We start from the raw sequence: 144,179 nt of genomic DNA on the forward strand, positions 1-144,179 counted from the left end.
TACACACATCTATCAGGTGTTGTGGAATTTAATGAGCAAGCCGTACTCACCACAAATGTCAAAAGGTTGGCTAATCATTGCGAATTTCACACCCCAGAATCATAAAATGTCAAAAGTTAGGCCATATGACTGTTTCCATAAATGAGCTCGTGTGTTCACTATTGCAGTCAGCTGTCTTAAAGGAATAGTTCACCTTAAAAAAAAAAAAAAAAAAAATATATATATATATATATATATATATATATATATATATATATATATTTCCAAATCTTTCTCTCATGACATTATTTTGTCCAGCTCCAAAAAAAAAAAAAAAGTACTACAATTTAATAAAACTAAGATAAAAATTACATAAAGCTATATAGAAATATTTAAAAGTTATAAAAATTACAAAATTACAAAAACAAACTACTATTAAAATAAAATCTAATACAAAAATATTAGTAAATAGTGGTTAGAGAGTTTGACTCCTAACCCTAAGGTTGTGGGTTAGAGTCTCGGGCGCCGCAGCATAAATGGCTGCCCACTGCTCCGGGTGTGTGTGTGTGTGTGTTCGTTCACTGCTGTGTGTGTGCACTTTGGATGGGTTAAATGCAGAGCACGAATTCTGAGTATAGTCACCATACTTGGGTGTAAAAAAAAAAAAAAGTTAAAAAAAGAATTGAAGAACCAAGCAAGGTTACACAATCATTGTTAACTAATTTACTTGCATTAAATTTACTTGCAGATTCTACAATTTTTTGGTTTAAAGTGGAGAAAATCCCAGCTTTTTATTGAAGTTAAATTATTAGGACTGTGTGGTTTAGCCTCAGACTTTAAGACTCAAATTCATATTGTATTATTAATAATAGGCATATTTAATATTCCAACAATGTGTCATTTTCTCATTATTAAACGTTAAGAAGAACAAACAACGGTTATATTTGTGGGCCCAATAAGACATCTATATTTTCAGGACACCCTGCAGTTTTTTCCTTGTCATCACATTTACACCAGATGCCCAATTTAAACAACCCAGAGTCCTCCTAACAGCAGCTTTTGAGAACAAATCACCTGTTTTCCATGTGGTCACTCATGTGAGGCTGACTGTAGAGATCTAGTTTGTCCACTAGATGTCAGCAGATGACATTCTGTTTACTGTGACGCATCTTTCCACAGCAAGGCAATGAGCTGTGTGGACATCCTGATTAAATCAGACCCTGAATACAGAATACAGACTGTAATAAAAGAAGCAAAATGAGAAGTACATTTAAAAATCTCTGTAAATGTATAACCCATCCTCGATCTGTAAGGGTCGACTGTTGTTTGAGATATGTGGATTATGCAGTCATTTTTCTGAGATCTGGTTAATTATTTGTAGATTATGGTTAAATGACATGCAATAGACCTACTGTGCCAAATGGCTATATTTAGCAGCTCATGGTGCATTTAACCACACCTTTTCTGTGGTCTACAGCACAGTACGTTGTGTCCCAGTGTTCTTTTGAGCCATGATCTGACAAGAGAAAAATGTTCAGACAAGGTGTACATACATTGTGTGCTTTTCTAGAAGAGACACTTCACTTGTTAAAGGGGTCATATGATGCGATTTCAATTTTTCCTTTCTCTTTGGAGTGTTACAAGCTCTTGGTGAATAAAGAAGATCTGTAAAGTTGCAAAGACTAAAGTCTCAAATCCAAAGAGATATTCTTTATAGAAGTTAAGACTCGTCCATGCCCCCCTGAAACGCCTCGTTTAAACACGCCTCCACATCTCTACGTCACAATGTGGGAAGATTTGCATAATGCCACCCAGACGTTCACGCAAAGAAAGAAGGCGTAACTTTTATTCTTGCTGTTGCTGTCAGTGCAATGTTGTGGAGACGCTGTGTGTTACGTTATGAAAGCGAAACTACTTTGTTTGTTCTTCCAAAAGAGGACACAACTAGAAATCAGTGGTTAAACACTGTTCCGGAACAGTTCAGCCCAAATGTTCAGATGTGTGCAGCGCATTTTGTGGAGGACGAGGTCATGTAAGGTTTCATGTAAGAGTAGCCCACACAGTCTGTATGTTTTCCTATGTAAAGGATTTGCCACTGGTGATTCAAACGATCACAAATGCAGACATGGTTTTGTTTATGTGCCACAATATGCAACTCGACGCGTGAAAACACAGTGTAAGTTATTATAATCAATAATTATGTCCCCACTGGATGCAACAAATGCCTTGTTTATAATGGATTTTATTGTTTTTGTCTTGTCGCGCCGGAACACACGCCATCACAGTATGTAAACATTTCCATCACACGCTTGAGGTATTCGGCCAATCACAATGCACTGGATAGCTGGCCAATCACAGCACACCTCGCTTTTCAGAGAGATGAGTTTTGTGAAAATCAAGAGTTTCAGAAGGCGGGGCATAGAGGAGAAACAATAATGTACATTATATGGAAAATAATGTGTTTTTTAAACATTTAAAGGCACAAACACATTGCATTACAACAAATACACAAAATAATGTTCTTTTTAGCAACATCATATGACCCCTTTAAATCAGGTGATCATCTTGGAAACCACCAATTGAATTTATGACCACTGTTGCATACGTATCATAACCATATTTATGATCCTGTCGTATATGTTATATAGACTTTGCTGTCCTGCAGTGAAAACAGTAGTTGAATAATTATAGTAAATATGAGGGAACACTGAGGGATGACAAGATAGTTATGACATTTTATGCATATAAATATTAATGTTTAATGTCATTTTTGTGTGGTGTTAACTGAATTAACAATCAACTGAATAATGACTGTTTACTTTTGTTGTTTTAGAGCTGCTTTACAGTAGAATTCAATTTTGTTTGCATCACTGAATCACTGGTTATTTTTTTCTTTTCTTTTTCTTTTCTATTATCTCTGTAAAGCTGCTTTGAAACAAGCTAGAAAAGAGCCAGTCAGTTCACTTGAAACCTTCTCTTCTTTCTATGAATTTTGCCCAACCCTTCTAGCAGTCACCCAGAACAAGCACCTATAAATCAAGTCACGCTCCCAAGTGAACTGGATAAACCCTATCTGGACACAATATGGTCATTCGTCCTTGTGGAGAGATGAGTAAACTTGACTCAAGTGTGAACACAGTTGATGATCCATGAATAAATATTAAAATGACTAAAAAAGAGCTTATTATGGAGACTTTACTTTCAAAAACATGCATGAAAAACACTTAAACACTCAAAGTACAATTAAAGGTGGAAACTTTTTGTATGTTTTTTTGGCTTGATGTGGCTCGTCGTCACAGGCCCTGTTGTTGTTTTGAACGGGGAGCGGTGGCGTTCCAGAAAAACATCATGTTCCTAGAAGCGCGCCTCACGTTGCAGCGGTGGGTTCGTGCGCGCGTGTTCCGCCTCTGGACGGGTTAAAGCACTGACACATGGGTGAAAGTGTGTCACTGGGTTAACAACGTGAGGCGAGCACCAAAGGGGCGGGGACACTGACGGAAACGAGAACTAGAGAACACTGCGTTCTGAGCGCCCGTGCACATCCTCAGAGTTCCATTCCATTGTGAGACGCTCGAGAGCTTTATGGAACGCTGAAAGATCCGAACGCTTACAACTTACACGAAAAGCTGGAATTATTATTGTCCACCTGAATTATAAGATATATCAAGTTTCTGAAGAAATGGAATCAACAAAGCAAGGTAAGACATTTATTATTTTATTGCTTATAATTATGTATTTTTTATTCATAATTGTAAGCATAATGTATTTATCATTGTTAGAAACATTACTCCTGTAACGTGAAGAAAATGTAGTGTTTGCTATACCGCGCTACAGTGATTCGTTATTTTGACATACAGCACACAGGATTTCACTGTCATAGAAAACCTGGAAATATTAGGGAATATGCGTGTGATTTCTACACACAGACAAGTTATAGAGATGTTTTTGTACTCACTCTCACATATTTTAGCAGCTAAAAAATAGCTATTTTAAGCAAAATCCCCATAAAACCCTTGACCAGTCATTAAAAATCTTGCTTTCCATCTTTATTTGCATTTATTGTCGCGTTTTTTAATGCACATTTAAATCCGACACTACTGATTTAATGATTTATGTGTACATTTCATTAAATACCTTCCCTGTTTTCCAATGTAGTGTTGGTTGTTTATGGTGAAAAACACTGAAAATAGCATATATATAATATATAATATATATATATATATATATATATATATATAGGCTACACACACACAATTTGGCTATTTGGTGTCTCGAGTGTGTATATACACATACACACTCGAGACACCAAACAGAAGTAATGTAAAAGGTTACTGTAGGCTAAATGCATAAATGTAGGCTATTATAGCATAATTGTATTATTGATGCACTTTACCAGAGTGAAATGTTATAGTTTTGCGTCTTGTGGTTAAAACACCTTTGACATGCCTTCCGTTGCTTGCATGACTCTGCTGCGACGCAGAGCGCGTCAAACTGTGGATGTGGGTTACGTCACGCGCACTCTGTACTCCGAGTACTAGAATGCTCGCCCTCACATGGCTCTCGTAGCCTAGCCATGTGCCTTGTGTGTACTAGGTCGGGGCTCCGCCGCTGATTGGTCGTGACGTGCGCGGCGCATAGTCTCTAATTGGTCGAAGCGTGGCAGTTGCTGGCGCGAGACTCTCTGCAGTACCACGTGAGGAGGCAGCAGACAGCTAGTGACCTAGATATTCTTCCCGTACAAAACATGAGAGGTCCACGTGTGGGTGGGTCTGAGAAACTAAGGGTTGTTGGTGGTTAGGTAACCTCCCTTGCCCATTTAAAGAAATTCAGTACATTTTTATCTACTTTGGTTAGTGTGAAATAAATCCATTTATTTATGTACTCGAACAATTAACTACTAAATATATCGTACTTGGACATATTTTGAATGCTTACACTTACACTGTTTACACACACAAATAAAAGTGATGGAATAGGTTTTTGTACCACTTCTTTTATTATACTTTTGATTTACATGATGATTATCGTATACTTATGCCATGGTAGTGTTACTGTATTAGGTTAGTGTAATTAAACATAATCAAGTGCAGTTTCATTCATCTAAAAATAGGTCATGAGCTGTTTGAAATGAGGAAGTCCTCATTCATCTAACATGTGCACTGCAGAAGATTATAATTTTACAGTTGTCAACAGCAAAAGATAACTCTTTATGCAGACATATTTGTGTGACTTCTTCATACCAAGATGACCAGGTCACCTACTGAAATGAGTTTACATAATGCAGTTATTCAATATGTGAATGAAATGCAATGAAGAACATAAAATCAAATCACAATCAAAACATATCTTCAACTTCTTTATAATTCTTTTTTATTCTTTACTATAAAAACAAAAAAAAAAGTATATAATAATAATAAAAAAAATATATATATAATGCATTTTTAAACCAGAAGAACAAAAAACAGGGTATTTAAATCTTTTTACTTTTTACTGTTTTAATTTATTTTATTATAAATTGTTTTAATTTATTTTAGTTCATCCACTTAAACTAAAATGAGAAATGTTGGCAACTAGGTCAAAAAAAAAAAAAAAAAAAGTTCCGGGTTTTTTTTTTTTTTTTTAATTTTTTAATTCAGTTAATGATTATTTTATTTCAAGTAATTTTTTTTTATGGTTGTAGGTAACTGTATTAATTCTGGTTATTGTTAACTATGCGACATATCTTTTGGTAATCTAGAAAGTGCATATTTGAAATCAAGTTTAGTACTATGCATGAATGGTCATACTCTTGTAAATCTTTTTTCAGTGTGCGTTTCATAAAAGTTCCCTCCTTTCCCTTTTTTAGTGCATCAAATTAGTAAAAAGAGAAATTATGGCAACTAGGTTTAAATAAAAAAGTTTAAGTTTAATTTTTTTTTTTTTTTTCAGTAAATGATTATTTATTTCAAGTAACAAAAATGTTTATGATTTTAGTTAACTATACACCTTTTGATTGTTAACTAAAAATTTCATTCTTAAAAATTCATATTCGAAATCGAGTTTAGTACTGTGCATAAGTGGTCATACTTTTGTCAATTTCATTTTTTTAAGTGTGCATTTTTAAAACGGTCCCTCTTTTTCTCATATCCAAGGAGGCGTGATAGCCTACGTCTGCTCCTCAAGCTCCGCCCCCAGCCCTGAGTCCTGCATGAGTGACAGCTCTAACAGCCGCTCCCCATCATCCTCCCCGCCTCTGCCCTCTAAACCGAGCCGTCTGACAGACCGGCCCACCCCTGGACTGCTGTTGAAACACACTCACCCACGTGGAAACACTTCTGACAAGACCTTCGCTGCCAAGAGCAGCATCACTAGTGAGTGAACGCTAAATAAGCTTATATGTGATTCAGTTGTGTAAAATTGGCAGGATTTGTCCACTGGGCATGACTAACTCTTATATGATTTTCCAGAGCTCAACGGGATGGTGCTGCTGTGTAAAGTGTGTGGAGACATCGCCTCTGGCTTCCACTACGGTGTTCATGCCTGTGAAGGCTGCAAGGTAAGGAAACACTTCTCTCAGGATCATCTAACATTCTGGGTCTGTTCCAAAACCTAGTGTTGTACAGGTAAGGCAGCATTGGCACGCTCACACTGTTCAACTTTTCAGCCAAATTCTACAGCTTTGCGTGTATATACTTTAGTCAAGTCAAACTTTATTTACTTTGCAGAGAATGCAATCCTAAAATGCACCATTTTGCAAGTTTATTTGTGCATGCAATATATATATATAAATATAAATATATATTTGTGCTTAACTTAACAATATGTGCATTTTATGCTATTTTGAGTTTGCATTCCAAATCGATCTCTTCAGTCACTAGCATTTGGAACAGACCTGTTGTATTTCCAGATATGATATTATTATAAGGGAACAGTGTTGTTGTTGTTGTCGGTGTTATTTTAGTATAATTGAGATACTTAATATTTGAATACTATTATAGATTTTATTAATATTTTGAATTAGGTTTTATTTTTATCCTTTCTGTTTTAATTTCATTTTTAGTTTTAGTAATTTGTTGTTTCATCATTTTTAGATAAAAAAAAATGTCTATATAGTTTCTATTAATTTTTATTCCATTTTAGTTATTTTAGTACATTAGGTTAAACTAAATTAAAATGAGTAATGTTGCCTTGACAACTAGCTGAAATATATTTTATATTTCTGTTTAATTTTATTTCGTTAATGTTAATTTTATTTCAAGTAACAGAAATGTATACTATAAACTATAATAACGCTGCTAACAAACAATTACATTATTTTGAAATTAAGCTGAAGCAAGTGAAATAAGTTGAAGTAATAAATTGACTATTAATTGAAAATAAAAGTTAATTAAAAATAAAGCTATATAAAAAAGACAACAAAATAATAAAAGCTAATTCAAAATATTATGATATATATATGATATATATATGTGTGTGTGTGTGTGTGTGTGTGTATATATATATATCTATATATATATATATTATATATATATATATATATATATATATATATATTATATATATATATAAACACTGTTAGCGGAAGATTGCATTATTTATTTATTTATTTTTTACAGGGCTTCTTCAGAAGAAGCATCCAGCAGAATATTCAGTATAAGAAATGCCTGAAGACAGAAAGCTGCACTATTGTGCGGATAAACCGCAACCGCTGCCAGCAATGCCGCTTCAAGAAGTGTTTATCTGTCGGGATGTCCCGAGACGGTGAGTTACAAGCCATATCCGTCTTCCTTATGAGCTCAAGCTTTTGTGATATTGACATTAGGGCATTTTTTTAGTCAACCAGAAGGTCTAAAGCAGAAGAACTAAATGCAATGAATCTTAACAAACAATCTCTCTTCCAGCTGTGCGATTCGGACGCATCCCGAAGCGGGAGAAGCAGCGGATGCTCTTGGAGATGCAGACAGCCATGAATAACATGATGAACAACAGTCAGCTGCAGCAGATGCTTCACGGTGCACAGACCGTCCCGTGTGCCATCGAGAGCAGCCAGAGCGACTCCAGGTCCTCCTTGCCGTCGCCACCAGATTCGCCACGCTCCTCCTCAGATCTCTCCCGGGACTCAGAGTCAGTCGTTCCCATGGACACGGCGTCGTCCTGTTCATCAGACTGCGGGGAGGAAGACATACCGAGCACTGGACCTGCTCCCCATGAGGACCTGTTCTCATACAGCTCGCCCCACGGAGGGTCCTTATCTCCGGCCAGCTCCGAAACGCTCAGCAGCAGCAGCAAGGAGGACGAGGAGCCGCAGCAGGAATGCTGGAACCGCTGGAACGAGAGCGGCACCTTGCAAACCACCGCTGGACCTTACAGGGAAGATGTGACCGGGTATCACGTGACCCAGCAGTGCAGTCGAAGCCCAGATAACCTGCCTTACCACAGAAACAACATGAATCAAGTCCAGACTGGAGCAAACAGAGGACATCTGGTTAGTGACCTTCTGCTGTTCATACATCAATATTAGCAATACCAACTTAAGATCAGTGTCGTTGTTGTAAACTAAAGCTAAATCTAATATATATATATATTTACTGAAATAAAGCTGAAATATTGGATGAAAAACTTTTAAATGACAATTACAAATTTTGTCTTGGCAACTAACTGAAGTAACTTTAAGTATAAAAATTATTAAAACTAAAACTTAAAACTAAACGCAAATATTAAAGAAGAAAAATGACAAGTGCATAAAATTACAATTAAAAGTTAACAAATAGAAAAGAATTCCTTGAGAGAAAATATTGTTAAAATATTACAAATATTACCAATTACCAATATAATTATTTTAAAAATTATAAAATAATCTCAAGAATTCTTAAATGATTGTATTTATTATATAAATGTAGCATTTATATTATTTAGTCTATATGATTATTGTTTGTAAGTTCTTTAAAAAAAATAGAATTCATTATTTTTAATTATTTATTTTTCTAAATTATAAATGAATTCATAATTTCTCTGGCTGCATCCACCATCTTGGGTCAATTTTGACATGTTGCTAAGCTAACAATGTTAACAAGGCACAAAGAAAATAGCTATAATAGTTAATTTATAAATATATTTAACTATGTTTTGATACATATTGGATTTGCTTTTAATAAATTTAAAATAATTTAAATATATCTTACAAAATAATTGTATTATTTTACTTTTTTTTTTTCTAAATTAATGTTAATAATTTATATAATTTTTAATTGATTCATTTTTTATTTTAAATTATGAAAATATTAAGAGACAGCTTCTCTGACTGTATCCACCATCTTGGGGTGAATTTTATTAAAGCTCAAAGCAATGCATTTTAACAGGATGCATTAAACACATTGTGCATTCCATACTGTCCTAGAATTTGAATTCAAATTTGAATTTGCCCCAAAACCTTTTGTTCCATCTGTTCAACAGTCATTGTGTCGAGTGCACTAACAATGCCTTAAAATGGAGCAGAGCTATTTTAGCGCTGAAGTGTATCTGGTGTAATGTGACTCTGTTGGTCTTCTCTCAGGTGTGTCCCATGAGTGTTTCCCCCTTCGTGGATGCCTGCAAGCCTGGTCATGAAATCTGGGAGGAGTTTTCCAAGAGCTTCATCCCTGCTGTACGAGAAGTGGTGGAATTTGCCAAGCGGATCCCGGGCTTCCAGGACCTCTCCCAACATGACCAGGTCAACCTCCTCAAGGCAGGAACCTTCGAGGTAAAGCAAAACTCGAGTCCCGACGCGTTTCAGACAGCGGAAGTGTCCGTCAGACCCCTAACGCTCTCCTCTGTTTCCCTGCACACAGGTGCTGATGGTGCGCTTCGTGTCGTTGTTCGATGTGAAAGAGCGGACGGTGACCTTCCTGAGTGGGAGGAAGTTCAGCATGGACCTGCTGCACTCCATGGGTGCCGGAGAGCTGCTTAACTGCATGTTTGAGTTCAGTGAGAAGCTCAGCGCCCTGCAGCTCAACGAGGAAGAGATGAGTCTCTTCTCCGCCGTGGTGCTGGTGTCTGCAGGTACGCCCTTCAAAAACATAGAAAAGCATCTTTTCATGCAATAAAAATGCAAAAGCACAAACTTAAAATAAAATAGAAATGGAAAAGCTAAAATTCAAAATATTAATAAAAACTTAAACATAATATATGCATAATATATGCATTGCATAATATATGCATGTGTACTATGTATATTTATTATGTATATATAGATACACTCATATATTTTGGAAATATTTACATGCATATGAATTTCTATATTTATATTCTTATATTTTATATTATACATAAATAGATTTAATATATAACCATAACTTTTTTTTTTTTAAATATATACATGCATGTGTTTGTATTTATAAATATCTAATAAATATACACAGCACAAATATTATGTAAACAAAAACTTTTATTTTGGATGCGATCAATCGTTTGACAGCACTAATTATTACTAATTACCCATTTTTAGTAATATTAATCACTGGTTATTTAGAATGTATTTATTTCTATATATTTAGAATATATTTTTTTAATATATAGTTAACAATTTCTCTGGCTGCATTCACCATCTTGGGTGAATTTAGTGATACTACTGGTTTTGCTTTTAGCAATTTTTAATCGTTTATATTAATGTAATATATTTATCTTTAATAATTTGTATTATTAATCTATTCATATTTATTATTTATGAACGTATTTTATACATATTGGTTTTGCTCTTAATAATTATAATTTCAGCAATTCTAATAAACTGATTTTATTACATATATTTACTGGTGCCAGTGTCTGATTTTTTGCATGTTTTCACAGACCGATCAGCCATCGAGGATGTAAATGGTGTAGAGGCCCTGCAGGAGAGCCTGATCAGAGCTCTGAGGAACCTGATCATGAAAAACCACTCGAACGAAGCCGCCGTCTTCACCAAGCTGCTCCTGAAGCTGCCTGAGCTGCGCTCGCTCAATAACATGCACTCCGAGGAGCTACTCGCCTTCAAAATCCAGCCTTAAACCAACCCGGGCTGTTCATTTCACTCTTGAATGTATCTAACAGGCTTTTTTTTAACTGTTTTTTTGAGCAAAGACACATTCGGAATCATTCAGGTTTTAAAGCTATGTTAGATATCATTGTGATTTGCTCATTACGCACAAGCAAAGGTTGTGTTTGTAAAACACTTCCTCATCCATTATGTGCAATAGCTGCTAACGCATGGCTATTCGTATAAGAGCAGCTTTATGTCATATCTTGTCCAAACGATTATGTGTTGTATATATAAATTTATATATATATGATGTAATTTTTTTCCTGAATGTATGTATGTATGTATGTCGCTAGCAGCATGTTGGCATCATTGTAACCTGTATAACAGGAGCGATGCTTTTGCACGAGGTGTCCCCGACACCATAATAACAGTGCACAGATGGATAATATCCGCCTGTCGAGCTGTCATTTATGAGAGGAGTCACTTTAAAAGGTGTTTTTCTACAGACCACGTACAGAGAGGTGTTAGAAGTCTTCCATTACGCGGCGGGAAATGTGTATACTGAACAAAACTATGAAAGAGATGGAGTTTTATTTATGGACATTTGTACAGATTGCCTTACAGATGACACTTTTTCGCCACAATTCTAGACACGGGGATCATTTTGTTATTCTTCTGTGTAAGAATCGCGGAGCGGGGAAACAATGTTACAATCCCAGTTATCCGCGGTGTATCTATGCATTTGGAAACAGCTTGATAATATGGACATTTCTCAGCCTGTAAATGACAGGAAAAGACGTACGAATCTTTTGATCAGCTCTGGTGTGTCCATGTTATTTGTTTCTTTATATATATATAAAAAAACAGTGCAGTATGTATAGTTGTGTATATACCATTATAAAGAAAATTCAATAAATATTTACTTGTCATTTACCGTCGTGCCTCTTTATTGCACTTCATGTCTTTATGCACTAGAGGACGCTGATAAGCGGTGTATGGATTGACAATACAGGCCTATAAAAAATGATGCAATGATAAATGTCTCAATTATAAACAGTGACATAATTGTAACATGACCTGGTTACGTTTCATTCAGCAAGTGGTTTTCTAGAATCTGTTATTTTGCTGTTTAATATTTGGATCATTAAAAAATGAGACTTGATTGAGAGACTTTATTTTTCAAGCGCACTGCATTGTGGGATACAGTGTACACCATACTGAGCTCTGGATGTGTAGTGTACATTTGAAATTTAATTGGTCAATCAGAATATCTGCATACTGTATCTGTTTGTATACATATTCCGAAATGATTCCTAAAATTGCTAAATTAGGAACACACAGGATAGGATACATAAGCTACTCCAGAAATGCTTTTTGTAGATTTAATTTAAAAAAAATAAAATAAAAAATAATATATATATATATATATATATATATATATATATATATATATATATATATATGTATATGTATATATACACATACATACATACAAACACACACACACACACACACACACACACACACATATACATACATACACACAGTCAATAAACTGTTCTAATAAATAAAATAATAAAATGAAAACAGGTCACAATGAGGTTAACATAACTTACTACATTAGATGAACAATACTTTTACTACATTTAATACATTTTTAAAATCAAATTTTGCCATTAATAAATGCACCGTGAACTAACAATAATAAACAATGAACAAATGCATTCTTATTAACTAGCATTATCAAAGATTAATAATTGCCAATAATAAAAGTGTATTGCTGTTTCTATGTATTGTCTAAGATTAATAAATAGATAATATTGTGGCCATTGTTAGGAAATGCATTAAATTATGTTAACAAATGAGACATTAAATGTAAAGCGTTTCAAAAGAAAAAAAAAAAAAAAAAAACATTTTAATCACAAATTGTGTAGTCTTACATTTGATTAGTGTCCTAGAAATAGCAGATTCTGCAGAATATTAATATTTCTCTCAATTTTATAAACTTTCTATACTATTATTTATTTATTTAAGAGAAAAACTAAAGGACTATTTTATATTAAAACTCTATTCAATTTAAACGCATGTATTGTGTGAAGCTGTAAATCACACACATTAAAGCGCACAGATTTTAAATGAGGTAAATCATCTACAGTATGTGCGTGCATTGACTATTATTGCATTCTAATATTGTGCTAATACATTTCAACTCTCAGCATGTGTTCTTCAGACGCACAAAATCAGCTTATGATTCATAATGTGATTATAGGAGAGCTGCTGCGGGTCACGGGGTTTGAGTTTGTCTGGTTCCCAAATATCACTTTCCATCTTGTTAGCCTTTTTAAATTTCTTTTAACTAACAAAAGACATTCCTAAAATGACATCATCACCCTACAGTAAGTGACATCATTTTGGAGGGAAAACAGCAGCACAAATGTCAGTAAGCATCCTCAGTGGATATGATTAATTACTCATGCTGGCTGATCAAATTACAGAAATCAGTTTAAAATTAAAATTATTCATGCATTCATTCATTATAGTTTAAAATGTGCTGCATAACAACAATGTTTAAAATCCCACCTGTATGTCCTCATAGGTGAGACCGCCTTGAAGACTGGAGCAAGCTGCTTCCCCTAAAAAAACTTTTAGATGAGCTCAGTGACACAGCTTTAAAATTAAACCAAAGATAAAAATGTACAGTTTGGAGTTACGCTGCCAAGGTTTTCCGCAGCGGATGGGTCTGAACTTAAAGACTGGATCATGGACCACCACTCTCTGCTGGCGGATGATTCTCCACCAGCTCCTGACTTCCTCGAAGAACTAGGGAGGTTTGAATTCAAAGGTCTGAAAATTCATTTTCAACTCAATTCACAATCAAATTAATTTTCCATTAAGACTGCCACAAGATGGAGCTGTTGCACCCTTTTCGCCATTAACCCTGTAAAGCCTGGAACAGTTTATCTGTGTGTGTGTGTGTGTGTGTGTGGAACAGTTTATTGAACCTTTTATGGCTCATTTAGTATGCAATAGTAAAAAATATAGAGGAAAAATAGCTCAGTTTTATTCAGAGGCCCAAACTGAGCAAAAATATGCAATTTGGTGCAGAAGCTGATATTTATATGGCAAATAAGTTATATTAAATTGTGATGCCTGTAATATAAATCAATGCAATCTTTGTAACAGTATAACAGAGTACTTACATAAAATGATATAAATGTCATTTGTGACTCTATATCTCCCAGTAGTATGTCTTAGTAAGATGATACTTAATGTTTGGTTTTCTGATCAAAGCTCTCAGTTGCAAAATATATAACGCAATGCAACACAATAACGGAAGAGAGATGATTAAATAAACATTCCTCAAAAGCCTGAAGATCATATTTGATACATTTCAACATGATTTGAAATGTGCTGCTTCAGTCCAGTAAGTGTTCATCATGAAATATTTTTGACAATATTATAACAAAGTTATTCTTACATTTACTTCACAAAAATCAGTAAAGATTTCAAAGCAAAAAGACAAGTGAAGTGAAGGTGGACATTGGTACAATTGAGTCTGGATTTTGTCTCAGTAACAGGCCATAACTGTGCACTTTTGCTCGTGGAATAAATGAATCGTGGTCCACTGCAAACAGCACTTTTCTACAAACGGCTGGTACTGTAACTGAAACTGCTGCTTTTGCATGATGCTGCTTCCATGCCGCTTCATGTCAGTAATACTACAAGATGACAAAAAAAAAAAAAAAAAGATTGTTGCTGCATTAAGCAGAAGTACCTTATTGAGCTCCACCTTCAGATTGTACGGATCACTTCCGTACGTGAACAGCGGTTTCTTGAAGCGTTCGACTGCCTGCTGCTTGAAGCTGTTTTGTGGAGCTGGTGGGAGCTAAAAACTGAAAACATGAGTAAAAGAGACTGAAACATTCTGGAACATGCCTGAAAACAGACTCTTATTTACCGGAGTTATGAATATGATCTTATGCAGAAGTTCAAGAAGCCTACATTTAAAAAAAAAAGTGATGTCTATTGCGTCCCATACTAAAAAGGAATTGTAGGGCCCTGAAAGCATAACACGTCAGAAAACAGTTCAATTATTATGTGATAAATATAGTATCTTTCATATATTACCTGCTCGAGACTTTAAATCACATCTGACACACCTGTAGAAATTAGCCTGAGAATCTTTAAAGCTTTGTGGCAAAATCAATTTGCCAATTATGTATACACTGTTCTCCTAAAACTGAAACGAAGCATGTAATATACAAATATGAGATGAATACAAATTGATGTTTTCGATTCAAGAGAAGCACGAGACAATGAGAACCGGACTACCTGACCCATATTATGTTTTATTAACAAGGTTCGGGAGGAGCACGTCAGATACTTAGCCTAATTAGCACAGGTGGAGCTCACTTAAGATAATCAACACTAGGGTATAAATACAGCTGACTTACCCCTATCCATTGACGGTTTATCAGCATCCCCCCTCCACCCCATCTCCTCCACTTAGAGTTCATTTTACACTTATGTAGGAGGGGGGGTACTCTAGGTTCGGGCCATTCCCGAGCTCGGAGCCCTTCCCCGGACAGCACGCCAAATATGCATTATATACTTCAGCTAATTATATGTAAGTGTGAGCTCGTGAAATGTGCTGTTGTGTCGTCCAAAACAAGCTCAGTGATCACTGCACAGCATGCTGGGAACAGGAATAGGAGTAAGTGCTTTCATCAATTGTGACTTCTAGAATGCAAGACAATGCCGAATGTATTCTACTGTGGAAAAGTCATCTCGAAAACACAGCCATATTTGTGCATTCGAGGGAAATCCAAAAAAAAAAAAAAATCCATTGTTCATACCCCACTGTACATGGATCTTACAGTATATATTAATTATATATATCATAAATATACATCATAAATAATAATCCATATATGTATATCACAAATAAAAAAAAAGTCACAAAGGAGTAAAAATAATACCTCCCATACCTCAAAAAAAAAGAAAAGAAAAAAGCTTTAAAAGAAAATATTGCAAACATAAGAAATATTTACCTTCAAAATATGTTTTTAAAAACTAAATAAGAAAATATCACCAACAAATTGTATTGAGTCTGTTCTTGGTAGATGACATAGTTGATGTAAATTAATTAGATTTTTCATTATTCGTTAATTTGCAAAGGAAATATTTGTATTAAATGAGAAAAATATAAAATAAAAAAAAAAAAAAAAAAAAAAATTCTGTGCATAAACTCATTGTAGTTATCATATTGAATTTGCTGTCCATCAGTTGATGCAAACTGTGAATCTAAAAATTGTAGTCAGGCGCGCTGGAAAGCTGTTTTCATGCGGGGGGGGCTGAGGGCTGGGTTGGAAAATATGTGACGTCATTACGTTGTGACTGACGACATGAAATTTCTCTACTAGTCTTCTCCCCTGGCGTGGATTGTTACTGTTTTATACACAAAAATTGTACTTGATGTACTTGTACTTTGATGTTTAATAAAAATAAATAAATAAAATAATAATAATAAAAAAAAAATCTCTGTACTGTTTAGGCTATGTGTTGTAGCCATTAAAGAAAACATATTTGGTTTCATATTTGTTTAAATATTATAGGCTAATGTAATTTTTTTTAATTTATTTAATCAATGTTTATTATGAAAGTGAGCATGCAGCATGAGAAAGATATGATACATCATGCGCAATAGCCTATGAGACATGGAGTGGGTAAAGACATGATTTTTTGACCACTTTATTGAGTTTTGTTTTGTAGAAAAGACTCTGTTTAAAAAGATTTTCGTTTTGTATAAAATTGTATCTTAATTTTGATCAATATTTTATCAAACCCATTGCCTGTATTTAATAAACAAGCAAAATATATTAGCAGACAATGTAATAAGGTGCCGGCACATCACTTGTATTGCACGTGAACTGGAGGGCGCAGAAACTCAGCTTGTGCCTCACAGACAGTTTTGAGAAATATAGGCTATCTATTATAGAAAGCTTAAAAATGTCTACTTTTAAAACGAAAATATTCAAAACGAAAAGAAATAGGCTACTCTCTGAATATGTAGGCCTAATCCATATGAAATGTGCATTTCTCTCTGGCGTTCATGGCGAGTCCGCAAATCGTCTTTGCAGCGACACAGAAAACACCATTTTATTAATAAACAATTAAATGTCTCCTTGCCTATTTTTGACAAATTCATAATCATTTCTTCAGCCGGTTCTTTGTGGCAAAATTATGCATGCGGTCGTGCGCTTGGAGAGCGGCTAGTAAACGCCCATTATTCTGATCGGAAAACAAAGCATGACAAATTCTACATATTAAAATAATTAATCATTAGTTTATATCTTATACACTATATCTTAATCCCACATTAAACACATTGTTATGTCTGTTTTTTATTTTTATTTTTTTTCACGTTTTTAAGTACAATATTAGGTTAGTCCACAGCCCCCCACCAGGGGGGGCTGATGCTATGACGGGGGGGGGCTGCAGCCCCCGCAGCACCCCCCGTTAAACTTCACCTATTGTAGTTATCATATTGAATTTGCTGTCCATCAGTTGATGCAAACTGTGAATCTAAATATGCTTAACGTTTTCTGTATGTTAAACTTCACCTTTTAGGATTTACAGGAAAGCTTATAATGTATAACTTTTTTATATAGTCTATGTATAGTCTATATATACCCTGTATATTGTCTCATTTTATCATTATCATTACTAAGCACCATTAAATTAATAAATTTGTGTATTTCCCTGTGCATCCTCACCTGCCTGCAGACTGATGGTGTTCTCCGCTGTCTCTTGAGGGCTCGCCTCCGCCGACACGTGCTGTCTGTATCCTGCCTGCCGCGTTGGCACTGGAAAGCGTTTTTATGGTGGAGCGATCGGACACATACACTCGTTCTCTGGAAATAAAAGTTGTGCATGGGTTAAAGTTCATTTAAAGCTCTTAAAACTAACATGACCGGGCGGCATTGACACTCACCCGTGTAAGATGCGAAGCAGTTGTTGCACGCGTCCCACGCCCGTTCTCAGCACTGGTGTCGGGATCCTGACACAGCTGCACAAGAACCCACAGCGCGCTCCACAGCAGCTTCACGCTCCGAGTGCAGGACACTGAGCAGCACCAGCGTGCCGTCACACTGACTAACCTGATCCCTGACACACTGCACCGAGCACAGCAACCTCAGCAGCTCATCGCTCAGCCTGAGAGCACACACATATACACAATGAAAAACAATATCCAAATCAATTAAGGTTTAAAAGTGAAGTGTCATTTCTGTGCCACTACAGGTCCCACTAATTGGTTTGATGACATATTAAAAAAAATACATAATATAAAATATATATTTTGACCTATTTTTTTTAATCAAAATACAGTAATATTGTATATATTATTAAGACTTAAAATATTATATTATAAAATATTTAAAGTTTTGGAATATTTGAAAATATATTTAAAATGCAATTTATTCATTTTATTTTAAAATTAAATTTATGTCCTTCAGAAATCATTCTAATATGCTGATTTCTTATTATTATCAATTCTGAAAACTTTTGCGCTGCTTGATATTTTTGTGGGAACCATGATACACTTTTTTTCAGGATTCTCTGATATATAGAAAATTCATATTCATCAAAGCATTTATTTAATATATATATATATATATATGTTTGTGTGTGTGTGTGTGTGTGTGTGTGTGTGTGTGTGTGTGTGTGTGTGTGTGTGTGTGTGTTTTGTATATTGTCTTTAAAAATAATTGGTTCATATTGCTGGATTGCAAAAATACGAACTTATATTTATAAAGAATTTAATTTATTAAAAAAATATTTTATTTAATCTTAATTTTAATATAATTTATTACTTAGGCTATATTAGAGTATATGGATCATTTCTTCATATTGCCATATTAACAAAGCTGTACATTGGTTCACATTTTTACTGACTTTTCTAAGATAATATTAAACTGAGATTTTGGAACTCACCTGGTGAAGAGGATCCCTGATCAACAATCTCAAGCAGTTTAAAACTCTTAGGATGTTATCTGAGGAGGAATTTTCCAGCCAGTTGCCAGTTGCTAAACACAATTTAGTCTGGCCTATAGTGATCCATAACTGATCCATTCCTGATTTTGAATTGAAGCAGCAAAAAGAATTGCAATTCAAATTTAAGAATTACGTCATCTGAAAACAAAAGTTAAATTTCTATTCAAATTGATTGATTCTCTATTCAAATCAGAGATGTAGCTGGGTTTTTGGATGGTGTGGGTCTTAATTTGTAAATTGTGGATCACACTCTGTGTAATCACTATCAACAGTCTGTGTAGTCTATACTTAAATTGTACTGTCTGAAAAAAGCAATTCTTGGGGGGAGGGGGGGGGTTTATGCTCCCCAGGAGATTAAAAAAAAAAAAAAACCCCTCAAATGATGTCTTCTAGTGAGTTTAGAGGAAATATGGACAGATTTAGTCATACAACATAAGCCATCAATAGATTAAGGTTATCTGGATTGAAACAAGATTATAATGCAGGATTGATGCAATGATAACCATGACTGTCAAAACATTTCCCTCTGATTCAATAAAGACTCAGTTAAGTACCTTTTTAGTCAAACATTATTTTTGAATGAACAGCTGTTAACAATGTTACTGTTTATGCTCTCTCTAGTTGATCATGATTTTTGCAAGTTTGGTCATGGCACTGATACATTGTATGAAATACCAGTCTTCAATAAACCGACAGTCTTGTACCAAGTCTGCCAAATTTCTGCTGGTTGAAGACTTTGGTGGTGTTCAGATGTGGAATGTAGTGGAATTTTTGTTTTTAACAAAAATGCACTCACTTCAGTAAGCTGAAGTAATTGTACAGAAATACATTTCATATTGCATAAGCTACTAAGAAAAATGTGGTTAATCATGCATCAGATGCTGTGCTGGCAATGCTTTCTGTTAGTTCATCTACCAGCAAACCCAATGAAATTTTTAACTGGAATCTAAGCAATTACTAAGCATGTGATGTGCTGACATCAGCTTCAAATGTCTGGACTAGTAGCCTATTCTGAGTAGGGTTTGAAAGTAGTGGGCTACTTTTACTTGTGATTGAGTACAATTTCAGTCATGTAGGGCTAACTGCAAAATGCGTGGTCAACCAGAGAGAAAACGGTCACGTTGTTGATAACAGGTGTCCATGTGAGTCAAACGTGCAGTGCTTGTGCATCACCAGCTTCTGACACCGCTTAGATATCCTAGTTTAATTTGGCATGTCGACCATTTTTCAAAACTGGATAGTCATAGATGCTGGGAAAGTGGATGCATGCCAATATTGTGACAGCAGTAGTTTAAACACACACAAAGAGCTAGACTAACGTTAGACCCTTATCTGACCTGACGATCATAGAAAAAATCGATGAGACGACAAAGTATTGCGGATGTAAATAACGTAACGATGTGGTTGTTGCAGGGTTAACTGTCTGCTTATGGACTTTTTCGACTTGGTGTCAAACTTACCTCTAAACTCACTGCTAACTGCTTATCAACCTCTCTTCTCCGAGACACTGCGTAGTCTTCTTTATTGACATCTATAATATTTAATCAAAATAAAGCCCGCAATATGGATTTCTAAGTGTTTTAACAAAGATACGTAGCACACAAATAAATATCTTTAATAAAATACGTTCCTCAACATGCACTTTTTAAATGTAGAAATATTATATTATGTCTGACCCTTGAAGTCCTTTTTCTATTGTTGTTTTTTTTTTTTTTTTTTTTTGACCTAAAAAATAATTTCGCTGAAAAATAAATAAATAAATAATAGGTTGCATTGGACACCCTTTTCCTCCTGATAGACGTCATTTAGATTCAAGAAGTCAAAAGTTCAGAATGAGATCATCCTCCTTTTTTTAATCACAAATCATAAACGGATGTGTATACGTCAATGATGAGAGGTATTAAACATAAATAAACTTGGACTGGACACACTTTCTATGATCCTTCATGCTGATACATCTAAAACCTTCGTCAGGGGAACTGTGTTTCTGTTATCGGAACGGTAAGACCAAAATCACTATGGTTTTTAACCGCAGTAAAGATAGTTTGCGGTTTGATATTCAGATTTCTTTTGGCTATAAATACACAGTGCGCTGTCATAGCCATGCAAATAATACCGACAATCATTTTACATGATTTATAAAGTCAGGTGACGCTGCATGTCCTTCGAGCCGAAATCGTTTTTTTTTTTCAGAGCGATTCTTATTTGTATAATGCCTATAGCTCCAAAAGTTGGACACTTTAACTTTCAGTTGTCATCTTCACCAGCTTGATCTGTGATTTTTTTTCACAGCAAAGCTCTTGTCTGTAAACCCCTTGGTAAGTCCGCTATAGTAAAGAAAGTGAAAGAGAGGCGTTCTTCATGTTTTACGTTTTTTTTGGTTGTACCTTTCCTTGAGTACTTGGCTTCAATATTCTGATTTGCGAAAGATTTACAGTAGCCTATATTTTTTGTCAGTTAACCCTTTCCTGAGCCCTTAATTCTGATTGTGCTGTGTTGGTCAGTTAACCTATCTCTGATTCTTTTACATCACTATTTTGATTTGTTATCAAACAGTTGGTGGTTGCTACGGAGCCCCTCTGGTCCCACTTTGTCAAAAAAAAAAAAAAAAATAAAAAATTATAACTATCTCGTGACCTCAAGATACTAACTAGTGGCTCAAGATACTAACTCGTGGCCTCAAGATAGTGAAGTGTCTGACACATGGACCCTTTGTTATTAAACTGGACCCTGTACTGTAGTGCAGTGTAATACTTCACATTCTGTGCAATATTCTCTGTTTTAATATTCAGTGTAATATAGTTTTGCTGCAGTTCTGCTTCTATTTATTTACTAGTACTGTTCATCACAATCAATTCAATTCTGTTAATACAGTAATGTTAATCTTGTAGGCTGCATATCCATAGTCCTTTATAATTCTTCTTCATATTTTATAGCATATGTTTCTGAGTTAAACAAAACCAAGTAATTGCAATGATACATAATACAACACTCGGTTAATCTTTGTAACGTAAATCTCCTCAGATAACATAGACGCCTGACAACTTTGTTGTTGTGATTAACGTAAACACACAATTCATACTTTGCAGTCACTTGACTACCATGGATACCTGGCGGGCAACAAACGCTGACAAAATGCATCCAAGTGTCCATCCATCCAATCGCACAACAACAACGATTGTTTACACCTCAAAACACCAACTTTTGTATATTAAAACTGGCAACGTCCTGGCAAGATCCTATTAATTCATACTTTGCACGTGACGTCACAAGTACTGGCTGGGAAATACCGGGAAATACACATAAATGCATACAGCCAGACGGAAGTGCCGTGACCTAAGCCTCTGCTGACGTTTATCGTAGACTACACGGACATGCTTTTCCAAAATGTGAAACACTTCAATAATTAATGAACCAGTCTGCACACTACTATAGGCTAACTTAAAATCAGAATCAGAAATACTTTATTAATCTTTATTGATATTGATAACCCGGGGGACAATTCTTGTGTCACAACTGATGTGCACATCAAGACATTTAAAGGAATATAAATAATAATAGAAGTTGGTAAATAAACAAGTAGCCTATATACATGTAAAAAGTATAAATATATGCTATAAAATATGAAGAAGAATTATAAAGGACTATGGATATGCAGCCCACAAGATTTACATTACTGTATTAACAGAATTGAATTGATTGTGATGAACAGTACTAGCAAATAAATAGAAGCAGAATTGCAGCAAACTATATTACACTGAATATTAAAACAGAGAATATTGCACAGAATGTGAAGTATTACATTGCACTACAGTACAGGGTCCAGTTTAATAACAAAGGGTCCATGTGTCAGACACTTGACTATCTTGAGGCCACGAGTTACTTATCTTGAGGCCACGAGTTACTATCTTGAGCCACGAGTTACTATCTTGAGCCACGAGTTAGTATCTTGAGGCCACGAGTTACTATCTTGAGCCACGAGTTAGTATCTTGAGGCCACGAGTTACTCATCTTGAGCCACGAGTTAGTATCTTGAGGCCACAAGATAGTTATAATTTTTTTTTTTTTGACAAAGTGGGACCAGAGGGGCTCAGTAGGTTGCCACTGACTTCCATACTAATAAAAAGAAGTAGGCTACTATGGAAGTCAATGGCAACCACCAGCTGTTTGATTACCAGCAATCTTCAAAATATCTTATTTTATGTGCAACATAAGAAAGCAACTCATACAGGTTTGGAACGACATGAGGATGAGTAAATGATGACAGAATTTTAATTTTTGGGTGAACTACCCCTTTAAGCATGTACGCAAGCTATGATTCACCCTCGGCTTGTGACAGCTGAAGTGGATCTTGTGAAATGTGCGATCGGTTAAGGCCTACGGAAGGACAAAGTTTGCACTCAAGCTGCACTACATGGTTCAGCAACATCAGAAAGTTTCTCAGTTATGAAGTGAATCTGGCTCCGATCTTCAGTAGCACAACGATTTGACTGAAAACTATCAGAAGAGAAGAGATAGTAAAAGAAAGACAGTGGTCATCTACGCAGTTTGGAAAAAGAGGAGGCTTTTCTGCATTAGATATGTTTGCCGGATTTTTTTCCTTTATGTATTTTTAATGTCGAATATATGTTATATAATTATGAAATGTAGAACATATAAAAAAGTGATCGTGGCTCGTCTGCCAGTGGGTGCACAAAATCACAAATCGAGCTTGACCTAAAGCAATGATTTTGTTTTCCAGCAGTCTGCGTGTTTATTGGCAAAGACGTAAAACATGAAGAACACCTATCTTTCACTTAGCGGATTTACCAAGGGGTTTACAGACAAGAGATTTGCTGTGAAAAAAATTAACAGATCAAGCTGGTGAAGATGACACCGGCTTCATTCCTCTATGTGTCCAACTTTTGGAGCTATAGGCATTATAAGATTGAGAGTCGCTACGAAAAAAAAAAACTATTTCGGCCAGGAGGGCAGCATCACCTGAACTCACAAGTCATGGAGACTGACTTTCGTATTATTTGCATGTCTGACTTTCGGATTATTTGCATGTCTCTGACAGCGCACTGCGTCTTTATATCCAAAATAAATCTAAATATCTAACAGCAAACTATCTTTACTGCGGTGTAATAATTTGCATGTCTATAGCCCTATTAGCACTGGATTAGTATTATCTGGGGACCTTGTGTGAGCTGTGTGATACCCGGATGTCAAGGCTTCGAGAGTCTCGGGGCAAATTCAAGCTCAAACCGGTGTGCACCGTTTTGCTACGACAGGTTTCCTGGAAACGGTGTTCATATGGCAAGCCGTTTTGACTTTTTTTCATTCTCAGGATATGAATTCTTAATATCAACAATTAAATTTTCACTAGTTAAAATGTTTATTCTTGATATCAGGAATTAGATTTCTACTAGTAACAATTGCTTCTTTTGATATCAGCAATTACATTTCCACCAATGTTAATTCTTGATATCAACAATTACATTTTCACTAGTTAAAATGCTCATTCTTGATATTAGGAATTACATTTAAACTAGTAAAAAATATAATTCTTGATATCTGTAATTGTATTTTCACTAGTTAAATGTCACCATAGGATGCCATTCAAATTCAATTGTTGATATCAAGAATTACTTTCTTACTAGTTGAAATTCCAATTTCACATATCAGAAATACAAAACCTTTATTTTTGATATCAGTAATCACATGGTTACTAGTACAGACGTCTATTCTTGATATCAACAATTTAATTCTTTATATCAACAATTTAATTGTCACTAGTGACAATGTTCATTTCTGATATCATGAATGTGATAGTTACTAGTAAGAAAGCCATTTTAGATATCAGAAATTACCCTCCCAATTGTTGATATCAGAAATACATTTTCAGATATCAGAAATGAACATTGTCACTAGTGACAATTAAATTGCTGATATCAAGAATTAACATTTCAACTAGTGACAATGAATTCTTGATATCAAGAATTCACATTTTTACTAGTAAAAATGTCATTGTTGATATCAATGTACACTGAGTGTACACTGTAATACAAGCTGTACACTCACTACTTTACATTGTAGCAAAGTGTCGTTTCTTCAGTGTTGTCACATGAAAAGGTATAATAAAATATTTACAAAAATGTGAGGGGTGTACTCACTTCTGTGAGATACTGTATAGTTTAGGTGGGCTTCAGCTTAACGATCAGACCAGTGCTGCTTCCTCATGAAAGTTTATCATTCTCGCTTTTAATAAGGGCAAGATGGCACGAGTGAGATCTCAATGTGGTATTCATGCGCTGTGATATCGTTACTGTGTACACACACTATTAAAATAGCCTACACACAATATTATGTCACAATAACTGTCTTTACAAGTATCCAAGTAAACACAGTCGGTTACATCTTAAAAGTTAAGAAAATGTTGATTATGCTAATATTGTTAATAAAACAAAGCAAAAGCAGAAAAGCACTCACTGCTCTTAACTAAATATAACTTATGTAACTTTAATAGGTAATTGTGTATGTTTATTTCATAATACAGTTTTCATAAGCACTGTAAATACTGTTTATTTAGGAAATTTGTATCTTTGTATCTAATGGTCTCTCTGAGGGCTAAGCCCCCCTGAGGATGAAACCCTAGAACCGCCCCTACATTTAAAATGAAGACACCATTTTATTTATCTATTTTGAGATAACACATAGTCTCTATTCCGTTTTATTAAAATAACACTTAATGTTGAAAGGGATAGTAGAGACAAGCACATTTCCAAAACAGAAAAAATATTTATTAATTATTTAATGATACAATTGCTGTAAACACATTTGTAGTTACAAACCCGATTCCAAAAAAGTTGGGACACTGTACAAACTGTGAGTAAAAAAGGAATGGAATAATTTACAAATCTCATAAACTTATATTTTATTCACAATAGAATATAGATAACATATCAAATGTTGAAAATGACACATTTTGAAATGTCATGCCAAATATTGGCTCATTTTGGATTTCATGAGAGCTACACATTCCAAAAAAGTTGGGACAGGTAGCAATAAGAGGCCGGAAACGTTAAATGTACATATAAGGAACAGATGGAGGACCAATTTGCAACTTATTAGGTCAACTGACAACATGATTGGGTATAAAAAGAGCCTCTCAGAGTGGCAGTGTCTCTCAGAAGTCAAGATGGGCAGAGGATCACAAATTCCCCCAATGCTGTGGCGAAAAATAGTGGGGCAATATCAGAAAGGAGTTTCTCAGAGAAAAATTGCAAAGAGTTTGAAGTTATCATCATCTACAGTGCATAATATCATCCAAAGATTCAGAGAATCTGGAACAATCTCTGTGCGTAAGGGTCGAGGCCGGAAAACCATACTGGATGCCGTGATCTTTGGGCCCTTAGACGGCACTGCATCACATACAGGAATGCTACTGTAATGGAAATCATAACATGGGCTCAGGAATACTTCCAGAAAACATTGTCGGTGAACACAATCCACCATGCCATTCGCCGTTGCCGGCTACAACTCTATAGGTCAAAAAAGAAGCCATAAAGCCATAAACATGATCCAGAAGCGCAGGCGTTTTCTCTGGGCCAAGGCTTATTTAAAATGGACTGTGGCAAAGTGGAAAACTGTTCTGTGGTCAGACGAATCAAAATTTGAAGTTCTTTTTGGAAAACTGGGATGCCATGTCATCCGGACTAAAGAGGACAAGGACAACAAAAGTTGTTATCAGCGCTCAGTTCAGAAGCCTGCATCTCTGATGGTATGGGGTTGCATGAGTGCATGTGGCATGGGCAGCTTACACATCTGGAAAGGTACCATCAATGGTGAAAGGTATATCCAAGTTCTAGAACAACATATGCTCCCATCCAGACGTCATCTCTTCCAGGGAAGACCTTGCATTTTCCAACCTTGCATTTTCCAACATGCATTTTCCAATGCCACACCACATACTGCATTAATTACAACATCATGGCTGCATAGAAAAAGGATCCAGGTACTGAAATGGCCACCCTGCAGTCCAGATCTTTCACCCATAGAAAACATTTGGCGCATCATAAAGAGGAAGATGCGACAAAGAAGACTTAAGACAGTTGAGCAACTAGAAGACTGTATTACACAAGAATGTACAACATTCCTATTCCTAAACTTGAGCAACTTGTCACCTCAGTCCCCAGACGTTTGCAGACTTATAAAAAGAGGGGATGCCACACAGTGGTAAACATGGCCTTGTCCCAATTTTTTTGAGATGTGTTGATGCCATGAAATTTAAAATCAACTTTTTTTTTTTTCCCACAAAATGATACATTTTCTCAGTTTAAACCTTTTATATGTCATCTATGTTGTATTCTGAATAAAATATTGAATTTTGAAACTTCCACATTGCATTCTATTTTTATTCACAATTTGTACAGTGTCCCAACTTTTTTGAAATCGGGTTTGTATATTGTTTGCATGTTTATTTAAATTAAAGGCAAAATAACTAAAATAATAAGAGCACAATTACAGATCTGGAAGTTCTTTAAGTCTGTCTAAATGTCATTTAGTAATTGCAATGTCTTCTGGTCCATATCCTTTCCTTAGGAAGGTGTGCTGGACACTGATTAATATAGCATAAAAAATACTATACATATTTATATATTTTGCTATTGTATTTGTGGAGTGACACTTTCATAAACTTTTATATACTCCTCTGATTATATAATGGTAAATATTACAGTAACATAGCACAACAACAGTGATTAGCAAAAATGGTAAGCCTAATACTCACAATAAAAATAATAAGGTCATATAGATCATAACACAGTCTCGGAGGTAAGAAGTGGTTTATTCTTCACCTGAAATGTTTGTGAGGCAAATGTTGGATCACAATAATTAAGACCCACAGTTTCCACAAATCCCTTCACTCGATTGGGATGTTCTCTTTTCTGGATGGCAAGTGCAGTGACTGTAACATCGAGCCTATTTTGCAGTATTAAACACATATTTATATCAATCATATCAGGCTCCGAAAATTCTTCAAAAAGAACACAAAGAATGGCCTTCTCAGCTGCCATAGTTGCAACTCTTGCATCATCAGAACAGGGTGTTCAACGCACCACTGTTTCCGTTTAAAAAACGTTTTTGTCTGGACTGAACGCAGCGCCGTTCTATGGTCCGGTTATATGCATAAAAAAAGAAAGAAACTAATATAGTTTCGTGCCCTGTGCCATTTACATTTCACCAGGTTAAAATATATCTCAACCTTTATGCTTGATCAAACCTTTTCAGCTTTGCTTTCTGCAAATTGTGTAGCGATATGACAGCACCCAAAATACTATCAAACAATCCAACGCAGCTCCATTTTTCGTGAAAGATGGATAAAAAGGCATGCAGGAAACAAACAAACAAACAAAAAAAAAACTCACAAAATGCTATACGACCCGCCAAATGCTGGCCAAATCACAGAGATGCTGATTCACACGGTCTAATATTATCACAGGACCTCCGTGTTCGGTGAAAAATGGTAGGTCATTTGCGGGGGAATTTTTACTTTACACATTACAGACATGGCCGATTCGCACGGGATTAAGATCACAGGCAACCTCCGCATTTATTACAAATGACTGTAGGTCACCAGGTACTAATCCCGTGCGAATAGGCCTATGACAGCACACTGCCTATTTATAGCCAAAAGAAATCTGAATATCAAACCGCAAACTATCTTTACTGCGGTAACCGTGAGGTTTGCATGTAGTTTGCACTCCTACGAGTTCAGATATTATACACACTTCCAGTTTTGCATTTTAGTTAAACTTTAGCTGTGTCTGCTTATATACACCAGTCAGGTATCCTTACAGTGCTACATAAGAATCTCTTAAACATCCTATTCAATGAACTGTGCTCAATATGACTATTCTCAGGCAACATCTACAGGAATAAAACAGGGAAATCAACCAAATCAGACTAAATCTTAGAAGACCCCGGGAAGCACACGAACTTTCCCTTTCGATACTATACTCGTACTGCGTCTGCTAAGACGCTATGGGAAAAAGCCTTTTTTCTCCTGAACTGAAGCCTTTTTTCAATCGCAGTGAAGCTGCACGGCCATTGGTTCGTGCAGTGTATTAAAAATGAACCAATGGCTCGGCAGTGGATACTAAAAGAGCTTGGCATTGTTGCAAATGCCATGCCATTACTGCAGTTCGTGCGGTTCTCCCCTGCACGCCGATGACGGCCAAACGGACTGCATTTCCTGCTTGGGGTAATCCCATGTGGAAGGTGCGCTCACGGGAACTGATTGTTCTCACTGCGAGAACTTTAGTCTCGCCTCTCTCCGCTCACGGATCACTTTCTTTTCAGAGAGCAGCTCCGCTCCTCACGCCCTCCTGTTTTCTTCCACCCAGGGACCTATGAGGAAAAAACAGTGGGGCAGAGGACTCGATTGACCGGCTGTGAGCAAGCTCACGTCGGCCCAGATCCCGCGTGCCTCGCTCTCACCCCAGAAACCATGGGTTCCATCCCATGTTTGGCGTCACGGACGCAGATCAGGGTGAATCAGGCCTGTGTAACATCCTTGCCCCCCTGGTAGAACTCCTGCTGGATGGAACAGGGCATGTCCATGGTCATGGTTTGCAGAAGGACAGTTGTCACGACAGATGCCTCCAACTCAGGTTGGGGGGCGCTGTGCCAGGGCATACCGACTTTCAGCCACTGGTCGAAGGCGGAAAAAGGCATCCACATCAACTGCCTGGAAATGCTAGCAGTATGTCGAGCCTGTCAGTTCTTCCTGCCAGTCCTAAAGGGGCACCATCTGCTAATCTGATCAGACAACATGTCTGTGGTGTCCTACATAAATCGCAAGGGAGGCCTCTCCTCGAAGCGTCTCTTCACTCTATTAGAGCGCCTCCTGGAATGGGCTTAACTCAACCTGCGCTCGCTGAGAGCAGTGCATATACCGGGCAAATTGAACCTAGGACCGGACATGTTACCAAGGAGCAAGGTCCCCTCAGGGGAGTCCACTCCATCCGCAGATGGTTCAGAGGATCTGGGAGATCTTCGGCGAGGCTGAGGTTGACCTCTTAACCTCAGAAGACAACTCTCACTGCCCAATTTATTTCTCAAAGACCAGGGATGCATTGGTCCATGATTGGCCCATCCTCCTTCTTTATGCTTTTCCCCGATCGCCCTGATCCCACAGGTAATCAGGCGAGTAAGGGAACAAAACACAAGGTTCTCCTGATGGCCCCACTTTGGGTGAACCAGCTGTGGCTATCTGAGCTAACTCAGCTATTGGTATTGGCCCCTTGGATCTGCATCTGTACGGTTACATACCTAAGGTGCTCTCCACTCCGTTCAGAGCACAGGTCATTATGCTCCCTGCACTTCCTCCTTCTGAAGAGGAAAGAGAGTTATCCCTGTTCTGCCCCGTCAGAGCTCTGAGAATCTACATTGAGCATTCCACACCATAGGCAGTCAGAACAACTCTTTGTCAACCTCAGTAACCACACCAAAGGGTTTCCGGTCACGAAGTAAAGACTCTCTAGATGGATAGTAGACTTCATCTCGCAAGCGTACTCTTCTTTACCTCCGTGGAGTTTGTCACCCCACATACTCCAAATTTACCCCAAATAGACTCCTTTGTTTGTGCTTTGTTTGTACTGGATTGTGCCAGTAATATTTTTGCTTGTGCTGTTTTGGTTTTTAAAATACTAGACATTGAATTATGGTCGATGATGTCACTCAGCCCCCACATACTCCAAATTCACCCAAAACAGGTTCAATTGTTTGTGCTGGTTTGTGCAGGTAAAAGTTTTATTTGTGCTACTTCGGTTTTTAAAATATTAGACACTGAATTATAGGCAATGACGTCACTTAGCCCCCACATAGGCCCTACTCCAAATTCACCCAACAATCTTCTCTATTTTTGCTTCATTTGGGCTGGTTTGTGCCGTAAATATTTTCGTCTGTGCTGCTTCGGTTTTTAAGATAGGCTTGTGTAGTGATCATTCTGAGGTCACTCATCCTCAATAGTTTCATTTGTTTGTGCTGGTTTGTGCTGTTTTTTTAAAAAATACAGTTGAAGTAATAAGTTAAAAGTCAAACAGCAAACCACATCATTACCTATAATTCAATGTGTAATATTTTAAAAACGAAAATATTACTGGCACAAACCAGCACAAACGAAGCACAAACAAACGAGTCTATTTGGGGTGAATTAGGAGTATGTGGGGGGCTGAGTGACCTCAGAATGACCTATAAATATTATTTTAATATCTAAAAAAACAAAGTGGCACAAACTAAAATTTTTACAGCACAAACCAGCACAAACAGAGCTCAAACGATTGAGACTATTTTGCTGATGTTTTGGGTTGTATATATATGTATGTATATATATATATATATATATATATATATATATATATATATATATATATATATATATATATAAACCAGGGATGGAACCCTAACAAACAGTGGCGTTGTGTAGAATTTCAATTATTATTATTATCATTAAACAATCATTAAAACCCCAACTCCTTATCTTTACCACAACTCCTTAACTAAACTTAAAAATGCATGAAAGTCATGGTTTCAGACCTTTTAAGTGTGACTTACATTTCCAAATATATTTGTAAACCATTGTAGCTGTTCATTAGTGTTGGCTAAATCTATTATCAAATTACCTATAAGAGTGGGAATCATATTGTTGGATAAATGTCAGTCTCATTTTGATGTTTTTCAGATTCCATTCACAGGCAATATGGTAAACCACTGGGTGATTTTAGCCGTCTACATCCTGACGTTTCTGATTGGCCTTCCTGCAAATCTACTGGCTATTTGCACCTTCTTTAAGAAACTGGGTAACAAACCCAGTCCGAATGACATCCTTCTTTTCAACCTGATGGCTTCTGACTTGGTCTTCCTGCTCTTTCTGCCCTTCAAGATGTACGAAGCTGCCGCTGGCATGGAATGGCACTTATCCCAGACCCTGTGCTCCATTGCCTCTTATTTCTTTTTCACCACCATTTACACCAGCTCCCTGTTGCACATGCCTATAGCCATTGACCGCTACTTAGGGCTGGTGTTTCCAATCAAATACAGACTATTGCGTAAGCCGCTTTACGCTGCAGCAGGAAGCATCATCATCTGGCTGGTCAGTGCTGCCCATTGCAGCATCGTATTCATCACTGTCCACATGCCAGATCCAAATGCCACCCTTCCCAAAAATGTCTGCTATGTACAATTCACAGAGCAGCAAAAGAAGATCTTGTTACCAGTTCGATTTGAATTTTTTGTGGTTCTATACATGCTGCCACTCTTAATTTGTATCTTCTGCTATATCAACTGCATCTACATCCTGTATACCAGGCCTCGTATAACTAAAGAGAAAAAGCAAAGGGCCATTGGCATGGCGTTGTGCACGCTTACCATCTTTTTACTCTGTTTTTTACCCTACAACTTGTCTCATCTGGTGGGTTTCAGCAGCAACGACAGCCCACTGTGGAGGTACTACACGCTCCTGCCCAGCACCCTCAACACCTGTCTGGATCCGTTCGTGTTTTACTTCTCGTCCTCAACTTTCCGTGAAAGCAAAACTGTTTCTTTACTCAAGAAGTGGTGTTTTACACATAAGAAGACTAAAAAGAGTGAGACTGAACTTGTGATTGTGGCAAAATGAACCTTTTTTTTGCATTTGAACATCAGTTATGTCATGGCTTCATGTAAATTGGAAATCTATGTATTAATTGAATAACTTTAAATATTCATTATTTATTTAAGGATTGATACATTTAGCATAGTTATTTTTCAAAGTAGTACTAAAGTTTGGGGTTATTAAGAAAATTTTTTTTAAAGAAAATTTAAGAAAGTCTCCTGTGCTCAGCAAGGCTGCATTTGTTTGATCAAACATACTGTAAATATCTGAAATATTATTACAATTTAAAACAACCGTTCTCTATTTAAATATATTTTGAAATGTAATTTATTCCTGTGATGCAAAGTTGAATTTTCAGCATCATTACTCCAGTCTTCAGTATCACGTGATCCTTCAGAAATCATTCTGATTTGCTGCTCAAGAAAGTTTCATTAAAATATTTTGAATATTCAGCCATTTCCCGTGGTGGTTTTGGAATTTATTTTTATTAACTGAGTTTCCACCATCATGGAAAACCTAGAAATATCAGGGAATTTTAAAATAATAATTTTCAAGCCTGAAAATGTAATAGAAATGTCACATTTATAGCCAAAATGTTGAGAGTTTTACTAAATTATTATTAATCTTAAACTTTTTTATTTTTTGTTTGTTTATTTCTAAATTAACATGTTTTCGGAATGGGATATTTGTATGATTTGTACATATAAATATCCTAGTTTGTCTAACTGCATCACTACATTATACAGACATTACAGGTCAAAGCCATCTGATGTTCTATTTATCTAAACCATCAACATGTATTATACTTAAAACTCTGCCTATGACAATTCTGTATTGTCATATTTCGAGTATCTCAACTGCATTGAGGTCATTTGTTTTATAATTTTATTACTGACTGTGTACTTGTCCCTTTTTGTAAATTCAACTTAAAATTATTTTAAAGACAAACACACAGAATGAGCAAATGTTTTTAAGACTGAGATTTTTTGTAATGGTAATTGATCATTGTTTATATGTATGTTGATAAAAAGACTACATTAAAATCTGTTCATCATATAAAGCGAACATGTCTTTTTAGAAGACTTGGATTAAACCACTTAAAGCTTGAAATAATGATTGCCTTGAAAAAAAATGCATGAACAAAAAAAAAAAAAAAAAAAAAAATGAGATATTAAAATATCTATATGGCAGTATACAGTATGTGGAAGCTTTGCCAATGGTATTGAAAATGATTCGTCAATCGTCATGAAATCAAAAATGACCCTACTTACTTTTTTTAGTGCACATTACTAGTCTTGTGGTGAATAATTAAACCTTGGAAGTTTAATTAACACCAGAAAAAAATTAAATAAAATTGTCTGACATTGTTATCTTTAATCCAAAACTGAAAATTTTGCTTCTGCTCTGGAATGGTGTTCTTGCTCTGATGACGTCAGTTTGACAGCTTGGGTAGAATCCTCTTGTTAAGTATGATGTAAGGACTGCTGTTTCTGGGAAACACTTCAGCAGTTTCGAATTCATCATCTGATTGGTTGAATGATACAGGATTTCCGGGAGACATGTGTGTCACGTTCTTTAACGTTCCACCTGGAAACAAAGATTCCATGATGCCAAACCCCCTCATGGAAGAAGAAAGCCGTCATGTTAACAACTGAGACTGAGCGCTTTTCAGAATCAACTAAACACTGGATTTTCAAAAGTATGTGAAAAATTTATAGTTTGCGGCACTTCTTTAAAATACATCCGAGAGTTTTACACAACGGTCTGTTGTTGTGGCGACATTTCAACGCCCTAAAACGTGACGATGAACAAAACGAACTGTGATTGGTTGTTTGACATGTCGGTCAATGAAAGCTGCCATGGATTCCAGACCTTCAGCCGTCAGTCTGAATGTCTGGCATCGCGAGATGGTCTAAGTTAAGACACCAGTCCAGTCTGTGCTGAAACATTACTGTCAATCAAACTATCATGGGAGGGGACTGTCTGTTTGATGTCACAAAGACAGGCATCTGAGATCGGCTTGATTTGAGAAAGGGGAAATAATTTCAGGAGATAAAAAAAAAAAAAAAAAAAAAAAATGGGTGGATTTGTATCGTCATAGGGTGCTAGAGTACACACTCTGCCAACACACATTTCAGTTCAAGCAACTTGTAAAAGTGAATGTAGCATCCGATGACCCCTTTAAATATTTTTATCATGTGCACCTTCATTTTATGTTTCTTTTTATACAAACCTTAAATCAGTGACATGCAAATAATAAATAAAGAAACAGCCTGCAAGTTTGGAATGACAGAGTAAATAAATGATTTTGGGGTGAACTATTATTTAAAATAGTCACACTCTTTTATAATGCAAACTTTGCAGGTTCAGTGGCAAGTATTTGAACAATTGAAAATTATTTATTTCTGCTCAATGTCTGTGAATCAGCTGGTGTATTGGTGATTTTTAATGGATGTTTGAGGTTTTTTGGTGATTTTTAATGGGAGGGATTGAATGAACAGAGCTCTCTTCCACCCTCAATACCCATGGCTGAAGTGCCCTTGAGCAAGGCACCGAACCCCCAACTGCTCCCTGGGCACCGCAGCATAAATGGCTGCCCACTGCTCCGGGTGTGTGTTCATGGCGTGTGTATGTTCACTGCTGTGTGTGTGCACTTTGGATGGGTTAAATGCAGAGCATGAATTCCGAGTATTTTACGGAGCCCCGCACATGACATGAAAGAAAAAATAAATACATTTTGTGCACGATTTACTAATTTGTTCCCTCAATGTACTAAAACGTGCACACAATTACTATTGCATTCCCTCGATTTACTATTGCATTCACTCAATTTGCTCAATCGTGCGCACTATTTATAAATCGAGTGAACGGAATAGTAAATCGAGGGAACGCAATAGTAATCGTGTGCACGTTTTAGTACACTGAGGGAATGAATTAGTAAATCGTGTGCACGATTTATACTACTACACTTTCCTCAATTAAATTAGATTATCCCTGTACTTTTTTCACTTTCACTTTTTCACTCTTTTTAAATGGATGTCAACTTATCTATAGTCTCTTAAAGCGGTGGTTGACTGTTTTTTTCAGGGCTTGATTGTGTTTATCGGGTGCAGTCTAACATGTGTTCATGCTTAATTTTTTAAAAAACGCATTATTTTTCACACAATTTACCTTTATTCCACACCGATCTGTCCCTTCTCTGACAGACCACACGAATATTTCCTGTTTTTAGGAAGCCCCTCCCTCAGAAATACACGATGGGCTGATATCGGTCAGCTGGCTCAGTGTATTGTGATTCGCTATACCACCTCTAGAGCGTGTCTGAACATCCCGCCCCTCAAGCTCAGAATGTGCTACAATTGTATTGTAAACAATGACATCCTCTATATTGCTTATCAATTTGAGTCTGATTGAGACACAGAAAATATTAATGAAGAGGATCACGCAGGACCTGTGCAAGCACGGCTCTTAATGGTATGTTTGTTTGTTGTTGTCTCATACTTTTAGATATGCTGTTGTTTTTAAATGCTACAGCTTGTTAGCTTTTAATATACGGTTTTATTCTGATTAAAGATTTAATACAGCACAGCAACTATATGCGAGTCCATGTATAATACTTCTCATGGCTATGTGAAAATAAGTGTATAAATGGAACAGTTTGTTGGAGCTGATCTGACGATCTGAATGAGAGAGGGAGAGAGAGAGAGATAGAGAGATGCAGAGCATTGGTTTTGAAACTTGTGAATACATTAGAATCGTTAGAAGACAGAATCGCAATTCATATATGAACAGATTTTTACATGCACACCTAGTTTTCTCTTCCTCTTCTCTAAAGCAGCACAACATGGCCTAGCCCACTTTGTTGTGTTTTCCTGGGGGCGGGGTTTATCTGGGTTTGTGAATTAACGGAGCTGGGAAGAATCTCGTTGTAGTCCCTTACCAGCCGTTTTTGTAGGCATTAAACTGCCAGAATTTTAAAAGACAGATATTTCTGTTTGCATTGAACTTTCAGCACTGCAACTTTGCAGATATTGTTTATGCTCAAAAAGCAACATTACACACTAACTAAAGTAAAAAAAAAATAATTCACAATCACAACCCCTTTAAGCCTGGAATACACTACAGGATTTGTGCCCCGTTTTTTTCACCGATTTACAGTCTGGAGAAGTTGATGCTAGTTGCCAAAGGTCAGAGGCATTCTGCAGATTTGAGTTGACAGAATCCATATAAAATCGATTAACGTAACTTAAAGGACAACCATCAATTTATATGTAAAGCCTGTTTATGAAGTATTTATATAGACGTTTAATGTGGAAGAGCTTAAAGAGAGCACACTGAGCTTAATTAGAGCAGCAACAATTTTTTTAATAAATTTCATGAAAAATGTATTAAAATTACAAGATTTTGCATAACAAATAATCTAGGCCATGTATTAAATTCATACATATTTTATTATGAACAACTATTACTATATCTATATCTATGGAATTATACTTTTTCTTATTAATGTCACACTGAAGCTGTGTGATTTTCATAGTAGTCTCAACATTAATTAGTGAAACTTACCCAAAACAAAGGCTCAAACATCTAAAAAATGCACAAATGGTAAAATTTTTCAGACAGCTTTCAAAATGGCCGCCAGACAGTGTGAACACATGGAGACAGTGTGCAATGATCTGATTGATTTGAAATTACAGGAGGTATGTAGTAACAAACACATCAATTGGTTAAGACATCAAGTATAATAATACATTATTTTGTCTTTTTATAATCTGAGCTCAAAAATGGAAGTGTGCTTAATGGGTACATGAGCATAATAGGTAACTGGTTTTAATATGTAAATTAAAAACATATTTTAATGCCTTATAAGTTGCAAAATTATAATGAAATTGTATTACGCAAATTAATTAGATATGTTTAACATGTCCAAGTAAAAACTGTAGCAAAATGATAATTTAAATGCCATTTTTTCCTAAATGCATTTAGACTTACGGGTAGGACACCTGGGATTGCATTTTCATTGTGATACCGCGTGATAATTGTAGCAAAATGCAGTGTGAATTTCAAAATGCATTCTGAACCAAATGTACGGCAAAAGGGTAGCAAAATGGTGATTTAAATGTCTTTTATTTTTCTTAGATGCAGTGACACTTAAACTTAAGACGTTTCAGTTGCATTTTCATTAAATACCCCACGATCAATGTATACTAGTCAATGTGGATTTGAAAACGCATTCCAAGCCGATCACACCCCCAACCTGCCAATCATTATATCAAGGCAGGGCTCAGCAAACAAGATGCACAAATAGGTCAATATTCACCAATAACCAAACACTTTTCACCTGCATCCACATATCACTGTTTTATACTCCAATTGATGCACATATGAAAACAGACGTATTTCTACACTTATTTATTTGCCATCTTGCCACCTTATACCCTCCCCCCCCAATGGCCACCCTCTTTTAAACCAGTGCCCCAGACTGCCCCCCCTCCCCATATGGGTACATACAGTAGGCTATGCTAACAACTCCTCTCTTTTTCTCTCTCCCTCTCTCTCTCGGTGCACGCGCCAGCTTGTGTGTGAGATGCGCAACTCTTCTTACAAAGATATATAAAATCTATTCGTTTTAAGTAACATTAACATGACAGTAAAATGACTGAATCTTTGTAATAATCTTTAAGAAAATGTATATTGTTTGCGAAGTGGTCGTAACGTTACGTTACCTGTCAACGCATGGTTTTCCGACGTCTATCAGTTATGAACAGACATACTGATAACATAGACTGTATAAAAACATTGACATAGTGTCTGTGACGTCACCTGTAGATTCCTGAAGAGCGCTTTTGAAGCTCAAAGTGGGCGGATTGGGCCGGCGTCATCTTGGCAGCGCGTGACCGCATGTCACTCCAGGATAATCGAAAATGGGCAAAAAGACGGGAGCTGGTTGCTAAAGCCATGCCCACCTAGTTCGATGGCAGTGTCAGCAGCGGCAATTCACCTGTCACTCAAGTGGCCATGCCCTTAATTATGCAGAACTTTAAGGTTTAATATAATTTAAAAATATGAGTTATAAAAAAAATCATCCCCCTCATAGTTGTCATGAAGGACAAAATTAGCTATATAGACCAAAATCATTTTTTGAACCAGGCTGTAAACATGTTTTTTTTTCTGCTGTAAAGTTGGGCATTATAACGGGGAGTCTATGGGACTGACTCCCTTTTGCAGCCAGCCTCTAGCGGCCAGTTGACGAATTACAGTTTAAGTCACTTCCTTGTTGGGTTCACGAGAGAGCGAGAAGGGTCTGGCTGCAGACTTGCACTTGCACTCTTAGACACTTGCGCTTCTGCTAGTGACATCACTTGCAGTCTTTTTTATTTTTTATTTTGCTCTATTTATTGATTACTTTTTGTTTGAATCCCTCAACATTTTACAACAGTAGCCAGGTGGTGAAGACATGATAAAATAAACTAAATTACGAAGTAACTTGCAATCGCCACTTGCAGTCTCCACTACCTGCTCTTGATTCAGCCTCACCATCTCTATGGGTTCGGCTGCTGTCATTACAGAGACTGAACAGAGCTAAGAATATTCATCTCATCTGAGTACTATAAAGCAGCCTGTTGACTGATCACAATACCCAAACCTCTCATTGTTACCAAGCTCATCTTTCAGTATCCTGACATCCAACCAATAACTGAAGGCTGTCTTCCCTCACTACTGTTGATTATCTTACTTTATGATTATTAAAGCTGTTGAAACTGATACTTCCCTCTGTGTGTTCTGAACGACACACCTGGTTCACTATGATACCTTACTAGCCCTAATCATTCAGGTAGCTCTTCGATACAAAGAGTGGTCCTTCGAGCCGGATCATAGCTGTGCTGGGAGCATGCAGCAGAGTGCTGGAGTATAAGAGGCCCTGTCCACCAGGCCTAAGCGTCTAATCAGACCGCTCTCCTATTTGCAAGACTATTAGATCAGTGCTATGCTTTACAAGAGACAGAGTTCAGTGGCACTGCCCACAGCTCGAGAAGGTCGCAGCTCACAGCCTCATGTGATGTGGAGTGATATTTACCCACCTCCTGATGATGACTATCTGAGCTTGGAGGAGAGCTTCCTAGACACATCCAGACAGGCTTATACCCCTATGCCTCACAGAGTGGAGGGAGTAGCACAGAGCAGGTTGCTGAGTGAGAGTATGCAGTATGATTCTGTTTCACATGATGATACTAGAGAGGGTTTGGATGAATTGACAGCCTCAGCCAGAACGCAATTAGCAGTACAGCAAAATCAGTCCACAGGGTCAATGAGAGATGTTGAAGATGTGGCAGAGCACATACAGTGGCGCAATGTGATCTTAAGAGGCTTTGTGATGTGTGTCATGGGACACACTTGAGAGTCTTGCATGATGCCAACTCACGCTCTTCAGCCGAGCCGCTGAAATCTGAGAGTTGCCTGGTGAGTACCAGCACAGATGTTCTTTATGTAGATCGGCCCTCAGCTACTTCTCGTGTCTTGTTGAAAGTTGTCAGAGTGCTACTTTGCAATGGAGGCAGAACGTTAGACACTTATGCGATTTTGGACGATGCAAGACCCAAGACGCACAATGCTCCTCCCAGAAGCGGTTGACATCTTAGACTTGCAGAAGAAGCCAGAAGAGCTCACCCTTCGTACCATCCGTCAGGAAGTTCAGACTCTCAGAGGATCCACTGTCTCTTTCACTATATCGCCCCTTGCTTATCCCAAGAGGACCTTTCGGATTAGGGAAGCCTTCACCTCACAGCACTTGGGTCTTGCAGACCATTCCTATCCAATGGTTAGCTTGAAGAGGAAGTTTAAGCACTTGGCTGATCTCCCCCTTGAGTCATTTGATTGAGTTAAGCCACTCATTCTGATTGGAGCAGACTATCCTCACCTCCAGGAGGACCTGCAGCCATTCGCACGAGGCTGGGATGGACGTTCCAAGGGCCAGCACACTTTACACAATGGACGTCACCTACCCAACAATGTCTTCTTACTGGTGTTTCATGCCAGACTGCCGAGCTTTTGCAGGATGTGGAGGAGCTTTGGAAGATGGATATCTTGCCATATCAAAGCAGTAAGCTGGCTATGCGATCGAAGCAGGATAGAGAAGCCATGGAGCTGCTGGAAGCCAAGACTCAACGAGTGCAAGTTGGAAACATTCTCAGATATGCAACGCTTACGGAAGCGGAATGCTCCCCCTCTTAGAATGCCTATCGAAGCCATCCTACCTAACCTCTGGAGTCTTGAGAGACGTTTGGGTCTGGACCCTTTACAAACTCAGGAGCACAGTACAGTGATTCACAATTTAGTGGAAGCGGGAGCAGTCAGGAAAGTTGACCTCAATGAGGCCTCAAATACAGATGAGTCATGGTACATTCTCTACCATGTTGTGAGCCACAACGGGAAGAGTCGTTTGGTCTTCAACTGTTCCTTTCAGTTCCAAGGTAGAAGTCTTAATGACACACTCCTTCCCGGTCCTACACTTGGACCCTCACTCCTGGGAGTTCTATTGCGCCTCAGGAAACACGCAGTAGCAGTAAGCGGTGACATTTGATCCAAGTTCCATCAGGTTCGAGTCTTACCAGTGGATAGGTCACTTCTTAGGTTCATATGGCGTGATATGAGACGTGATGAACGCCCCGGCATTTATAAGTGGCAAATCTTACCCTTCGGTACCACCTGCTCACCGTGCTGTGCCACTTTCGCAGTTCAGATGCATGCGAGAGATCATTCTGGGCCAGAAGAGGTAGTGAGACATTCAGTGGAACACTGCTTTTATGTGGACAACTGTCTCCAGAGTGTGCCCACCACAGATGAAGCCAAGGCGTTGGGTTTGAGATTAGGCAATGGGCCTGCAATAAGCCGGAAGTCCTTCAGCTCCTCCCACCAGAAGCAAGGTCAGATAGCATGGAGGGTTGGCTCCCAAAGAATGAGTCTGGACTGTCAGAACCAATCCTCGGGCTCAGTTGGCAGTGGGAGACACAACTCGCGCCAAGCTGATTGTTCAAAGCATGTGGGACAAACCGCGTGATTGGGACGACCCCCTCTTACCTGCAGACTTGCAACGGGCATGGATGGAGTGGGAATCTGAGTTGCCCTTGCTGTTGAGTATTTCATTGCCCAGACCTTATACTCCCGCTCATACCCAACAGGAGATTGCCTCTCAGCAGATTCACATGTTTAGTGATGCCGCCGAAAAGGCGTATGGGTCAATGTCTTACATGAGGACAGAGGACACCCAGGGTAGAGTCTATTTGGCTTTCATAGCAGCCAGATCCAAAATAGCACCCCGCAGACAGCATTCTGTTCCCCGTCTTGAGCTTTGTGGTGGCTTGACAGCAGCTCAACTTGCTAAGACCATAGAGAGAGAGGTGATGGTGAAGTTGGCCTTTGGTTCAATCAGGACCACTTCTGTCAAGTATATTTATGACAATTATATTGCATACAGTTAGTGTTGGCAGTATGGTTATGTTCTGGGCAACATTCCACATGCCTGTCCATGCAGCCATGCTTGGACAGAGCGGGGAGAGCAGCAAGACAAACCCCCCTGGGGTACAGAACAGAACCATTATATGCATACATAATTACAATTCACAATTACATGAGTTGTAAACGAAACGTGATAGAGAATGCTTCCAATGGAGTGACTGTAAAGAAAGAACAAAGTTAGATCGGATTACAGGTTCAGTTGGTGGAGTTGGGGTTGGAGAATGGGAATTTAAATAGGCAACATGTGATCGGTGTCAACACTGAATTGGTACACGTCAGGAACAACTGACTGTTGGCTGATGCAAGTGTGACTAACATGGCCTGACTGAACTAATGCGATGCTGAATTTCAATCAGGACCACTTACATTTACATTTACATTTAATCATTTAGCAGACGCTTTTATCCAAAGCGACTTACAAATGAGAACAATAGAAGCAATCAGATCAACAAGAGAACAACAACGGTATACAAGTGCTTTGACAAGTTTTTTTTTTTTTTTTTAAGAATATGATAGACAAGAAAAGAAAAGGTAAGTACTAGTATTAGTTGGTTAAGTGCTGGCACCAAAAAAGATGAGTCTTTAGATGTTTTTTGAAAATGAGTAAAGACTCAGCTGTTAGAATTGAGATCGGGAGGTCATTCCACCAGCTGGGCACAGTCCAGGAAAAGGTCAGTGAGAGTGATTTTTAACCTCTTTGGGATGGCACCACAAGGCGTCCTTCACTTGCAGAGTGCAAACTTCTGGAGGGTGCATAAGATTGAACTAATGAGCTTAGGTATGTTGGTGCCGTGCCAGTGGTTGTCTTGTAGGCAAGCATCAGTACCTTGAATTTGATGCGAGCGGCTACTGGTAGCCAATGTAACCTGATGAGCAGAGGAGTAACGTGAGCTGTTTTTGACTCATTGAAGACAACCCTCGCTGCTGCATTCTGGATCAGTTGCAGAGGCTTGATAGTACATGCAGGAAGGCCCACCAGGAGAGCATTACAATAGTCCAGCCTAGAGAGAACAAGAGCTTGGACAAGAAGTTGGGTGGCTTCTTCTGACAGGAAGGGTCTAATCTTCCTAATGTTGTATAAGGCAAATCTGCAGGACCGGGTCATGGTAGCAATATGGTCTGTGAAGCTTAACTGATGATCCATCACAACTCCTAGGTTTCTGGCTGTCCTGGAAGGAGTTATGGTTGACGAACCCAGCTGTATAGAGAAGTTGTGATGAAACGATGGGTTAGCTGGAACCACCAGCAGTTCAGTCTTAGTAAGGTTGAGCTGAAGGTGATGGTCATTCATCCAGCTAGAAATGTCACTCAGACAGGCTGAAATGCGAGCAACAACCGTTGGGTTATCTGGTTGGAATGAGAAGTAGAGTTGAGTGTCATCAGCGTAGCAGTGATAGGAAAAACCATGTTTCTGAATGACAGATCCTAATGACGTCATGTAGATGGAGAAGAGAAGTGGTCCAAGTACTGAGCCTTGAGGAACCCCAGTAGCAAGTTGTTGTGACTTAGAAACTTCACCCCTCCAGAACACCCTGAAGGATCTATCAGAAAGGTAGGACTTAAACCACTGGAGTGCGGTTCCAGAGATGCCCATCTTTCTGAGGGTGGACAGGATAATCTGGTGATTAACTGTGTCAAAAGCAGCAGACAGGTCCAGCAAAATGAGTACTGAGGATTTTGAAGCTGCTCTTGCCAGTTGCAGGGCTTCAGTAAACGAGAGCAGGGCAGTCTCAGTTGAGAGGCCGCTTTTGAAGCCAGATTGGTTGCTGTCCAGGAGGTTGTTCTGTACAAGAAACATAGAGAGCTGGTTGAACACAGCTCGTTCAAGTGTCTTAGCAATGAATGGAAGAAGGGATACCGGTCTGTAGTTTTCTAGAAGTGCTGGATTTAGAGATGGTTTCTTCAGCAGTGGGGCTTACCCGAGCCTGCTTAAATGCTGAGGGAAATGTTCCAGAGTGAAGAGAGGAGTTGATAATGTGAGTAAGTGAAGGTATGACTGAAGAAGAAATCGCTTGATGGAGGTGAGTGGGGATCGGATCAAGTGGGCAAGTAGTAGGATGACTGGACAGGATAAGTTTGGAAACGTCCATCTCTGAGAGTGGAGAGAAGGAGGAGAGAGAGTGTGCATTATTCGTTGTGAAGTTATCCTCAGATGGTGGAGAATTGGTCACTGATGGTTCTTGTCTTATTTGTGAAGAAAACTGCAAAGTTGTCAGCTGTAAGAGTCGATGGAGGAGGAGGTGGAGGCAGATTAAGAAGAGAAGAGAAAGTTTTGAAGAGTGTCAGAGCGTCACAACAGTTGTTAATTGTTGTGGTAGTATGATGTTTTAGCAGTGAAGACATTTTCAGAGAAGGAAGAGAGGAGAGACTGATACACACTGAAGTCGGTAGAGTTTCTTGATTTATGCCATTTCCTCTCTGCAGCCCTGAGTTTAGAGCGATGTTCACGGAGAACATCGGACAGCTAGGGGGCAAATGGGGTGGTGCCTGCTGGTCTAGACGACAGTGGGCAAAAGTTGTCCAAGCAAGAGGTTAGAGTGGAGCAAAAAGTGTCGGTAGCACTGTTCGTGTCCAGAGCTGAAAACTGAGAGAGTGAAGGAAGTAAGGATGAAACCACAGAGGATAGGCGAGATGGAGAGAGTGAGCGTAGGTTCCGTCGAAAGGTAGGTTCCGTCAAGTATATTTATGACAATTATATTGCATACAGTTAGTGTTGGCGGTATGATTATGTTCTGGGCAACACTCCACACGCCTGTCCATGCAGCCATGCTTGGACAGAGCGGGGAGAGCAGCAAGACAAACCCCCAAAACAACCATATAACAAACTCCCCAACACAACCGATGCAATTTGAATGGCCAGCAATGGGAAATGTTGCTTAATACTATATTTATGGGGGAAGCATCACCCCAAATCAGAAAGGAAGCACCCGAGCTGTGCACTTGGACCTCATACACGGGATGGATGCCGACTCCTTTCTGATGAGTCTCAGAAGATCCATTACCTGCCGAGGGACTCCAGCAGAGCTCTTCTCGTATCAGGGTATAAATTTTAGAGGAGGTGAGAAGGAGCTCAGTGAATGCTTCTGCAGTATGTCCTCAGATCTCCAACATCTTCTTGCTAAACAGAAGATTGATTTCCGTTTCAATCCTCCTGCCGCACCTCATTTTGGGGGTATGTGGGAGTGGGAAATCAAGTCTGTCAAGACAGCTTTGTACACGGTCATAGGAGTTCAGCCAGTCTCTGAAGAGGTACTGCACACAGTTCTGCTTGAAGTTGAAGCTATCTTAAATTCAAAGCTGCTGGGTTACACCTCATCTGATGTTGTTGACTTGGATGCCATAACCTCAAATGTCCTCCTCATGGACCGGCCTGATGGGGCACTGCCTCAAGTAGTGTAACCTAGGAGTGAAGGACTGAGCAGACGGAGATGGTGACATTGCCAAGTTATAGCGAATCACTTCTCGGCCAGAAGTGGCATGGAGCCCCAGAGGATCTGACAGTGGGCTCAGTAGTTCTGTTGATAGACCCACAGTTCCCCAGAGCACTCTGGCCCATTGGTAGAGTGGTTTCAGTACATGGCAGTGCAGATGGTCACGTGTGGTCTGCAGATGTCCAAGTCAAGGATAAGGTCTATACCAGGCCAGTTGCCCGGATTATTACTCTTCCGGCAATCCCTGAATCTGAGGAGGATGAGTGATGCACTTCAGTGGCCACAGATTCAACTTAGTCTTTTTTGCACACAATTTGGGGGCGGCTGTGCAAAAGGCGATAAAGAGACTGATGGAGCACTGTTGCATTGACTCTGTTAGAGACTTTGATTATGAAAGACACTCATCACGTAGCGGTATAAGTGTACACGCTGACGTGAAGAGGTCAGTAGGAGGAAGCTGGCACTCTTTGTCCGTGGCACTTAGCGGTCTCTCTGCATAACGAGCACCAAAGACGTTCATTATCATTTATCAGCCTCAACTTGACTGTATTTTGTGCCGTGTGCATCCTATAGGAGTGAGTAATGATCGCTTTACACTGTCGTTCAGTTTATAGTTGTTTTGTTAGTTGTGACACAGCTATGAAACGAGATATGCTACATGATAATGGTAATGCTCACATGCTGTATCTGATGTATCTACGATTGCAGTTAAAGTTACAATGTTAATACCGTCATTATCGATCATGTGGATATCAATGAATGTGTTGTTTTATTCAGTGTTTCTACTATTGTATTCCAGCTTGAGGGGAGTAGCCTATAATGTCTGTCAGTTATGGTAGTTCATTACATTAATTGTTGATGTTAGATTTATGTTCTTTGTGTTTGCAGATAAACCACACACATCCACAAAACCTGTACACATATGCCCTGCATATATTTACAATCATTCAATCAAGCTTCTGTCCGTTGACAATCATCCAGTCTGTCGTGAGTCAAACCAACTGCAGTCAAGATTGCACAGCAGATAGCCTGTACATTAGATTCCCTCTACATTAAGAATATAACTCACTCTTGATTCAGCCTCACCATCTCTATGGGCTTGGCTGCTGTCATTACAGAGACTGAACAGAGCTAAGAATCTCATCTCATCTGAGTACTATAAAGTAGCCCGTTGACTGATCACAATACCCAAACCTCTCATTGTAACCAAGCTCAAACTTTGCATGTTGCATTTATTCTGGACTCACCTGCTTGCCTATACATATTAGTTGTGTAGCGTATATTTTAATAATGAAGAGGGGCATATTGAGTTTTATCATCTTAGTCCATTATGCCACATTATGCCACGTTTTGTGGTATGGGAGGAAAATACTATAGGTTAAACATTATTCATTATATTAATAAACTGTAAATTGAATTTGATATTTTAATAGCATCTTAATACATTAAGCCATATTAAGTGTTTATGTTTTCTATGAGAGGAAAACGCTTAATGAGAGAATGTGTGCATTGCGTTCTTCTGCTGTTCTGTGGCCACAGATTTGCGGGCCTTGTCTTTTTCTATGACATGCAGGACCCTGTACACCACGGTACAATTATTATTTTTTCAATCATTTAACCACCACAGTGTCTTGTTTCCATTGGCAACACGCACAATTTGTGTCGATTGCAAGTGACGTCGCAGGTAGCAGAGAGTGTAAGTGGCGATTGCAAGTGACTTCGTAATTTAGTTTCTTTTTTCTTGTCTTCACCACCTGGCTACTGTTGTAAAATGGTGAGAGATTCAAACAAAAAAATAAAAAATAAAGACTGCAAGACGTGATGTCACTAGCGGAAGTGCAAGTGTCCGACAGTGCATGTCTGAGAGTGCAAGTCTGAGAGTGCACGTGCAAGTCTGCAGCCAGACCATGTTGGAGAGAGCAGGAGGGTTGCCGCTTGACTGATAACGAGATTTAATAAGTGTGTGTAGCTGAGGTATTGTATTATGCTATATAAATCCTCATTTATGTTGCTATTTAGGACTTTATAACAGAGACATTAAACGGACTTAGCTCCATTAGGCTATGTATTGCTCGCTGTTATTAAGCAATCAAAACAACAAGACAGCAAAGGAAAATAAACCAAATTAACACCAAAATGGACGTAAAATAATTCAATTTAATGAATTCATAAGCAATTTGAAATTATATATTACCAGAGATTATCTCAGAAAACGATCTGAATGGGCTAGTCGGCCATTATAACTGTTGGTCATTTAAAAACGTGACAAGCAACACTGATAATCAAAATAAAATGTGTAATTTAATTCCTATTAATTAATTAATTCAAAATCATTTTGATGATTTTTAAACATTTTACTGGAAAATTCAGAAATTAACTGAGAAATGTAAAAACCTTACCTGGTTGAGCAGAGCTGGGCGGTACAGTTGAAGCCGGAATGACAGCTTATTAACGATGCAGCATTCTCATTGGCTAGAATTAATCACGTGCTGAAGAGCTGATGCTCCATTTAATGTATTATATTATCAAAGGGGTCATATGATGTGATTTAAATTTTTCCTTTCTCTTTGGAGTGTTACAAGCTCTTGGTGCATAATGTAGATCTGTGAAGTTGCAAAGACTAAAGTCTCAAATCCAAAGAGATATTCTTTATAAAAGTTAAGAGACAACCACGCCCTCCTAAAAAGGCTTGTTCTAACACACCTCCACATGTCTACGTCACTATGTGGGAAAATTTGCATAATGCTGCCCAGATGTTCACGCAAAGAAAGAAGGCGTACCTTTTATTCTCGTTGTAGTATTGTTTTTGCCGCCGCCACCATGTCGTATAGACGCTGTGTGTTTCACTGTGAAAGCGAAACTACTTTGTATGGCCTTCCAAAAGAGGATGATATCTTATTAGAAAATAAGAACAAAGATATACATTATAAATACACATAATTTACAAATAAAACACACTTTATTTTTCATGTACAGTATTTAGCAGTAACTTTCAAGAAATTGAATGAACAACTATTAAAATAAAACACTATATACTATATAAATCAATTATACATTTTTAAAGCAACTGTACTAAAGTTCATCAGTCATGAGCAGTGAGTGATATATTTTTGTTATTTTATTAACATTAAAATAATAGTTCACCCAAAAATGAAAATTCTGTCATATGTCTATTAATTCTGTCATAGTGTTTTATTTTTATACCATCATTTACTCACTCTCAAGTTGTTTTAAACCTGAATAAGTTTCTTTCTTCTATTAAACATTATTTTGAACATTCTGTTGAACATCCTGAAAAACTTCTGTTTAAGTAATTTTGAAGAATGTGGGTAACCAAAACCAAGCAGTTGCTTCAACCCATGGCAACAGTGATAAAGTAGCCCAATTCCATGGGAAAACCGCAGGCTTGGCAAAACTGTGACAGACAGTAATTTCTACAACGGACACGAGCACTGACGCGGCGTTGGTGTGACCACAACAGCTTGAAGTTGTCTAATTTGGCACGGTTTCCATGCTACTCTAAGGCTGCGTTTACACGTGGCTTTGACATGCGATCACCGTGATCCGATCAAGCAGATCAGATCATCAGTCATTCAGAACACGGCGTATTTACACTCGGCAACATTAACTGACTTTTCTATCTGGATAACCGATCGGATCTGTCCTTCCCGCACAATATTTAAATAAGTCTGCAGAGAATGGCACGGTGCAAAGTCAACCTGAAATGGTGGGTTTTCTTTTGAAAAGCATTTTCAGTCGCTGGACATTTTACAAATCAAAGATAAGTGTAGGAGTCTCACTAGTCTCCACACGGGTGTTCTCTGTCTTTTTTCTGACACTTTGCGAGAGAGGGGGCAGCATTTTGCATGACGTTGACCTGCGAATCCAGATACGATGGCTGGATTGCGTTTACATTACTCTGAGATCTGATCACAATGCGTCCTCGACTACCTCTAGACCAGGACACGCTGATCGGATAACATTCCGATCACAAGTGTATTTATACTTGTCTTTTCAATGTGTATGTGGACAACATCCAGTTACAGGTCACATGTTAATGCCAAGTGTAAACGCTGCCTTTTAGTAGTAAGGTTTTCTTCTGTGTTTACATATCCTTACAAGTACAATTTTAGCTGGATTATTTGTGCCCCCTTCAAAAAATTTGCTTGAGAAATTTGTTTACTGTACCCCCCCCCACTATTAGATGAAATTTACCCCCCTGGCTCTAACTACCAAGTGTAATCAATCTCGCACACAAAAACAAGCACAACGAAATAACTTCACACTATTAATCGGCTATGTTATGAACATGCAAAACTATATCGCACGCGTGCTACAGTGGTAAATTTATTCATCGCACAGCAGACCATTTTTTTCATAGCATGTGTGATGTATGCATATATGTTGCACTGTACAGCCCTGATATATATATATATATATATATATATATATATATATATATATATATATGTATATATGTATGTATGCATAGTATATATATGTATGTGTGTGTGTGTGTGTGTGTGTGTGTGTGTGTGTACTGTGTATATTTATTGTGTATATATACACAATAAATAGCAGCTTGCATAAAATTCAAGGCGTTGATGTTTGCCTACAAAACCACCACTGGCTCTGCACCCCTTTACCTAAATTTATTACTTCAGAATTATGTGCCCTTTAGAAGTTTGCATTCTGCAAGTGAATGACCCATTATTGTGCCATCTCAAAGAGGCACAAAATCACTTTCACAGACTTTTAAATTAACTGTTCCCTCCTGGTGGAATGACCTGCCCAACTCAAGCCCAACTTCAAGAACTGGCTAAAAACACATCTCTTCCATCTTTACTTGACCCTCTAACTCTAGCACTCTCTATTCTAATTCTTTTAGACTTGCACTCTATTTATTTACTAAATGCTTGTTCCCCCCCAAAAAAAAAAATTATATATATATATATATATATATATAGACTAACACTAGCTGCTCTATTCTTTTAGTATCCTGTTTTCTTTTTATTATATGCAAAAAAACAAAAAAAAACCTTGCTACGTGTACTGTGTTAAGCTAACTGACACTTGTTATAGCAATTGAATATCATTGCTCTTTTGTTGGTTTTGATTGCTTCCACTCTCCTCATTTGTAAGTCATTTTGGATAAAACCATCTGTTTGTTTACATAATATGTGTGTATTGTGTATATTTATTATGTATATAATATAAATACAAACAATTATTTATATTTTAGATAAATATATTTAATCTTAAAACATAACATATTTTTCTTAAATATATACATGCATGTGTTTGTATTTATATATAAATAATAAATATATACAGTAGACACACATATATTTTTGTTATGAACAATATATTGTTTTCATTTTACTGAAATTGTCACAGAAATCAAATTTTAGTGCAACATTTGCATGTAGAAAAAAAAACCCACAAGGGGCCCCAGGTGGCCCACAGAAAATCCTCATAGGGCCCCAAAGGACCAAACTGCTATGGGCCCCACAGTGGGCTTGCCCACACGCAACCCACATAGGGCCCACAAAGGGCAGAACTGCTGTGGGCACCGCATGGGCTAACCCACATGGGGCCCACCTGGGTTTAGTGTGGGTTTGCTCTGCCCATACTGTCCCACAGAATACGTCTCAGGTTACGCATGAGACGGCACGTGCGGTGAAACCGGCGTCAGCTTCTAGGAGTGAAAGCAAGCGCTGGCAGAGATGCCGGAAGTATGGCCCCGAGACACAGTGTCTCGATCCCCTCGAGGAACCATGGTTACATGCGTAACCTGAGACGTTCCTCTTTAGGAACTCGAGCTGTGTTGGAGGATGCTTTGGGAACGAGTATGCCCATGCAGCCAGACTTTCACATCTCTGCCTAGTATGGAAGCCTGCACAGCTAGGGCGAGAGAACAGAAGAGCCTGGAGTGGCTTGCATATCTGGGCCATAGAACTTGACAAAGGTTAGGAGTGTGGACCATCTCGCAGCGTTGCAGATGTCCTGCATTGAGACACCTGCCAAGAAGGCCTTGGAGGTCACCACACTTCTAGTAGAATGAGCTTTGACCCCTAGAGGCGGACACATACAGTTAAGCTTCTGCTGGTCTGACCCCATCCCAGCACACTCTCTCCAGAACTCCCAGGAGCAGAGCGATCGGGGGAAAGGCATACAGATGAAGCCTCAGCCACGTCTGTACCATGTCATCCAGCCCCAGTGGACCTGGAAGAGTCAGAGAGAACCAAAGGGGACAGTGCGATGTCTCTCAGGTCGCAAACAAGTCCGCCTGCGCCTGGCCAAAAATTCTCCATATCTGCTTCACCACCTCGGTGTTAAGCCTACACTACCTGGGCCTCGGCCCCTGCCTCGACAGGATGTCTGCTCCCATAATGTGCACTGCTCTCAGTGAGAGGAGTTTGCCCTGGTACCCCCTGGGAGAACCTCTTGGTCTTGAGCCACCCTTGAAGGGGTCTCATGTACAACAGTCCAAGAGGTATCACAATGGACGTAGCTGCCATTAGACCCAGCAGTTTCTGAAACTGCTTGATAGTGAGAGACCAGCCTTCTCTGACTCTTCCGACTGCGGTGAGGATCGACTCGATCTGAGCAGGGGACATATGTGCCTGCATCGTGGTCGAATCCCACACCACGCCCAGATAAGTGGTCCTCTGTAATGGTGGAAAGAAAAATTTTCTTGCCTTTTAGTCTTTAGTCTAAAATCAACCAATCGTCGATATAGTTTAGTATGCGGATGCCCCCGAGTCACAACTGAGTCAGAGCTGTGTCCACACACTTCATGAAAGTGCGGGATGAGAGTGCAAGGTCGAAAGGAAGAACCCGATACTGGTAAGCTTTACCCCCAAAAGCAAACCTCAGGAACTTCCTGTGAGTGGAAGGCATGGATACATGGAAGTATGCATATTTTAGATCGATCATGACAAACCACTATTCGGACCTGATCTGAGACATGACCTGTTTCAGTGTGAGCATCCTGAACTTCAGTCGCATGACTGAGCGGTTCAACTGACACAGATCTGAAATGGGAAGCAACCCTCCACCCTTCTTAGCAGCTAGCTAGGTGTCTTCTAATGGCGGACCGGCAGGGGACGGCCGAACCAGCTGCTCTAGAGACCACTGCAGAGGTGGCGATCCTCTTAGCACTGCTACATTCCTGGGCGGGGACGTGGGCCAGTGGCGTCAGGACTTCTTGGCCGAGGACCTCTTAGTCTTAAGTATGGTCCGAAGATCCAGCTTAGACTTCGAGGTCCCCGACCCAGGAGCATGTGATGCGACGCTCTGTTTTTGTGCCTCCCTGTATGATGAGCTGGGGGTCAGCCCCCAGAGCTAGAAAGTTTCAAGGGAGGAACCTCTGGAATGCCGCCACCTGTTTACGAGCCTCCTGGTACCTATTGACGACGGAATTGACAGCGTCACAGAACAGGCCAGAAGGCGCAAACGGGGTATCCATGAGGCAGACCCTGTCTTTCTCTTTTATATCTGACAGGGTCAGCCACAAATGTCTCTCCGCCATCACCATCACTGCCATAGACCTGCCGATGGCACGGGTGGTCTCCTTAATGGCGTGGAGAGACAAGTCAGCGGTCCTCCTGAGCTCAGTAATATCCTCAGATTTTGCCTGCTCACCCTCATCCAGCTCTTTGAGCAGGTTGGCTTGGTGTGCCTGTCACACCGCCACCTGACCCGCTGCCGAGTACCCCTTGCCCACCAGCACTGAAGTTGTACGTAGCCGCTTGGAGGGCAATGCCGGAGCCTTTAAAGACAATGCCACATTGGGAGACATATAGCTTACGAGCGTCTTTTCTATCTAGGGCATCGTCTTATAACTGCGCTTAATCATCCCCGCCATATTGCCATAATAGTCAGAAGCGGGGATAAAGAGGCGGGCCAAGAAAGGTCGAGAAAAGGCAGGCTCCGGCACGGAGGTGGCAACTTAGTATGCAGAAAACGCTCATCCAGTTTACTCTTCTACGGTTCAGCCATTTGATTACACACGTGGTTCAGAGCCGGTCACGCTGAAGGGTGTTCCAAAAGCGTCCTCTGACGCAGCTCGAGTTCCTGAAGAGGAACCCGCAGTGGGCCCACCCGGGTGTGTTTGCTGGGGAATAGCATTTCTTTAATAAAATGTGTGGATGTTCCTCAACATCTTACCACTCATTTTACTGGTCCTCTTTCAAGGCATTGTTAACGTACTAATGTCAAATGTTAGATAAAACAAATATTAAATATAGAATATATTTATATTTTATATAGAAATATTATAAAATGTTTGACCCTTGCAGTCCTTTTTTTTTCTTTAAATTGTGCATGTAAAAAAACCTTTCCTCCTAATATCTGTCATTTAGATTCAAGAAGTCAAAAGATCAGAATCATATCATCCTCTTTTTTTTATCTCATATCATAAACGGATGTAGCTTATATCTACATCAATGAAGAGAGGTGTGAATCATAAATAAACTTAGACTGGACAACTTTTCTATGATCGTTCATGCTGATTCAGCTAAAACCGTTCTCAGGGGAACTGTATTTCTGTTATCGAAACGGTAAGACCAAAATCACTCTTAAATTATTTTTACAAGCTTTCATTTTTTTACAAGCTTTGAAAAAAAAAAATCATGTCTAAATACTCCCAATACAAAAACTGAATATCATATATTGTAACCTTATTACAACCATGAGTGTGTATATTTTGATGTTTATTTGTTTACACTGAGGTTTGCATGTAGTTTGCAGTCCTACAGTTCAGATATTATACACACTTTCAGATTTGCATTTTAGTTAAACTTTAGCTGTGTCTGCTTCCATACACCAGTCAGGTATCCTTACAGTATTACATAAGAATCTCTTAAACATCCTATTCAATTAACTGTGTACGATTTGGCTATTCTCAGGCAGCGTCTACCGGAATGAAATAGGAAAATCAAATAGATCAGCCTAAATCTTAGAAGACCCCGAGAAGCACACGGACATTTGTGGTAAGTAAGGCAGTTTTCATATTAGTGACTTAGGTAATTTCTCTTGTGTCGAAACAAAAATCTTTTAATCAAATATTGGTCTTAAAAATTATTTGGACTCCTAAGTCACACTTTAAAAAAATCTGAATAAAATAATTATTAAACATAAAAAAAATACTATTATAAAATGAGTACTGATCGCAAAGGACGCTACATTAAAAAGTAAATAATAAAATAAAATTATTTTAAAATAATAAGAAAATACAATAAACCAAACCACTTGTTTTTGTTATCTAAACAATGCATTTTAAGACATTTGTAAATTTGACTTTCATGTTCAAATATGTTTTCAGTGCATTATAGCTGTCAATTAATTAGTGTTAATTTTTTAGGGGGAAAAAAGATGTTGCATAAATATAAATATAAATATAAATTAAAATAAAAGAATACTTTCATGTCCAAATATTTTTTCAAAGCTGTTTCTTAGTGTTACTTTTTAGAAAAGGAAGTTGCACTGAAAATGCTAGCTAATAAATACATTAATAAATAAAAATGTATTAGATAACGAAACCAGGAGGCAGTTTATTTTTTAACATTTTTTTTTTTTTTTTTTTTTTTTTCATTTGTTATTTTATTTTATGTTTTACTTTTTCAATGCAACTTCCTGTGCACAATCAGTGAATCAATGTAACTTAAAAATGCCTGAAAGTCATGGGACCCTATCATAAGCCTATTTGTGTATCCATGGGCGTGCTGGTCTAACTATGTGTTCAGGTGCATTGTTGGCGCGTTGCTATTTAAAAATAGTTTGCGCCAAAGACCAACTCAAACCTGGTCTAAAGTCAATGGCGCAATATTTTTTTGTTATTTAAAGAGCACGTTAGTAGAAAATGCACCTCTGGGCGTGTCCAAACGCTGCGTTCACTTTGCTTATTACACATAGGGAAGCGTAGCAGCACACACATTTAAAAAAAATAAAAATAAAACAATAAAAGATTAAAATGTAAAAGATTATTATTGTGTAGGCTACATGAATATAAAAATGACTACATGTCATAATGGATAGCCATTGCATGTATCAGAATTAGGCTATCTCGCACGTTTCATCTCTGGAGAGGCATTCTGTCTTTGCGCTTGCCAATTTTGCCATGTAGTCTAAGGGTGCTTTCACATTTCTAGTTCGGTTCATTTGGTCCAAACCAAGGGCAAACAATTATACATTGTAGCATTTTTCAGCTTTTTTGGTTCCTTTTCACACCACACTGATTGCTTTGGTCCGAACCAGTTGAAACGAACCAAAATACAATCACATGACAACATCCACATCACTCATTGGCCATGGCGTATTTCCTAAACTGCTTTTCGATTGGTCAGAATTTACGTGCAGGAAAATTCCAACATAAGAGGAAAAGCCAGCAAACAACATGGAGACAACACAACTATGGAGAGACGACTGCGTGGGCTGGTTTTGTCCCTGGCCATAATCTATTACATTGTTTGTATACACCACAATATGCAAACAATACATTTCTATAATGAAGCGCGGATGCGGCTTGAAAACAACGTTCTAATGCACTGCAAACGGCGAGCGGGCATTGCTCGTAACTTCAAGCGGAGGCGTGCATTAATCCACGAGCTGCCATGCTAAAGCGCAAACTGTCAACAAACACACACACACAAAAAAAAAAAAAAACTGTCAACAAACACTTCCTCATCCCATAATGCACAGCGCAGCTGACTACGGCAGCTGGTTTAGTCCAAAAATGATCAGTACTTTTTGCAGTTGGGTCTGTTCGAGGTCGGATCACGTTCTCACCACAAACGAACCGCTCCAGAGTTAGTTTGAAAGCGTACCAAGACCACCTCTTCAAGCAGGTCTCGGTACGCTTGTTTGGTCCGCCTTTGGTGCGCACCCGAGTGCGATTGCTGCTTTCACACCTGCCCAAACAAACCGCAACAAAGGGGGAAACGAACTCTGGTACGATTCAACCGAACTAAATGAGGCAGGTGTGAAAGCACCCTAAATAGCAAATCCGCCATGGCACGAGCGCAACTGCCTCTTAAAGGGAATGGGAGATGACATTCTGACTGGTTTATTGCACGTTACGCCGAAAAAAAAACACATTACCAATTAAAATAAAAATTACAACCAAATTAGACCAATAACCCATTCTCACCTACTGAATTCTAGTCATTAAAGGGGTCCTATTATGCTTTTTCACTTTTTGAATTTTAGTCAGTTTATAGTGTGTATGTTTGGTCATAAAAAAGATCTTCAAACTTACAAATCTCAGAGTCCACTCCAAAGGGAGATATTTTGTTTTGGACTTTGGTATAAAATAAATAAATTCAACTGTATAACACAGCGGTTCTCAATTCCAGTGCTCGCGATCCCCTGCTCTGCACATTTTGTATGTTTCTCTTATGGCTTCAGATGTTTGTTCTATTCGAACGTAGGTGCCCTGCGAAGTGGACATCACAGGATATTCTGCCATGATTCCAGTTCAAAGCGAACGTATACTGTATGTTCCATTCAAAGTGTACTGAAGTGTGCGAGACGTGAATATAAATTGTATTTATTTACAGAGGTATATGATGTCACACTTGTCCGTGTGTGAAGATGTTGCGCAACGCAAATACGTGAATGAATGTTCCGAAGTGAGGTAAACTTCAACAGATTTCCCCTGCTCAGGGAGTAGGGAGCAATGAACATTGTGTAGGGACCATGTCAATGGGAACACAGTTCATGCATGGAGCTCACTTCTAATGAGCTGTTTATCTGAATTAGGTGTGTTAACAAAGAGACGTGCAAAATATGCAGATCTGGGGGGCGCGAGGACTGGAATCGAGAACCGCTGGAACAGTTTCACTGCAATTCATGTTATAATGTTAGAATTACATACCAATAAAAAATAATACATATGCACTTATCTGTACATAGTAAATGCCATTATTTTGAAGCGGTTGTTGACATCATATCTAAAACATGAATTAGCCAAAAAAAAACAACAAAAAAAAAAAACAACAACAAAAAAAAACAATACCGTTTCCACTCTAATATGTCTTGCATCTGTGTATGTGCAAACGTTCTGCGTGATCCTCTTGTTCAATATTCTCTAGGTCTTAATCCGGCTTAAATTGATATGTCAATAATGACGCCATCCTTAACTAAACCGAGCAGACAGAGAAACTTGCTGCTTTGGCAAGGGGCGGGGCAGTAGGCCTGCTGAAACTCCGTCTAAGCTGTTCGCCAATCACAACGCACTGAGACACCTAACCAATCACATCACATTTTGTTTTTTGGAACGCGGGCCTTCATCAAACCCAAAACTAATTGAGCCGTTTGTGCCAGGGTGGGGAGAAAGGTATTGTAATAACGTAAATTATGTAAAAAATAATGCGTTTTTCGAACCACCAAGCATGCAGGCATTTTCTAGTACACCACCAAAACAAATTTAAGATATTTTAAAAGAGCATAATAGGACCCCTTTAAAACAAACAAAAGTGGATTCAGACATGCCCTGAGTGCACCTGCGCCGTGCGCTTTAGACCATGCGTTTAGATCGTTAAAAAAGGGCCCATGGTGTCAGACCTTTTAAGTGTGACTTACATGTCCAGATACATTTGTAAACCACTGTAGCTGTTCATAATGGCCAAATCAATTATAAATGTATCTATAAGAGTGACATTTTAACTATCATTTACATTGTTGGACAAATGTGAGTCTCATTTTGATGTTTTTCAGATTCCATTCACAGGCAAAATGATAAACCACTGGGTGATTTTAGCCGTCTACATCCTGACGTTTCTGATCGGCCTTCCTGCAAATCTACTGGCTATTTGCACCTTCTTTAAGAAACTGGGTAACAAACCCAGTCCGAATGACATCCTTCTTTTCAACCTGACGGCTTCTGACTTGGTCTTCCTGCTCTTTCTGCCCTTCAAGATGTACGAAGCCGCCGCTGGCATGGAATGGCACTTATCACAGACCCTGTGCTCCATTGCCTCTTATTTCTTTTTCACCACCATTTACACCAGCTCCCTGTTGCTCATGGCTATAGCCATTGACCGCTACTTAGGGCTGGTGTTTCCATTCAAATACAGACTATTGCGTAAGCCGCTTTACGCTGCAGCAGGAAGCATCATCATCTGGCTGGTCAGTGCTGCCCATTGCAGCATCGTATTCATCACTGTCCACATGCCAGATCAGAACGCAACCCTTCCCAAAACAGTCTGCTATGAAAACTTCACAGAGCAGCAAAAGAATATCTTGTTACCAGTTCGATTTGAATTTTTTGTGGTTATATACATGCTGCCGCTCTTAATTTGTATCTTCTGCTATATCAACTGCATCTACATCCTGTACACCAGGCCTCGTATAACTAAAGAGAAAAAGCAAAGGGCCATTGGCATGGCGTTGTGCACACTGACCATCTTTTTACTTTGTTTTTTACCCTACAACTTGTCTCATCTGGTGGGTTTCAGCAGCAACGACAGCCCACTGTGGAGGTACTACACGCTCCTGCCCAGCACCCTCAACACCTGTCTGGATCCGTTCGTGTTTTACTTCTCGTCCTCAACTTTCCGTGAAAGCAAAATTGTTTCTTTACTCAAGAAGTGGTGTTTTACACATAAGAAGACTAAAAAGAGCGACACTGAACTTGTGATTGTGGCAAAATGAACCTATTTAGCATTTGAACATCAGTTATGTCATGGCTTCATGCAATTTGCGAATCTATTTATTAAATTAATAACTTTAAAAATTCATTCATTATTCAAGGATTGATACATTTAGCATGGTTATTTTTCAAAGTAGTACTAAAGTTTGGGGTTGTTAAGAATGTTTTTGAAAGAAAATTTAAGAAGTGCTCAGCAAGGCTGCATTTGTTTGATCAAACATACTGTACAAATCTGAAATATTATTACAATTTAAAACAACTGTTCTCTCTTTAAATAAATGTTAAAATGTCATTTATTCCTGTGATAAAAATCATAATATTCAACATCACTAATCAAACATTCATTATTGCAAAAACCTTCAGAAATCATTCTGATTTGCTGCTGAAGAAAGTTTCATTAAAATATTCTGAATATTCAACCATTTCCTGTGGTGGTTTTGGAATTTATTTCTATTAACTGAGTTTCCACTATTATGGAAAACGTAATAGCAGGGAATTTTAAAATGGTAATTTTTAAGCCTGAAAATGTAATAGAAATGTCACATTAATAACCAAAATGTTGAGAGTTTTACAAAAATATTATTAATCTTAAACTTTTTCCTGGTCAGTTTAGGGTTTTCAAGATGGCACCAAGCAGTGTAGTGGCCTGCCATCGCTCCTCTCTGTTCACTAGTTTGTTTCTCTTTTTTTGTTCTTTTAAATTTTTTGTTTTGTCCTTGTCAGTTGCTGTGGGTTTATGATCGCAGTACCCTGCTTCAGATTCGCTTATTTGTTGTGGCAGTTGAAATAAGTATTTCTCTGCACTGTCACTGCAAATACAGTGTTTTCCAGCTGGATGTGTCAGCTGCAAGCAAAGACGCCAGTGTTAAGGTTTAACTGGTTACCGTGTTATCTGGTGACCTACTTCCTGGTTCAGGTCTCCGCTCCAGATGTGATGGAACGACCGCAGCAGATTCGCCGATTCTGAAAGCACAAACTGACGTGATATTAAGCTGTCTAAAAAACACAGACTTGCTCATTGCATGATTTTGATATTCTTGGAAAGATTTATAAGTTATTGGTCTGATAGCCCATAGCGGCTGAATTACATAGGATAAACAAAAAAATAAAAATAAAGTAAGTCTGTGTTGGCGCGGTTTCGAACATGCGCTAAAAGACGGCGCGCCATGAGACAACAGTAATGAACCACCAAGCTACCAATCTACACTGGTTCAGTTACAGATTTCTGGATTGAAGACAGGACTCTCGGCATCACATTGTGCAATTTACCTATTATGAAAATAAACCATAGTAGAATGCTGACTGCATTTTATGGTTTATGATGTTAAAGAACATTTCATGACATCTCAGACAACTGTAAATTTGTGGCTACTGTGGTTCAATTATAAACGCTATCGTTAACTTATATTTACCATAGTAAAAAAAATTCACAAATTATTGGCCAATTTCAAAGCTGCCCTGTATTTCGAAAATATTGGAGAAAGTTGTTTTATCTCAGCTGAGCTCTTTTTTGGCTAATAATGATGTGCTAGATGCTTTTCAGTCTGGCTTTAGGGCAGGACACAACACTGAATCAGCTCTATTGCGAGTTTCCAATGATTTGTTACTCAATGCAGATTTGGGTAGTTGAGGAGCTTTCATTATGCTCGACCTTAGTGCAGCTTTTGATCTAATAGATCATGATATCCTTATTAAACGTTTAAAGCATGTTGTGGGTCTGAGAGGGACTGTTTTAAAATGGTTTTCTTCTTTCAAGTTTATTCAAGTTTTCTTCTTCTTTGATGGGATGATCCTTTTCAGTCAGGGTTGGGGAATTTTCTTCCTCTTCAGTCTCTACTGACTGTGGAGTACCTCAGGGCTCCATTTTGGGACCTATTCTGTTTTCACTATTTCTGTTGCCTTTAGGCCTTATTTTTAAGAAACACAGTATGTCTTATCATCTTTATGCTGATGATATTCAGATTTATTTGCCTATTAGATCTGGAGGATCAAATTGTCATTCATCTTTGTTATTATGTCTTGAGGAGGTGAAGTGCTGGTTAGAGCAAAATCGCCTACAACTAAATGCGAGTAAATCTGAAGTAATAATTTTTGGGCCAAATAAGGTTGACTGTGACATAAACAAGGTGTTAGGTACATGGACAACTAATTTCCAGTCCCAAATAAGAAATCCGGGTGTAATTTTTGACTCGGCTCTAACGTTTGATCATCAGATTAAATGTGTGGTAAAAGTTGCTTCTTTCAGTTGAGGACTATTGCAGAAATGAAATCCTTTTTGTCTGGTGCCGATCTTAAGATAGTGATTCATGCATTTATCTCCTCCCGTTTGGACTACTGAAATGCACTTTATTTGGGAGTGAGCCAATCTCTTATTTCAAAATTGCAATTGGTCCAAAATGCAGCTGCGAGGCTCCTTACTAGTACAAAGAAAAGGGAGCATATTTCTCCAGTTTTGGAAAAGCTGCATTGGCTTCCGGTTAAATATCGGATTCAGTATAAGGTGTTGCTGTACGTTTTTAAAGCTGTCCATGATATGGACCCAGAATATATTACGGACCTGATTCATTTGAACTCTGGTAGATCTCAAAGATCATTTAACTGCTTACTGCTCTCAGTTCCAAAAACCCGCCTGAAAACAAAGGGGGATCGTGCATTTTCGGTTACTGGCCCAAGACTGTGGAATACCCTTCTTCCTGACATCAGATCTGCACCCTCAGCTGATGTTTTTAAAACTCGCTTGAAAACATACTTGTTTTCTACGGCTTTTCATAGTTGACTTTGGAAGAAGTAAATTACTATTATTATTTTTTTTTGTTATTGTTGATTTTTGTTTTTACTATTCTCATCTTGCATGTTATGTTGCTGTACAGTCCTTTGGTCTACTTTGTAGTGGAAAGGGCTCTATACATAAAGTAGACTTGAGACTTGAGTTTATGGATATTATTAAGAAATTTGGAATATCAGGGAATTTTAAAACCTCATTGAAATTGATAAATCCTAATAAAGTCATAGAAAACTCAAATCAAAAGCCAAACTGTTTGAGAGTTTCACCAAAAATATTATAGATATAAAACTTTTTCCTGGCTAGTTTATGGATGTTGCTTATAAAATCTGAATACTGTATCAAGGAATTTTTAAAATTAATCTACAAAAATTTAAAATCAAATGACAAAAATTTAAAATTGTATTTAAACTATTAAAACAATAGTATTAATATATAAATATAGATTATATATATATATATATATATATATATATATATATATATATATATATATATATATATAGTTTTTCTAATAAAATATTTTTTGTTTGTTTATTTCTAAATTAACAATGTAAATGTTGAGAGTATCATTAAAATATTCTGAATATTGGATTTCTTTCTTTCTTTTTTTTTTAATAACTCAGTTTCCGCCATGTTGGAAACCCTTAAAATATCAGGGAATTTTAACATTTAATCGTCATTAAAACACTTGAATTAAGTTAAATTTTTAATTGCCATTTAAAAAAGTTTTAGAAATGTCAAATTAACAACCAAAATGTTGACCTCCCTTCACTAGTTTATGTCAGTCAGTAAATGAACATAATGACATTGAATGAAGAGAATAATCTGAGATTTTATTTGAGAATTTGTCTCTCTGTTCATGAACAATGATTCAGTTTTAGTCAGGATTGTGTGACTTATTTTTAATCTTAAATGTTCGCCTGTGGGGATAGAGACTTAAGAAATCCTGCGGGAAAACCTTGGCATATTTTATCTTTCAGCCAACTTGCGCTGGTACTTTTTAAGTGGGATCAGATAACCAAACTCCTGTATATACATTTAGACACTTGAGTGTTTGTTGCTCCTGCATTTTAGCGAGTGCCGGCCAATCTGCGACATTCATGCATCCTGTAGGCACACATGTAAAATATACCTGCAAAAACAAAAGACACATGTTGAATGAGATCAACATGACATGATGGAGATCAAACTAAAAAAATGCATCTTCACTGACCTGCAAAAAAGGTCATGAGCAGAGCGACCCAGCCCAGAATGTAGGACCATGAGAAACGCCAGTCACTGAAACGCTTCCCGAGGAAGTTCACCGTCACCCCGGTGTAGATCGCCATAGCGAGCAGAACAAAGAGCGCTGGAGGAGACATGAATGAGAAGGTTAGATGACTTGTTGTGTTCATTATCTGTCTGTATAAGCATCTGTCAATAGGTCACTGAAGGGAAAGACTTACTGGAAATAAAAAACATGATCCCTGCAGCAAAGGAACGGTTGAATCGCTCAAAGGCAGAGAAGTGAGCGAAGGAGAGGATGCCTGCCATGATTCCCGCAAAACACGACATCGCCGACAGGATCATGAAGGCTCGGGTTGCATTCCAGTAAGCTGAAATGAGACAATGACAGAAACAAAGATAGAGATGGACTCTTTAGCTTAGACTTGATGGAGGAACGTGGACTTTTCTCAGTTGTTTCTCACTGAACTTCACAAATTTGGGGAAACTGCAGTTAAAGGAGCAACGTTTAATGAATCACTGCAGCCTTTATGGTTAAAAGATAGATTAATAATGTCTTTGTTTGTTAAGTCCAATTTTTGTAACCTTTCTCTAACTTTTCTATGAAGAAAAAAATATATAAAAAATATTAAAATCAAAATATAAATCTAGAATAATAATATTAAAGGGGACATCGGATTCAAACTTCACTTTTACATGGTGTTTGCATATAAATGCATCTTAGCAGTGTGTGGACACAACCACCCTACAATGATAACCCCCCCCCCCCCCCCCCCCCCCCCCCCCCCCCCCAAACTAAACAAAAAAACAAAAAACAGTTTCTGAACAATGGACAATTCAAAAAAAAAAAAAGTTTCTGAACAATGGACAATTCAAGGCAGGTTTTGCTTAAAAGTTCAAACTCAAGGATGGATCATGACCATTCTTCATGACCCAGCTGCACCTCCAGAAGAAGCAAGTCTCACACTTTACATTTTTTATGATTATTTGCATATCGCCTTTCCTCTCCAATGGAAGAGGGGGCAGGGCAAGCAGAGCTCATTAGCATTTAAAGAGACATGCACCGTAACAAGTCGCTGTGAACAAGGTAACAATAATGTTGCTTTACACGACCATTGAGGAGTAACAGACATTTCAGAATCACTCCAACTTGTGGAAAATGGCCATCTGATGTCCTCTTTAAAATAAATGTAAACAACAAATTAAAAATAATATTTTTTGTTTACTTACTTTTGACTTAAAAAATATTTTAAAAATGAAATGTGAAAATATTTGAGTTTTATATATATATACAAAAAAACATTTATAATATATAAACAAAAAACAGCATGTAACATTAAATTAAATGGGAAATTTTTAATATTTAGAATTTTGAAGTTGTTTTACATACACCTTAAAAAAATTATATTTACCTTTATAACTATCATGAATTTGGGGCAGGACTAAGTGAGAGGGGTGCGTGTGCATATGGGAAACATGTTTGAACACAGTCAGTCTCTCACTCACCGATGCTGTCAGTTTGCGTGTAGCATTTGCCAGACATGATGGATGGATGCACATTATTGGACTTCTTTTGGACTATTGAAAAATAACACCCATTCACTGCCATTATAAAGCTTGGATGAGCAGAACATTTTATAATATAACTCTGATCGTATTCTTCTGAAAAAAGAAAGTCATATACACCTAGGATGGCTTGAGGGTGAGTAAATCATGGGGTAATTTACATTTTTGGGTGACCTACCCCTTTAAGCCCTTTTTGAACCCAAATATGCTTAATTGTCATGAAAATAATATCACTATATAAAAATGTGAATCATTTATAAGCTGCAATTTCCTAATGTAAAATATTTGTATGTATTTATTTTTTGGTAGTTTGTGAGATTAAAGTTTCAAAATGCATGAACTTATAAAAATGTCGCTTTAAAAAAACAAAACAAACAAACAAACAAAAAAACATCTTCCATAAATTTAAATTGAATTATTAAATGTTGTGCACAGCTGTCATTAAAACAGCTCTGATTAAATTACGCAGAACCTAAAAAATATTTAACATTCTTTTACTACTTTGCCACTATGGCCATTTTCTTCATGAAATGCAAATACGTTTAATTTCTCACATAGTCAAATTTCCACCAAAGTTTGTGTGTGCGTTTACAGTTTCCTGTTACTACAGCCCACACCAGAATTGCACAAGCAAAACAGCGTGAGTAACTTGTACTTCAGTACACATGATATCATTCACACAATGCCTATCTGCAAAGCCTCACAACAATATGTAAACAATAGAGTTGAAATCCATACACATGCAAAACAGCAGAGGGACAACAAGTAGATTTTTCTATTTACGTTTCTTTTAATAGAGTCTCTCCATTATAATTATCTAACGATCATAAATGACTAAAAAAATGGATAAAAAATGTTTTATAATTTATGTATGTATATAATAATAATAATAATACATTTTATTTGTAATGCGCTTTTCTTAAACCCAAAGCGCTACAGTAATAAAGTAATAAATAAAATAAAATAAAAACACCAAAAGCAATACAACAATTCATTAGAGAAAGACAGTCTTAAATAAATGTGTCTTAATCAACTTTTTAAAATAACCCAACGTTGGTGCATTTCTGACGGGCAGAGGGAAGGACATTCCATAGCTTAGGGGCTTTGTATGAAAAGGCTCTTTCCCCCATGGTCTTTAGCTTACATGATGGCTGGTGAAGTGAAAGAGAGTTAGTAGAGCGAAGAGAGGGTGATGGAGTATAAGGACTGATGAGATCACAAAGATACTCAGGTGCAGTCCCATGAAGTGCCTTGTATGTTAAAATAAGAATTTTAAAATCAATTCTCGCATTTACGGGAAGCCAGTGTAATTGTGAAAGAACCGGTGTAATGTGTTCACGAGAAGTACACATGAGCACACGAGCTGCAGAATTTTGTATATACTGAAGCTTGCTCAACAACTTGCCTTTCTGTGTCTGCAAAAGAGAGAAAAGGTCTAAGTCGAGCTATGTTTCTCAGGTGGAAAAATGCAGTTTTAGAGATGTGTTTTATGTGTGCTTCAAATGATAATTGTGGATCAAAAATGACACCAAGATTTATACACTGTAAATTTTGTGTAAATCTGCTTTGTATTTTATATTGTAATTTATTGTTTATGATTGAACGTGTTATACAGGACTCCCTTGTAAAAGAGACTGTGTCTCAATGGGACTTTCCTGTTTAAATAAAGGTTATATATATATATAAAACAAGAAACAGCATGTAACATTAAATTAAAAAATTAAATGTGAAATGTTTAGTATTTTGAATTTTAAAGTTTTATTTACAGCTTCAAAAAATATATTCATTTTTATAATTATCATGAATTTGGGGTGGGACTAAGTGAGAGGGGTGTGTGTGCATTTGGGAAACATGTTTGAACACAGTCAGTCTCTCACTCACCGATGCTGTCAGTTTGTGTGTAGCATTTGCCAGACATGCAGTATCTCCAGAGGCCCTGGTGAGCGAAGCTGCCAGACAGTCTGTACTGCATCCAGTAGTCTGTCGCTGTGGAGACCACCAGCAGGATGTTGGCCATGATAGCACAGAACAAACCCCCTCCCATAAAGCTGTACATCCTGAGGAGCTAAACGCAATGACAGACACATTACAATCAATTACACACACACACACACACATACACACACACACACACAGATGCTCATAATGCACAGTATATTCAGGTGAATCACGAAACAGGTCACTCTTAAAATGAAACGTTCCAAAAGGGAATTTTCACAGAGGAGAACCATTTTTGGATGCCTACGTCCTACGTCATCCGCCGGAAAAGCGTTCTATTGTGAATGTGCATACAACAGTTAGCGGAAGCTAGAAATTACGTTTATTAAATTTGAAATATGGATTTTTTCTTGCAAAAACGCATCGATTCACTTCAGGAGGCCTTTATTAACCCCCCGGAGCCGTGTGAGACACTTTTTATGATGGATGGATGTGCTTTATGGATGTGCTTTATTGGACACCCATTTACTGAGCAGAACATTTTATTTTTTTGAACCCAAATATGTCACTATATAAAAATGTCACTATATAAGAATGTGAATCATTAATAAGCTGCAATTTCATAATGTAAAATATTTTTTTTGCATTTATTATATATATATATATATATATATATATATATATATATATATATATATATATATTGAGATTAAAGTTTCAAAATGCATGAACTGAAAAATGTTGATTTAAAAAAAAAAACTACATAAATTTAATTATTAAATGTTGTGCACAGCTGTCATTAAAGCAGCTCTGATTAAATTACGTAGAACCTAAAAAATATTTAACATTCTTTTACTACTTTGCCACTATGGGCATTTTCTTAATGAAATGCAAATACGTTTAATTCCTCACATAGTCAAATTTCCACCAAAGTTTATATGTGCATTTACAGTTTCCTGTTTCTACAGCCCACACCAGAATTGCACAAGCAAAACAGCGTGAGTAACTTGTACTTCAGTACACATGATATCATTCACACAATGCCTATCTGCAAAGCCTCACAACAATATGGTAATAAACAATAAAGTTGAAATCCATACACATGCAAAACAGCAGAGGGACAACAAACGCACGCCTGATGGAGAAATTACCAGTTATCATTATCATCAATATAAAATGTGGTGAGAGGCCTAAAACATACACTACATTATTAATTTATAAATGGAGATGATTCAAGCTATGCAAGCTCCATTTCACACATTATTGCTTTTTTAAAATATGTATATGTTTAAATCACAAGCATGCTGAATTTTCAGCATTGTCACAGAGGGCGCTATAGCTTAAACAGTCTTCTACAGTTTAGCAGAGCAAAGTATGAAATGTTGAGTAAACATAAGTCTCTGGATGAATATGGTGAACACATAATATACTTTTAAAGTTTCTAGTCAGTCAGGATGCTAAATAGAAGCATCAGAGGTTAAAAGCAAAAAGTGACACTTTTAAAGATTCATTTCTGTGATGTGACTAATGCTTAGGGTTACAGAACTTCCTGCAGATTAAATCTGTGCAAACACCCACTCTAAAATTCTGCAAATGTTGTTCAATGTCCAAAAAAAGGTTTAGGGTAAAAAGACAGAACATTTACATTAATGTATTTCAACACAATAGTGTACATGAAGCTTCTAAGTTTATAAAAAAATAATAATAATAATAAATAATAAAAAAAACAATAAATGATTGTACATAAATAAATAATGTGGTATTACTAATAAAATAAATAGAAGTGATATCAAGCATGTGAACTCAAATTAATAATTGAATAAATTAAATAAATGCTGAATATTCTTTTTTTTTCATTTAAGCTATTGATAATACATTTAATTATTACATGTTTAAATTTAATTATTAATAAATGTGTAATTAAATTAATTAAATTATAATTAATTTGCAATTAAAGATTTTGCATTTAATTACAAAAGATTACTTTCTCTCCCCAATGTACATCAAGTTTTTAATAAAGTATAAATAAAAATATATTTTTAAAGATTACATCATTTTGTCCATCAATTTTTAATAGTTCTTTTTATTATTATTGTTGCTAATATAATTTGTAAAGAAAGATTTTGTATTAAATTAAAAAAATTATGTTCACCAAACATAATTTATCCATCAAATATCAAGTTCTATTATTATTATTTTTATTATTTTATTTTTTATTTTTTTGAATTCCTAACAATACAATTTGTAAAGAAAGATTTTGCATTAAATTATTTGCCATTTAATTATAAAAGAAAGTGAGACTTTCAGTCCACACTTTATATGAAGACTTGAAAAACAAGTTTTTAAAGATGAGTTTATCCTTTCATCCATCAAGTTTCAAGAGTGTACTTATGGTTTGTTCAGTTTGGAGGGCCTTCCCACTAGAAATTGCAATAAACTATCACATTTATCCTGAAAACCATCACAAATGCCACTTAATCAGGGAAGGATTCTTACCTGAGGTCTTCAGGATAAATGAACCTGCTTAAATATTGACCTTCCCAGAGGGAAAGAGAGAGAAAGTGGGACCTGCAGCGAGTGTAATGTCAAAAAGGACCCACCAGGCCAAATTCCAAAAAGTTATCCTCTCTGCTTTTCTGCTGATGGAGGCAAAATCCTTTAAAATGGGCCACACAGAACAAATGCACTTGAGCTTGATGCTGTCTGAGGCCTGGGTCCGCACTTGGGGTTTGGAGGGGGAAGGGTCTTTTTTAGGCTCTTTTTGTTGTTGTATTGGCTGTTCTGGAACTGTGATGTGCAGAGGCTTGCAATACTGTAAGGTCAATGCAACATGCTGAAGCGCACACTTTCATTCAGCCGTGCATGTGGTGACACACTATAGTTGATGTAGCTTATGCCCATTTTCACTCACATTGCATGACTCTTTTTTGACAGATGACTTTGATGTGATAAATAAAACATATATTTTAAAATAGCTGCATATTAGTATAGTACAATAATATGTGCACAAGCAAAATACTAACAAGGTGCTATTGTGCTGCCATAAAACTACAAGATCATACAGTTTTAAGATAATACCACACTGTTAAAAAACGTTTTTTTCAAAGTTGTAAATAAAACAAAGATTAAAGGACGTTTTATAAAAAAATACTATTTACATTTTTCTACTACAAAATGTCATGTTTAATTCAATGTTACTTTATGTTTCTTTGTCATTATATGAGTTTATATTGAGATCGCTGACTTTTTAATCTGATTGAAGTTTGAGACCGTTGAGATTCTGATTTTTTTTTTTTTTTTTTTGGAAAACTTCATGTTGAAAAGTAATTTATTTTATAAAAATTTCAGTAAAAACAGGAAATTTGTCAAATATTATTACAATTTCAAATAACTGTTTTCTATTTTAATATATTTTAAAAAGTAATTTATTTCTTTGCTGCAAAGCTGAATTTTCAGCATCATTACTCCAGTCTTCAGTGTCACATGACCCTTCAGAAATCATTCTAATATGATGATTTGCATATTAGGTAATAGGTTACATGTCGATAAGCTCGCATCCCCCTCTCAGAGTCAGACGGTGGTGGCCCTTCTCACACAGACGGCGAAGGAGCCGATCGCTCGTGCTTCAAAAACACAGAAAAACAGTCACTGTGAATTCAAGAGTCGTCACCTCTCAGCGATTTGGAGCTGAAGGTGAGTCAGTATGTACCTGCTGATGTCTGTACTCAGGTGGTGGTTTCAGTCTGGCTCTCAGCAGACGATGAGGGTTCAGAGCAGACTGAGAGATGACAGCCTGAAGAGACCAGAAAGACACTTCAGAGAAGATGAAGAACAGGCTCACAGTAACACAAAAATGGCCTGTTTTACCTTCTCCACTGCTCTTGATACAGGATACTGTTGAGGGAAAGAGTCATTGAACAGATTAATTTATTAGTTCAGCTGCATTTGAAGCCATTGTAAAATGCAACACACATCTGTGACTGCCAGGGTTAATATTGGTCAACTAAAACCAGTTCAGTTAATTAACTGAAATATGTAAAATTAGAAAATATAATACAAAGAAATATAAGAAAAACTTAAAAATAGGCAAGGATAACTAAACCTAAATTAACCAAAAATAAAACTTGATAAAAAATATTTAAAGATATTAAAACACACACACAATACAAAATTAATAAAACCTTAACAAAAATTAAAACAGATAATATGAAAAAAAAACCTCAATTTCAAAATATTAACATAAAAATTTTATAGCAAATAAAACTATATTAATGAACTATAATGTATTATTGAATATTTCTATAAATATATTTTACTATATACTGTAGTACAGTACTATATTTTATAATTGTATTACTCTGATATTAATAAATGAAGCTATTTATTAAACACTGGTGTATATTGATTCAATTTAAAAAAGCGATACGCATTTGACTTATAATCCTTTCAACACATCATAAAAAAACCATGTTGGTGTTTATTTTTGCAATTTAAAAACAATTCTTGAAATGAATGTTTATTTTACTCAATATCTGAAAACCTTTATGATTCCAGTCCTTTATGATACAAGATATTTTGAAGAATGTTAGTAACCAAACAGTTGCTGTTGTGATGCTGAGTTTGGTTTGAGAGGGGTCAAAGATTTTAAAATATGATCAAACTTTTAATATGCACTGAAATGCAAACTATTTGTTATTTATTATTCATAAACAAAGCCTGAATGTGTGTACCTGTAATAACAGAGGTAAGGCCTTAAATAAAAAAAAAAAAAAAAAAAAAAAAAAGATTGAAATAGCATATTTTGACTATAATCTAATATATTAACAGAATAGAATAGAATGAATAGAATTCAAAGTCATGCACTACCATTTAATAGTTTGGGGTCATATTAAGTCTCGCCAAAGTTGCATTTATTTGTTTAAAAATACAGTAAAAACTGTAAAATTGTGAAATATCATGACAGTTTAAAATAATGTGAATATATTCCTGTATATTAATTCTAAATTGTGGTGCAGCTAGACAAAATGTGCCTTTATAATCAATATATAATTGGTTTTGTTTGCATTTTATTAAGGTTTTCAGTGGTATAGACCTTTGAAATCTCAAAATAACCCATTATTGCTAATGATATACTATAATGGATCCATACCCAGTAGAGTAGTGTCCACAGTTTTATTGCAGAGAGGGTTGATGGCAGAGCAGATGTAGGTGTCGAGGTCTGTATTGAGATTCAAATCATAAATAAACAGTTGAGTTGTGTTTGTACTGATCTGGTATTTGGGCCCAGTCTGCAAAAGGTTTCTATTCTTGGTCCAATGCACGGGCCTCAGGTGTGGCTTCAGTAGAGCAATGGATCACAACCAATGTCTGTTCATCTTGACTTATGCTGGTTAAGATTACTGGGAGAAAATCCACAGGACCACCTGCAACATAATGCAGTGAGATAATGATGCGGTTCCAATGCCTTACTGTCCTCTAAAGCATCCTATAATTGAAACAAATTAAGTGAACAACTTGGAACACTATATAGGCAGCAACACAAATAGTGCTCCTCAAGCGCACTGTGTAGAAGACAATCCCATAATGCACTGCAACACACTAGGTTGAAAAAAAAAAACTCAAGATAGTGGATTAATATATAAAAAAATGAAAATAATTTTATTTGTTTTATAGAGTCTTTTATTCCATTATTCATTTCCTATTTTAACTTTTTTTTTTTTTTTTACTTATTTAGAATTTCTACAGGTTTGGACCAACAAAGTTGATGAAGTAAAATAAATTTTGTTTATAAATATTATACAGTTTTAACCCAATAAGTGTGTGCAATGTATTTTGTAGGCTTAATAGTGTATCATGTATCTTAGCAACACACTTAAACTAAACTTGTTTGCCATTATTAAAACCCAGTCGATACATTTCAGTTACAAAACAAAAATTTATTAGCAAAAGTACGATTTGTACAACTAAATAATATTCATCATAACTAAATTTGAAATATTAATCATTCTGAACAAACAAATTAATTGCACTTGGTACCTACAGAATTTAAAATAAAATACTAAATAATAATCACAATCAACATAAAATGACATCTGGAATTACGAGGAAATTTCCCAGATTCCAAATGGAACTAATTTGTAACATAAGGATTATTATTTCAAATTCAAGTAAGGAAGAAAAGCATGATTTACGGGGAATGACACTGCATTGTGTCTGAATTAGAGGATGTTCAGCTTTACAGATGTCTTCTCATCCGTTTAACTCCTGAATGTCATTTAGAGTCATACTGTATAATTGCTGTATCCACTGGCATTGGCACTCAGGCTGAGAAATGACACTTGTGCTCCTGGAGCGCCGCCTGGCCACAGACAGAGGAACTAAAAACTAAAAACTGGGGTAAAAATCACTAACTTGGCTTATGGTTTACTGCTTTAACAAACACTATCAGCAGAAAAACGTTTTAACATTGGAGAGATTGACTGTTCCTGTTGAAGACCAGCTTTACCAACTCTAACAATGTTTTTGCTACTGAAGTAGACAATTATTAAATGCTCTTATATGCACGTGTCACGAGGCAAGAAACAATAACTAAATAATACATAACAGTCTTTAGGAATGTTAAAAGCAAAAATCAAAAGTGCATTAAAATAACTGAGTCACTTCATTTTATTCACAAATATATAATGAATATTCAGTTGTACTGCCCTGCTTTACATAGTAAGGCTTTCATAATTACATTAACAAATAATAATAATAATAAAAAAAACATGAGTACATAAAATAAATGCTTAATATCATTGGTTGATGTACATACCAGTGTTATTTTAGTACTTTTAAAATAATATTTATATTTTAAAACTAGTTTATACCCGTTTTCATTTTAATTTTAACGTTTTTTTTTTTTGTCATTTTTTTTATATCTATATAGTTTTATACATTTTTATTTCAGTTTAAGTTTTAGAAATTTAAGTCTGTCAAGTTAAACTAAATTAAAATATGAAATGTTGCCTTGGCAACTGGTTGAAATAAAAAATAAAAAAAAATTAAAATTCAGTTAACGTTTATTTTATTTCAAGTAACAACAGTTTTTTTTTATTTTTATTTTTTATGGTTTTAATTTTAGTTTCAGTTTTAGTTAACTATAATAACCCCAGTACATGTGGCACATTTTAATCATTTATTTCTCATTCACATGAACCCGATTGTTAAATCAGTATATAATGTTTGTGAAAGATTGACCTGTCTTTTTTTTTTTTTTTTTTTTTTTTTAATGCCAATATCATAAGATATTGATTTCACACGTACAAAAGAAGTTTAATCTGAATTGCACTGCAAGAAAAGCGTGTGGAAGCAGGAGTGGGCGGGGCTTCGCATCCTGATTTTAAAGGGATGGTTAGTTCACTCCAGATTTTGCCTTTATTTACGGTTTCAAACCTGTATGACACCAACTTTCACGGTAATTTACTAAAATGACTAAAACAGCTGTCATTCTTTATTCCACTGTAGAAAGAAAGAAACAAACAGGTTTAGATCAATGTGAGGGTGAGAAAATAATAACAATTCTGATAAACTATTCCTATAAATAATAACTGCAACACAGCGAACTGCACTAATTTATAGAGATTATTTATTTCTTATACTTAGTATAGTGATTGTGGCAGCAGACTCTCTCTTTTATGTCAGGTAACAATCCTAGAAATTAAAGAGTTCTTAAAATAGACTTACAATGGAGACAAGACAAGGAATTAAAATAAACAACTAAAAATCAAGATATTTCTTATTTTATTTCAACCAATGTCTTGAAACATCTGAATATATGGGGAAGCCTAATGTTAAAAGTGTGATTTATAGCCCTCTGAAAGTCATGTTAATTATCAAAACCTCAATGGAGATTTTTAAAAAAAAATAATGATTAAAAAAAGAAAATGTTTTATAGAAATGCTGACCACAAAATGCTTTTAAAAATCCTTATAGTTTTTTCGACAAAAGCCTCAAAATGTTTATATTACACACACACACACACACACACACATATATATATATATATATACACCCTGAAAATTGAGTGGGGCCCAATGGATGATTTTGAACCACCCCTCATAAAGGACCTTTGTTTATAAACCTCTGTTGGGGAACAGCTCCATTATCAGCCAGTTCTCCTCATTCAGTGTTGACAGATTAAAAACTATCTTCAGAATGAATTTGAAGAGTAATCAGTCACTCAACGGGAAGCGAGATGAGAGATAAAGAAGAGAAGTGGCCCATTCCAGTCCATTTTCAATCATTCCACTGCAGCTTTAAGAGTGGAAAAATTCAAAATAAAAAAATAAAAAATATTAATAATATTAATAAAGTTCCCATTGCACAGATCCCCCCAATTAATGAAACTTACAAGAAACAATAAAATGCATATGAAAAAGAGAACCTTTTATTTTCATCAAATGATACTGTACAATCAGGACTCTTTCAGAGGTGCTTGTGGTACTGATGCTGTGAGACACTGTCCTATTAAAAATGATGATCATCTTTAATCAGCATAACTGAAGTACACAGATAACACGTTGTTAATAACACAATAATTGACAGGAAGCCCAGAAAAGGTCTGTTCTGATTTTGAGTGAATGTATCAATGATGCAAACTTAATGGCTTATTAGTGCATTCAAAAGTGTTCCCTACAATATTGATGTACTTTGTTTTAAAATGCACTGACAAACTGGCAAGGCCTCGCTGGGACAGACAGGTGTTGATGGATCAGTGTCTCTCAGTAGCCACATGAACATAAGAGTCAGAAACACACAGGAGCAGGTACTACATCAACTACATGGGTCTGGTCTGGACTTGTGACGGGGCCGAACAAGACTTTACTGGCTTTAAAGTTTGCTCCATCACCAGTGATGAAAGACCTACAGAAAAAAACAAAACATGAATATGTGAATTACACACGGCCTGCATCTCAAACAGTAAAAACAACAACAACAAAACTCCTAATATTACCCAATTTGTTCAAAAACATCAATAAAACTTTCCATCATAAATATATATATTTTTTTTTTTCCACAAAAGAATATTTTTCACCTTATATACATGTATCAGCTTTAATGCACTTACCAAAACAACTAAATAAATTGTTACATTTTAATGATTCAAAATGTATCATTTAACTTATAATCTGCAAAGCAGTGGAAAAAGTGAAAAAAAAAAAAAAAAAATAGGACTAGGCATAAAATAATATCTTCAGAATCATTCATAGGGCTGAGCATTGAACAAACAGTGGTTAATGATCTCAGATGAAGACAGGAATCATGTCTTATTAAGAATTAGACCTACGTGACATTTTTCTTCGTTAATTTTATTTAAACCAAAAGTGGGCGACTTTCTGCATGTTCAATTCGACATCTTTTTTTAGGCCTCATGTTTTGTTTAATTTCAATTATTTGTGCAAAAAGGTGCATTTAATAATCATATGATATTCTCACCTTCAGTGTTAGTCTGCACCGTCCCTCCTGCATCTACTTCCTCTATATTCTTCCAGCTTCTTTCAGTTTCTCCACCAGATCATGGACCGTCTCCACTTTGACTCCAGATTGTCTCTGAGGAGGTTCATCCACCTTCAGCACCTCCAGCCGTGAGCTCACATCCACTCCCAGATCTGCAGGCTTCACATTCGTGATCTTCTTTTTCTTTGCTTTCTAAGGAGACACACACACAAAAAACACTAATGCTTCTCTTTTTCTTTCCTGCTGTCAAATAAAAGGACAAAGCAGTTGTAGTTTGGTGTCACATGCCCTTTTTCCACCTTCTTCTGTCGTTCTGCTGTAGTGCTACAGTATGCAGCTTGTGTTTTGTAGTGGTTTGTAAATTCACAAGAGAGGGGAACATCTCTTCAAGTAATCTTAACAACACACTATAATTTACTGAAATCAAAAAAAAATAAAAAAAATCTGAAAAATCCCAAAGGAATCCTGTGGATCAAAAATGCTTCTTCTCATCAGAACATTAAACATTGCTTTTATTAAATAGTGAATCTACTTCAAAAGAGAGTAAAATCATCCACTGAATAACTAAAACATCTTATAGTCCAGGAGAAATTACATAAACTAGTGGTAAAAGGTCTCTTCTGCTCACCAAGGCTGCATTTATTTGATCAAAAATACAGCAAAATTAGTAATATTTTCAAATATTATTCTAATTCCAAATGCAATTTATTCCTGTGCTCCAAGCTGAATTTTCAGCATCATTACTCCAGTCAGAAATCGATCTAATATACTGATTATGCTCGATTTTTATTTTTAATGGAGCTCAATTATTAATGTTGGCTCTTTTCATTATCAATGTTGAAAACAGTTGCTTAAATCCTTTCTAAATAAAACATCACTTTTTTTTTTTATAATTTTTACATAACACTTTGAAAAATATAAATAACATCACAATTTATCAAAAACATAACTCCTTTCTAAAAATATAAACGTCTTCACAAGCTCTTTTGATCAATTTAATGCATCTTTGCTGAATACAAGTATTTAGAAAAGATCTTACCACAAACATTTGAATGGTAGTGTTTCACAGTTTCACTAAAACATGAAGCAAAAACTGACATTGATAATAATCAGAAGTGTTTCTTGAGCAGTATATTAGAATGATTTCTGAAGGATCATGTGACACTGAAGACTGGAGTAATGATGCTGAAAATTCAGAAATAAATTACATTTTACAATATATTCACATAGAAAACAGTTTTTTTTAATTGTAATAATATTCTACAATATATCTGTATTTACTATATTATTGGTCAGCCTTGGTGAGCAGAAAATACTTCTTTTGAAAACATTAAGAAACTACCAAAAAAACTTTTGGTAGTGTACATATTTACATATATGCATTATCCAAAGTGACTTGCACTGCATTAAAGCTATCCATTTGTATCAGTTCAGGCATTCCATGAGAATCTAACTCATGACCTTGGAGTCGCTAGTGCAAAAAATCTACTGTAGTCATTGGAGATGTGCAGTGCAGCGTGGCATTACCGTACCATGATGTTGGGCAGTGTGGCGTATCTGGGAGTGTTGAGACGGAGGTCAGCGGTCACCACGGCTGGCAAATTGATCTTAATGGTCTCCAATCCACCATCAATTTCTCTCACCACCTTCAGCTTGTCTGCTTCTAAGGTCACCTCAGATGCAAAGGTTCCCTAAAAAAAAAAAATGATAGAATAATAAACCATTTGTTTTATTTGGGAGACACTATTCCCAACTCAAACCAAAAAAAAAAAAAATAACAATAAGCAAAAAGCAGAAAACATTTCGACATCTTCTGAAGAAAATGCTAAGGTGCTCAAAATCCATGTTAGTAGTGATGCTTTTCTTCTCAAACATCACTAGATATAAATACGTCTCACCTGCGGCCAGTCCAACAACGCTGCTGTCATCTGTCCAGTTTGATTGCAGTCATCATCTATGGCCTAGATGAGAAATATCACCATCATATCATGAAAGCCATTGATATATCTTCAGTAATTTGTTAATGTGCAATAATCAACTGTCAGCTTACCTGTTTACCCAGAATGATCAGATCCGCTTGCTCTTTCTTGGCGAGAGCAGCGAAAATCTTGGAGACCTGCAGGGGACCAAGCGTCTCGTACTGCAGGGCTACAGCAAGCGTCTCGTAGTCCTTTCCGGACACTTCCACATGTATGCCACGGTCCGCACCCATGGCCAGAGCCGTCCGGATCGTCTCCTACAGCACAGATATTACTGTGAGGATGCTGATTAATGATTATCTGTGATTTAATAAGATTTCCTCACATGGTAAACGAACATTAAACTGACACAAAACTGTTAGTTGTTTTTACATGACATCACAATAGTCAAGTTAGAGACTTCCTGTTTTAGAACATTATTTATATTCATAAATATATGTAATATATTTCAAAAGTTTGGGGTCAGTAAATTTTAAAAAAAAATTGAAAGAAGTCTTACCAAGGCTGCATTTATTTGATTGAAAATATACTAAAACATTGTAAAATATTATTACTATTTAAAATAATTATTTTCTATTTGAATATATTTTAAAATGTAATTTATTTCTGTGATCAAAGCTGTATTTTCAGCATCATTACTCCAGTCTTCAGTGTCACATGATCTTCAGAAATCATTCTAATATGCTGATTTGCTGCTCAAGAAACATTTCTGATTATTATCAATGTTGCAAACAGTTATTTTTGGTGGAAATATGACATGCATTCGATTTTCTGGATTCTAAAATGAATAGAAAGTTCAAAAGAACAGCATTTATATTTGAAATATTTGAAACCTTTGTAACATTATAAGTGACTAAACTGCCACTTTTGGTGCTCTAATGCATGTCATATCAGTTTTTAAGTTAAACAGACACAAAACTGTTAGTTGTTTTTACATGACATCACAATAGTCAAGTTAGAGACTTCCTGTTTTAGAACATTTATATTCATTAATATATGCAATATATTTCAAAAGTACATTTTTCAAATATTTTTGAAAGAAGTCTCTTCTGCTTACCAAGGCTGCATTTATTTGATTGAAAATATGCTAAAACTGTAATATTGAAAAATATTATTAACATTTAAAATGATTATTTTCTAATTGAATATATTTTAAAATGTCATTGATTCCTGTGATCAAAGCTGTATTTTCAGCATCATTACTCCGGTCTTCAGTGTCACATGATCTAATATGCTGATTTGCTGCTCAATAAACATTTATTATTTTAAATGTGTTTATTTTTGCAGAAACTGTAATACATTTTTTCAGGACTCTTTGATCGATAGAAATGAATAGAAGAACAACATTTAAATATTTAAGTAATTAAGTATCTAGGTGTTTTCACATTATTGTTATTATTATTAATTAAAGATTTTGAATTTTTTGAATGTGACGTTTCAGTTTTCCTTTTACCATTCATTTTGGCGGTTTTGGCTATTTTTCCATCGCGGCCAGCAACTTTAGACAGTGTCCTTCACCAAAAAAATTCGATTCAGTGTCCGTCACCAAGGAGAAACATCAGCAAGCTCGAGTATTTCTGACCTGAACCTGCTGAGGACCACAGCTGACGGCCACAACCTCCTTCACAAGCTTCTTCTCCTTGAGTTTGACGGCTTCCTCAACCGCAATCTCACAGAAGGGGTTCATCGAATGCTTGACGCCGTCTGTAACCACTCCAGTGCGGTCAGGCTTGACTCTGATCTGAGGTGGACGGACACACAGAAACGGTGCTTAAACTTAAAGAACGTGAACAAAAACACACTGCCATCTTTTACTTTCGATTCTTTCAGCTGTGCACGTACTGTACGGTCAGTCAGGACTGGTCAGCAACTTTCAAAAGGCTGTACTGGAGGTTGCCCAAAACATTCACAGCCTCTTGTATTGAAGTCAGAGGCAAGGTGTTTAACCTCAGATGACCTGTGCATGTACTATGCCAAGGTTGGCATGGAGGAAACCATGAAGGCCATTTCATAACCCAGACTGATCTGATATTAGCAGTACCCAGGCCTCACATTCCCGGATCAATATCCCTATATAAGAGTTACTTTTACTGAGGTTTCACAAAAACACAGCTCATATACACAATAAACACACCCAGCTCATTATAAACTGCTCTGAAATGATCATAATGACACAGATATTTGGCACTGTATTGACAATCAGCCTGATCAATACAACCTGACAATCAATAAATTACAGCGTAGTCGCTCATTTGTTATCGGATTACCTGATACTGGCCAAAACAGAAGCGCACAAGACCAAAGATTAAAGACCAAACCAGAAAATGAGCATTTAGATCACATGTCCGTCCACTAGACAAAAATCTAACGGACAATACAATGCTTTAAAACACTTTTAACTGCAACTTAGAATCATACATGTGTTCATTTAATTAGGATTTGCAATCATTTTTGTCATGTGAGATTTTTACCTCACATAAAGGCAGGTTTATAAAACAATGGGAAATAATGTGGACGATCTGCATACTACATTAAACAAAATATACATAATATGCACATCTATCTATCCATCTATGTATAAAATACACACATTGAATTTTTTAGTAACACTTTACAATAAGGTTTCATTAGTTATCTGCTTTAGTTAGCATGAACTAAGAATGAACAATACTTCCACAGCATTTATTAATCTTAGTTTATATTAATATTAAGAATTAATATTCACTTAATATTAATTTTAACATCTACTAATGCATTAATTAGTTAATGCACTGTGAATTAACATGAACTAGCAATGAACACCAACTGTGTTTTTATTAACTAACATTAACAATGTTTAATAAATACTGTAATAAATGTATTGTTCATGTTAGTTAATACATTAACATTAACTAATGGAACCTTAATGTAAAGTGTTAACAATTTTTTTTTTCTTTATTAAATGATTTTAAAAATCAACCCGTCTCAAACATTACAATTTGTTAAATGGTGCTTCCCATCACTTTAATGTCTAATAAATGACAAAAGGCTATTTTCATACATACTAAATAATAAATGAACATGCATATATGTAAATAATTGCCTGTATGCAATTACATTTATATTAAAAAAGACAGAAAATGAAACATGTCCATTAATGTTGAGCCATAACGTGTTGCCATGGAATATTAATAATGTAAGCTTTAATATAGAAAGCTAACTAGATGTGAAAACAATCAATTACACCCTGCTTTAGGAATTCCTGCAATGACATATCAAGTAATACTTTACTGTGACATTTTCAGATGTATTAATATGCATGTTTGTAGTTACAGCTGAACAGGTGAAGCAAAATACGGCTCATTATTAATATTGCACGGTCATAATTGTAAAGTGTTTTGCTTGAAATCATCAGATATGAATTAAAACACCAATAACAGCACTGACCTTCATCAAACACAACCCAGTTCTCACGTGGAACCGCATTCAACAAAACAGCTGGACTAAACCCAGCTCTTTACCATCTAAAATAGTGCAATTTAAAATTAAAAGCATCTGCGTGTGTGTATATTGAGAGATTATCTGTTTAATACCTTGACAGCATAGTCAATGACCCGTTTAACTCCGACCAAAACCCGGGCGCTCATCGTGAATCTTCTAAACCTCAGCGGGAGGATCCAGCCCGAGCGGCTTTTGGTGTGACACCGTTTGAGGCGGGATTTAAAGTAACGCCCATTCTGTGAGCCAATAGAATTGCTCAGATGATAGAGCTGTCAATCAAAAGCTGAGCAGTGGCCAATCAGGTACTCCGAGTGTTCCTGCACTCTAGCGCTCCGACTGAGACGGATCGTTCCTTTATAAGTAGGTTAAAGGTCGTGTGACTGCTGTTACTGAACGCGCGGCCCACAGCAGAGTTAGACCTCGCTACAATAAATGAAATTATTACAACAAGTGATGAGAGAAATGACGCTGCTATAATCGCAAGATGATTCACTGAAGCGCTCGGAGCAGCAGATTAGGGACATCTGCTGGTCACAATGAAAACACTCCAGTCAAAAGTACCCAGATGACTTATGTTTCATGTAAAATAAAGAGTTAGATGTCTTGTGTAATAATACATTTTACACAGTGTAGATTTTTTAAAGTTGCTCCACGTTGTGTGGCACAAATGTGTATTTTATTTACTGTAAGATAAAACCTTTGAAATATCACATTATCAGAATATAATTTTCATTTAGCCCTAAAGATGGATAGATTGCAAGATAAAATAAAGCACAAATATTAATTCCAAAGCAATTTAATTTAGTATTATTTTTGATAATATGGTATGCATTATGTTCTAGCCAATTTTTTTTTTTAAGTACGTTTTTATTACATTAAATAGCTTCAGTTATATAAATCAAAACAGATTTTTGAAGTATGATTTTTTTTTTTTTTAATTTAGGGAAACGTTGCTATATTGCAATGCTGTACAACAATTTATAATGGTAAAAAAAAAGTACCTTTTCTAAAAAAAATATGATTTTTTTTTTTTTTCTATTTAAAAAAATTCACATTTCTTTTAGAAGTTTATAGATTTATATACTCGGAACTCATGCAAACCAAAAATAAGTAGATCCCTATCATTTAACCTTCACTGAAAGCGAACTCATCCCCTTGTAAAATATTGTTGTATTCATTTTCTGAAAATAAGAAATAATTGTGTTATTTATACATAAATACACCTATACTACAATAAACACTTCAAATAAATAATTAACTGCAATCATATTATTGATGCTATTAGCAATTTAAAAAATCCCAATGGGGAAATGCATCACACTGCAATTCCACTGTGGTGCAGCGTTGCCATATGGATGATATTTTCTCAATTTACTGTAAAACTATGTTAGACCAAATTAAATTGTGAATAAAAATATCTAATTTACTTAACAAAGATGCTGCAAAAAAATCCCCCTTGAGAAGAGATGTTTAGAAAAGAGGTTAATAGAGCACAATTTGGAGCAATTTATCTGCTGTCTTTTTTATGAGGACAGACATTCAAATGTCATGTGACTTAAAAACAGCACATCATAGTCTACCTAAAGGCCTGCCATTTTAATTACCATAGTGCAATATATATAATTTTTTTATTTATATATATATTTTTTTTCCAGAATTACAAGGAAATTATTAGAAATTAATTCTTGCCATATGGCAACTTCGTACCATAAAGGGTTAAATACAATGCTTATTTTCCACACTCCAGTTCAGTTGGTGGCAGTAATGCAGCATGAGCTGGTTTACCATTAAACCTCACATGAAGAAGAAGTGTCACATGGCTGGAGTGTTTGTTCCCGTGATCAGCTGTGAGAGAGTCAGAGCACTGATGGATCAGCTGGAGTTCAGCTCACACACTTCAGTCAGGTAATGCACTACACTTCCAGCAGCTCAGGGCTCGTGCAATGCACATTCCTGCAGAAATTCAAGGCAAGTGCGGCATGCATGCAGGAAATTTCATGCACTGTAAGTTTGTGAAGGCACAGATTTATTAAATATTTATTAATAATGCAATTTGATTGTGGATGCATTGTGTATCTTCTACAATTGGGGATACATACCAAACTTTTACTGGTCCTCTAAATTGTTTTATATATTTTAGAGACCAACATCTGCAAGTTAAACAAAGTGATTAAAAAAAAAAAAAAAAAAAATTTTTGAATGTAATTCTTTTGTGTCACGGGAACAAGAAGTTTATCTGCAGTCACAAATGTATCACAAATGTTTTTTTTGTTTGTTTGTTTGTTTTTTTCTTTTCCATGTGGCACATTTTATTTGTTACAGTTTTCTCTTTTTTCTGATATTTTACTTTATTCCTAAGATATACTTGCTTTAGTGTAGGTGACATGAATTTTAACTTATTTAAAACTTTTGTTTTGTTGTTGTTTTTGCTATTTCTTTATTATACATGCTATATGCTATACACTATACATCATATTAACTGAGAGACCTTTGGATTACTTATCAGTAGTATTACTCATAAATAATATAACTTTTATTATTTTCTTGATACATTCTTTAGCTTATCAGTTTTAAACAAAAAATACTGGTGGACAGGTGAGTTTCCTTTTAGTGTCATCAAAAATAAATCCTTTATAAGAGTCAAGCTTTCCAAAAGAAAGATTAAACCAATGTCTTTGTCAAAGACTTTTAATCTCTCTGTTTGTCTGACAGTTTATTTCTCATTTCGTCATTTTGTCTCTCATTAAATCGGTCAAGAACCTATCTGATCTCACCATAAAATCCCCTCTAAATAAAAAAAAATTATAAAAATAAAATAAAAAAATAAACAATAATAATGCTCTTTTTTCATAGGATTTATTTCTTTATGCATATCTATTTTATTTTGTGTGGTGAGATATGACTGGGAAATGTTTTCTTGAGTTTTACCCATTTGCAGTCATGTGATTCTAATCTTTGGCTGGGATTGGCACTGGGCCTGTGTCACATGTCAGTCAGGCGGCGCGTCACATGACAGATGATTGGAGCAGGGGTGCTGTTCAGGGGTATTTACAAATACATATTCTGTCAGTGAACAACTGTGTCATTCTAGACCTTTAAATTAGATCATGCACAGCTCTCTGCTTCGCGGGAATGATGGATGAATGGAGAATTCAGTCAGGGGATACTAGAAGTTTCCCATGAACAATTTATAGGGAATTATAGCTGTTTTCCCTACACATCAAAAAAAGCAGAAGCTCTTGTTTTTACGATTACTTTCCTGTAGGGGTCTTGCGATACCTTAATTGCATCCCATTATTCACAAATTTCAGCTAAAGTGTCATGACCACATGCTGTTTGGATGTTCGGACTGAATGTGATGGATATTCTGTTGTCTTATTAAACCTTTACAGTTTAAGAAGTCATGGAAAAACCTATAAAGATCTGGAAAGGAGTATGTTACTAGTCAAGGCTTTGGAATAGGTTTTTTATGTTATTACAATTTAAAATAACTAGGAAACTCAGACATCTTTGTCAGGCCAAAGAGGATGCCTACAGGAGTGTGGAGAGAATCTTGTACAGTCAGGCCAGGAACACACTGACAAAGGAGAACAGAGTGATTAAGAGGAGCTACTCTAAAAAGCTGGAAAACCAGTTTTCTGTAAACGTCCCTGCTTCACTGTGGAAAGGACTGAATGGCATCACAAACTACAAGACTCCATCCCCCAGCACTGAGAAGAATCAACAACTTGCTGAAGACTTGAATGAGTTTTACTGCTGGTTTGAAACTCCAGGTCTGACCATCTCTCTACACAGCCATCAAAACCTTCAGCAAGTCTGTGAAAAAGATATGTGTCAGGTCTTCAGGAAACAGAAGAGAAGAAAAGCACCAGGCCCAGAAGGTGTTACGCCAGCCTGTCTGAAAACCTGTGCTGACCAGCTGGCCTCCATCTTCACACAGATCTTCAACAGATCACTGGAGCTGTGTGAAGTCCTTCTTCTTCAAATGTTCCACCATGATCCCAAAGAAACCCAAAATCACAGGACTTAATGATTACAGACCTGTGGCTTTAACATCTGTGGTCATGAAGTTGTTTGAGAGACTGACGCTGAACCACCTGAAGGACATCACTGGACCCCCTGCAGTTTTCTTATCAAGCAAACAGGTCCGTGGATGATGCAGTCTGCACTACATCCTGCAACATCTGGACAAATCAGGAACTTATGCAAGGATTCTCTTTGTGGACTTCAGTTCAGCCTTCAACACCGTCATCCCAAAACTCCTCCAGACCAAACTGACCCAGCTCTCTGTACCTAGTTCTATCTGTCAGTGGATCACCAGCTTTCTGACAGTTAGGCAACAGCTAGTGAGGCTGGGTAAACTCACATCCAAGACTCTCACGATCAGCACTGGCGCCGCTCAGGGTTGTGCTCTCTCCCCACTGCTCTTCTCACTCTACACAAATGACTGCACCTCTCAGGTTCTTGTGCACCACCATCTCCCAGGACCTGAAGTGGAACAATCACATTGAGTCCATTGTTAAAAAGGCCCAGCAGAGGCTGTATTTCCTTCGCCAGCTGCGGAAGTTCAACCTGCCACAGGAGCTGCTGAATCAGTTCTACTCGGCCGTCGTTGAGTCTGTCCTGTGCACTTCAGTAACTGTCTGGTTTGGCTCAGCTACAAAATCAGATATCAGAAGACTACAGAGAAGGGTTTGGACTGCTGAAAGGATTATTGGTGCTCCCCTGCCTACCCTTCAAGAACTGTATACATCCAGAGTGAGGAAAAGGGCTCAGAAAATCACTCTGGATCCCTCACATCCAAGCCATCTCCATTTTGAACTCTAACCATTCTGAGCACTGAACACCAGGACTGCCAGGCACAAAAAAGTTTCTTCCCCCAGGCAGTCTACCTCATGAAAAGTTAAATGTTCTCCTGTACTGTTCAATAAAAAGATGTGCAAAACTCCTTTTGTTTACTTTACAGTACCCTACATCTTATTCCATTCCTTTCTGTTCCATCTGTATACCACTACTGTACATACAAATTTTGTCTATTTCTGTTTAAAACACACACACACACACACACACACACACATATATGTATATATATATATATATATATATATATATATATATACCACACACACACACACACACATACACACACGTGTATATATATATTATATATATATATATATATATATATATATATATATATATATATATATATATATATGTGTATGTTTTTAAACAGAAATAGACAAATTCCTTGTATGTGCAAGCATACTTGGTAATTAAGCTCTTTCTGATTCAGATTTTTTTTTCTGTGATTATATTGTGTATGTAATACTGTATGTTATTTATTGTAAATTTAAATCTAATTTATTCCTGTGATCAAAGCTGTATTTTCAGCATCATTGCTCCAGTCTTCAGTGTCACATGATCTTCAGAAATGCTGATTTGCTGCTCAAGAAACATTTCTGATTATTATCAATGTTGAAATCATGTTTTTATTTCATATTTTTATTGAAAATGTGAAAATGTGCTGCTCAAAACTTTGGAGTAAGTAAAAAAAAACTTAAATAAAGAAATTAATACTTTTATTCAGCAAGGATATTAGCAAATAGATCAAAATTGACAGTAGAAACATTTATTATGTTAGAAAGGATTTCAAATAAATTATGTTCATTGAACTCTATTCATCAAAGAATCCTGAGCAAAAACATTAATGTTTCCACAAAAAAATATTAAGCAGAAAAACTGTTTTCAACACTGATTATAATAAGAATCACTATTAATAGTTGAGCGCAAATAATAACTGAGCAGCAAATTTACATATTAGAATGATTTCTGAAGATCATGTGACACTGAGGACTTGAGTAATGATGCTAAAAATACAGCTTTTCATCACAGAAATAAATTACACTTTAAAATATAATCACATGGAATTGTAATAATATTTCAGAATATAACAGTTTTTACAGTATTTTTGAACAAATAAATGCAGCCTTGGTGAGCAGAAAATACTTCTTTCAAAAACATTACAAATTCTAGATGATTCCAAACTTTTAACTGCTAGTATTTTTTCCAGACCTGAGGAAAGTTCTGGAAATGGTGCTATACATAATGTTCAACAATGACATATTGGGTCGTTCACATGAAAATCACAATTAATCTGAAAAATCAATATTTGAACCAACCCTAGTGATGAAAGTGTCTGTCTTTGTCCTCCTCAGGTGACGCATCGTGTGATTCCAGTCTCAGATCAGTGACTGAAGAGCAGAGGTGAAGTCGAAGGGCAAGTTAATGTGGTCTCCACATCCAACCTCACTGGATCCCAGCAGGTATGGAATAAACACGTGTCACCATGGCAACCAGCTCGGTCCCAGCATCAGCACCACTTTTACTTCACATCCCATTTGCTTATACTTCATTATGTTGTGATGTTAAGTGTGACTTTCATTCAACGTACAGCAGAACATGACGTCAGAGCAGAAAATGAAAATTACACAAACTCAACAATAACTAAATAGCCAGATGTTAAGCATATGTTTGCAGGTTGTAAAATGTTTCACAGCTGTTCTCTCCCAGAGAGTAATTCAAAACTTTTTCAGGAATGAATATGGTCCTGCTGGAGAAGATACTGGAGAGAAGACGGCCGTGTCTATACAGACAGCAGCTGACCCTACATTCACACAAACAGCAGGTAAATATAAGTTTGAGGTTAATAGATTGAGAGGTTGAGTAATGCATCACGCAATGCATTCATTAGTTTAATCTTAGACAGTTTGTTATTTCAAAAGCGTGTGTTTATCTGCATTTCACATTGACTTCAAATGCAGCTCATGCTTATCAGTCAGAATTTACAGTCTGAAGTATCCATTTGTTGATGTCAATATTTACTTAATGTGAATAATCTGATTTTGTAATATAATTAGAAATGAAAGGTGCTTAATCTCATTATTGTTTTTTTTGTTCTTTTTTGGAAATAAATATTTATTTATTTTTTATTGATTATCCCAAAGTGGTTTATATATATATATATATATATATATATATATAATACATAAAATACATACACACACACACACACACACACACACAAAAAAAGTCACATTATATTATCAATTTACATTACATTAATATTTTGGAATTATTTTAGAATAAAAACATAACTATTTTCTATTTGAATATATTTTAACATGTAATTTATTCCTGTGATACAAAGCTGAATTTTCAGCATCATTACTCGAGTCTTCAGTGTCACATGGTTCTTCAGAAATCATTCTAATCTGCTGATTTAGTGCTTTAGAATCATGATATATATATATATATATATATATATATATATATATATATATATATATATATATATATATACACATACACACACACACACACACACACACACACACACATATACGTACACACAACATACAATGTAAAATTTATGTATTTATATAAATACTATTTTAGTCATGCCACCCATCTCTGAACTCTCAGTAACTCTTTTATCAGGATAAACATGAGTTCTCCCAGCAGCAGTAAATATGATTTGAATTTAGTATGGTGCAATTCAACATCTGTCGTCTCTCTCATTTAGGTCAGTTCTACGTGATGATGACTCCTTCAGATGTTCTGCATTCTGCCTCTCAGCAGACTATAGCTCCACGCACACATATGTACACTGTGTGAGTACAAAAAACTGCATTTACAGCATGCCACAGATGTTGTCCATTAAAGTGTAACTTGTGTTTAAACCCACTACATTCATTTAAAATTCATAACATTTATACATGTATAGGTCAAATAATACAGCGTCAAATAATAAATCTTTTGAATTTGTGATGGGATTTACTCAGGGAGTGATTATCTGCAGGCTTTTATGTAGCACTGTTGTTATTTTTTTTTTTTTCGTGCCTTGCTCTCCATTTAACCATGGGATCCCACCAGCACATCGGCGAATCCATGTGAAAACAGGGCTGTTTGTCATGATTCTAGGTTCTGACAGGATCATGTGCTCAAATTCAGTCATAATTCATGGGAGAGTGTGGTTTGGTGTGCTTCCTTTTGAAGGTGCTGTTTTTACACCGCAGAAGTGTGAACGGTTGCAACATCCTTACCCTGCAAAATAGGCTCAGTAGAAATATCTAGCTGAAGAGAGGTGTTTGTTTCAGTCATTCTTGTTTGATTATTGCCTTCTTTAGGACACATACAGCTTTTGCAGCTTGTGTGAAATCTGCAGCATAAGGAATTGCACAAGAGTCTTAATCTTACTTTCTTCCATTAGAACTCCAAATCCTTCAGGTCATTAGATCCACTGTAGTTAGAGAGTGGGTTGTGTTCAGAATAAAATAACGATCACTCAGATGCAGAGAACCAGTTTTGTTTTAGTGTTTATGTGCTATTGTAGTGTTTATTAATATTCTAAATTTGCTTAAATTTGTATATTTTCAGTTCTTATTGATATATAGATTTAATTAATTTAATTTTTTTTAAATAGTTTAAGTAATTTCAATACTTCACCTTATTTTATTTCTGTTAGTAGCCACTGAAATCAAATAAAATATAAATATTAGATCAAATATAAATATTTCATTTTAAATAATAGCTTTAGAGATAGAGCTTTGTAATTTTCAATAAAATTTACTTTATTATTATTATTATTTCTCAAAGTAGTAAATTTTAAATAATATCTTTAGAGATAGATTTGTAATCTTTAATCAAATTAACTTTACTAAATCACAGACAAGTGATCAAAATGAAAGAAAAAAAGCTTATTTTAGTTTAGTTTAGTTTATTTAGTGTTTGTGGTTTTTGTGTATTTATTCATGTATTTTTTTTTAATTTTGTCATATTTCATTTATTTATTATTTTATTTTATCCTTGTTTAGTTTTCCTCCATTCTTTCTTTCTTTCTTTCTTTCGAGGTTTAGTTTTTGTTGTTTTTTTATTTGAAAATATACTAAATTTCAGATAAGTCTCAAGTTACAGAAATGTGAAATGTTTTTAATTTAATTTAATTAAATTTTTTATTACATTTAAAATTAACAAACCTGATTCCAAAAAAGTTGGGACACTGTACAAATTGTGAGTAAAAAAGGAATGGAATAATTTACAAATCTCATAAACTTATATTTTATTCACAATAGAGCATAGATAACATATCAAATGTTGAAAGTGAGACATTTTGAAATGTCATGCCAAATATTGGCGCATTTTTGATTTCATGAGAGCTAGACATTCCAAAAAAGTTGGGACAGGTAGCAATAAGAGGCCGGAAAAGTTAAATGTACATATAAGGAACAGCTGGAGGACCAATTTGCAACTTATTAGGTCAAGTGGCAACATGATTGGGTAAAAAAGAGCCTCTCAGAGTCTCTCAGAAGTCAAGATGGGCAGAGGATCACCAATTCCCCCAATGCTGCGGCAAAAAATAGTGGAGCAATATCAGAAAGGAGTTTCTCAGAGAAAAATTGCAAAGAGTTTGAAGTTATCATCATCTACAGTGCATAAATATCATCCAAAGATTCAGAGAATCTGGAACAATCTCTGTGCGTAAGGGTCAAGGCCGGAAAACCATACTGGATGCCCGTGATCTTTGGGCCCTTAGACGGCACTGCATCACATACAGGAATGATACTGTAATGGAAATCACAGCATGGGCATAGGAATACTTCCAGAAAACATTGTCGGTGAACACAATCCACCGTGCCATTCGCCGTTTGCCGGCTAAAACTCTATAGGTCAAAAAAGAAGCCATTTCTAAACATGATCCAGAAGCGCAGGTGTTTTCTCTGGGCCAAGGTTAATTTAAAATGGATTGTGGCAAAGTGGAAAACTGTTCTGTGGTCAGACGAATCAAAAATTGAAGTTCTTTTTGGAAAACTGGAATGCCATGTCATCCGGACTAAAGAGGACAAGGACAACCCAAGTTGTTATCAGCTCTCAGTTCAGAAGCCTGCATCTCTGATGGTATGGGGTTGAATGAGTGCGTGTGGCATGGGCAGCTTACACATCCTGGAAAGGCACCATCAATGCTGAAAGGTATATCCAAGTTCTAGAACAACACATGCTCCCATCCAGACGTCGTCTCTTTCAGGAAAGACCTTGCATTTTCCAACATGACAATGCCAGACCACATACTGCAATAATTACAACATCATGGCTGTGTAGAAGAAGGATCCAGGTACTGAAATGGCCAGCCTGCAGTCCAGATCTTTCACCCATAGAAAACATTTGGCGCATCATAAAGAGGAAGATGCGACAAAGAAGACTTAAGACAGTTGAGCAACTAGAAACATTCCTATTCCTAAACTTGAGCTACTTGTCTCCTCAGTCCCCAGACGTTTGCAGACTGTTATAAAAAGAAGAGGGGATGCCACACAGTGGTAAACATGGCCTTGTCCCAACTTTTTTGAGATGATGTTGTAATTATTGCAGTTGATGCCATGAAATAAAATCAACTTATTTTTCCATTAAAATGATACATTTTCTCAGTTTAAACATTTGATATGTCATCTATGTTGTACTACAAACAAAATATTAAAATTTATAAAAAAAGACTGTGAAATAGCAGTCAGTCAGGCATAAAATTCTTACATACACCCAACTATCAAAAAATCGGGTTTGTAATTAAATTAAATTGAATGTAATTTAAAATTTAATTTAATTTAATTTTTTGACTGGTGAGAAGATCTTTTACATTCCCTTCAACCAAAATAAATTTAAAGAAATGCAAAACTGTCTATTAAAGTTAAAAAGTGTTATTTCTGTGCCACCAAATTAACACTTAACAAATGCCTAATGTGAGTAATAATCGACTTTGTTGAGTAAATATTCGGCTAGTAACTTACAACAACATAATAAATACATGGCATTAATCAAATTATTAAAATAATAGTCTGACATACAGTATGTGAATGAATATAATCAAATAAAATTGGCAGGTGTGCACCAAACAGAATTACAAGAATAATGATGACCATTTCCAAACAAGACACTCAAACATGCTTGTTTTCCATTGTTTAGCAGATAATCCATTCCTAAGCTCATGCCATTGCTTGAGACAATAGTATTACTGTATGTCCTCTGTCCATTCAGGCCACTCAAACAAAATAGGTTGCTATTCCATTTCATGCCACTGCAGAATTTCCACTATTTACCTTATACTGTGGTTCTTTAGTTAAACACAGTACAGTCTTCTGTGCTTTACATACTGAAGTCACTTCCACTGTATATAGTGTTTTTAATATAAGGAGATGGAGGAATAGACCTCCTGTAGTGTAAATAGAAAAAAAAACCCATCTTCAGTTCGAAAACACTTTTTGTTGTTTTGCATTTGCACCGTTAAAGCATTTCCCTTTCTTCATGGTGTTTTGTCAGATGCTTTACCCCGTGTTGTGTATTCTCCCCTCTGCTGTGTGACAGAGTCATGACTTAATGAAAGCGTACCTGAGGGAAGGTGCACATGGAGAACAGTTGTGTCATTAGGCTAAAGTCCGGCCTCGTCGCAGACGGCAGCTGTTTGCAGCATTGGAATTTATAACCTAATGAACACAGCCGATGCCGGGACTCCCCTGAGATCTGACGCGAAGATATCTGCCAATCCACAATACTAGCTTTAACTTTACAAAGCTGGGACGGAGCTTGTCATACTCAACATTGATTGACCAATACATGGGCTTTTATAATGAACAATACTGATATCATGAGTGTAGAGTGAATGATGGCAGATTTAATGTAAATACATACACGATAAAATGTAAATGAATGCTTACACTGTTAAAAAAAAAATTGTTTAAACTCAAAAAAGTGTTTGTGCTGACTTAAAATTTAGTGAACTTGAAATGTTAAGTTGTACAATGTGAGTTGAGTAAACTTGATTAAAATTTTAAGGCAGCACAAAACTTTTTTTTTTTTAAGTTGAAACAACTAATAGTTAACTTTACACAGTATTGACCTGTAATTAAAATTTTGTGCAAATAGTTTAAGTAAAAAAAATGGATGCATTGACAAGGGTGTCTCTAGTATTTAAACATTAAAAGAGGGGTTATGCTTTTATTAATCAATCCCAAACAAAAATGAATCTTGTTTATTATTATTATTATTTCCCAAAGCAGTACATTTTAAATCATAGCTAAAGAGACAGCGATAGATTTGTAATCTTTAATAAAATTAACTTTACTAAAAGGCAGCAAAATTTTATTTTATTTTATTTAGTATTCGTTCTTTATTTTTATTTTATTTATTTTTTTGTAATATTTCTATTTATTATTTTCTTTTTTTTATCTTTGTTTAGTTTTCTTTAGTTCATTTGTCTGTTCTTTCTTTTTTTTAGTTTAGTTTTTGTTGTTTTTATTGGATCTGAATATACAATGTTTTGTGAAGATAAGATTGCAAGCCTTGTAAAATACTTACATTAATTTCATTTAATGCATATGCACTTTTTATTTTAATTTTTATATTTTATTCCATTTTATTTTGTTTAGTGTCTGTTCTGTATTTGTGATTTTATGCTTTTTTTAAATTTTGAATATTGGAAAGATAAGGTTGCAGATCACTGAGATACTAAAGTGAAGAAATATATGAAATAGTGCATATTATTCAAATTTATTCCCCATTATTACTGTAGGAAAATGGACAGTCCGCTGCGCACTCCTAGAGATACGAGGAGAAGAGCACAACATAATGAAGGTCAGTGAATTATCATAAACTAATCTTTGTAAATGAAAACAAAGCATCAGGACCTGGATAACTAATACTGTGTCCACTCCAAAGATATTGATACAGAAGAATGAATCTCAGCAGGCACTGATGTAGATCCTCCTGTAGAGGCCAGTAGAGCATTGATGGACTGAACATGTGTTGCAATTTTAGACAATATGGCCTAGATTTTACCTCTGATCTTTCTTGTTGTTGATGTGCAGTTGAAAGGCGACGGCGAGACAAAATCAACAACTGGATTGTGATGCTCTCAAAAATCATCCCAGACTGCAGCATGGACGGCACCAAGACTGGAGCGGTGAGCTGCACGATGCTTTTATCACCTAAATGAAGATCTGACCTCAGTATTGATTGTTCTTTCCAATAGATGCTTTGAAACTGCGTCTCTTTCTCTTAAATGCATTGTGTTTCTTGTTCCTCCAGAGTAAAGGTGGGATCCTGTCAAAGGCGTGTGATTACATTGGCGAGCTGAAGCAACAAAGCCAGCGGCTGCAGGAGAGTTTGAGAGGTGTGGAGAGAGTGCAGATGGACAATGAGCTGCTCAGGCAGCAGGTATTGTGCTCTTAACATCACATTTAGCAAGCTTAGTTGCAATTTGTCACTGACCTTGTCATGTCATCCCCTATTCTTTGCATCGACATTCATTATTTTACATTGAATCAACATTTTCTTAAAGATCTCTTTCCTAGGGACTACATTCCTGAAGTCCATTTTTTTTTATTTCACCAAATACAGCCACAATTATTATTATTATTTTTTTTTCCATTTGATGATCCTTAGAATTCAACAGGCTGTTTTTGCTACTGTGCCTTTAAGACTACATGCAAATGAGCTTCTGTGATTGGTTAACCTCTTCACATGTGAAGTTCATATTGTTGTTCATCAGTGGGCTGAATAGCTGTTAATGTGTAACTGTGGGCGATCATATGTTAAAGAGCTCATGGTTGACATCACAATGTTAGTTTATGCCTACTTAATAATTTTATTTTATTTTTTTTCAAAAAAAAAACAAGGGAAATACTGTCTGTCCTCCTAAAAAATCTAATCTGAACATTTTACTTTCTATATATAGATGTTTAGATAATATTTCAACATTACGTGCATACATTTTATTTAATGCATTTTTAATGTAATGGGACAGTGAAATGTTTAACTAACTTTTCAGCTTGATTTTAGGTTGAAGTTATTTTCTTTTTGCTCAATACATAATTGAATTTGAGATCATATGAAAAAAAATCCTCTCTCAAAATACACACACTCATTCAATAATCATACTCATTCATTCAGTACTATTTCACACACAATTTCATTCACAGACTCAAATCTCTTCTTTACTAGGGTGACAAAGAGTGCTTAAAAAAAACACTTGGATGTAACATCTCCAGTAATTTTATTTTATTTTATTTTATTTTATTTTATTTTATTTTATTTTATTTTATTTTATTTTATTTTATTTTTTTATTTTATTTTATTCAATTATTTTTTATATATTTTATTTAATACTGCTTAATTTTATTTTATTTTATTGTTTTTATTTTATAGTTTTTATTTTATTTTTATTTTAATTTATAAAAAAAATTTCATATTAAATTATTTGATCTTGTTTTATACTATTGTTTTTTTATTTTATTTTATTTTATCTTATTTTATTTTATTTTATTTATTTTTTTATTTTATTTTATTTATTTTATTTTATTTTATTTAACTTTATTTTATTTTATACAGTCTTCCTCTAGATTAAGCAGTAGAGTATGCATTAGCAGTGGCACTATTTTTATTTTATTTTATTATTTTATTTTATTGTAAAAATTGTATAGCTTCAATGCAATGGAAGTTGTTTTGGATAAAAGCGTCTGGCAAATGCCTAAATGTACACATCTAAAACATTTGCCTCTACATCTTCAGAATCAACACTCATTTTCTGTGTTGTTGCTTTCAGTTGGAGGAGCTCAAGAGCGAGAACGCCCTTCTGCAAGCACAGCTGGAGCATCTTGGCACTGACACGATCACAGACGCCTCTGCACAATGAACCTCAGACATCCTGGGAAAGAGATTCTGGCCAGTCCAAATGAAAAAAGGCCCTCGACTGAAGTGGGTCGAATGACACACGCTGGCTTGTGCTCAAGAGTCTGTCTCAGTGTCTGGATCATCTTGAGCGCTGGATGTCTGATATGTATCTGATATAGTCACACTTGCTGCAGATGAGGTCAAAGGTCAAGAAGTTTCCATTAGAACCAACACCAGGAGCCCATAATCCTAAAAGGGGGGCTATTTATTCTTCCTAACTAACTTCCAACTAAACGGTGGAATATAGTTAGACAGCTTTCATTGTGTTCTCCCCACTACCCCAGACATTTTCCTTTTGCTTTTCCTAATTTTCCAGCTTTGTTGCTTTCAATTTTGTCTTCATGCTTTACTTGAAGTTTTAGTTGTTTGTTCAAAGCCTCGCTTAATTTAAAATTCTCCCCGAGAACCTCTGCCGCTTTGTGGTGTTTGGGAAGGCCGTGATGAAATGTCATTAGCGGTTCCAGTGAAATTTAGTGTTAAAATTGGAACAAAAGCACCTGCACGTACGGGTCCCGCTGAAAGAAAGCTCTGATGCAAGAAAATGAGCTCCGTCTGGGATTATTAGCTTCTTATCTCGGATCGCCTCCGGAAGACATCGCCTAATCTAAGAAGCAAATGAGAAAATATTCACAAAGCTTTCGAGGATGCTTTGGAGCTAAATGCTGGACATACATCTCAGGACTGAAGAAATGTTTGTTATTGTGTGTTTTATTCTGTTACCTTAACTTAATCGCCAGGTCCAAAAGCCCTGAAAATTTCTTGGTTCCTCAAAAGTTATGGTTTTGTTCTTAGTTTACTTGGTTGAAAGTGCCTGAACTTTTTGTGTTATTTTTATATAAACAACTTTAAGAGTTTTGTTCCAAACTGTTATTTTATTTCATAATTCAAGTCATTATTCACTGATTAACCATTGCTCTAAAATCAAATATGGCAGCAAGAGAGGTGAAGACTAATGAAGTTTCCATATTTGATTTAAAAAGCGATAACAAAGATTTTTAGTGAATAAAGACTGTTCTGTTCCTCATATAAATCTGTTGCATGATTTCAGAAATCTTGGGATATAGTAAACAAGTTGTATGGACTATTTTTATTTTATTTTATTTTATTTAACTTTTTTATATTTTATTATAATTTCATTATTTTTATTTTATTTTATTTTATTTTATTTTACTTCTTTATTTTATTATTTCTGCTCCTCACATGAATTTGTTGAGTGATTTCAGAAAATAATTTTTATTTCATTTCATTTTATTTTCAGGTCCAAAGTCCCTGATTATTTTTTTTTCTTTTTTTTTTACAAGTAGGCCTACGTGCAATCCACAAATGTTCCAAATAGCCATTTTGTTCTTAGTTCTCCATAGTCCAAGTCATTATTCACTGATTAACCATTGCTTTCAAATCAAATATGGCACCAAGAGATGTGAAGACTAGTGAAGTTTGATGATGATTTGATGTGATACACTTAAAGGTTCCATATTTGAAAAAAAAAAGACACAAAAAATATTCACAGAAAAAAAACACTTTTCTCTTCCACACACAAAAATCTTTAAAAACACCACAAAACACATTTTTTACAATATTTTATGGTGGTGTTGTCATTTTTGGTCACTTGAATGGAAAAGAGCTGCATGAAGATTCTTCAGTTCTCTGTTTGTGATCCATTGAAGAAATCACAGCATACGCGTTTGGGGCGACTTAAGGGTGAGTAAATGACCAAAGCTTTGATTTCTGGGTGAACTGTTCCTTTAAGACCTCACAGCCAAGGAAAACAATATACATGACTAAAAATAACTCTTAGCATACTCATGACTGTGCTGTTAATAATAGACTACAGCGTCTGTTGTTTTATGTGAACCGCTTCATTTCGGCAGGATAAATATCACACCTTCTCTAAAGGACTGTTAGCCGATTTCTGCGTTATGATAATTATTTTGTAATAAATGCTGCACTTAATGGCAGTGATTACCCTAGTGACCATACAGTAACAGTGAGGAATAATTGCAGGAATTTTAATATGACTGTAAACCCTCCTCTGAGAGGGAGAGAAACTTTACTCTGCGTCACTTTTACAGTCTCTTCATAAACTTTGTTTCAAAGTAATGGTCTGTGAAGGTCTCATAATTGACTCAGATATTAGGCATGTTTCAATGCAGCTAAGGTTATTTAAACACCTCCTTGGCTTTTTATATGAAGTTTCAGCATCCTAACAATTTGCACTAGAAAACATGATAATATTGTCTCCAGAGCTTAAACTAGTGTCTCTGTAACCGACCGAGCTTTGAGGGAGTTGTTGAATTACTTTAAACTTATTAATATTGACTTTACTTGTGTAATCTATTAACAAACATTATTGAAGAATAGCCAGTGTGGGCTATTCAAATTAATATAATCATAATTTATATTAGTCTCTAGAATACATTTAAGGGCTGGGCGATATAGCTTTTAAATTTTAAATGTTTTAAATAAATTTGAAGACCTGAATAAAACTTAAAGACTTGAAGATATTCAGTATATTTCTTTGTTTTGTCTGTTATGGCTTAAAAATTATTTATTTATTAATTTATTTATTTCAGCAAAGCAAACTTTGTAAATTATTTATCTCAATATTTATTCAAGCCATTTTAGGTGATATTTTATTCTATTTTATATTGTACATTTTATTTTAGATTTTTATTTGATCTTATAATAAAATATTTATCTCTTATCTTATCTTATCTTATCTTATCTTATCTTATCTTATCTTATCTTATCTTATCTTATCTATCTCTTTATTCATACATAGACTTGAAGCGTATTGTGGGTTTCTCAAATTAACAATAAATTGTATTAATTTTAATTAAAAGGGGGCCAGTCATGGCCCAATGGTTAGAAAGTCAGACTTGTAACCCAAAGGTCACGTCACTTTCACATTAAATTGTGTTTTATAATTTATATTAGTTCCAATAATACTTTTTAGGGCTGTGCCCATATAGCTAAAATAATTAAATATTTTTTTTATTAAATATTTATTATTATTTTATATTATAATATTTAATATAAATATAATATACATATAATATTATTAAATATTATAATATTTATTATTAAATATTTTTTAAAACTGAAGATTATCCATTTGTATCTTGATATTTATGTGTTTTGTCTGATTTGACTTAAAAATATTTATTTCAACCAAACAAACATTGTAAATGATTTATTTCTATATTTTATTTTGATCAGTGTAAATGAACACAAGTGAATCACTGAATCAGAGTTTTGAACTGATTCATTAAACTCAGAAATGAACTTAGCCTAAAACCTCTTATTTTTGTGTATGTTTGTTATGTAATGACACACATAAACTGGAAAACTAAAAATGCAATTATTATAATTAATTATAATTACAATGTTGCTTAATTTTATATAACCATTGAAATCATTGTGAATATTCCATCCTTATACTCTAAAGGCTTTTTCCAGGTGTCTCTGGGGTTGGCAAATCATTTATGTATGCCTTCCTATGATTGATGTATTGTCTCCAATATTTTAAACGTAGGCCGGTCTAATACAAATGACCTTAGAGATAATAGTTTGGAAGAGGAATGCGCAGCTCACTCAATCTCTCTCAATTCATAACTGTCTCTATTGTGTCTTTAAATGAGGTTTGAGGCACAGCTGGGACGGTTTTATCAGATTGTTCGTGAAAACAGAGCGAATGCTTTGCTAATATCTTTTCTTGTTTCAGACATCATTTATTCTCAACCATCACGGCGCCTCCGAGGATTCTTCACTCATTATATTTCTCCTCATCATTCATCATTGTTCACACCTTGCTTAGGAAATGACCCTCAACTGTCGGAGAACGGCATGTGACACCAGACAGCAGGTAATCTCAATCTTATCAGTATGAAAAACATAAAGCTGCTTTCACTGATCAAACGGCAGATGCTCAGAAACTATTATTAGCATATTAATTTTATTTATGCATGCCATGCCCTGGATATTCAAAAGAGTGCAACAGTTTGTTTTCTCCATGCCGTATGCATCGCAAATTATGTAATAGTCTCTTTACACACTCAATCTTTGCAACAAATATTTAATTAATTGGATTTTATATGAATCGTTATATGAATTTAATTATAAATTTGTATTAAAAAAATAAATAAATAAAAATAAAAAATTCTAAACCTCCAAGATGAATCACAACATTTTTAATTATTTTATATTATTTATGTTTTTGAAATATGTTTTCCTTATAATTTTTTCCCTAAAATTATAAGGAAAAAATATAAAAAAAATTAATAAATAAAAAACTTTTCTCATGTTTAGAATGAGAATGAGAATATATATATACAAAATTATTAAAATAATCACAAGACAAAATTATTTAAAAATGAAAAAAAAAAAATAGATTTAAAAAATTGTTTTAATTTTTTTGTATTTTTTCATTCAGATAAAAAAAAAATCATGAAAAATCATAAGACAAAATTATTTAAAAAAGAAATAGGAAAAATACAAAAAATGCAGTAATAAAAAAAGTGTAAAACAGAAATGATCCTTGACTTTCTAGATTGTCTTCTCTTTTGGCACGTCTGTGAGCCGCCGGTCAGACACACAAAGGCAGGCGTCTGTGTGTCCGCTGCTCTGTTTGACGTGACTGATCTATGGACCCGTGTCCCATTAGGACATCACAGTCTCTGCCGTCCTCGTCCTGGAAATACATATAAACAATAGAATCAGGCTTCCTGGATGTTGCTTTATTTGTTGTGGCTCAATAAAGCCTGTACCTGTAAATTAGTATGCTTTATTTTTTATAACTGACCACACCTAAGGTTTTCCTTCAGAGGTTTTGTTTTAAAGTTCAAAAGTTTGAGGTTAATAAGATTTTGAATGTTTTTTCTAAAGAAGTCTCTTCTGCTCACCAAGGCTGCATTTATTTAATCAAAAAGACAGTAAAAACTGTAATATTGCGAAAAATTATTAGAATTAAAACTTTGTGACATTTGATCTAAAAAAGTGCTATAAAAAACTTTTCTATTTTAATATATTTTAAAATGGGATTTATGTGCTAATTAATGTTTATGTATTTTTAAAGAAATCTCTTGTGACATTGTAACATTATAAATGTCTTTACTGTCACTATTGATCAATTTAATGCTGAGTCTATTTTTTATTTATTTATTTTTTTAGAAATTATACCGACCCCACACGTTTGAATGTATATATTAATAAATATAAATTAATCAATCAATAAATAATAAATTCATTCATAAATGTATTAATAAAATTATGTATTATCTTTTTAAACATTTTAACATTGTAATTATAAAATGCTTTTACTGTAAACTGTTAATCAATTTAATGCTAAGTATTCATTTCTTTAAAAAAAAAAAAATCATACTGACCCCAAATTTTAGAAGTGTAGTGTATATATATTTAAATAATAATTTATTAACCTGATAAATTATATATTTGGGTCCCTGGAGAACAAAAGCAGTCTTAAGTCTCTGGGGTATATTTGTAGCAATAGCCAAAAATTCATTGTATGTGTCAAAATTATCTATTTTTCTTTTATGCCAAAAATCATTAGAATATTAAGTAAAGATCATGTTCCACGAAGATATTTTGTAAATTTCCTACTGTAAATATATCAAAACTTAATTTTTGATTAGTAATATGCATTGCTAAGAATTCATTTGGACAACTTTAAAGGTGATTTTCTCGATGTTTAGATTTTTTTGCACCCTCAGATTCCAGATTTTCAAATAGTTGCATCTCAGCCAAATTTTGTCCGATCCTAACAAACCATACATCAATGGAAAGATTATTTATTCAGCTTTCAGATTTTGTGTAAATCTAAATTTTGAAAAATTGACACTTAAGACTGGTTTTGTGGTCACATTTATTTATTCATTTATTTTATGAAAAGCTTAAATCTGCTTTTATTGATCAAATGCCAGATGCTCCAAAACTATACAGGTATTATTAGCATATTAATTATGTTTATGCATGTCATGCTTTAGATATTCAATAGAGTGCAACAGTACATCCGTATTGCAAATTATGTACAAGTTAGGTATACAAATATTAAATACCTTGTATTTTAGATTAATGGTTAATTACTTAAAGTAAGTATAGTTTTATATTATACCTTAGAATATAACTTTTTTGTATTTTTTAAAGATACTTTACTTCAAAAGTTGCAACGTCGTGATTCATCTTGGACACTTAGAATTGTGAAAATTGATTTATGATGATTTATCTAGTTTGGTGACGTGTATGCAAGGCTTTTTTGTAACGCACAGTGAAATGATGTAGGATTTGAGCCTATAAAAGTCTCTATGTCGTGCTATGTAGTACTCAAAAGCACACAAAAGCGATCTGTTTCGCGCGCAACAGAGACATTGACGGGTTTAGGGCCGCCGGTCTCCTGGCTGTGTTCTTGCTGAAGGACTTCATTGTTGCAGCTGAACGCTTCAGCATCCCTGATGTCAGAGCTCCAGTGAACTCGTCTGCTCACTGCTGCCCAGCTCTTTTGTGTTCACGAGAGGATGGGTTTTACAGAGCCGTAATGCCGCTTCAGCAGAAGCCTTTGTTCCGTGCGTGTCTCTGCGGCTCTGTGCAGCGGCTTCAGGGTTTTGTGTGCGGTGATTACAGGCGGGCAGATTGTCGCTCTTATTTATTCATACAGGTTCATGCCTCTATTCCCCACCGCCTCTCATCTAGTCTTAGCATAGAAGCGTTCTTCTGTTCTCTACAAAAGAGCTCGTGGCGTCTCACTTTACTGAGCAGCCAAGTGATTTGGAACGGAAGGCGACGTGCCAACTTCCTCTTCACTTTTCTGTGAATTTTCAATATTGCAACAGCCGTTTCATTGTCTTTTGCAAGAATAAATGTGAAAAGGTCGAAGCAAACATATTTGGACGAGTGCATTCATTTATAAAATCAATGTACTTTTATTTATTTAGTAGGCTGGATGAAAATGAAATCTGATGGTGCTTGATAAAAGAAGCGGAAACTCACAAATATCAGGTCAGGCGGTGGGATAAAGGCTAATAGAACAACAGAACGTGGGGCTGAAATATAATATAGCAAGAAATCCGAATAAACAGGAGTGACGAGGAAAGGGTGAAATGGCATAATTTGGAATCAAAGTGAATTTGCAGCAAAATACAGATTTTGATGGGAGGTGCGATCTTTGACATTATAGCAACAGAAGATAAGGAAGGCGTTTTCTCCTTTCTTTAAAAATGGATATTTATTGTACTGTCCTAAAATACATGGAACAAATTATATATGTGTGTATACAATATATTTAAAAAAAAATCTAAATGACAAAATCTCAAGGTTGAAAAGAGGAAGGCCATGTTTCACAGACAGGGGACTATAGGCTTTAGTTAAATTAGGATATGTAAGTAGCTTTTATAAAAATGCCCTTGAAAAATACATTACTGGTGTGTGCATGTTGAGACAAAACAATGGCACGGACATATTTTAATTAATGCAAGTTATTTTCAGGTAAGACATCAAACATTGACATCCAAACATGCCTTGTGGTGAAACCATAACAAAAAATATAAATAAAAAAATGTTCCTTTTTAATGACTTCTATATATATATATATATAGATATATATATATATATATATATATATATATATATATATATATATATATATATATATATGTCTATTTATTACTGTTTTTTTATCTTATTTTGTTTACCATAGAATTTGTTCCACAATCCTTATAGAAATTATTTTACCTTTCTCTCCACTGTTCAGTCAAGATCCCTGTATTTCACAACAGATGTGAAGTAACTACATTTTCACCTATAATCTGATTATCTGACACATTTCATTTCCTATTAGTTTCCTGTTTAGCTGTAAATCTCTGCTGAAGCAAATCGTGAGCACATGGTGTAAGTAGGACAGATGTCTATTACTGCTCTCTTTCAGGATTAGTTGTGTTTGTTAAGGTGTGATTGGTCAATAATGCTTTTAATTCTTGTCTTAGTGAAGTGTCAATGGATTATCCATTATATATAATGGAATCCTTTGGCCCATTGTTATATTTCTGAAGCTGAACATTAGGTTCAGCGGCTATTCAAATGTATACTGGACTCTGTTTTCCATTCTCCCATTAGCTGAAGATGCTTTATTTAATGTTACATACTGTTCTGCACTACTTCCACCATCTGTTATTCTCTAACAGAGCCAGAAACACCTTGACTGAGTCAATCAGGTGTTGAAGGTCAAGTAGCTTCATATGTGTATATATGTGTGTACTGTGTATATGTATATATAAATACAATCACTAGAAATGTGTGTGTGTGTGTGTGTGTGTGTGTGTGTGTGTATGAAATTATTTTTCCTTACTTATGACATTATTTTTTCCTTATTAATTTAATTTAACTTAACTTAACTTAACTTAACTTAACTTAATTTAATTTAATTTAATTTAATTTAATTTAATTTAATTGTACTTTTCAGCTTTAAAGCTCCATCAAACTCAGTACAGTATTTTGTACTTTTCTAACTTAAGACTTTTTTAAAGGTTAGCAGCATAGCCTTCTAAGATTTTTTCAAAACATTTTTTCACACTAAATTCTAAGGCAGCAGCAATTTTTTTTTTTACCCAGTTTTTATGCTTATCAGAGTCTCATTATTTGCTAAACAACATACTAACATCAAAACCTATTCAAATCATTTTCTTAATCAAATCTTTTGCATTTCAAATAGTTTAGTTTTCTTGGGTGATCATCTTTTAATTCAAATTAAAAATGCATGCTTCAGTTTTAGAATATGCAAAGTAACAAATGCATATTTATGCACAAAAACAAACTACAGTATATAGAATTGCAAAATCTTTAGAAAAAAAAAAAAACAGAATGTTTATGTTTTTACATAAATCCAAAAATCTCACTTTCAAGCTTATTTCAGTGATGTTGCCTGTGAAGTCAGCTGCTTATATTGCTAAAGAATACAGCATAAAGCTGCTGTTTTGATGGTTTTAGATGGGATTTGGTCACAGTGCAGCTGCTTAAAACCAGCAAATCACTAGCTAGACCTGCTAAAATCATCTGTGACTATCAAAGCAGCTTTCTAACAGCTTCTGCAGTAGAAACAGAGCTGTTGATGGGTTGTTTTCTCTGCTCTTTTAAGTCACGTTGAGTGTCTGTTTTCACCTGCTTTCATTAGTCTTTTTGTGCAGGCTGGATATCGATTGTCATGTTTTGGTGGTGATTTCTGTGTTCGGGAAAGTGTGAGTGGATGAATTCTTGACAGAGGCAGGATCTGTGCAGGTAAGAGAGGAGGAGAGGGGTCATTGGCCCAGGACAGAGTGAGAGAGACGGGCTGTGGCGCCTGTCAGGTTGACAGCAGCGTCTGTGTCTGTTTGACCAGAAGATCCCGGCTGATAGCACTGGCGTCGTTCTCCAACAAACGCACTAATGTGTCCCTGCAGCTCTTGAGAAAGACTACTTACCTGCTCAATACAGTAAACACGATCACCACAGCTTGTGCTACACAGACCTGTTTTTGAGTGATGATGCAAACTAATAATGAATCAGAGTTTTGAAAAAGACACTTTGATTCATGTAAATTAATCAAATTTACATTTTTATTATCTGAAATCTTATTTTATCTTAAAAACTTATTGTACTAAAAAAAAAGAACTACAAAGAAATTGTAAAATCAAAAATAAATAAATAAACCTGAATACATACAAATATATATATATATATATATATATATATATATATATATATATATATATATATATATATATATATATATATATATATATATATTCATTTTTATAACTATTTTTCATAAAATAAATTTGTGCCATTCAAATATAATGAATAAAAATTGTATATATATAATAGTAAAATGTGAAGACAAATAGTACATATGATTATAATTAAATAACTGCCTTTTATTTGACATTGTACAAAAGTAAAAAAAGAAAAAAAAACATTATTATGAAAAAATATTTACTTTGCAATTAGCGTTTATTTTCTCCTTATTAGAATATTAAACATTTTTTTTCAACTCAAATTTTTTTGTAGAGCATTTTTCACAATAAATATCAGCTTTACACAAAATTTGTGCCATACAAGCAAAGAGCATAAACATTTCACTGGAAACAACACAAACACTAAGAATATGGGTGATGTTTTCTGACATCATTCTCTTCTCCTTCTCATACAGCACACTTTGACAAATATCGTCCAGGTATTCCAAGCATACAGGAAATTAGCATACTGTGAACAGTATTCATACTGCATAAATACTGCAGGCCTGCAGTTCTGATAAAATAATAATAATAATAATAGGGAATTCTCATTGCAATGCATTTCATGATGCCAGTGATCATAGATAATATAAAGAGCATTTACTGTGATTTATACAGTAAGAAGAAACACAAAAAGCAAGAGGAAATGTATCACCCACAAAGTGCATTGCTACTCAATTCAAGCAGAATTTTAAATCATTTTTCCCCCAAAATGTCGCCTAGACCTGTCCTTTATTTAATGGAAATCTTGTCTTTAGCAATATAATAAATTGCAAGACACAGATGGTCTAGTCTCTGTTTTATGACGATTTCATCTGCACTTTAAATTCTTCAGAAAAATAATTGAAATCATTATTGATGTCCGTCATGAGGCCGTTCTGGTTAATATTTATTGACATTATTGACAGACGCAGTGGCAGAAGGTTATCTGATGTTTACACACCTCATGAATCGTGTAAGAACAATCTGTTATTAATTTATATATCAGCATACATGATGCTGTACAATTACAGTGAGTTTATTCACAGTTATTATAGCGTGTTTCAGTTAATTAGTCACAGATCCGTTACTGTGTGTCACAATTTCCTTCTTTGTTGTCTTATAACCACAAAAATGTTCAAGTTTTAGGTTTTCTAACATGATAATAGACTTCTTCTACTACTGTTTCTATCTATTTATGTCATATCTAGCAAATTTACTTCAGTAAATTCAGTTAACAGCATTTATTTATTCCTCTCTGGCAATTATTAGAATATTAAAGGTTTTAAATTCAGTTCAAATTTATTTGTAGAACATTTTTCATAATAAATATCAGCTTTACAAAAGATAGTACCACATAAGCAGGAAGGATGAAAGTTTCCCTGGAAACAGCACAAATGTTTTACCAATCATTTTATTCAATAACTGATCCTTCTATTATTTAATTTTTGTTTCATTTTTTTCTTCTTTATTTTTGTAACACAAGAGAGGCATAACTTCATACTGATTACTTATATGTGATATATACATATATATATATATATATATATATATATATACATACATACACACACACACACACACACACGCATAATAATAATAATAATAATAATAATAAAGCATAACATTTCTTCTGGGAAAGCAAAAATATCAGTATGTATGATAAGATAACTGATGGCATTGATGTTCATTTTGTTTGTTTGTTTTTAAAGGTTTTGTGTATATTATACTTTAATGGACAACCGATGCATTATATTGATTTAGGAGTAGAAGTAAAATATAATGTAATTTGAAACAGAACTTTAGACAGTATTTCATTTAAAACTGATGTTTTATCAGTATCGGGGCTCTTTCTTTTGCTTCTTTTGATTAGTGCAATGCTTATTGGTAATCAAAACTAATTATTTTTTTTTGATTGATTGCTTGCTTGATTGATTGCTTGATTGACTGATTGCTTGATTCACTCATTCATTCATCTCCGTGCTGGACATTGAGCGTAATTTCCACATGTGAAGCTGTTGAGAGTTTCCAGAGTTGTGTAAGAGCTGATGGGAAGAGTCACGCAGGTCAAAGGGGAAAAACGACGCCCTCTGAGCTCAATATAAATATCAGAGCAGTGCCTGTCATGAGCAGAAGAAAGAGTAAACTTAAAAGAGAAGCAGAGGAATCACTTCAGCAGATATCATCCTCTACATCAACTCCTCAAGAGAAGAACTACCTTCAGCGTTACAGAAGTGAAAATGAAGTTCTCACGTGTGGCTCTCGCTGCTGCAGTCATCATCGCATGCGTCTGCATCCTCCCGACCGCAGCCGTTCCCTTCACACAGGTGAGCACTGCGCTGAGACACCCTGGTCTTTCATTAGGCACATTTACACTCGGAACCACCAGTAATATTTATTCATTGCATTATATTTGCATGATCTGTTTAGCATTATATAATGTCACTAGTGATTTAATGAAAAACATGCCACCTGTTTTAAAGTCTTGCCTTCTGTATTTCATCAGCAGACTGAAGATGAGCATCATGTGGAGAGTGAAGCACCACAGGAGAACCAGCATCTGACAGAAACTTCACAGGAACAAACCAATCCCCTGGTATGTATCCAGCTCAGAGTTTCTTTATTTTAGATTATTTATATTTAAACGTAATTTAATTAAACACTCTTCTATTTTTTATTATTACACACACACACACACACACACACACACACACACACACACACACACACACATATATATATATTGTCAAACCAAAAATTATTCAGACACCAGATTTAATTTTTGATATTTTTTTACTAGTGGGTGCCGGTCACCATAATTTATTTGTGTAAGTGAGGGTAGCAAAATAAAGTAAACTGTGGCAAATTATACCCAACAATTCTTCATACAGTGGACTACCAGTAAAATTGATAAAAATGTCTGACACTTTGACCTGACCATGTTTTGCTTAAATGTTATCTGACATTATCAAGATGAATTTGTTCTTACATAGTTTAACTCTGAGTTTCTTGTCATATTTTATTACCATTTTCTAAACTATAGCGAATGATAATGTGTGAAATGCTGATGGTGTCTGAATAAATTTTGGTTTGACTATATATATATAATCATGTGTGTGTGCGTGTGTATACGTATATATATATATATATATATATATATATATATATATATATATATATATATATATATATATATATATATAATATATATATATATATATATATATATATATATATTATTTTTAAAATGTAATTTAATTACATACACGTACACACACATGATTAATAGATTTAATTATTATAAATTTTGGATAATTTTTTGTCTTTTATCTATTAAATTGTAAACAATTTGTTATTATTTTTATCATTAATTATTTTTAATTATTGTTTTATTTTTACATTTTTATTTAATCAAATACTTTATATATTCTACACGTGGCTCATTCCAAAAATCTATACAAATTCAAATTAATTAATAATACTAATAATCAATGGATTTAATTAATATTTTTTTGTTGTTGTTTAAATTTTAATTTAATGTTTTTAGGAGGCCCTGAATAAAATGTAATTTCTTGTTCCCCAAAAGGCATTCTTCAGGGTGAAACGTCAAAGCCATCTGTCCCTGTGCAGATACTGCTGCAACTGCTGCCGCAACAAAGGCTGTGGATACTGCTGCAAATTCTGATCCTGCGGGCATTTAACCGAGTCCCATGTGCTCAGGAAAAGAGTTTCTTTGAAACATTAACTTATTTGGACTTTTGTCTTCCAAAACCCTGCTGAAATGATTTTCCTTGTCGCACCATGTTGTTTGAAACGGGTATAAATGCAGGCTGTCTCCTTGCATACTGCTTTGTAAAAGTTGCAGCTACTTCCATGATTTTGTATATTTTATACATGTATATATTTTCATGACTATGTACAATGATTGTTTAGTAAATGTAAAGCTTTTGGATATTTGTATTAAAATGATTTAACATTTGAACCGTGTTGTTATTTGAGGTCAGTCAGTGGTGAATCTCTAGGGGACGCTAAACACCCAAACACACACACACACACACACACACACACACACACACACACACACACACACACACACACACTGATATCAGGCAGAAATGCTGTATATGCACCTCATTCAACATTTTTCTTGAATTATTTGTAAATTCTAATTAAACACTTTTATTAAACACACACAATGCACACACAGCTATTGATATTGTCAACTTTTAATTAGACTTTTCATCAATATCTTTGACATATAATGACATTTATTGTTTCACTTTTTTTGTGAAATATACATGTGATGCTGCCCAAATTTTTAGCCAGCCTTTGCATCACGAGGACCTTAAAACATAGGCGTCTGACTAGATTTTATAACAGACACTGTGGATGCAGACACATAAAGCTGCTGTTGTGTTTCTAAAGTGGCCTCTCGAATCTCAACAGCTTTTTCATCATACATTCTATAATTCATACTGAACTTGTGTCAGCAGCGTTATTTAATATGCTTGAGATTCCTAAGCAGAATGGATGAAGGCTTTAATCAAGGCAAACCACCAACACAAACATGCCGCCTGGCTCTTCGTTATGTCGATTGCAGGCAGCACCTGGAGTCGTTAGTTTTAATTAGTACAAAGGAATGTTGGCAGTCGCTCTTATACCTCCTCTGTGTCCGATTGTTGAGGACCTTGTGGCGACTATGGTTATTCTTCTACTATTATTATTGTTTTTTTGTTTTTTTTTTAAAGAAATTGGTACTTTCATTCAGCAGGGATGCATTAAATAAGTCACAAAAAACACATAAAAATAAAAATACTTTAATTAATTGTTTCAACTAAATGAAACTACGCCGTTTAAAACAAAAAAAAAACATTATTATCAACAAACTGCAAACTATCCAGTGCCCTCTTATTAAACGCATCAATTTTTACAAAGCTCATCGGTCTGAAAAGCGAGGTATGCTGTGATTGGCCAGCTATCCAGTGCATTGTGATTGGCCGAATGCCTCAAGCGTGTGACGGAAATGTTACACCTCTTAACATATTGTGATGCCTTGTCAGGCCGGAGCGATGAGACATAAACATAAAACCCATTATAAACGTGATATAAACATGATTTCTAGTCGTGTTTTCTTTTGGAAGGCAAAAACAAAGTAGTTTCGCTTTCACAACGAAACAGCGTCACACCACGACCTTGAGTGAGCGGAGGCCTATTCGGTGATCCACAGTGCAAAGTTGATGTATTTCCTCAGTGACCTGCACGGATCAGCTCCAGGCATGACGAAGCGGATATCGTCCTTGTTTGGAAGGCCAAACAAAGTAGTTTCCCTTTCACAGTGAAACACAGCATCTATACGACATGGCGGCAGCAACTACAATACTACAACGAGAAAAAAAAGTTACGCCTTCTTTCTTTGTGTGAACATCTGGGCAGCGTTATGCAAATCTTCCCACATACTGACGTAGACATGTGGGGGTGTGTTAGAACGAGCTGTTTCAGGGGGACGTGGACGAGATTTAACTTTTATAAAGAACATCTTTTTGGATTTGAGACTTTAGTCTTTGCAACTTTACAGATCTTCTTTATTCACCAAGAGCTTGTAACACTCCAAAGAGAAAGGAAAAATGTAAATTGCATCATATGACCCCTTTAAAATTATCAAAAGTGTCAATAAAGACATTTATCATGTTACAAAATATTTCTATTTCACATTAATGCTGTTCTGTTGAACTTTATATTAATCAAATTATCTTGAAATGTATCATGGTTTTCACAAATATATTTGGCAGCTCTACTGTTTTCAACATTGATAATATTTAGAAATGTTTCTTGAGCAGCAAATCAGCATATTAGAATAATTTCTGAAGATCATGTGACACTGAAGACTGGAGTAATGATGCTGAAAATACAGCTTTGATCACAGAAATAAATTACATTTGAACAGATATTCACATATAAAACAATTATTTTTCATTATAATAACATTACACAGTACTTGCTGTTTTTATTTCTCTATTTTTATCAAATAAATGAAGACTCGGTGAGCAGAAGCAATTTTTCAACCACACCTTTTGAATGGAAGCATTTCTTCTGAAGACTCGGAATATAATAGACAATAAATAAAGAAAAGTCTTATGGAAAACTTATTAATATTATTATTTGTTAAATGTAATAAATATTGTTATTATTATTATTAGTAGTAGTAGTTTAATAAAAAAACATCAATTATTAATTAATTAAAAAATAATTAATAATTAATTACTTAATTATTTGTGTTATGATCCTTTTGGAGTTTCAAGTTTGGTCACTATGAACTCTTATTATTGTATTTTTTTTCCACAATAAATAATAATAGTGGTGTTCTGAAATGAGGAGGCAAAGTCCTCAAAGTTTTTTTTTTTTTTTTTTAATCAAACGTAAATTCATATCCCAGACACATTTTCTTTGTTAAATAAACATTACTTGCACTATCAAGCTTGTAAAAAAAAAAAAAAAAGAATATATATATATATATATATATATATATATATATATATATAAATATATATATATATATATATATATATATATATTTACATTTTTAAATGTAATCAATATTCTAGTTATTCTGTTTTAAGCCAAATATGAATCTCATCAAGTGAGTGTTTTTAAGCATTTTACATTCATTCCAAAACAATAACTCAAGGCAGTAACAATGTGAGCAATATATTTTATTTGCAAACTTATTGGATCATCAGTCATCAAATAATTTGTGAACCCCGAAAGCCAAGAACACAAGAGGCGGGACTTATTGAATGAACCAATCACAGTAGAACATAAGCAATCATATCCAATCATATCGAGATGGAGGCATTGCCCCCTCTCAAGTGACCTTCTCCCATTCATTCTCAATTACCCCCCACCAAACCCACCGCATGCTTTAGGGCAGGGGTCACCAAACTCGGTCCCGGAGGGTCCTGCAGAGTTTAGCTCCAACCCTCAAACACACCTGAAGCAGCTGATCAAGCTCTTTCTTGAAACTGCTGTTGAGGCAAGTTGGTGCTAAACTCTGCAGGACTCCCGGACTCCCTCCAGGGCTCCCACTGTAACTTTACCTGCTGGTGTCATGTTTTATACTACAATTGTTTTCTTCTCATCCAGTATTTTGAGAAAGCACTGCCTCCCTTGTCTCCTCGGAGGAAATGAGATGAAGTTCGTAATGACTTGAGGATAGCAAATAATGCCAGAATGTTAATTTTTGGGTGAACTGTCCCTTTAAGAGCAGCAACACTCCAGTAGTTTCATTGGTATGTAAAGTCTTATCTCGGCTCCAACAACTGGAACTTCACACTGCAGCTCATGGATTCTGGCTCGTTCCAGAACAAACGCGTGATATCGGCTGTGTGATTTGGGTTCTGTCTGCTCTCTTTGGATTGCTCTTCGTACAGGATACTGTATCAAGTCCCTCCATTTCACCATCTGCTCCTAATGCATCTGCATATGCTCTGAGATTTTAACACCGGCCAAACACAGAAGCACATAACAGTGCAGAGATTAATATATAAAGGCTGGTCTCTCATGCATAATTTAGCATACGCATGTGTTTCATAGCCATAAACTGAGGGCAATACTAAAAATCGTGATCCACAAATAGGCTAAATCTACAAATGTACAGGACGTGATTTACAAATGAATGCCAGGCAGAGTTTGTTTGTAACATAATATATATATATGAGAATATATATATATATATATATATATATATATATATATATATATATATATATATATATATATATATATATATATATATATTTTTTTTTTTTTTTTTTTTTTTTGCAAATCTAATTTTATTTATTTAATTCATGTTTGAGAAACTCTAAGATTTATTTGTGGATCTCGTTCTGTTTATTTGTCAATATTTATTTTTTTGTTAATCTATTTAGATTTATTAGTGGATCATAATCAATTTATTTGTAATTGTTTATTATGCAGCACTTCTATAGGTTGTGTGTCGTTTATGAATGAACTTCACTGACACTTGAGTAATTCACTCAAAAAGGAAGTTCTGTCATCATTTACTGACTGTTACAAACCTGTAAGACCTCTTCTTTTAATCATGGAGCACAAAAGGAGATGGTTTGCAGAAATACAGCACACTGAGTTTAGATACACTACAAAGGGGACAAAAACACAATAAAATTATCAACAAATCAAAGCTCTCTCCAGGAATCATGAACATAGGGATAATCAAAGGAACTGAAAAATGACTGTCAAAACATCTCATGTGCCTTTTAACTGATCACTGACAGGTTTTATTACATGGAAAAGAGCAGCTGGGACATTCTGATGTCTTTGTGTTGCACAGAAGAAAGAAGATCCTTCAGATTCAGAATGATATGTGGGTGAGTGGGTGATTTTCTTGTTTTGGGTGAACTATTCCTTTAAGACGTTCCATATGCTCACACTGGGATGCAGTGCAGGTGATGGTGAAGTAACAGAGGGGCAGAATGGTCTTATATTAGTGAGTCACTGCCCTGCTTTGTTCTTGCTGACTACATCACTTCAGTAAGCAAATGTTTGCAGCACAGCTCCTGCACAAATAACTCAAAGGAAAGCAAAAAACAAAACAAGGTTCATATATTCCTCCTCCCTCCCTCTCTCTCTCTCGTCCATCTGTCTATCAGTGCACAGCCTCTTTCATTCCAGTACAAGAGAGCAAAAAAAAAAAAAAAAAAAAAAAAAAAACTTTTCATTTGTCTCGAACAAGATGCATTATAGTAGCTGTTCAGAATGTGCAGAAGATAAGAAAAACAAGACTAGATGTTTGTAGACATGCTCCGGTGGGACAGGAGAGATTGAATTTGCAAGTATAGGGCGAGTTCTATTGAATACATAAACAGAAGTGAAGCAGTAGCTGCTTGATTCTTCAATTACTGCTACTTTTCTGTCCCTGGGAAACTATGGAAACAGTCTATAGTTTTAAATGATTTAATAGCATTAAACTTTTAATGACTTTTTTTTTTTTAATGGAATTTTTAAAAGTGTTGAATGGTTAACTTTTGGGTTTGTGCCCTGACCAGACTTTATAACTTTATCCCCCCAATAGTGAGTTCATTAAAAAGTGTTGAAATCAAGGCCATTCAGTTTCGTAGTAAAAGAAAATGTATGTGTGCATGCATGTGCTTATTTATTTATTTGTTTATTCAAAGTGGGAGGCTGGCACATATTACATTAAGTATAATTACATTTTTTAAATTTGTACATAATGTAAAATAATATTATAATCTGAGAGTTAGTCCATTTCAATAGTTTAATTTAAATAAATAATTTAACTATTTAAAGTAAGAGGCCTGCACATATTAAATTACAAATATAATTAAATTATTTAGATTTTTATATAAAATAATAATTAATATCATAATCTGAGTGTAAGTGCACTTCATAAAATGTTAAATTTAAATAAATAGTTTAAAGTGAGAGGTTGGCACATATTAGATTACAAATATAATTTATATTTGATGAAGTATATTTCATCAAAAAGGGACAACATCAACTTAAATCTGAGAAAATGTTTGCGATTATTATGTTGTTGGCCAGATCAAAATGTCAATATACCCACATACCCAATGTCCATAAACTGAATAACCGGCACTTTGACTGCAGAATAGTGCAGTTCCAGCATCTACCAGCAGTGGCCTACTAACCAGCCAAACCTTGACCTCTTGGTTTAGGGTTCATATAAACTGTACATTTAGCATGTGCAGACTCCGTTAATTTAATGCAAATAAACCAAAATATGTGCATGTAAGCACAGTAAATGTGATTTTGACACATGCAGTGCGAAATCAAACAAAGGAGTAACACACATGCACCTCTATAACCCCACGGGAGCTGTCCTAATTACAGTCTCTGTTTGTAGACTGCTCCCCGTGCCAGCTTACACAATCCTCATCTGATTACTTGGAGATTTAGAGAGCATCTGTACGCATCTTCAAAGCAGCAGCACAACACATTAAGCAATCATCTGCTGCGCTCTAGCCCAGCGCCTCTGAGGAACTCGTGCAAGGTGATCAGGGCCATCTTCTGATCGCTCCTTCACTGTGACAAACACGATGACTCAGCACCCTGATGGCCGTTTCAGGATTTGTGTTAATGCCAAGATGTGCACGTTTGCTGAAGGGTTGGGCGAAAATCCCAATTTAGAAATTAATTACCTTTTGATTTGCGAGTCACAGGATGTTGAATTGGAATTTGAATTGGAATGGCAGGAAGAGGAATTTATTAAATTGCATTGCAATGAAATTCAAGTCACACAACGGTGGAATTTCATTTGTCCAACACAAAGCATGAATAATGTTCGCTTTACTCTTTACATTTTTAAGATTTACAATCGTCCATAAAATGGGTTTTAAGTTAAATTAAGAATAATTAAATAAAATGCTAGTTATATGCAGCTATAAAATGTATATATACGGGAATAACTGAGATTTTAGAAGTTATTATAGTATTTTAATACATACAATTAAAATAAAATCATTTTATATCATAATCTGAGAGTAAGTCAATTTCATCAAAAAAGAAGTGGTACAACATCTGCTTAAATCTAACAATCTATCTATCTATCTATCTATCTATCTATCTATCTATCTATCTATCTATCTATATATATATATATATATATCTATATCTATATCTATATATAGATATATATATATATAAATATATATATATATATATATAAACACACACACACTGGTCACTTTATTATGTACACCTTGCTAGTACCGGGTTGGACCCTCGTTTTGCCTTCAGAATGGCCTTAATTCTTTGTGGCATAGATTCAACAAGGTGTTGGAAACATTCCTCTGAGATTTTGGTCCATACTGACATGATAGCATCACGCAGTTGCTACAGATTTGTCGGCTGCACATCCATGATGCGACTCTCCCATTCCATCACATCCCAAAGCTGCTTTATTGGATTGAGATCTGATGACTGTGGAGGCCATCTGAGTAAAGTGAACTCATTGTCATGTTCAAGAAACCAGTCTGAGTTGATTTGAGATTTTGTGGTGCATTATCCTGCTGGAAGTAGCCATCAAAGATTTGGGGACATTATAGTCAAAAAGGGATGGACATGGTCAGCAACAATACTCAGGTAGGCTGTGGCATTTAAACGATGCTCAATTGGTACTAAGGGGCCAAAAGTGTGCCAAGAAAATATCCCCCACACCATTATACCACTAGCAGCCTGAACCGTTAAGACAAGGCAGGATGGATCCATGCTTTCATGTTCTTTACGGCAAATTCTGACCCTACCATCTGAATGTCACAGCAGAAATCAAGCCTCTGTTTCCTGTTCTTAGCTGACAGGAGCGGCACCTGATGTGGTCTTCTGCTGCTGTAGCCCATCTGCTTCAGGGTTCGAAGTGTTGTGTGTTCAGAGATGGTATTCTGCATACCTTGGTTGTAACGAGTTGTTTTTTGAGTTACTGTTACCTTTCTATCATCTCTAACCAGTCTGACCATTCTCCTCTGACCTCTGACATCAACAAGGCATTGCCGCTCACTGGATATTTTCTCTTTTTCGGACCATTCTCTGTAAACCCTAGAGATGGTTGTGTTTGAAAATTCCAGCAGATCAGCAGTTATTGAAATACTCAGACCAGCCCGTCTGACACCAACAACCATTCCACGCTCAAAGTCACTTAAATCCCCTTTCTTCCCCATTCTGATGCTCGGTTTGAACTTCAGCAAGTCGTCTTCACCACATCTAGATGTCTAAATGCACTGAGTTGCTGCCATGTGATTGGCTGATTAGCAATTTGTGTTACCAAGCAATTGAATAGATGTACCTAATAAAGTGGCTGGTGAGTGTATATACACCCTACTGGAATAACTGAAAGTTTTTAAATGTTTTTATAAGAAGTCTCTTTTGAAAGAAATCATGCATATTAGATTAAAAAGATTGAATGAATTGCAAAAAGAAATCTATGCATGCATGTATTTATATATGTAAATACATGTTTAAAAACAGCACTTCAGGCAGTTGTATGAATTGCAATCCATTTCACTGTTAGATGCATACATTTGAAATCCAATTCTGCATCCTGCAAACCTCAAATCAATTTCAGGAACTGAATTGAATGTTTTAGGCATTCTCAGTCCACGTTTGGATGCCTTACAATGCTTGTTTGATGAGTGGGCCTCGGATGAGATAAATCTGTCTGTTCCAATGTCTTTTTTTGTACATCCATGCCCCACTGGAGCTTCTTTGAGTTATTTCCATGCAGGGGTGCAGAGACACCTAAACAAATGGGTCTTTTGTGGAATTACGCATGCAGCTCTGCTGAACGCCATACCGCGTGCTGACTCAGCTCCCGCGAGGACTGCAGGTTTTATAGGTGAGAAAGCAGCCCCGTCTACCTGCCCTGCCCACTTCATCATCCCAGCGCTGCTCATCGACTGCAGCTGCCATCTCCACGTCTCCCACCATCTGCATTCTGCATTCGCACACGTCCACATGTCTGTCACAGATGCGGGGTCTCTCAGGTCCCTTGGAAAGAGTTTCCCCTCAAAGAGCCGCTGCCGTCTGTGCTCAATCCAGCGTATACAGTGCCAAATGGAGATGGACCGCAGTCTGGATCAGACACACATGCATCCAGACCATGCTGTAATCTTCAAGACCACTAGAGTAGTCAACATTTTTGGCCTTGGGAAGGATTTGCAAACTTTGAGACATTACTTAAAGGAATACTTCAGCAAAAATGAAAAATGTGTCATCATTTACTCACCCTCATGTTCCAAAACCATTTGCTGTCTGTGGGACAAACGAAAAGGTCAAAACGTGCCAAAAAACAATTACTTGTGCATATTATATTAAAATCATATTATAACATAAAAAATAAAATCATAATACACAATAAAATAATATAAGCAGCATGGTAAACTGGTGTTCTAAAGTAAAACACTTTATTTATATGACTAAAATCTAGGTCATATTCACTGAAATTGTTTGTTCACATCAGATTAAAACTTTATAGAATTATTATTATATTAGATTAGATTATGACATTTAAAGTCATACAATAGATTTTTATGACCAAAAGTCAGATTCAGTAAAACCTCTAAAATAGTATTCATTCATATCAGTTTTAAAAATGTTTGATCATGCAGAATTTTATCTTTTGAAATTTAAGTGGACATTGACAGCTACTACATATAATTCTTGTCTGTTATTTATTTCTTAATTGACATTACCTTAACACAGAGAACCATGCAGATTCATTATTTAATAGATTGTTCAATATATATTGACTTGAGAGTGTTTGGCAAGATGTGGGATATTACTTTAAAAAAAAGGAACAAAAAGTGTAATAAAACTAGTCCAAACAACATGTGCACTATGTATAATACAGCTACCATGTACCTCTCTAGTGACATTAATTTGACACACAACAAGTTAAAAAATCTGCTGAGTCTCAGACAGAAAACAGTGTATGATCGAAAGCCAACAATTGTCCAGAATCCTCCAGTTGTGTTCAAGAGCCTGTTCAGTGTGTATGTGCTGCTCTTCTGCTCTGTGATCCTCTGTAATGTCAGTCACACACGTACACGACTCTCTTCTTCAACACAATGCAGGCCACAACACTGTAGTCACGATAAAGGCAAGCTTTGCTGGGAGTGTTTTGTATTCTCTCATCATTCAGGCTCAGGAAGGTTTTATGAGGTGCTTCATTTTCAAAGAAATATGTCTCTCTTTCTCTCTCTCTTTCTCTCTCTCTCCATGGCTTTTAGAGCACCCCAAATCCATTTTTAACGGCATGCTCCGCGCGGCCCAGACGTCTCTTAGATTAAAGCAGAGTGATCCAAATAGCTCGGTAGCACTTTGCTCTCACACTGCAACTGATTACCACATTGGAACAAACATCCTCAAAGTGCGACGTCTTATCATTTTATTTTATTTTTCCCTTAGAGAGGTGTACAACGAAGATGGAGGAAGAGACAAGTACCGGGAAATAAAAAAGATGAGGAAATTAGTGGAACACGCAGAACGAGACATTCAATAGCCCACAGATGAGGGCTCCAGCAGGAAGGAGGCTGAAGAAAGAAATGGATCTTATCCAGAAATTGATAATAGCGTGTCGAGTGCTTAACAGGCGAATGAATAAAAAGGATTGAGGGAATGCAGTAAATAAAACCAATGAAGTCTGGTAATGTGAGCGTGTCGGATAATGTGTAAATGCACGAGGTGAACGGGCGGCTAGGAATGGGAATCTAGAACTGGTTTCATGTAAAGAAACACTGGAGTGATTTGCATGATGGACAGTTCTGTTAACAGTTTCGGAATATCTGCATTTTTTTCATTAACGTGAATGGAACACTGCAATGAAATTCAGAATCGTCTTCAGAACTGTTGTCATGACGATTAGAACATACTTGTTTTGTTAACAAGTAACTTTTCTGTGATTTAAAAATCTTTTCTTCTGCATAAAGTTTCATTTAGATTTATTGGACTTTAATAAGCATTCTCTATTAATATGTTTTTCTAAGTCTCTTCTGCTCACCAAGGCTGCATTTATTTGATAAAAACAGTAATACTGTGAAATATTTTTACAGTTTAAAAGAGCTGTTTTCTATTTGGATATATTCTAGAATGTAATTTATTTCTGTGATGCAAAGCTGAATTTTCAGCATCATTACTCCAGTCTTCAGTGTCACATGATCCTTCAGAAATCATTTTAATATGCTGATTTGTTACTCAAAAAACAGTTGTGCTGCTTCATATTTTCTGTGGAAACCATTATACATTTATTTCACGATTATTTGATGAACAAAAGTCTTTCCTGTCACTTTTGATCAATTTAATTTGTCCATAAGGAATAAAAGTATATATTTTTTTATTGTATTTTTGAATGGCAGTGTACATTTATATATCTAATTATGTTTAATAAGTAATAATTTTTAAGAATCAAATCATGTTTTTTAAGGACCACAATTTCAATGTAAAATGTGCCAGATGTACTAAATAAATAAATAAATAAAAATCAATAATAATAATACTTATTATCTATCTATCTATCTATCTATCTATCTATCTATCTATCTATCTATCTATCTATCTATCTATCTATCTATCACTATATATATATAACCATATATCAAATCTAAAATATATAAGCAGTTTAATGGAAAATATAAAAGCATTTTTTCTGACTTGTCAAATTTAATTAAATTTAAATATATTAATACACACACACACACACACACACACACACACACACACACACACATTAAACTTCTAAAAAAAAAATATTACAACATAAAAAAAAACTCATAAAACTTAAAAAAGACTTCTGAGGTTTGTGAAAACACATTTTCACACAAAAATCATTCCTCAAACAAATCGACTAAAAGCAGCAGATCATTCAGTGGATTCAGAATAGAAACCATTAAACTCCCTTAGATTCCCATCCGAATATGCAGGAGGTGTATTTACCCTCACTATAAGGTCCAGCCATGGTCCAGGGATCTCAGGTAATTTGAGCGATTACGTCAAGTGGGCCAGGAGCTCTGAGAAGGCTCCCTGAGGGATCGCTTCCCCGGCCTGTTTAGAGAAGCTGGCAGCTGCTTGAAAGATGGATGGAGCCTCTACACCTATCTCTCTCTCTCATATCCTCCCACCAAACAACATCAACCAGAGAGGAGGCCTGAGCGCAGGAGGAGGAGGAGGAGGAGGAGGAGGGAGAAAGATGAGGTGGCACGAACCAGAATCCTGAGGAAATGTTGGACAGTTCTGTGCAAAGAAGACACTTAATTTAATCTTGGATGGCTAATTTTGGCAGGCTTTGACCTGATTGTCCTTGATGCTGCATGAACACCCTGCAGAAAGTCACCACTGCTGAAATACTTTTAAGAAAAAATAGTGATGTGCATTCTTTTGCCAACACTGTACTAAAATGCTGGGACTATAATGACAGTGTTTGCTGCGTCTACAACAACGGAGCAAAATAAATAGTTTTATCTGAGCTGTGAGCTTGCTGTCTGAACTGAACATGATGAGAGAGAAGAAAGGGGCACCTCAAAATAATATACAGATAATAAATAGACAACACTTATTGCTGTTGTACTGTATTATCCTTGCTGGTTCAGTGCTGCAACATACGCAGCACAACCAGTCTTTTCTGATCACAAATTGAATGATTTAATGGTTGTTTTTCTTTTTTTTTCTTTCTTATCCCTCTCTCTCTTTTTTTAAGAATCGGTCAATAAAAAAAATAATAAAAAAAATAGTCACAAACTCATAAGGTACTCATAAGGCTATACATTTAATTTAAAAGTTTAATTTTGACATGTCAAAAAAATGTTTTTATATTTTCCTTGAAACATTGCTTATATATTTTAACTTTATTGGATAGATAGATAGATAGATAGATAGATAGATAGATAGATAGATAGATAGATAGATAGATAGATAGATAGATAGATAGATGTGTCTAACAGGGTCATGCTAACCAGCCAATCCTTGACCCTTGACCCCATCCCTCTCACTGCCCTCTTTCACTACCTACCTTGTGATAGAGGAAGGCAGATCAAAGGATTTAATTACCGAAGGCATGTAAACGCCACTTGCTGCAGGCACTAATCGCGTACACAGATGAGACGCTGCCTTAAAAAGACAGATACTCTCACAAGCCAATGCCAATGATGAGACAGTAACATCTGCATGAAGATGTAATCATATGCACACTACAAACATTAGCTAAACACCAGCGTTCACAAATGAGCGACCGACATACTGCTGCACGCTCTTGCTGCTATGCCAATGTAAATGAGCTCTTTCGTGCCCATACGCACGTGCACAAACATCCATTTTCCGCCAAGCATTTCGCCCTCATAAACTGCAGGCCTGTCACATTGAAACATTTAAAGTTCTGTCTTAAAGGAGGGAAAAGATTATTTACTTCCAGATATTTCACAAGTGCTTGGTGGTCCGCGCCGCCATTTACATAATCAGCATTATGTCACGTTGTGCGTGGAAAACATCAGGCAGAGGGAGGGTTGGTGGCACACATTTGGATTTTACAAAGTCTGGAGGCTGCGCTGAGCTCCTTTGGGAAGCAATGCGATGAGGGAAATGTTCCTATCAAACAGCACCGTAGACTGTAATTTGCTATAGTTTGGAGGCCTGATCATATTTCAAATGAGTGAACTTTTTGCACCTGCACGGAGAAAGAATAAAACGTATGATCTGTGCATGTACTCAGTGACCTATAAAATTCCTGCACTGGAAAAATGAACTGAAGTGAGAGGAAAATTGGCAGAGTTTAGTAGATCAGATCATACAGATCAGAAAACATGCAATGGTAAATATGCATACCTCTATACTACCAGTGTTGGGTAAGTTACTCTAAAAAAGTAATTAATTACTAACTACTAATTACATCTTCAACAATGTAGTTAGATTAATGCACTAATTATGCTCTCATTTTCATGCTCTAATTTTCAAATTAATTCTGCTTTTAATTCTTCCAAATAAATAATATAAAATTGCATACATCTGACCAAAGTATTTAAAGGGATGAAAGTTACATTAAAATCATATATATAACAATATAGACTTGTTTTTGTGATGTTAAATTCACTATTGTTTTATATAGAATTGTTCTATAGCCTATATAGTTCAATTACATCAGAAATAACTGTAAAATTACAGAAAAATTAAGAGTAATCCCTTTATTTTTCTAGGAAGAAGTAATTAAATTACTAAATTTAATTACACCCAACACTGTATACTACATTACAGTGTAAAAAATCCCATTGAAAAACAAAAAACACAGAAAACTGGCAGCTGTGGAATTCTGTAAACACATAAACTGTATTTTTTATAGTATGAATTAAAAACTATATGTTATAAATATTTTGTAGTATAAAACTGCAATTTACGAACTGGAAAATTGCATTTTAAACAATGCATGTGGTAAAAGATCGAATTGACACGAAGTACCAAAATCCATTATAACAAATAGCCAAGCTGAAATATATACTAGTATACAGCAGGTGCACAGAGTCATTCGCATTAACACAAAACAACATCATGGTAACATACATGGCACGTAAAGCAATAAACATTCATTAAACAACAGAACATGTAACATAAAACCCAAGTGTGTGTAACTGACAGCAAAATCTAACATAAAATGTACACTCTGTTATGTCTTAATATTTGATTTGGAATAAAATCAGATGTTGATCATGATACTAAATCTGTGTATTCGGTCATAAAGTGACAGCAGCCTGTTAATCAAACAACAAAAGAAGAGAAGAGAAAATCACTGCTCTTGACCAAATAATTTTTGTAGCTTTAATAAACCTCAATGTATATTTCATTCATTCAGTGTTGTAATTTACATTTGATTTCTTTATTTAAAAATTAAATAAAGAATTTAAAAAATGCCCTAGCAACCGCCTTGAGTACCCTAGCAACCCCATAGCAACACCCTAGCAACCACCCAGGTTACCATAGCAACCGCATAGCAACACCCTAGCAACCACCAAGTGTGCCCTAGCAACCGCATAGCAACACCCAGCAACCACCCTGGGTACCCTAGGAACCACCACAAGTACCCTAGCAACCACATAGCAACACCAAAGCAACCACCCAAAACACCCTAAAAACCATAGCAGTGCCCTGGAAACCACTCATGCCAACCTAACAACTGAGTGCCGGGTTTTCCCATGACAAGCACCACTCACATTTTCTTCAGAAAATGTACATATCTAGTGTTCTATTGCTTCTCATTTGTTTCTTTGTTCTGACTGTTTACATCTCCTCAATAAGCATGAGACATTTTTACTTATATCAGCTGAAGGGCCTACTAGTTTTTACTGCTCAGTAACTTGCAAAATAGTCTTAAAAACCAACATGAAAAAAAAATTATAATAAGATTGTGGATCATAATTCTTCCTGAAAAATTGTGATATGATATTTTGCCATATCACCCACTCCTACTGGGAAGTGTAAATATAAAGTTTGTAAAATATGACACATGCTTGAGTGAAAAAAATTATTGTTTACATGAATTGTTGACATTTAACTTGTGAACGACACAGACTCAGTCTCCAGATCAATATGTCTTTGAAATGCAACTAGGATATTTGTACGGATAAAGTCATGTACAAACAAAAGTGTTTTGCCAAAAAACATTTGATTAAACATAAAGCTCGTTTGATATTGCGTCTCACTGCCAAGTTGGCTTGTAAGCTCATTCAACTTGAGTATAATTTTATAAGAATGACTCAATGACCTGGAGCCAGTGTAAAACATCAGCTGTTCCTTGCAAATGTAAATATATTATTAAAAAGTAAATCAAAAAGACAAAACAACTTTTTTAATATGTTTATATCATTTAAACATATTACTGTTTTAATTATTTGCTGTAAATTATATTTAATAATATAATAAAATATAATAAAATATGATATATTATAATATATATATATATATATATATATATATATATTATAGAGAGAGAGAGAGAGAGAGAGAGAGACGAGAGAGAGAGTATATTTTTTACTTTTTTACAATAGAAATATTTTTCTGACTTGAAAAATTATATAACATTAATATAAAAATATTTTTTTTTAGATTTATATGATAAAATAATATGTATATATTTTTATAATATATTATAAAATAATATTAAAAATATATTAGACATGTTGACAAGCTAAAATATATATACCATTTGAGATATAAAAAATACCATCTGAAAACAAAAAAACAAAAAAAAAAACAAACCTGATTTACAAAATCTAACTGACAAAAGTTTGACTTATGGATATTAATTTGCTTACATGAATGGACAGTCTATAAAGGTTATCTAGCAAAGTTAATATTCATGAGCTAAACCTTCACCGCTGAAACCCATCTATGGTTTCCAAAGTTTGATGTTGATTTTTTTTTTTTCTGTTTTGTTTACCCTTCATGCTGCATGTCATGTCTGCTGGTATTGTGATGACTGCAGATGAAAATGCAATAAATGTTTCCCAGAGAACAAATAATGAAACACCATCCCGCAAGTACAGAATTATCATCAGGCATAAAAGAATCGAAGAAGCCATCAAAGAAAGTGTGACATATCCTGTGAAAACAAATAAACTCAGGCAGGGTTATTTTTTTTTCTGCATGTGTTTTATCTCTCTCTTTATTCTGCCTTTTTTATTCTAAATAAACCGTCTATAGCAGGTAAAATGCTCTTTGCCTGTTGTTGTCCAGCATGCTGTAAAGTGAATTCTTCTTTCATTAGAGGTTATTCTGCTCTTTGATTTTCATGGATCAATCGCTCAGAAGTGCTTTTTCTGTCCTATTCTCCCTTGGCAACTCAACCCAGATGGGTGGGAGAGATAGATAGCCAGAGAAGATGTAAAATATGAGTTCAGAAAAATAAAAGCAAACAAAAAATAAAGCGGGGGTGAGATAGGGAGAGGATCTGGGAGGAATAAGAAAGTGTGTGGAACAGATGGAGTTTGAGGCAGCAGTGATGTGGGGCAGAAGAATAAATATTTATGTCCTGTAATGTTTTTGCATGACAGATTCTATATAAAATTGAATGCAGTGCCACGTCTGAACCATGAGAAATGTGTTGGCAATACAACGAATGCTGCACCAATAATGCACATTTGGGATTTGAGCGAGAGTGAGGGAGAAATCGAGAGAAATCCAGAGAGAAGGAAGGAAATAAAGAAGGGATGATGGTAATGGGATAAATAATGGAGGATGTGGAATACGGGCGAGAGAGGATAAAAAGTGCAAATGTCTGTGATTTTAAAAACATATATACATAGTGGGACATTAATGAGATCAGAATATTACTTATTTGATTTTTTTTAAAGATGAAAATGAACAGAGAAGTAAGGAATAAGCAGAAAACACACACACACATTATCTAATATATCTTCTAATATAACCAGTTTCCTGCTTTGTGTTTATTTATACATGATATATAAAATAACATGTAAAATTAGATGTTATATTAGTATACATTTAAAAAATTACATATATGTAGTTTCATATAACATGTATAAACAAACACGCAAAGAAAGCAGAAATCATAATATTATTACATTTATTATATATACAAATACAGTAAATATATATATATATCTATATATATATATAATATATATATAGATATATATATATATATATATATATACAGCTATATATGTCTATGTAGTAGGCAGTACACATCAAGGCGGCACACTAGGCTTTGGAACAGAAATATCAGTGTATAACTTTTCATCATGCTAATAAAGCTTTTCAATCACAATCTGGAGACAGATATGTCCAGTAGGATGATCGCATTTGTGAGCAGCAGGAGTCCAGTCAGTGTGTCAGAGGTCATGTGATCGGAGCAGAGCCACAGGAGGGAGGGATGCTGCGAGGAATTGAGACAAGGACCATTAACCCCGAGAACATACCTGAGCACTGGAGCTTCAGAGTGTGACGGCGTACATCTCAACTGTGAGAGGCGGCAGATACTGATCATCCTGCAGTATGAACCACAATGGATTTATAAAGGGCAATCACATTTAAAACACAGATCCCAGGCTTACAGTATTTCTGTCTGCTGGAAATTTCTGAATTAACATGCAGGGACAGGATGGATTTAGCTGGTTGACAAGTATCCGCATGCTATTTGTTGGTCAAACTAGTTAACCAGAATGGTCCTTCTTGTCGACAAGACAGTTTCCTATAGGAAAGAATTGCAAATGAGATCTCATTAATCTTGTTTCTCCAAGACAGCAGTGTGATTAAATAGATTTTACTCCTGAGCAAGAGATTCAGGTACAAAAAAAAAAAAAAAAAAAAAAAAACGCAGACACAAAACACAAAAAATATGTTCTATTAATGAACATTAATAATCTTTTTTTTTTTTCACTTTTTTCACTTTTCACTTTCATTACAATATCAAGAGCAATAATAGATAATAATGATTTTTATTGTAATATTGCAGCCCTACTAATGCCTGTTTTTAAACACATAATTTAGTACGGTTTTAAACAGTCAATTGTTATTGGCAACAATTAAAAAAATATTTTGAAGCAATTGGTTAAATTTAAGCATTTGACATTAAAGACAACACAGTCAAAATTATTAAGGTGGAGATAAAACCTGCCCTCTGGTGTACACTGTAAAAGATGATTTTTTCGAAGTTATAAATGAAAATTGTTACCGATTTTGTACATTTTTAAGTTTTACATGTAAATTTATTACAAACTTTGTAAATTTGTTTACAAATAATGTGCATTTTTATGTACATTTTTACATAGCACACTGTAAAAAATGATTTGTAGAGTTGTATATGTAAATTTCTTTATATCTCAGATTTTCCTGGCTGTATCTCAGCTGCATTCCCAATTGTATTTTTATTTCTTCAAAGGTGTTTTAAAAGAAACATCTGAGACAAAGTTCTGAGAAAAAATCATTTTATCATTGAAGAGATTCAGTCTGTTCCTCATATAATGCAATCGTAAGGCTCCTATAGACTACTTTTATGGTAGCCTACTTTTTGTCTCTTATGGAGCTTGATGGTGAAAAATTGCCATCCATTTTCATTGCATAGATAATAGTGTGCTTGGATGTTTTGCTTAACATCTGCTGCATTTCATGGAAACAACAAAATAAGATGAGGTTGGAAAGACATGATGGTATTACAGATACTCATTTTCTTGGAACAAACAATGGCACTTTTAAGCACATCCCTATAGTGTTCAAAGCCTGAAACAGCACAGATTGTGAGTGTTGGTCAGACGGATGCGATGGTGTGTGTTCATTGGCAGCGTTTGATGCTATAGGGGTGATCAGTGATCCGTAGACGCCTGTTCCTGCTGCTCGACTCTATGGAATCCCTATAAGTCACTGGCCCACGTCTCTAAAATAAAGGAGAAGAGAGGAGGCGAGGAATGCTGAGCTGACGAAAAGATTGAGGCTCTGTTCCAAAACCCAGAGCAAAAAGATCCAAAAGGAAAAAAAATACTTTTATGCAGCAAGGAAGCATTAAACTGGCAGTAAAGACATTTAGAATGTTACAAAACATTCTATTTTAAATAAATGTGATTCTTTTGAACTTTCAATTTATCAAAGAATCGTAAAAAAAAGGAACCATGTTTTCCACAAAAATATGAAGCAGCAAAGCTGTTTTCAACATTTGATAATCAGAAATGTTTCTTGAACAGCAAATCAGCATATTATAATGATTTCTGAAGGATCATGTGACACTTAAGACTTTAGTAATGATGCTGAAAAATTGAGCTTTGCATCACAGGAATACATTACAGTTCCCTTTCAGTTGGTCACTCTCGACGTCACATCAATGACCGATGAATTGGGATCTCGCTTCGAGAGACCAATCTACTTTGAGTGTAAACTAAATGAGCCAATGCACATTGGCATGCAATTATTGCATCCAGCTGCAGCTGATAACAGCATGAGCATAAAAAGGCAGCAGATGCAATGCATACCAGCTTTTCGCTTCGGAGCCGAGCGACAACATCGATCTGCTCCATCCAAGTGTCTTCAAGTGAGCTATGAGTTCAACGTGCTCTTGGAAGCTTCTGGTGTTGGCGGTACGGCACTTCAGTGGTGGTCTTTCTGTTTAAAGCGGGTTGTGCACTTCAGGTTGCACTACCCCCTGTTGTGCTGCAGGTGGCCATTTCTCCTGTGCGCCTCAGCACTAAAAGAGCAAGTCTTTGTAAAGACAACGGACCGTCTTTTTAAAGATGCCGTTTCACCCATGTGTTTCTGGATGCATTCGTTACCTGGTGCTGGGTGATGGTCAGGATCTAAGGCTTGTCCTGACGGCTGCCAAGCGTGAACTACTTCCAGCAGTAGCACGGGCGGTTTGAGGGTCACAGTGGTGACAAACCCCTCAGGGAACCAACCTTCAGGGGCCCACCACTCCTCCAATACCTCCAATCCAGCGCCCCAGTCCATCCACCCCCTGAGACATCCGACCCACATATCCAGCAGCCTCCAGCCAAGCCTCGTGGAGCCAGGCATAGGCAGTCCGCCCCGCCTGTCCAGGCCCCCTTCAAACCTGGCGGTAAGCGGAAGGGCAAGCAGCCCTGAGACAGGTGACCCAGAGATGGAGGGATCAGGAGATGGTGAATGCACCACTCCTTCCCCTGGAGGAGGTCCGGCTTGAAAATCTTTTGTTTTATTTTACACCGCCATTGGCCTAAGGGTAGACGGTACCCAAATTCTCGACAAAAGAGCAGTTTTTTGCTATCTCTGAGTCCCAGGAGGGCACGGAGAGTTGTGGACCGCACACCACTGGACCTCACTCATCCTCCTCCTTCGCCAGCCGTCAGCAGCAGGCAGTTCAAGTGCGTCAACAAAGGCCCTACTCACGCACCCTCTGCCAACCTGTGGAACCAGGTAAGCATTACACCGCATACTCAGACCCCTCTCCGCTCACAAGCCACCCGAGTTGGGTCCCTGCGTTCCACCTCGCTGCCCCACTGCGGATACGGCAGTGGTACCGTTGGTCACGCTTGCATGGTTTCTGGGTGCCTGGCTAGCGCTACCCGTCTTGCTGGCTGCTGGATATATGATTCAGTTCGCCCGAACTATATATTAAAATTACTAATACTAAAAAATACAAATATAAAAAAAGTAACTAATAAATACTACAGAAGCACAAAACAAAATCTCTAAAAACTAAGATAATATTAAAATAACCCAAACTACATTGAATGAGTGTTATTTGATATGTCTAAATTAGGTTCTATTTCAGTTAGGATACGGTCTTAGAAGGAAGTTACCTATACACATGTAGGCGGCAGACAAAGGCCACTCTGTAGGTTTTGGAATGGAGCCTGAAAGCAAGAGGGTTTTAGTCTGAGGATTTTGGGGATTTATAAAGCAAGTGGAGAGTGTTGCTATAGAGGTGTGGAAATGGACATATGCTGAGCTGAATGGGGGGTGATACTGAAATGCAGGACCCCCTGCTTTACGTGTCATCTGTCGGCAGAAGGATGATGGGTAAAGAATGAAGGAGGTCCAGCAGAGAAGAGATGAGATGTGAACAAAATACAGGATTTTTAAAATTTACCAGCTAAGATCAGTGTCAAATGCAGAACAAGCACATCACACTCCCCGCCAGGCAATAAGTTGGTTTGATGGATTGGACAGGCCCGTCAGTGCACTTGGCAGGCTTTACATGCATATGGGAGAATACCTGATAGGATCTGATTTTTGTTCAGAAAATGAACCATAATTCAAAATTCATCCAAAAGGAATGTTCAAAATAACTTAAGGTCAACAAAGCACCATTTGCAACTCATTTTAATTAAGCAGTAGGACAAATATCCAAATAAACAGGAAAAGATACAGGACTCCCTTGATTGTGTCCATCGTCAAATGATTTTATTATATAAAAAGTGCATGTTGTTTTAATGTTCATTGCTTTGACCTGTGACGTTACTGGGATTTTTGCATTTAAAACAGCTGAAGGGCAAATCAGAAAGTATTTTTATGGTAATCAATATGCTGTCGACAAGTTTGTACTGAACCCAGAACCGTCCTTTAACCCAAAGCAGAAATGAAGCCTGCATATTTTGAATACAAACATACAGTAGAATGCCAGTAAACAGCTTGTATTTATTTTCAATGATCTTATTCATAAGATGCGTTGTTGTGTTGTTTCTGTCAGGGTCTGAGGTTTGTATTTTATGTCGTGTCGCACATAATTCTGGGTGTCTCTTCTAAAACCTCTAAGCACAAAGAGACTGTTAAGTTAATAGTCTCTTCATGGACTCATCCACAACCTTAATAAGCTCGAGTCCATTAAGATCAACCGAAGATTAGATAGACGAATTACCAACATCTTTCCAACAACATCCTTAAGAGGATTGCATGAGAGCCGAACCTCTTACAGGCAAATCCTGGGTTTGAACAGACTGTTCGTCACAGCAACATCACTATACGGCTCTCACAAGACGATCAAAATCCCCACGTGTGTTGACCAATGAAATTAGTATATTGCAATTAAATAAATGTGAATATTAGATAATTTTTTGAGATCTCTTACTTATGATTGCAGACATGGGATCTAAGCACAAGCTGCGTCCCAAATGACATACTATACACTATTCAGTCATACACTATGTACTTATGCACTATGTACTCAACCATGTATAGTATGAATTATTTAAGGTTATTTTGTCATTTATAATTGTAGTCTGATAGCCCCTCCCCCTTTGGTTCGTAATTAAAGCTTCGACAATTGAGTGCATTAAGTGTCCAATATTCCACACTTTATTTTTTTCGGTTACTTAAGTTCATTATCCAGCTACATAAACAATTCTTTATCCCTCTGAAAACTCCAGAGGACAAACAACTACTACAAAATGTAATGGAATAGTGCATAAGTACGTGATTTGGGATGCACCTACAGTTTGAATTGTTGAGGTCTCTGAAACTCGAGAGGAGACACAAGAGATCACTGGAGTCATTTTATGGAGAACCATTTAAGAAGCAGGAGACTATTCGCTCGTTAAGTCTGACGTCACATGACACCTCTTCCATGTCCAAACGCTCTCAGATTAGATACCACGAGAAAACAACAAAAGGTGCTAATATACACTCACAATGTGAATTAATACTACCAAAAAATATATAATCCTAACCTTTAACTCCATACCAAAATTCCAAATAGTCAGACAATGAAAATATAAATACAAATAAATAAATATCAAAATTATTTGAGCATGGAGACTGTACTGTACACCGTAAGTTTGAAAATGTTTAATATAAATAAACAGTGCTCAAAAACGACTGCTGAGCCAGTATTCTCAAGTGAAGCGAGTTGAGGCTTGGACCCAAAAACAGCGCTTCTTACGTCACCACTTAACAACCGAATATCATAAGCCTTCTGTAAAGAGATTTGCAACTTGTCTTTCCTATGGGAAAACACATTAAACATGGTTTATGTTTCTCTAATAGCACCTAATATGATGACTATAAATCCAGCAATTTGAATAATGGCCAGCCCTGAAGCAATTTTGATGCATTAAATGTATGAAGAGAAACACACACAAAAAAAGGACTGAATCAGATTAGAGCTCATTATGCTGAGATCTCTAAAGGCTGTCGCAGGAACACAACCTTTGCCCAGATGAAGGTAAGACATGAGTCTATAAACACCTAAACGTGAGGATTATATCAAAGCCACAACAAATAGCTGCTTTGGTAGCGATTACAAGACATTCTAAGGCTTTAAATGAACAGTTCAACTAAAAATGAAAGTGAATGCAAATTAATGTCATCTTTTACTCATCTTCACCATCTTTCCAGATATAAAAATGGGCATAAAAGAGCTAAAGTCCACTGAAGCAAAGCAATAACTTTAAAAAAAGTCATTATTCACTGAAATTCACCTGTCGTCACTCTCAAATTAAACATGGCACTTTTATACATGCACGTCGATGCTCCATTTTTGTAAGCTCTGTGACTTTTATATTCCATTTTAGTGTCATTATTGTTAACTAAAACTATTAAAATGTTTTTTTGTTAACTGAAACACAATCAAATATATAAATATCAGATGAAATCATTAAACTTAAGTTAATATATAAATAAAATATATCAAATGGGCCTATATTAAAATGTATATGAACTATTTAAATTACTACAACTAAAGTAAAGCTAAATAGAAATATTAAAAATAAACAAACTTTTTTTTTAATTGCTCAAAGTAAAACTGAAATAAAATAATTGAAATCTAAAAGGAATGATTACATTTACTAAAACACTTAAAAGAGAGCAAAAACATTATATTCAAGAACTAAAATACTAAAACTGAAATAAAAATAAAGTAAATTAGAATGATTAAAATTACTAGATTAAACTGAAATAAATCTAAATAGAGTATTAAATAACAAATAAGTTTATATTAAAGTAATAAAATTGCAAAACCTAAAGCTGAAAAATAAATGAAAGCTAAAAAGAATGATTAAAATTACTATTAAAATACATCTTAACATAAATATTAAAATTACTAAAATTGCCAAAACTAAAACTGAAAAAATAATTAAATTAAAGCTAAATAAAACATATTTAATAAAAAATAAAATAAGAAAAGCACAAGAATATTTGAACCACTTTCATGTAAGAGAACGACTGTGAATTTTAAATGCATCTAAGAGAAGGATGCATAAATGACCTCAAAGCAAACACACATGAACTAAAGACCCCAAAACTCCTACACGCAAGGCTACATGCTGATCAGCTGCACAACAATACAGATGTCGAGAACGCATCTGACCCTCTGAGAGAGATAGTGACCCCGGCTCACCCCTGCGTCCCTGAGAGCCTCTTTCAAACTCATCTGCTGGATTTTCTCTCTCTTTCTCGTGTGGCAGAGGCCAGAGCGTGTGCTGGATTGTTTGACGGGAATACTGACTCTCTCTTCATTAACCACTCAAGATCACGAATAGATAAGTGTCAAGGTGCGTGTCATTTGCACTGCATGCTATTGCACCAGAAAAACAAGACATCCTTGAGGAATGTAAATTAGAGTCAAAAGGGTTTAAACTTTTCTGCTGTGATGCATTTACTTGCTGTCGTTCTGTGATTAGATGAACGTGTCTTATTGAAATCTCTTCTGTCTTTATTTTAGTCTCTGAAAATCTATACCACAACCAAACATCCTTACAAAAATGTTTTTATATTAATTAGTATGTATATATATATATATATTTTGTGATACTAATGATAGCATGCAGCTATCAGTTGTTTTCTGTTGATTACTGTACAATGCAAAAAAATGCATGCAATGAAATAAAAATGCATGTAAATTAAATAAATACATTTATTTTAATGATACACCTACTAGTTAGACATTAAGCTAAGTGATTAGCTTTCCAAAAAGAGCCGGGAAGTTACAGGCTAAAAGTAATGCTACTAACATATACCTTTAAAAATGAATACGTATATAATTACAATATCATTGGCTATTTAAGAACATATTGGTATGAGCATTAAATAACTTCAATGTACTTTTGTTTGTAATTTAGCTAACTACTTAAAAATAGATTATATTTAATATAATACATTATAATAACAAATAACTTATAATGAAATAATAATAATAAAAATAGTAATTTATAATAAAATTATATTTATAATAACAAATAAATAATAATAAAGTAATTGGAATAAAAAGTATATATTTATAATAAAAATATGAATTATAACTGAATATAACATTGCTATAAAAGCGTCAATGTACTTTTTGTATAATATAAATTATATTTAAAAATGATAAATTATGATAAACTAATTATTTATAATAAATCATTTATGATAAAATTATTATAAAAACTATGTTAATTTATAATAAACTAATAAATCAATGTTAAATATTTAAGAACATATTGCTGAAAGCATTAAATAGCTTTTTTTGTAATTTAGCTAACTATGTATAAATATAAATTATATTTATTATAATTATTGATAATAAATTATGAATAATAAAATATTTATAATAAAAAATAATTTAGGGGGAAAAAAAGATAAATCATAGAATTGCTATAAGATTTAAATAGCCTAAAGGTGCTTTTGTTTGTAATTTCATCTACTACTTTTTTTTTAAAAAAAGTATCTTTACTGTAGTTTAACTACTTTAAATTATGAGTAGCTTGTAGCTTAGTAGGTTCATCATCACTGATATCCTCATATCATTCTATAGCGGTCGACGTAAATTAATCCACATGTCCCAGAAGCAACGACAGCCAGACAGTAACAGGACGTCTTGGGCAAAACAGGTCTGAGGTGACGCTAAGCTACGCTGCTGAGACGCAGGCTGGCATGTTAGCCTGAGCCCGACTCCAACTGGTGGCAGCTGTTCTCCTCAGAAGAGGCTTACAATGTGCTGTATACAATTTGGACCCTTAATTGGGTGTAGCAGGACAGATTGGGCATCGTCGATGTTTGTCCTGAGCGGAGCCAGCTGTATGCTGGTTACAGGTGCAGACGATGCCTGCAGGCCGCTGCTTAGATGTTCAGGTCATTTTCAGCATGTCAGGTTTTGGCGGTACAAGTTTTCGAGGTAGCGGTCTTCAGTTAAGTAGCCTGGAGGGATGTTGTTATGGCTCACTTTCTGAAAATATGAAATGAGCAGAGAGTGAGAGAGAGAGAGAGAAAGAGAGAGAGAGAGTGAGAGAGAGAGAGAGAAAGCTCAGGCAGCTTTCACATTGAATCTGATGTTGCAGACTAAGACTATTTGCAGGCAGATATTTCCATTTGTGTTTTCTGTACTTCAGGTTGCAGTTGGTATGACACCACCGCTAATGTAAGGATAAAAATAATAATAATAAAACTGATACATTATAGCATTGGATATTTATTTCTACAATAATAAAAAAATTGATGATATTGAATGACTGCATTTTAAACTAATTAACTGTCAGTTTAAATGTTTACCAATCTCTGTCACTTTCCTTCAAACCATTAAGTTTTATCCATTTGTCAGCAAGAAGTTTTTGATCATTTAAAATGTAATAAATTTTGTATTATCACTTTTTAATATATATTTTAATAAGTACATGTCAGAATAAAGTATGTTGTTTCATTTTTACATTAATATATCTTTTAGGCTGAATGATGATTGAAAATTATTTCACCCATATTTTGACTTTCACAAAAGTTATTTGAAACTTTAAAGGAGACACTTTACATGCTTTTAATATGCTTTGTGTGTATAAAATCACTTTTGTAAATTTGATTTGATGTGGACACCAAAAGACATATAAATGTGATACATGTTTTTTTTTTTTATTATTCAAAAGAACAGCATTTATTTGAAATGGAAACATTTTGTAACATTATAAATGTCTTTACTTTCACTTTTGAACAATTGAGTGTGTCCTTGTTGAATAAAAGCATTAATTTCTTTCCCAAAATTTTAACAGTAATGTAGACCTAGTCTACACGTTTGTCACTTTGAAATCAGATCTAGTCAATCGCTAATAATATAAACACAAACAATCACATAGACTAAATATTTCCACTTATCACATCAAATGATCAAAAGCATACTTTTAAGTGCACATTATTGATGAATCATGATTTATGCATGGAAACATCTGCATCAGTTGTTGCTCTAACAGCATGTAGAGCTGCAAAGGCATTTCATACATTTACATTTTTCCTTAGTACATCCAGAAACTAAGCATTCCGACGGTTTCATCTGTTGTTTGTAACCTTCATTCTTCAAAAGCCAAACAAATAGACTGGCCTGTTTGATACAGTCTTATTGTTGATGCATCCTTTGGCTTGTGAATCCTGCAGACAGCTTTCTAATTAGTTTTGCTCATCGGGTAACGCTGATGCATTTGATGATGGCGTCCTTGAATGGTGTGAAAGATCACTTCACATGCTGTTTTCATGGGTCCTACAGGGCATATAGGAAGTATCACATGATAGCTTTTCAATTTCCCTTTAAAGCAATAGTTCAAACACAAAGAAAATATTTTTTATAAGCAGTTTTTTTTTTCTACACAAATATTTGTTTATTTATTTTTGCTGAAAAATCTTCAAACAGCTCTTTTTCTTTCTAATGACAGTTCATCATCAGTCAAGGTCTAATGGGACAAATCATAAAAACACCCTAAAAGTAGTCAATATGATCACATTTTCATTATTGAAATAAATAACTGAAATTAAAAAATCAAATATAAAAAAATGTATACTGGTTATTTCATATATTGAGACATATTTAAAAAAAAGAAAAAAAAAAGAATAAAAATCAAAACTTTAACTAAACTTAAAATAAAAATAAAAATAAAAAACTGATTAAAAATATTAGGGAAAATCTCCATGATAGTAAAATAACACTGCATATGACATGTGCACTATATTCTGAAGCCATTATTTACAGAAAATCTTTCCTTGTATTGCTGCTCGTAAATCTCATTCTTCGTAGTGCATATTTGGAATGGAACATTGTGTTTGATATGCAAGACATATATGAGACCTGGTGCAAAATGGCAATTTTGAATCTTGATTTTTTATTTTTTATTTTTTCAGAAATTTGCTCTTTGGTCAAAATTCTTCAAAACTGAGAATTTGTGAACTGATAAAAATGTACTCCTTAAAGGAAAAGTACACCCTAAAATTACAATTTGTTGACATTTACTCAGCAAAATCCAAAATGTAAATGAGTTTGTTCATAACACATTTGGAGAAATGTAGCATTACATCACTTGCTCACCAATGGATCCTCTGCAGTGAATGGGTGCCGTCAGAATGAGAATCCAAACAGCTGATAAAAACATCACAATAATCCACAAGTGATCCACATCACTGCAGTCTATCAATTAACGTCTTGCAAAGTGAAGTATGGCATGTTTATAAGAAACAAATCCATCATTAAGACACCTAAAATACAAGTTTACAAACCACTGCTTCTGGCTAAAATACAAGTCCATAATCCATAATATTGCTTTTTCTAGTGAAAAAGTCATCTCATCTGAATCAGGAGCAGCACATAGCTTTTCACTTCACAAGACATTAACTGATGGACTGGAGTGATGTGGATTATTGTGATGTTTTTATCAGCTGTTTGGACTCTCATTTTGACGGCACCCATTCACTGCAGAGGATCCATTGGTGAGCAAGTGATAGGATGCTTCATTTCTCCAAATCTGTTCCCATGAAGAAACAAACTCATCTATATCTTTGATGTCCTGAGGACAATTTCCACAAAAGTCACTTTGGATAAAAGTCTGATGCATAAAGTACACCCTAAAATTATAATATTATAATGCATATAAAATGTAAAAATGTCTACCTTTGTGTTCCATATAGAACCTAACATGTCAGTAAGTAAAAAATGACAGAATTTAACTTGCCTGAACTATTCCTTTAATGTTGCTGTCCCTTTTTTCAATGCACACAAGCGTTCTCACAGCACCTCTCCAGCTGTAACGGCAGGGTCTTGACCTTGTCATTCATCCAGCTCTGACCCCCGAAGCGGGCTCAGGCAATCTCTGCTTGCCTCAAACTGCACTGCGACCATTCGTGAAAACACTTTCACTGTTTCCATGCACCGCCAGTAGAAGAGAGGCCAAGTTCTGTGATGGGGGATTTGTGTGAAAAATCCACCAACAGCAGGCCTAAGCCCTCCCCTCTCTCCTCAAGGACACGCGGAGGTCATCGGCACCGTTTGGAGACCAATTTACATTGATCAGCTCGCCCCAGTGTTGTTTATGGTGTTTATCTGCAGAGGTTTTCCACTGCAAACCAACTATAAATCACCTAAAGATTCAATCTAACTGCAGAAAAAATACAACAGTTCTCCAGGATAAATAGACGGGGGTAAAAGAATCTTGTTGAATCTTTTTAAACTCATTACCGAGAGGAATAGTTTTATTTTATTTACTCACCCTTAAACCTTCTGACAAACAAAATCACAAAAAAATAAAAATCAATAATTCCCACATACAACCAAAACAACAAAACTCAAAAAATCACAAAAAAAAAAAAAAAAAAAAAAAAAAAAACCCTGTAAAAGTATTTTATATGACTCTATATTTCATGTCTTGAAAGCTGCAAGATAGGTTTGTGTGAGAAACAGACCCAAATTTCATCTTCCACTCTAATGCAGCTTTCAAATGTCATTCACATTCAAATTTAAAATGATGCATTGTGCCAGCATTGACATGCATGATGCCAAACGCATTGGCACGCAGCAAAAGAATGGCTTCTTAGTACGTTTTTAATTAGTATTTTGTTATTTGTTCGCATATATGTATTAATCCTATATGATCAAACACAAATGATAAAAACAAGTGGAAAAAAATGCATTGTGCAAAATTTGAATATGATAAAGTGCATATGACATTTAAGAGCTTTATCAGATTATCCCTTAATAAAGAATTAACTTTCTCACACACCCCTTATGAAACGCAAATATTTGGGATTATACTGGAAAATATAATGCAATATTAAATAATACATTTCCATATGCATGGACCATGTATGGCCATATACTGATACATGTATATAAAATATGCAGATACATGTATATAAAATATGCAGCAAAGAAGACAAAAACTGCACTACATTTTTACATATATAGTATGTTCAAATATATTATATACACACAGTATCATATTTTATCATATTTTATTTATATTTTATCATATTTTATCATATGTACATTTATATATTAAGTATATTATTGAATATAAAATTACATCCATTACAATACTGTATAAGTAAATGTATTGTTGCATGTTTTTCAATATATGAAAAGTGACGTGACGTGACATACAGCCAAGTATGGTGACCCATACTCAGAATTTGTGCTCTCCATTTAACCCAGCCAAAGTGCACACACACAGCAGTGAACACACACACACACACACCGTGAACAGTGGGCAGCCATTTATGCTGCAGCACCCGGGGAGCAGTTGGGTCAAGGGCACCTCAATCATGGATCATGGTGTTCGTGGTATTGCCGGCCCGAGACTCGAACCCACAACTTTAGGATTAGGAATCAAACTCACTAACAATTAGGCCACGACTTCCCCTCATATATTGACACAATGTATTATTCTGTATATTTTCAATATACATTAAATCATTTAATATGTTGATAATTTATATATAAGGAAATATATTTTCTTTGTGTACAGGAAAGATATTTTATGAATATAATCATATGGACAATTGTTATGATAGTTTTATGATTTTTGGAGCACAAAAGTGCTCCTCCTCTTAAATTCCACAAAAAGAACATCATATGGGTTTGGAATAACATGAGAGTGAATGAATAATGGCAGAAAGTAATCTTATCTATTTAACAGCCTTTTTTATTATAGAAATAGCTGTAGCCAAAACAATCTGCCTGTAACTCTGCTGTGGCCATTTGAAAATGATTGCAAACAAATAATATCTAAACATTTTGTAAAAAGAAAATCCCCCCTGACATGCGTTTTAAATGTTGTTTTCCAGCAAGCTGTTTGTTTTGCTCAATTAATAGTCATATGCTGCATGTTTCAATGGAAATCTGGATAATTACCAACCCAATTAGGTTTCACCTTCACTTGTGGTGGAGATGGTATGGCTGGCTGAACAACAACACCTGTTGTGTGAACGTGTTTTCACACTCCTCAAAAGATATACACACACAAAACACACCCCACATTGTGCACACGCCACATGATATTAGACCACACTCTCGTGTCCCTCCCCCCAACGCCTCAGACGAGTCGACATATCTGCTCCAGACACAGGCGAGATGTGCAGAGGAAATGCATGTTTACAAATATGTGATAATGAGTGTCATCCTGTGAAAACGGCCCTCTAAACTATGAATTAACATGCTCAACTGTAGCAGTTCCTAATGAACTTGCTTTCACATGATTTGCTTCGGCGTTGACCAATGAACTGAACTCTATGGAGTGAACTTTGACCACATTTGCTGCTGACCTTTCAAAGCACAGCCAATGATTTCTGAACAACTCGAAATTACATATGCATTGTCCAACTTTGTATTCTTGTTTAGTTTTCCAGTAAAAAAAAGTTTAAACATCCTTAGAACAAGTTCAATTCAGAAGCAAAACTTTATAAGATATTAAACAGTAAGGTCAACCAAGCACTAAATGTGTTAAAAAAGCAATTTAGATGAAGCTATTGTCATTTTCTGCATTGCAAGTATACCTGAAATACTTTCTTGTCCTGTTGTAAAATAGTTTTTTTTTTTTTTTTTTTTTTTGCATTGCATTGCATTGCAAATGCATCTGAAAGCAAGGAAAAAGTTTTTTGCCAACAACAACTTAAAGATGTATTCTTGAACAATTTTGCTTCTCAATTCCAATTTTGCATCAAAACCACACCTTAAAAACTTTAAATCCCCTGTGTATAAAAAACATTCTAAATAAATAAAAAACCACACACAATATTTATACTCATATATAAAAAAAAAAAAATTAATAATAATAATCATATAAATTTGTCAAAAGTGTGCAAACACACAAGGAATTTGTTGTTTTTTTAGCTCTTGGTGCAAACATACATCCATACATACATATATAAAAAATAAACAAAATTTAAAAAAAAATACTAAAATCAAAAAAAACAAAAATAAATAATAATAAAAAAAAAAATAAATGTACAGAATAATGTGGTATGCATCTGGAACAGAAGACTTATGTACAGATTTGTGCATTATTTACTGTATAAAGCTGTATATACAGTATATACATATACATATTATATATATATATATATATATATATATATATATATATATATATATATATATATATATATATATATGTTTTTACATACATTAACATTTACATTAAAAAAAAATAATAAATCACATGCACAAATACCAAATATGTCTGCAGATAGAGTAAGAAAAATACAAATAATTCAATATATATTCTTGCACTGTTGCAATTTTTTTATTTATTCATGTATGTATGTATTGTTTTAAAGCATAAACCACTCTCAGTATAGTTTGAATTATGCTAAAAGCAATAACTTTTTGCAAATAAGGTTAGAAAAAAAAAATCAAGATATATTCTTGATTTTTTGAAAAGCATAAGTCTCACTCAGTATTGTTGGATTTATAATTAAAACAAGAAAAAAAAATTGCTGATAGACTAAGAAAAATGAACTTAATTCAAGATATATTTTTACATTATTTTGCTTCTCAATTAAATTTATCTTGCCAAATAATAATATATTTTTACACTAAAAAACAAAACAAAAACACATATTTTTTTTCACAGTTAAAAATCCTCTCTCCTCCACATAAAAAAAAAAATAATTGAAAAAAGAAAAGAGAGAGGTAAAGAGAGATAAACTGACCGAGGGACAGAGATTACAACTTCAAAAGACAGTGAGGGACGATGGCACAGCATTGATTGGCACTCCAGATGCTGTACGCCAGACCTGCATCAGCACTAAAGAGTTTGATTAGGAGAGCATTGACTAGCAGCCCTTGATGGAACTGTGAAGCAGCCGGGACGTGTTTAATTAATGGCCAGCCGAACATGTCTGTTAGGAGATTAACAGGGACGAGATGAGCAAATGTAGGGGTGAAAGGGAAAGAGGACAAATCAATAGATAAATTGAACGGGTTTCACACCTCCTCAGGTGCTATAGTGTATAAACGATGCGCGGCGTAACTGCAAGAGTAGCCATGCGTTGGGCTTTCATACTTGATGAAAACATTTACCTGCAAAAAAAACCCACTAACAACTTCTCTGTAAATGCCCAATCAGTAGGATGTTTGTCTTAGTTTTTGTGGAAAAGTATGCATTAGAGACTCACTGCTGGGTGAACTATTCCTTAAAATGATTGTTTGATTCATTTTTGTGAATCAGTTCAAACTATTTGTTTTTAATGAATAAATTCAAACTCACTTTAAAAATTTGGTAACACTTTATTTTAAGGTGTCCTTGTTACACGTTACATGTACTTACTATTATAATAACAATTACTTATGCATAATTTCATGCAAGTAACCCTAAGCCAAACCCAAATCCTAACCCTAACCATAGAGTAAGTACATGTAGTTAATTAATATGTATAATTACACTGTAACAAGGACACCTTAATATAAAGTGTAACAAAAAATGTTCAAGCAGCATCACTCAAAAATGTTCATGGCAGTTTCTGTGTTGGATTTTTTCTGTATTAAAATTGTAATGATGATGATAAAGATTAAATGGTTTTTCTCTGTGTTTATTTAGAGAAAAACCAACCTTGATTCTTTTTAAACTAGACTATTGGGTTTTAGCTTTTGCATTAATCATTCAGAAGCTGCTTGGCTGCAGCGACTGTTCACTCGAAATGATGGTTCATTTGGCTGAACAAACAGCTTTTTAAGATGTTACAGTGCAAATACTGTACATAAATATGGAGATTT

General features: G+C 35.4%; 7 protein-coding genes and 1 long non-coding RNA gene across 12 annotated transcripts; 5 read left to right on the forward strand and 3 right to left on the reverse strand.

Annotated features, from left to right (window-relative positions):
• Positions 1-3,434: 3,434 nt before the first annotated feature.
• Positions 3,435-11,880, forward strand: LOC109064663 (nuclear receptor subfamily 1 group D member 2-like). Its single transcript, XM_042773227.1, has 8 exons — positions 3,435-3,677; positions 6,111-6,329; positions 6,426-6,514; positions 7,575-7,719; positions 7,860-8,443; positions 9,512-9,697; positions 9,786-9,996; positions 10,783-11,880. Exons 1-8 carry the CDS (start codon positions 3,659-3,661, stop codon positions 10,977-10,979), a joined length of 1,650 nt encoding a protein of 549 aa, XP_042629161.1. The 5' UTR covers positions 3,435-3,658; the 3' UTR covers positions 10,980-11,880.
• A 901-nt stretch (positions 11,881-12,781) lies between these two features.
• On the reverse strand, positions 12,782-15,290 carry LOC122148078. The gene is made up of 3 exons (XR_006162076.1): positions 15,080-15,290; positions 14,727-14,844; positions 12,782-13,771 (listed from the first exon to the last, which is right to left on the reverse strand). It is a non-coding gene; the product is annotated as an uncharacterized LOC122148078 (long non-coding RNA).
• Positions 15,291-20,872: 5,582 nt separating this feature from the next.
• LOC109102789 (free fatty acid receptor 3-like) lies at positions 20,873-32,860 on the forward strand. The gene is made up of 2 exons (XM_042773228.1): positions 20,873-21,007; positions 31,731-32,860. Exon 2 carries the CDS (start codon positions 31,749-31,751, stop codon positions 32,664-32,666), a length of 918 nt encoding a protein of 305 aa, XP_042629162.1. The 5' UTR covers positions 20,873-21,007; positions 31,731-31,748; the 3' UTR covers positions 32,667-32,860.
• Positions 32,861-54,252: 21,392 nt separating this feature from the next.
• LOC109102788 (free fatty acid receptor 2-like) lies at positions 54,253-59,453 on the forward strand. The gene is made up of 2 exons (XM_042773357.1): positions 54,253-54,585; positions 58,310-59,453. Exon 2 carries the CDS (start codon positions 58,328-58,330, stop codon positions 59,243-59,245), a length of 918 nt encoding a protein of 305 aa, XP_042629291.1. The 5' UTR covers positions 54,253-54,585; positions 58,310-58,327; the 3' UTR covers positions 59,246-59,453.
• A 3,387-nt stretch (positions 59,454-62,840) lies between these two features.
• On the reverse strand, positions 62,841-69,483 carry LOC109102787 (lens fiber membrane intrinsic protein-like). 2 transcript variants are annotated; one of them, XM_042773231.1, is made up of 5 exons: positions 69,357-69,483; positions 66,700-66,883; positions 63,474-63,623; positions 63,242-63,376; positions 62,841-63,160 (listed from the first exon to the last, which is right to left on the reverse strand). In XM_042773231.1, the coding sequence occupies exons 2-5, from the start codon at positions 66,872-66,874 to the stop codon at positions 63,099-63,101; spliced, it is 522 nt and encodes a 173-aa protein (XP_042629165.1). In that variant the 5' UTR covers positions 66,875-66,883; positions 69,357-69,483; the 3' UTR covers positions 62,841-63,098. The 2 variants fall into 2 exon arrangements, with proteins under 2 accessions (XP_042629165.1, XP_042629163.1); XM_042773229.1 differs by having other exon boundaries at positions 69,253-69,476.
• Positions 69,484-75,162: 5,679 nt separating this feature from the next.
• On the reverse strand, positions 75,163-81,962 carry LOC109102355 (electron transfer flavoprotein subunit beta-like). 2 transcript variants are annotated; one of them, XM_042773232.1, is made up of 7 exons: positions 81,806-81,962; positions 79,816-79,974; positions 78,305-78,490; positions 78,153-78,215; positions 77,787-77,945; positions 76,234-76,446; positions 75,163-75,660 (listed from the first exon to the last, which is right to left on the reverse strand). In XM_042773232.1, exons 1-6 carry the CDS (start codon positions 81,857-81,859, stop codon positions 76,276-76,278), a joined length of 792 nt encoding a protein of 263 aa, XP_042629166.1. In that variant the 5' UTR covers positions 81,860-81,962; the 3' UTR covers positions 75,163-75,660; positions 76,234-76,275. The 2 variants fall into 2 exon arrangements, with proteins under 2 accessions (XP_042629166.1, XP_042629167.1); XM_042773233.1 differs by having other exon boundaries at positions 75,163-75,673.
• A 1,519-nt stretch (positions 81,963-83,481) lies between these two features.
• LOC109055287 (upstream stimulatory factor 2-like) lies at positions 83,482-97,971 on the forward strand. Of its 2 annotated transcripts, none has more exons than XM_042773234.1 (8): positions 83,482-83,618; positions 87,932-88,039; positions 88,310-88,401; positions 89,299-89,386; positions 94,330-94,391; positions 94,625-94,719; positions 94,845-94,973; positions 96,361-97,971. In XM_042773234.1, the coding sequence occupies exons 2-8, from the start codon at positions 88,002-88,004 to the stop codon at positions 96,448-96,450; spliced, it is 594 nt and encodes a 197-aa protein (XP_042629168.1). In that variant the 5' UTR covers positions 83,482-83,618; positions 87,932-88,001; the 3' UTR covers positions 96,451-97,971. The 2 variants fall into 2 exon arrangements, with proteins under 2 accessions (XP_042629168.1, XP_042629169.1); XM_042773235.1 differs by having other exon boundaries at positions 83,587-83,717.
• A 10,382-nt stretch (positions 97,972-108,353) lies between these two features.
• On the forward strand, positions 108,354-110,225 carry LOC109055285 (hepcidin-1). Of its 2 annotated transcripts, none has more exons than XM_042773237.1 (3): positions 108,354-108,570; positions 108,753-108,839; positions 109,830-110,225. In XM_042773237.1, exons 1-3 carry the CDS (start codon positions 108,484-108,486, stop codon positions 109,926-109,928), a joined length of 273 nt encoding a protein of 90 aa, XP_042629171.1. In that variant the 5' UTR covers positions 108,354-108,483; the 3' UTR covers positions 109,929-110,225. The 2 variants fall into 2 exon arrangements, with proteins under 2 accessions (XP_042629171.1, XP_042629170.1); XM_042773236.1 differs by having other exon boundaries at positions 108,361-108,570; positions 108,750-108,839.
• Positions 110,226-144,179: the final 33,954 nt, after the last annotated feature.

Source organism: Cyprinus carpio, chromosome A16 (assembly GCF_018340385.1).
Source record: "Cyprinus carpio isolate SPL01 chromosome A16, ASM1834038v1, whole genome shotgun sequence".
NCBI classification, from domain to species: Eukaryota; Metazoa; Chordata; class Actinopteri; order Cypriniformes; family Cyprinidae; genus Cyprinus; species Cyprinus carpio.

Coding starts and splice junctions, on each gene's coding strand:
- LOC109064663 (XM_042773227.1), top strand. Junction 7,720..7,859: donor TGTCGGGATGTCCCGAGACG/GTGAGTTACAAG, acceptor TCTCTCTTCCAG/CTGTGCGATTCGGACGCATC. Junction 9,997..10,782: donor CGTGGTGCTGGTGTCTGCAG/GTACGCCCTTCA, acceptor ATGTTTTCACAG/ACCGATCAGCCATCGAGGAT.
- LOC109102789 (XM_042773228.1), top strand. CDS start 31,749: ATGGTAAACCACTGGGTGATTTTAGCCGTCTACATCCTGACGTTTCTG.
- LOC109102788 (XM_042773357.1), top strand. CDS start 58,328: ATGATAAACCACTGGGTGATTTTAGCCGTCTACATCCTGACGTTTCTG.
- LOC109102787 (XM_042773231.1), bottom strand. CDS start 66,874: ATGTACAGCTTTATGGGAGGGGGTTTGTTCTGTGCTATCATGGCCAAC. Junction 63,624..66,699: donor CACACAAACTGACAGCATCG/GTGAGTGAGAGA, acceptor GTCTCATTTCAG/CTTACTGGAATGCAACCCGA. Junction 63,377..63,473: donor GATCATGTTTTTTATTTCCA/GTAAGTCTTTCC, acceptor TGTCTCCTCCAG/CGCTCTTTGTTCTGCTCGCT.
- LOC109102355 (XM_042773232.1), bottom strand. CDS start 81,859: ATGAGCGCCCGGGTTTTGGTCGGAGTTAAACGGGTCATTGACTATGCT. Junction 79,975..81,805: donor TCATTGACTATGCTGTCAAG/GTATTAAACAGA, acceptor CGTCCACCTCAG/ATCAGAGTCAAGCCTGACCG. Junction 76,447..77,786: donor CCACACTGCCCAACATCATG/GTACGGTAATGC, acceptor GTGTCTCCTTAG/AAAGCAAAGAAAAAGAAGAT.
- LOC109055287 (XM_042773234.1), top strand. CDS start 88,002: ATGTGGTCTCCACATCCAACCTCACTGGATCCCAGCAG. Junction 88,402..89,298: donor TACATTCACACAAACAGCAG/GTAAATATAAGT, acceptor TCTCTCATTTAG/GTCAGTTCTACGTGATGATG. Junction 94,392..94,624: donor AAGAGCACAACATAATGAAG/GTCAGTGAATTA, acceptor GTTGATGTGCAG/TTGAAAGGCGACGGCGAGAC.
- LOC109055285 (XM_042773236.1), top strand. CDS start 108,484: ATGAAGTTCTCACGTGTGGCTCTCGCTGCTGCAGTCATCATCGCATGC. Junction 108,571..108,749: donor CAGCCGTTCCCTTCACACAG/GTGAGCACTGCG, acceptor GTATTTCATCAG/CAGACTGAAGATGAGCATCA. Junction 108,840..109,829: donor AGGAACAAACCAATCCCCTG/GTATGTATCCAG, acceptor GTTCCCCAAAAG/GCATTCTTCAGGGTGAAACG.